At 52.3% G+C, this 138,611-nt stretch overlaps 6 protein-coding genes across 18 annotated transcripts in view; 2 read left to right on the top strand and 4 right to left on the bottom strand.

The window, feature by feature from the left end:
- Positions 1 to 34,504, top strand: part of SYT7 (synaptotagmin 7) — a 61,527-nt gene extending 27,023 nt beyond the window's left edge. For 2 of the 7 annotated variants that reach the window (XM_032414263.1, XM_032414262.1), the window contains exons 3-13: positions 1,504 to 1,583; positions 5,602 to 5,733; positions 6,613 to 6,837; positions 10,304 to 10,672; positions 14,565 to 14,687; positions 19,524 to 19,659; positions 23,973 to 24,243; positions 27,569 to 27,738; positions 28,225 to 28,339; positions 28,882 to 29,081; positions 31,203 to 34,504. In XM_032414263.1, coding sequence (XP_032270154.1) covers positions 1,504 to 1,583; positions 5,602 to 5,733; positions 6,613 to 6,837; positions 10,304 to 10,672; positions 14,565 to 14,687; positions 19,524 to 19,659; positions 23,973 to 24,243; positions 27,569 to 27,738; positions 28,225 to 28,339; positions 28,882 to 29,081; positions 31,203 to 31,307 — 1,926 coding nt within the window. In that variant the 3' untranslated portion in view covers positions 31,308 to 34,504. The remainder of the gene's footprint in view (positions 1 to 1,503; positions 1,584 to 5,601; positions 5,734 to 6,612; positions 6,838 to 10,303; positions 10,673 to 14,564; positions 14,688 to 19,523; positions 19,660 to 23,972; positions 24,244 to 27,568; positions 27,739 to 28,224; positions 28,340 to 28,881; positions 29,082 to 31,202) is intronic. The other 5 variants (XM_032414268.1, XM_032414267.1, XM_032414264.1 and 2 more) reach the window with 4 other exon arrangements.
- A 4,070-nt stretch (positions 34,505 to 38,574) lies between these two features.
- LRRC10B (leucine rich repeat containing 10B) lies at positions 38,575 to 40,568 on the bottom strand. Its single transcript, XM_032414543.1, has one exon. It carries the CDS (start codon positions 40,548 to 40,550, stop codon positions 39,672 to 39,674), a length of 879 nt encoding a protein of 292 aa, XP_032270434.1. The 5' UTR covers positions 40,551 to 40,568; the 3' UTR covers positions 38,575 to 39,671.
- Positions 40,569 to 54,010: 13,442 nt separating this feature from the next.
- PPP1R32 (protein phosphatase 1 regulatory subunit 32) lies at positions 54,011 to 61,996 on the bottom strand. Its single transcript, XM_032415094.1, has 14 exons — positions 61,939 to 61,996; positions 61,295 to 61,433; positions 60,711 to 60,828; positions 60,286 to 60,439; positions 59,143 to 59,265; positions 58,473 to 58,533; positions 57,889 to 58,001; positions 57,463 to 57,522; positions 57,238 to 57,324; positions 56,796 to 56,909; positions 56,620 to 56,714; positions 54,814 to 54,978; positions 54,272 to 54,353; positions 54,011 to 54,088 (listed from the first exon to the last, which is right to left on the bottom strand). Exons 2-13 carry the CDS (start codon positions 61,401 to 61,403, stop codon positions 54,284 to 54,286), a joined length of 1,269 nt encoding a protein of 422 aa, XP_032270985.1. The 5' UTR covers positions 61,404 to 61,433; positions 61,939 to 61,996; the 3' UTR covers positions 54,011 to 54,088; positions 54,272 to 54,283.
- Positions 61,997 to 73,558: 11,562 nt separating this feature from the next.
- On the bottom strand, positions 73,559 to 95,377 carry SDHAF2 (succinate dehydrogenase complex assembly factor 2). Its single transcript, XM_032414519.1, has 4 exons — positions 95,244 to 95,377; positions 91,330 to 91,553; positions 91,136 to 91,245; positions 73,559 to 80,049 (listed from the first exon to the last, which is right to left on the bottom strand). Exons 1-4 carry the CDS (start codon positions 95,277 to 95,279, stop codon positions 79,919 to 79,921), a joined length of 501 nt encoding a protein of 166 aa, XP_032270410.1. The 5' UTR covers positions 95,280 to 95,377; the 3' UTR covers positions 73,559 to 79,918.
- Positions 95,378 to 95,433: 56 nt separating this feature from the next.
- Positions 95,434 to 117,705, top strand: CPSF7 (cleavage and polyadenylation specific factor 7). Of its 6 annotated transcripts, none has more exons than XM_032414255.1 (10): positions 95,434 to 95,509; positions 96,121 to 96,239; positions 102,554 to 102,772; positions 103,609 to 103,712; positions 104,094 to 104,266; positions 107,143 to 107,557; positions 108,063 to 108,181; positions 110,384 to 110,552; positions 111,201 to 111,368; positions 115,741 to 117,705. In XM_032414255.1, the coding sequence occupies exons 2-9, from the start codon at positions 96,186 to 96,188 to the stop codon at positions 111,361 to 111,363; spliced, it is 1,416 nt and encodes a 471-aa protein (XP_032270146.1). In that variant the 5' UTR covers positions 95,434 to 95,509; positions 96,121 to 96,185; the 3' UTR covers positions 111,364 to 111,368; positions 115,741 to 117,705. The 6 variants fall into 6 exon arrangements, with proteins under 6 accessions (XP_032270146.1, XP_032270147.1, XP_032270150.1 ...); XM_032414256.1 differs by having other exon boundaries at positions 115,294 to 117,705; XM_032414259.1 differs by having other exon boundaries at positions 104,094 to 104,239; positions 111,201 to 117,705.
- A 2,919-nt stretch (positions 117,706 to 120,624) lies between these two features.
- TMEM216 (transmembrane protein 216) lies at positions 120,625 to 125,833 on the bottom strand. Of its 2 annotated transcripts, none has more exons than XM_032414260.1 (5): positions 125,746 to 125,833; positions 124,959 to 125,060; positions 124,312 to 124,404; positions 121,829 to 122,030; positions 120,625 to 121,546 (listed from the first exon to the last, which is right to left on the bottom strand). In XM_032414260.1, exons 1-5 carry the CDS (start codon positions 125,756 to 125,758, stop codon positions 121,531 to 121,533), a joined length of 426 nt encoding a protein of 141 aa, XP_032270151.1. In that variant the 5' UTR covers positions 125,759 to 125,833; the 3' UTR covers positions 120,625 to 121,530. The 2 variants fall into 2 exon arrangements, with proteins under 2 accessions (XP_032270151.1, XP_032270152.1); XM_032414261.1 differs by having other exon boundaries at positions 121,013 to 121,546; positions 125,732 to 125,794.
- Positions 125,834 to 138,611: the final 12,778 nt, after the last annotated feature.

Genomic DNA, 138,611 nt, shown 5'->3' with positions numbered 1-138,611 from the left:
GTATTTTTTTTCACTCTTAAAGTTTTGGCTCAGAGGCAACAGCCCGGGGCTGAGACCCTGGTGGGAAGAGGCACTAGGGGGGCACTCCCATGCTATCCATTCTGAGAACTGCTGGGTACCTAGAGACCAGACAGTCCCTGCCCTTTCGGGCTGCGTTCCCCTGGGGGTTGGGGGGCCCGAAGTAAGTCAGGAGAGAGCTAGACATATCTGTGATGAGAGCCTAGAAGGACGAGGGACCTGGGGCTCATCCGGTGACAGCACCCCTTTTTGGAAAGGAGGAAAAGAAGGTCAGAGAGGACAAGGGACTTGACCAGGGTGACACGGGGAGGGTCCGGCGTTGCTGGGAGCAGGACCCAGGCACCCCTGAGACCTGGGGGCGCCGGAGGTGGAGTGAGGACTCTGCCCCTCCACCCACAGCATTCTGGGGGGCCGCTTCACCGCTGCCGGGCTCCCTCCGTGGGCAGCTCCTGTGCCCTGGAAGGGGTTGCCACTGGTGGGAGTGTCGGGGACACGGCTGTGCGGCTCTTACTTTGTTTCAGGGAGGGTGGAATCATTGGCTGTTGTGGCTGTGGTGTGGGAGCACAGGACGGGATGTTGGGGAAATGTGTGTGCTCACGTCAGGGTGTGTGTGTGTGTGTGTGTGTGCACTGCCTGGCCCAGGCCCGTGGCCCGTGGGTGCGCGTGAGCTCGCTCCGTGGCAGCCAGGAATGTTAATGGTGCCTGGCTCTGCATGAGCTAAATTTAGAAACCCAAACCGAGAAGGTGAATGGTGCTCACCTTCCCAGCGGCAGGCCCGGTCCCCACTGCAGCCGCAGCCCTTCCTCTGGCCGGGGGACCTGGAGCCCCCGCCCGGCCTGCCGTGCCCTTTCCCCGCTCATGCTGGTGTGAGGAACTCTGGGGTGCCAGTGGGCAGTCTCTCTTCCTCAGACTGCCTTCCTGTAAAGAAGAGTGCTCAGGCCCTGCCCTGCCTCACTGCCCAAGGCAGGAGGACCCCAGGGAGCCCCCAGACGACGCTGGACACGGTCCTGGGCCGGACTGGGCACGGGGCCCTCTCCCTGCCCCCGCCATTCACGTCACTGGCCACTGCCAACCTTGCCCCTGCAGGATGCCACCCCCACCATCTGGGGGTGGTGACGTGGCCAGTGTGACGTGGCCAGGCGCCTGAGAGCCGTCTGTCTGTGGCAGAGGGAGATGTGTTTCTGGGAGCCGGGCCAGAGCCCCAGGAGATAGGCAACCGGGAGGGGCCCCATCCCTGGGGGTCAGGGGTACCCTTTGAGGGGTGGCAGTGGTCCTCGAGCCTTATGGGGCAAGGAGCTACTAGCCAGTGAACAGATAGCAGTGGGGCTGGCCCCCCACGTGGGGTGGTGACACCTTCACACGTGGGCCCCTGGACCTTGTGGCCACGGCTGGGTCCCAGCCTGCTCCCCTCCCCAGGCCCGTGCTGGGGAGGCAGGGAGGGCGCAGTGCTGTTTGCCCGGAGTGACCCTGGTGCTATCTCCACAGGGCAAACGCTACAAGAACTCCCTGGAGACTGTGGGCACGCCAGACTCAGGGCGTGGGCGCAACGAGAAGAAGACCATCAAGTAGGTGCCAGGCTTCCAGTTTGGGGCGGGAGCAACAGGCAGCCCCAGTGGGAGGAGCCTCCCCCCTCCCCAGAGCTGGCCACACACCCTCACACGTTGGCACCATTCTCTCTCCCTGCCCCGTGCCCGCACACTCCTAGTGCCTCAGGGTGGCTCCCGGGCTCCAGCTTTTCTGCCCATGCCCCGCCCCCCCAGACCCTCACCATGTTCCAAGGACCCCAGCTCCCCATTTTCTGGCAACTGTCACTTCCAGCTCTGTCTGCCTCCTCCCTCAACCCTGGTTGCTGGTTCCTCCATCTACCCTCATATCACACACCATCTCCAGCACCCTCCTAGCTCCCCTGCATATCCGAGGGCCCCCCTCCAGCCCCGGCTGGGATCCCCTCTCTCAGGGGGCTCAGGCTCTTCTCTAAGACCTCACCAGTGTCCTGAGGGTGACTTGGAAGGTGGGCAGACCTCAGTGTTGGGCCACTTGGGAAGCAGAGTAATGGGGACTCTTCCCTTCCCTGTCACTTCTGGTCCCCACGGCCTGTCCTGCTGCCTCTGCCCCACCCAGGCTTCCTGCTTGTGCTCTGAGATCCCTCTTCAAGGAGGCGGGTTTGCCTTCCACAGACCACCTTGGCCAGCCCAGGGCAGATGGTCGCTGGGACATACCCAGGGCAGCCCCCCGCACCAACCACCCCACCTGGCTGGAGGCTCTGGGAATGAGGGTTCTCTCTGGAGGGCTCCTCTCTGCTGAACCCAGGCCTTCGCTGGGAGGCCATCAGCCTGAGGTGGGGCTGGGTGCCCCTCCGTCTTAGCCTGGCCAGGGCCGAGCCTGCCAGCAAGGGGCTTTGCCTGAAGGGGAGCCAGCCCAGCCTTCCCTGACCCTCACTTCCTTCCTTTAACTCAAGGCCCGCACCATCTCTGCCCCACACCTTCCCTTCTGCCCCCCTTCCCACAGCCTAGTCTGTCCTCCCTTCTTCTTGTTCCCGTGCTCCCTTCTCCCTCTCCCCTGCTCCTGAGGGCTCCCTCCCTGCTCCTCCCCTGTTTTCATCTCTTGCTCTAACCCTGTTTAGGGTCTTTACAGAAGCTTCCAGTGTGTGCCTTGTGGGGGGGCGGTGGGCAAGTGGAGGGGTGGGCCTGCCGAGGTTGGGGGTGGGAGGAGGTTCGGGAAGAGGCCTCGGGGAGCCTTTGAAGCTGGGTTTGGTTGCACACTCTCCGGTCTTCAAAGCCGAGAGCTGGCAGGTCTCAGGGGCTGATGCAGAGCCCAGGCCCCAGGCTTTCTGAAGGCAGGGAGGGACCACGTGGGGCCCAGCCCAGCACCTATGCCACCTCCAGACCAGGCCCCTAACCCAGTTTGCAGCTGGGCTGGGGGCCCCGTCTCTGCCAAATGACCATAACCTGGGGATGTGTATGTTCTGGATAGTCGTGGAAGGGGCCCGTGAGAGGGCATGGGATGCCCAGCAAGGGGGGACGGCAGGCAGCACGGGGGGCAGCAGGCTCTGCAGTCTGGGACAGCACCCCCGAATGCTCTCTAAGACAAAGTGAGGGCAGCAGTGGCTATCCCCTCTTCTCTATGGCCCTGCAGCCGCTGCCCCCTCCCACCCCGCTGAGCTGTCAGAGCCTCTGCCTCAGGGAAGGGAGTCACCGTTCCAGTCTACATGCCCCTAGGTTCCTAGGCCTTTATCTCTTGCCAGGGCCCAAAGCCAGTCAAGTGGCAGGAAGCAGGGCTTACCCATTGCACAATCTCCACATGGGCTTAGGACCTCCTCTGAAGGGATCTTTTGTCAAGGATGCTGGGAAGTTGCATTCTTTAGCAGTGCTTCCCAAACTGTGTAAATGATGAATAGTTATTCCATGAATCACTGAGGTTTCATGGGTTTCATGGCCAACTAAGTTTGGGAAACACTGCACACTCTATCTCCCTCTTGGAGATACAGGTATTCATTGACCCATTAGAGGCTCTGAGAAGTCCTGCAGTAAAGGAACCTGTGTTTCCCAAACTTTTAAAATTAAAGATGGTCTTTTTCAGTACTGCAACAGACAACATGAGGGACCCTGGAGCTCCTTGGAACAGAGGGTGGGAGACCAGCCTGGCAGTGATGACCCTGGCGGCTCTTTCTCTCCAGGACCTAGGATTGGATGACACTTGATTTTGGAGATCTGGAGGGGGCCAGGGGGAGGGAGGCCTTCCAAGTGGTTCCTTCTCTCTGTTACCCTGGAGGAGGGGGACCAAAGGATGTCTCTGGCAGGAACAGGGTCTTCTGTTGAGGGAGCCTCCCCGGGGAGGGGCCTCCCAGTGCTGAGGCCTGTCCTGCCTCTCCCATCTCAGCCTCCACTGTGCCACTCACAAACTGGCTCAGGACTCTGGCTTCGAACCCTGTGTATGGAGTCCCTGTGAGACATTTCTGAGGTACACTCTGCTCTGAACAGACAGACGCTGTCCACACCCCCTTGGGCCAGGACCACCATCTCCTCTGGGCCTGTGGTGGCCGCCCAGCTTCTCTCCTTTGTTCCCAAGTCTGAGGCTAAGAGCCAAGGTCAAGGCCAAGCTCTGGTGTGGGGTCGGGGCGGGGGGGAGAGAAGCAGGTGCCCCAAGAACACGTTTGCTCCATCTTCAGGGGGTGTGCCTCCCCACGTGGCCTCCCCCACAACAGGGCCCTCGCCTTGGCCTTGAGCAGTGGCACGGCCTCAGCACAGGCCAGGCCCACCCCCAGAACCCCTAGAGCCCCTTCCCCTAGATGCGTTTCTGAGGGCTCAGGCATGGCTCCCTTCTAGAATGTTCCTTTGGCCTGTTTCTTCTGCCTTTCCTCTCCCTATGCTCCCAGGCCTGCTCCTCGGGGCCCCAGGAGCCTGACAAGCTGATGGAGCCCCTTGTCTGAGGCTTCTGCAGCCTGCCCCCAGAGGAAGTCCCCACATTCTCTGTGCTTCCAGCCTATCTGCTTCATTGGTATGACTTGTCTCAGAGCAGAAGGGGGTGGGAAGACTGGGGCAGAGGGTCCCTTCCAGACCTAGCAGCTCCACCTTGGGAAGGATCAGGGGCACAGGGAGAGGCTACCCTGGCTGGCAGGTCAGGAATGTGCCAGGGGCCCTGGGGCTGAGTCTGCCCATCAACCCCCACAGAGAAGGGCAGGCTCCCTCCACACAGGCCCCAAAACATTGGACCTGAAGGGCTCCGGGTGACTCTGATCACACCCTCAGCAAGGTCAGAGGCCTGGACACCCTTCTCTTTTCTGGGGGGCCACCCAGTCACCACATCTGCAATGAGTGGAGAATGTCTTCAGCTCAGCTGAGATCCCGCCAAGCTCACACAAAGGCTGTGTCCTAGGAGGGCAGAGAGCAGAGGAGGCTGGGGCAACCTCAGGCCAACAGGAAGAGGAGAAAGATGGGCAGGGAGCTGGGCCTGCCCCAGGAGTGGCTCAGTGGAGGTGGATGGAAGAGGGGGGAACCTTGGGTCTCCACTGTGGGAGAGCTGACAGCCCAGCGGTTACAGCCAATCTTCTGGTTTGGCAGGCAGGGAGACTGAGGTCAGGAGCGGTGGGCCCCCGGACAAGTTGGCAGCAGGGTCTGATCTACCTTTCAGCTCTTTCCAGCCAGAAACCAGCACCCTGTCCTTCTCCCACTCCCCACGCCAGCCTCCCCCAGGCCTGTCCCCAGCCCCCTCTCTCCCCTGCTCCCCTCTCATCATCTTTCTCTCTCCCACCAGCTTCCCAGGCTCGAGGCTCCAGCGTGCCCACCTGCAGCTCGCCTCCTTTCTGCGTGGCTTCTCCAGGCCCTCGAGGGTGTGAGCGCATGCGTGTGTGTGTGTGTGTGTGTGTGTGAGTGTGTGTGTGTGTGCGCGCACGCACGCGCGCGTGCACTCGCTCGCTCAGGGCGCAGCTGCCGCCTCTCTTCCTCCCGCAGGAGCAGACCCTGGCCCTCTCGGCTCTCTGTGTGCGCAGCCCCGGGGCCCCGTCCTTTCTGCCCCCGCAGGACTTGCGGTTCTTGTTTCTTCTTGCATCTCCCTGTTTTCTCCCCTCTCTCTCTGCCCCTCCAGCGATCTAGACAGAGACTTTTGGAATAACAATGAGAGCACAGTGCAGCAGAAATGGAGTTCCTATCCTCCCAAGGAGTTTATTCTAAACATTTCACCCTACGCCCCTTATGGCGACCCACGACTGTCCCTCAAGTGAGTGACTTTACCTGGTTTGATCCTATGTACCGAGTATCCGCGCACGCCCTCCTTCCCCTCCTGGCCCTCACTTCCCCTCCTGCTCCTGTCCGCCCTGGACTTCCCCACCGGTGCACCCATGGGCAGGCCGACCATGGAGACGAGCAACCCCTCCTGCCTCCCCTCACCTGCCCGCCCCTCTCCAGTCCCCTCCCCCAGGGCCAGCCGAGCAGGAGAGCCCCCTCCGCAGCCGCACCCGGCCCCCCAGCGGGTCCCCCCCCTCTGTGCAGTCAGGATGGGGTTGCCCGTTCGGTCCCTCCCTCTCGGCGTGGCTCGCTTTCTCCTCCCCGCTGTGTGCTGCTGCCCTGGCTGCTCGGTGGTGGTGGTCGGTGGTCGGTGGTCGGTGGTCGTGGTGGCGGTGATGGTGGTGGTGGTGATGAACTCTGACTAACACGGCTTTCTCTTTCTCCCTGCCTTGGGGCCTCCTGGCCTGGACAGCCCGCTCTTCCTCCGTCGTTAACCCTTCGTTGTCCTGTGGGATAGAGTTGGAGGTGGCTGCCCTCCCCCCACCCCCGCCGCCCCCGCCCCAGGCGGTGGGGAGGGGCCGCCCCTCCGTTGTCGTGGTGCGTTGTTCTCCGACCCCAGCCCGCCCGGCCCCCTCTCTCCTCTCTGCAGGCTCTGCTGTTAACCCACTTGCAGTGCTGATGTCTCTCTCTCTCTCTCTGTCTGTCTCTTGTCCGTCTGTCTCTCTCCTCCTCTCTCACTGTCTCTTTCTTCCTTTTATCTGTCATTGTTTTTCTCCCCCTCCCCCCCCCACCCCCACGTGTGGCCCGCCCTCCCCCCCCCACCGCCACCCCCGGCGCCCCTCTGGCCCGGCTGCCTCCCACGTGCCTTCAGTGGTACCCTCCTGTCAGGCGCCAAGGTGGCCGCCGCGGCGGGGCTGGCGGTGGGGCGGGAAGGCCGGCCGGGGGAGAAGCCAGCGCTGGTGCCGCCACCCAGAGAGGACACCTCGAGAAGCGGCGGGGCTGCCCCCAGCGAGCCGGGCAGCGGTGGCAAGGCGGGGAGAGGCCGCTGGCGGACGGTGCAGAGCCACCTGGCCGCAGGGAAGCTCAACTTGTCCAAGTGAGTCATGGCCCTGTGGCCGCCGGAGCCGCGAGCTCGGGTCGGCCCCCGCCGGGGGGGCACAGCGGGACCCCCCCGGCATGCCCGCTGCTGCCCCCAGAGGTGCCGTCCTCGGCCCCTGGCTCATTTCATCCCTTCATGAGACGCGCATCATCCTTGCCATCGGGCACAACTAACAGCCATACGGTGTCGGTGTCGCATCCCAGCCTCGGCTGTGCCCCCCCCCCCCGCCTCCGTCTCTTTCCTTGCCAGTGACCAAGCCATTCCATTTTCTACCCCCGAGGCAGCTTCATTTCAATCCTCAGGTCATCCCATCCTCTTTGACTGGCCGCCCCATCCCAGCCGTCAGGTCATCCCTCTGTGGGCCACCCGTGGTTGTTCAGCCATTGGACCATCCCATCCCTGGGGAGCTGGCCCACTCTCAGCCTGTGTTTGATGCCACTCATCTGCCACCGGGCCTTCCCTCTTACAGCCAGCAGACGGCTCTAGACCCAGAGGCTGAGCCATTCCATTTTTGACCATCTGGCGCCTCCATCGGCTTGTCCCACTCTTGCTTGCACCATTTCCCCGTCTGTCCTGCAGGCCCACCATGAGCAGCTGGGCTGTCCCCATGGGTCCGTCCTCATCTCAGCCATCCCCATGGGCTGTCCCAGTCTTGGGCAGCAGGCTGTCCCACTGGCAGCTGGTGGGTGGTGTGTTCTTGGCGGTTGGGTTGTTGAGCCCCCCAGCTAGCTTCTCTTTTCTGACCAGGGTGGTCTGGACGTCAGACAGAAGAGCCGTTTCCCTTTTAAAAGCTCTCTGAGCTTGCCAAACAAGACAGTCCCTCTCTTGGGCCATGGACATACGGCTGGTCCCTGTTCACAGCAGAAAGTATATTCTCTCCTCCCCCACCATGGGGCTGCCTTATTCTCATCTTGGCTTTTAGAAACTTCCATGTCCCCACAGCTGAGCCCTTCCAGGCTCTAAATCCTTTGAACTATGACCATTCTCACCCACTGGGACGTAGGTTCCATTTTCAGCTATTAGAACTGCCTCATTCCCAGCTAAGGGACAGCCTCTCACTTAGAAAACCGGCAGCCCTGACCCCTTCTTAGCTGGGGGCTGTCCTGTTGCCTTCATTCAGCACCCCACCCCGCCCCCGGTTCTCTTTAGAAGGCCTATGATTCCTGCCTTTGGGACCACTGAGGGCCACTGTGCTGAGACCTTATTGCTTGTTGGCCTGAAGGCACACAGGCCCATTTCTCCCCTGACGTCGAGCCTCAGGAAGGTCTCGGAGGGAAGCCCCACACCCCCTCAGAGAGCCAGGCCCAGCACCCCGCCCTCCCCAGGCTGCTCTGGCCACAGACTGCAGGCTGGCTGAAGGCTCCATGCCATTCACTGGCTCCAGGCATGGAGGCACCAATTTTAGTTTCCTGTGACCGAGAGGTTGTAAATTGGACTAATTTTGGATGTGGTAGGAAACCAAAATGAGGTCAGCAAGGAGGAGGAGGAGGCCGTCCAACTGTCGTCCTCCCCTGCCTCGGCCTGCCCCTAGGGAGCTGTGGGTCTACCTGGCTGGCCGGCCAGGCCTGGGCCTGTCCCTGGTGGTAGCCCAGGCTCCAGCCCTGAGCTAGGCAAGGCTGCTGCCTCCTCCAGGACCCCAGCTCCCAGCTAAAGCCATGTTTTGCCTCTCTCTCTCTCTTCTCTATTTCTTGTTCTCTCTCTCTCTCTCTCATTCTCTCTTTACTATTCTCTTTCTCTCCCTCTTTTGCTCTCACTCTTTTTCTTTCTTTCTCTCTCTCTAGCCCACAGGGGCAGCTTAACTGTTGTCCTTTAGTTCCCATGGTAGGCTCGGGAGGGAGCAAAGCTGAGGTCTGTTTGCAGTGGTGAAAGCGGCTCCAAGGGCCCTGGGGCCCCTCCTGCAGGCAGCCCCAGGGGGTACCTGGCTGCCCTGTGGTCCTAGACCAGGAGTTGGCAAGCTTTCTCTGTAAAGGGCCAGAGAGGAAATGCTGAGGCTCTGCAAATCACATAGTCCCTTTTATGCCAACTCAAGCCTGTCACAGCCATAGACAGGATGTAAATTAGTTTGTTCCAGTAAGACTTTATTTACAAAGACAGGTGGTGGACCAGATTTGGTCCATAGGCCATAGTTTGCCAACCCCTGCCCTCGACCACTGGATCGGGAGACGGAGGGAGGGGACAGAAGAGGAGGTTGGGACCTCTGAGGCTCTGGCCCTGCCTATGGGATGTGCTGATGTCTCTGGCCAGGAGAGCGAAACAGGCAGGTTGCCTGGGGAAGCCCGGGGTCTCTGACTCTTCCTACCTCCGTCTCCTGAGACCTTTGCAGGTACCACTGGCCCGGGGAGCGTTAGCTAAACACATGTCCCAGGGCCCGACCTCATTAGGTCCTCATGGCAACCCTGGGACAGAGGCAGCTCAGGGATGATTTTTCGCCCGGGGTTTTATGAAGACACTCAGATGAAGAAACTGAGGGGTGGACTCACTTTTCCAAAGTCCTGCGGTTCGGAAGCAGCAGAGCTGGGGCTTGAACCTGGGTCCCTCTGACCTCATACTGCCTCTGATCAGCCACGTCCTGCTTCCTGTCCGTCCCTGCCCCCTTACCAGCATTTTTCAGGGATGCCTATGGGCCTGCTAGGAGGCGCCCTCTTGCAAACATATAGCCACCCTGTTTTCCATCAGAATTGGGGCAGTGACCAGACAAGTGGTTCCTGGGGCTCCCACCTCATCTGCTCCTTTCCCGAGTCCCCTCCTCTGACTGGGAGTCACTCCCAAGAAATCAGGAATGGACACTGCACCTCAGAAACAAGGGACCCTGGAAGGAGGGCAAAGGTCTGCTCCAGAGCCTGAATCCTGGGGCAGCCCTGGCCACAAGGCAGAGGCCCGAGGACAGAGGGTGTCCGAGGACAGTCCCCAGCCTCCGTGGCCCAAGCCTGAGAACCGCCGGCTTTCCCTGACCTGCCACACGTTACTAGGCCAGCTCTGCGCTGGCCTGGATTTCCTCGGGTCTCCAAAGGCCGGTCGTACTTCGGTCACAGAGGCAGGCTTTCCTGGGGTCCCCCAGCGAGACCGCGGGAGGGGGCGGAGCAGCTCCCTCCACCCCCTGCCGTTGGGCACGCCAGGCCCAGGGCCCCGGGGACGCCTTCACCACGCAGCCTCCACAGCTCCCGCGGCTCAGACAGGAGGCATTGGAGTGTCAGGCGAGCCAAGGCCAGAGGGTGGGCTGGGCAGGGCCGGCAGGGGCGGCGTGGGGGGGAGGGCCTCAGGGCGGGCGCGGGGTTCGGTGGCCTCCTGGGTGAGGTGGTGGCAGCTACAGCACAGCGGTGACAGCAGGGATGGAGGCCCGGCGAGGTCCGGCAGAGCGCGCCCTGCACTGGGGCCTCCCAGTCCTGACCCTCGGCTTCTTTTTCCTCCACTGTGATCCCTTCACCTGCTTCTCCTTTCTCTCCTCTCCTCCACCCGCCCCAAGTTTCGAGGACTCCACCCTGTCCACGGCCACTACCCTTGAGTCTATCCCCAGCTCCACGGGAGAGCCGAGATGCCAGCGACCCCGCACCCTGATGCGGCAGCAGAGCCTACAGCAGCCGCTGAGCCAGCAGCCGCGGGGCCGGCAGCCCAGCCAGCCCACCACCAGCCAGAGCCTGGGCCAGCTGCAGGCCCACGCGGCCTCGGCGCCGGGCCCCAACCCCCGGGCCCACGGCCGGGGCCAGGTTCGGCAGGGCGCCTCGGCCAGCTCCAAGTACCGGGCGGCCGGCGGCCGCAGCCGCTCCAACCCGGGCAGCTGGGACCACGTGGTGGGGCAGATTCGAAACCGAGGCTTGGACATGAAATCCTTCCTGTAAGTCCCCCCCTTGAGCGGGCCGGCCCCCACCTCCCGACCCAGCCTCTCTCCCCTCATCTCCTTGGGAGCGGCTGGCCCTGCCCCGGTTCCTGGCCCTCCCATCTCCGCAGCAGGGGGCCGAGCAGACTCGGCCCACCCCTCCCCAGCCTCCTGTGGCTCGAGGCTCCATCCCTGCAGCCCCCCATGGAAGGATTCTTATCTGGGCCACCTCTCTGAGGACCCCGGCTCCTCCCCCTTCGGTGCCTCCCGGGGCTCGGAGAAGGTCCCTCCCCCAAATGTCAGTGGGGACACTGGACAATGCCGTTGAGACCTGAGGCCGCCTGGTCCTCCTCCTCTTCCCGCTAGTCCCAGGCTGCTCCTGGCCTCCCTGCTAGCCTCCCCCACCATCCCAAACCTGGGCTCTGGCCCTGCCTCCGAGCCTCCAGATCACCTCTTCCCTGTAACCCGACTCAGCTCACATTCCTGCCCCGCACTTCCTCCCTCCCTCTCACGGTTCCTGCCATCAGCCCTGTCCTCTGCCTCTCTGACCTTCTCCAGCCACTTGTCCTCCAGCTCCCAGAATGACCCATCCCCTGAGGACAAACCTCAGATGTTCCCCCCAGAGCTTTAGAAAAGGTTCTTTGTAAATCAGAGGCTTCTTTCAAGTGCACAGGCCTGAGAAGTAACCACACCATGGGTATCCAACTGTAGCCATTCCTCATCCCCCCGCCATCCCATGCTGCCCCGCCCCACAGGTAGGGGCCCTGCCCAGGGCACCCACCCCCGGCATCACTCTGGGCATCGGCACTCACTCTCAGAGCCCAGAGCAGACCTGGGCTTTCGTCCCTGATATCACTCGCCTCCTCCGGCCTAACATGACCTTCCTTCCAGGCTCTGGGGATTATTCCCATCGCCCAGGTCTTCCCTGGGAGCACTTTTCATGGAGCAAGAGACCAGCACTAAGCCTGGGAGAGGAGAAAGGAGGAGGAAGGGGAAGGGCAAGATGCAAGGCCCAGCTCATTGGCAAGATGTGGGGATTCTGAAGGCAAGCAGGTCCCTCCGAGTTTCCTAGCTCTCCAGCTGAGACCCCAGCCCGGGCTTCCAGGGCAGACGGGAGTGCTGTCCCTAGCAGGGGCACCCCAACAGAAGAGGCCTTGCCACGCCAGCTTCCCATACCCGTGCAAGTGGCTCGTGGCCCCGGCTGGCAGCCCGTGCTGCCCGTGCCTCTGCTTGGCACATCCAGGCAGCGCATCTGCTGGGGCTCTCCCCAACCCAAGGACCCTTGGGGATCCAGCTGGTGCCTGCATGAGACAAGATGCCCAGCAGAGCCTCCTGGCTTCCAGGCGGCGGTTTGTTTGGGGACGGATACAGTGGCACTGGTGTGGATTAGGAGAGTCGAAGGAATTGGTTCTTCTGTGGCTTGAACAGAACTGGGAGCCGGCGGGCCCCTGCACCCCTCTGCTCCTCCTGCCCTCCGGCTGCTCTTTGCACAGCTGTCACCCTGCTTCCTGTTCTAGCAGCCATCAGACTGGGGCAGGGGCCGTCCCCAGGCCCTGGGAAGAAGGGAGCCCGCTGCAGGAAAGCCTCTGTGTACCGACTCCCCTGCCCGCTGCTCCCCTGCTCAACTGGGATTTGCTGAGTGGTGCCCCTGTGCCAGCGTCCTCAGTCCACACTGCTGCGCCCACCACAGCTTTATGGGCCCCTCGCCTGCTGGCCACCGCTAGAGATCACCCAACCCCCCACCTCCTCCACTTGTCATTCTTCCCAGCAGGGGTCGGCAAATTTTTTTTCTGTAAAGGGCCAGATTATAAATATTTTAGGCTTTGTGGGGCACGTGGTCTCGATCACATTTTTTTAAAGCAATGCTTTAAACACGCACAAGCCATTCTTAGCTTGTGGGCTGTAGAAAGACAGGCCACCAGCTGTACTTTGCCCACCTCTGACCCCCCGCCTTACAGTTTAGCTGGTGTGCTTCTGAGGCCCTTCTCTTGCCCCAAATGCTGCTGGTCCACGGAGACAGCCAGGGCGGGAGGGCTAGCCAGGCCTCCCAGGACCCCACCCCCTCTTGCAGGGCGGATGACGTTCCTCCAGCTTAATGGGTGTGACACCCCCCCAATACCACCAGCTTCTCCCCAGACTCTCCTCTTGCCCCTCGTTCTCACCCTTGCAGCCTGTGTTGCTGGGGAGAATGACAAATTGGGAATTCAGGCAGAGGAGCCGTTTTGTTTTTAAGAAGAGCAAAAGGAGTATCTGAAAAATGCATTAACCAGGGAAAAAACATGTTGTTTTCGTTGGGTTCTCCTTCCCCCAGCTCAACCCAGCTCCCAAGCAGCCAAATGGAATTTTACCAACAGTAAAACAGTACCGGTGGGCAGAGAACAAAGAAAACGAGGATTTGTCCTGAGGGAAGGGGGAGTTGTTACCAAAAGTTGGATGCCAGCATGAGTGTCAGCCTGGAGTAATGTGCCCAGGACAAAGATGCATGACATGGAAGGCGGTGCAGCCACTTAGCTTCCTCCCCTCCCTGGGCCCCCACTGCCATCTCCCATTTTCCCTGCACCCCCTCTCCCCCCCAGGTGCCATGTCTCACCTGCTTGAGTTCCCTTTCCGACAACCTCTCTAGGAAATAGCCACAGCCACCTCTTCCTGTCTAAACCTTGCTCCCCTGGATGGTGGTTGAAGGGCAGACTTCCCAACCCCGGATCCCCCGCTCTGGAACATTCCGTTAGGCTTACCATCCTTCCCTTGGCCCTTCCTGAGACATGATTTCCTCCCTGCCCCATCTGAAATCCCCTTCTTCCTTTGTTCGGATGAGAGACGCAGGGCTGGACGAGCTCCACAAAATACCCAGAAAATGCCCATGAACTCATGATTTTGTGGGGCAGCAGGTCACCTTTTGTCCCTGGAAAATGCAGGGAGACCCCACAGTTGCCCAGGGGTTCTCTGAGAATGGCGCCTATGAAAAACGTCACACCTTGACCTCTGGGCCACGCTGCTGCCCACATGGCAGCTCCTTGTCCACCTGGACTAAGCCTCCCTCAAAGCAGGATGGCTCCAGCCTCTTTCAGATCTTCCTCTCTGCAGAAATTCCTCCAGACCTTGCCAGCCAGGTTCCTGCACTTTCTCTCTCTCTCCACCTTTGCTTTTTGGTGACTCCTGGACTGCTTCTCCAAGGAAAGGCCCCTGAACTGGACCCAAAAGCGTTGGTGGTTATTCCCTGGATCTTAAGGAAGGGGGACTCAAGAGAAGGCCCATGATGGCCAGCACACCATAAGCCAGAAGGGACTTCCGTTCTCCTCTGATGGGCTGTGTGTTCAGGGACCCCCTCCAGGTGTCAAGGACATCTGGCTGACCATGACGCAGAGATGTCTTTATGAGGAGCACAGGGTGCAGCACCCATTGGATTTCCAAACTTTCTAAGAACCTCCCACCTGGGAGCCCAAACCTGCCTGCCCTTCCCAAAGCAAGATGGCGACGGAGCCCCTCTCTCTTCTCCCAGGGGCTCAGATGGCCAGAGCGAGTAGCTCCCCTCCCCCGGCCTTCCCCGAACCTTCCTCGGCAGAGTCTTCCTCGGCAGCATCTAGGGCACAGGCTGCTTCAGCGGGCCTCTGGCCAACCCCTTCCCAGAATCTCTCCAGAGCGTCCCGCTCCCTGGCCCCGAGGCAGGCTGGGTCTCAGGCTGTGGACCCCTCCCCTCATCCCCTCCCTTCCCGCCTCCACCCGACTCTGCTCTACAACTTTTGACAGTGCTAAAGTGTGTGGTTTCTCTCCTGCAGGGCCAGTTTCTTACGCTTTTTTCTTCTCTCTCTTTGTCTCTGTCTCTGTCTCTGTCTCTCTCTTTCCCCTCCCTGCCCCCGCCTGTGGGGCCTCCTCGTTTCCTCCCGGCCGGTGGGCTGCCCACCTCGGGCAGGGAAGGCAGGATGGTGGTGCTATCCTTGGTCTTAGGGCTTTCGGAACAGGATGACTTTGCCAATATCCCTGACCTGCAAAACCCAGGAACCCAGCAGAACCAGAACGCTCAGGGGGACAAGAGGTACGAGCTCAGGCGAGGGCCTGCGGCGGCAGCGGCCGAGATGGAGGCGTGGAGAGGCTGCCGACCTCCACCAGCCCTGGCCCGGCTGCTGGATGAGGCGGCGGTGCCCTCAGCGATCCTGGAGCGGGAGGACAGCCCCCTCCCCGGCTGGTGCCCTCACACACGCCACCCCGGGCTGTCCCTTGGGTCCAAGACCAGTGTGGCCGTCCTGGGGCCATTCTGGATCAAGCCTGCTCCCCAGGCATGCTTGCCCTCGCCCGGAGCAAGTCAGCCTTTCTGCCCCATCTCTCTGCTTGGCTCCCCCCACCCCTTGCTGCCCCTCATTTTTCATCTCTGCCCCACCCCCAACCCCGAAATCCCAGTTTCTCTGGTGGTTGGTGGGCCGGGGGGGATGTAGGGAAGGGGCACCAGCCTGTTCTCCCTCATCCCCGCCACCTCAACCTCCCTCTTGCCTGGAGGTCCCGCTGGGGTGACGGTAGCACCCCCCTCCCCGCAAGGGTACTTGCACAGGTGTGGCTGAGCTGCTTGGCTGATTGAAGAGGAGCCCCTGGTGGGGAGGGTGTGGGGCACGGGAGAGGCCTGGGGACCAGAAAGAACCGAGAGGCAGCCCTGAACCTGAGGTACCAGGAGGAGGGCATAGGGGGAGAGGCCGGGAGTAGGCCTGTTTGCTCAGGCGGAGCAGAGGGCCGGGCCTTTAGCCGTGTGTTGCCATCAGGAACTCAGGGAAGCACCTCCTGGTGCCTCCCGTCTCAGGGAGGGCGTGGAGCACTCGTCGGGAAGGAGACGGGGAAAGGTCGGAGGGCCGGAGGCTCGGGCAGTGTCGCAAAGGCGGGGTGATCCTGCCCTTGGTGTGGCTGCCTCGCATCACCTGGCCTTGGGCTGGGCCAGCCACACACCTGTAGTCGCAGGGGGAGGGCTCCTCACCTCGGTCAGGTCTGCTTCTCGCCAGACCAAAGGCCTACCGGAAAGCATGGGCTGACGGCCAGGATGCCAGGCTTCTAGCTCTGGTTGCCAGAGACCCGCTCTGCAGACGTGGACGAGTCACTGCCCCTCTCTGAGCCTCTGCTTCCTTGTCTGTCGAATGAAGGATTGGAGAGGGTGACCCCTTCCAGCTTGGGCATGCTAAGCTTCTCACGAGAGCACAGACCCTCAGGCCGGGGCACCTGTCAGAGCCTGTGAGCTGGGCAGCGATCCTGACATTCCCTGAGGCCCGTAAGGCAGGAGGGGACTGTCCCAGGCTGCCACCAGGGGCCTGTGGGTTACAGAAGCCTAGGCCAAGAGTTAGACAGCTGACTGCCTCTCCCTCCAGCGGCTTCTCGCACTTTCTTCCTATTCCAAGTTCCCAGCTGCATGTCTGTGGTGGACACAGCCAGAAGTCCCCAGAGAGTGGGAGGGAAGAGCGGGACAGGTTCTTTCACTCATTGGTACAGATGGTGTCAAACCCCGAGCCCGTGTCCTGGGGGGGTGGGGCGGCGGGAGGAACAGAGCCTACCACCTCCAGCCCACCTGGTGCCCCAGAAGTCCTGGGCTGGGCCCCGGGCAGGCCAGAGTGCCGTGGGGAGGGGGCCAGGGGCCACGGGGGAGAGGCGGCAGGAGGGGGCTGGAGGCCTCTGGAAGCCTGCTGAGAACCCGAGCTCTGGGGGGGGGGAAGGTGTGAAGTGTGCGGGAGCAGACGCAGGCTGGAAACGAGATTTCACATCACCCATGTGTTCATTAGCTGGCTCCATTTCCACCCACAGCCTATTTTTACCCCTGCCATGTAGGTCTCCTGCCCGTATTCTAACACGCCCATCTCTTCCGACCATTACATCAGCTGTCCCTGCCTTCCTGGGAAAGGTGGGTGTGGAGGTGGAGGCCATGGGCCCTCGCCCCCACCCTGCCTGACTCTCCAGGTGGACATATGTCATTCCCACCCGGTCACACCCACCCCATCCGTCTCATGGCCTCTGGGGTGTTTCCCAGGTGACCGGGCACTGCGAGGGTGTCCAGCACTGAGGGCTTCCTTCCCGGCACCCTCCCCCGCCCCAAACTTGGCATCAGCACTGGCACCACCCCACCAGGCTCTCGGCACCCTAGGGCTCCACTCCTCTGGAGCCCTGGCTCTTTGGACCTTGGAATGCTGGGCTTGGGTCAGCTGTCCCTTTCTCTTCAGCTTCTGCCTCCAGACCCAGAGTCTGTCTGCCCTTTTGCCCTGATTCCCGCCCCCCCCCTTTACCATCCAGCTGACCCCTTGGCTGTGGACTTTCAGCCCCTGAGGTTTCTGCCAGTGGCAAGTCCCTGGGCGACAGGAGGGCCCTGGGAGGAGGAACAGCCATTCCAATTCCCAAACAAAGTAGGGGTGCATCTAGCGAGCAACATGGAGACGGGAAGGTTGGTCAGTACCTCCCTCCCAGGATCCTTGGTGGCCTGGGAGCCCCCCATCCGGGATCTCCCAGGCCCAGAGCCTCAGTACTGTGGGCCCCAAGAACAGAATGTTGTTGGACCCGGGAGGGAGGAAGGAAGGAGGCCAGGACCACCCCTGGCCCCCGTGCCCTGCTGCCTTCACCCATCCTGCCCTGCATCCATCCCCATGTCATGCTCTCTGCCATCCCTTCCATCGCTCCTTGGGATCCGAATGGTGTCCACCGTGACCCCCCACCCCCCGAGTGGGGCACGGGGTAGGGCGGGGACCTGGCCACCCCCATCGCTCTCCTCGCCCCCAAACCACCATGTTTCCTCCGTCCCGGTGTGTGTCCCCCGCCTCCTCTCTGCCTCTCCTCTCGGCCGCCTCGCTCGTCCCCTTGTCCACCCTGCAGCCTTCTTCACTAGTCTCCGACTAACCTTTCTTGGCCTCTCTCTCTCCCCCTCTCCTTCCTCCCAGCTGCTCCTCACAGGGATGTCCCTGGGCCAGTGACGGGGCCCCTGCGCCTCTCCCTCTGCCTCTCTGTGCACTTGTCTCCCTGTCTCTCTCTGTCCCGTGACCTCCGGTAGCTTCAGTGGCGCTGACCATCTTCCCAGGCTGCTTTGCAGCTGCGCTGATGCTGTGGTGTGGCCAAAATAACTCCGACTTTCTCATACCTTCAGCAGTCAATCTGGCGCTCTCCTCCTGTCCCACTCTATTTTTAACCTGACTTTACCTCTCCAGCTATTTCGGTGTCCTCTTCCTCCCCGTGCCTGTCTGTGTAAGCACGTGTCCGCGAGTGTGTGTCCCTGTGTGTGTGCGTGCGTGCGGGCGTGCCCTGCTGTGGCCGCACCTCTGGCAGGGACCCCGGGGTGGCCCCAGGCGGGACGGGGTGTCTCGTGCTGTCTAGGCAGGGCCAGGTTCTCACAGCAGGTGCGCGTGCGTCTGATTCTCAGGGTGTCTGTCCCTGAAACGGCTCCCCGTTTTGGTCTGTTTCAGTCGGTCCCGATTCACACGCACACCTTGGCACGCCCGGGTCTCCCTGGATGTTTCCTCTCGGGATTTAAGTGTGCATCTCTGGGTGTGTGTGTGTGTGTGTGTGTGTGTCATCTCACTGCTCTGGTCGACCTGCCTTGTTGCTGTGCCATTCTCTCCCTGGTGCCCCCTGGGTGTCTGTCGGGCTTGTGTGCACTCGTGTGTGTGTGCGTGCGTGCGTGTGCACGCGCACACCTTGCTGTTGGGTCCTGGTATCTCCCCTCCAGGGCCTGGCAGATTCCGTGCATGTCTGTCTGCCTGTCGTGGTCACCTGTGTGCTGGCGGCTGGTCCATACCGAGGGGGTGTGTCTAGCCTGTGTGTGTCTCCGAGTCTGAGGCTCTGGGACTCTCAGAGCTGTTCTCTTGTAGCCTGTCCCGAGCCCCATGCTGCCAGTCTTCCAGCCTTTTCCTCGCTGCCTGCCCCACCTTTCCTGCTCATGAGATGTTCCAGCCTGGTCCCTGGGCACGCTTTTAGGGCCCCTTCCTGAGCCCCAGCTGGACGGAGCCTGGGCTCAGCACCCAGCTGCCGGGCCAGAGAGCCCAGCTTCCCAGGAGCAGCATGGAGTCGGGGTGCACACAGGGCCTCGCGTGGAATGGTCAGATCCGGGGCTTCTCGGTGGTGCCCCGTCTCTCTCTGACCCTGGGTGAGAGCCTTATCCCACACGCAGTCCTCAGAGCGGGAGGCAGGTGGGGACTAGGGAGCAAGCGGGTGTAGACTCGTCCTATCCCGCAGGTGGCTGTTTAAATCTAAATTAGTTTGAGTCAAACAAAACGAAATATTCTGTCCTCAGTCGTACTGGCCACTTCAAATGCTTTAGTAGCCACATAGGGACAGCGCAGACATAGAACACTGCTGCCATCGTAGAAAGTTCTACTGGCCAGAGGTGTGGACAGTGGTCCTGACCTCCGCTGGTCAGTCTCAGGTCTGAAGGGCACCTGTGTGCCCTCAGGCTGAACAAACACAGGTGGGGCCTCTGGGAGCTAGCACCCTGGGCGTGTTTGCAGAGGGTAATGATGCAGAGGGGTGACCTGGACATGCCACCTGGGGAGCCTCCCCTGCCAGGTTGGAGCGAGCAGGGGTGCCGGGGGCCTCTGGGGCCGGGGGCACGCTCAGAGACCACCCTGCAGGCAGTGACTGGGTGGTGGGGCGTTCTCTGGGGACCAGGAGGAGTGCGAGTACCCACCAATTCAGCATCCACAGGGGCAGTCGAGCTGCATCATGCTAAGGTGAGGGAGATGGGCCCCCAGCGCTGCTCTAGGTGAAAACCAGGCCTCCCTGTGGACAAGAGCTCGGCTCCTGCTGGCCTGCAGGAGGGGGTGGCTGCTTGGGTCTCAGAGGAGGTGCTGCCGCCACCCCGGCCAAGGTGCCCGGCCCAGCCCACCTCCCGACCTGCGCTCATTCGGATTCCCCCCACCTCCAGGTTGCCTGCAGGAGGGAAGGCAGTGAACACAGCCCCAGTGCCGGGCCAGACACCCCATGATGAGTCTGACCGCCGGACTGAGCCGCGCTCCTCCGTCTCGGACCTCGTCAACTCCCTCACCAGTGAGATGCTCATGGTGAGAAGGGCAGGACGCCGGGGCCCCAGGCAGGAGCTGAACTGGGAGGCCGGGGCCGGGATGCGTGTGACAGTTGGTGACAGCGTGGGGGTTGTCCAGTCGGGAAGGGGAACCAACGTGGACTGAGTGAGCAAGGCTTGGATTCTTTTCTCAGCTTTTTCCCCAGAACAGGCTCTCTGTGCCTCAGTTCCCTCATTTGTCCAGTGAGAATAAGAATGCCCATCTTCCTCTAGTCTCTTTCTGGGTTGAGCGGGGGTCCAAGAAACCCTACTCATGGAAGGGATTTTTATGATCGTAGGAAGAAATGCTTGGGGCAGAATGTGTCCCCTCTCTTGGAGCGGTGTCCCAGTGAGGGGAGGTCTGAGGTGGAGCTCCCAGTGGAGCGGGTCTCATGTCCCTCTCTCAGGGACCTCCCCTTACCCCCATTGCTGGAGGCCAGCTGAGGCCCAAAGACAAAAGGAGAGTAGGAAATTGCCCGCCCTCCCCGTCCTGATTCCTGGGAGGGAACAGCTGTGCTGAGAGTCTTCCGTGCACACCCTTCTGTGCACACACGGGGCTCCCAGCCCTCTGGTTCTGGGGCGTTTCCACCAAGGGAGAGGTTGAGGCTCCTGTCTCACCCCCTGGTGGCAGCAGTAAGTCACAGCCTTGTACTTCACCTGTGCTGGGGGAAGAGCCTGGGGAGGGCCGGGGCCCCAGGGCGAGGACCTTGTGATGGGGCAGCCAGCGGTTTGCAGGCGGCCGTCAGTCAGAGCTTTGCCAGCTCACAAGTCCCAAGGGAGGCTTAGGGTATGAGGTTGGGAACCTGGTGCCCGCTGTGTTCCTATTGGATGTGACCGCAGACGAGTCATTTCTGCTCCCTGGACCCGGGTCCCCTCCCCAGTCCCTTCTGTAGATCGAGGGAGAGTTTGTGGGCTCTCAAGCCCTTGCCAGTCCTGACATCATTCAGTTCAGAGTTCCCTTGCCCAGGCCCTGGCATGACAGCTGCCACGCTCTCTGGGGCCCCAGAGCCCCCGGGCCCCACCCTTCTACTGGTTAGGGCTCCAGCCAGCTCCAACCATCCACCCCCACTGCCCCTTTCTAGCCCAGCGCTTCTCAAATTATAATATGCACACAAATCATTGGGAGATCTCATTAAAATGCAGATTCCCACGGGGCGCCTGGCTGGTTTCAGTTGGAAGAGCCCGCAGCTCCTGATCTTGGGGTCATGAGTTCGAGCCCCATGTTGAGTATAGAGATGACTTAGATACATAAAACTTTTTTTAAAAATGCAGATTCCCAGTCAGCAGGCCTGCGGTGGGCCCTAGGATCTGCATTTCTCTTGCGTGCATCCAGATTCGGGCATCAGATTTTCCCTGTTCTAGAGCTGGTCTCCCCTGGGCCTCTACGCACCACCCCCACCATAGGCCCCTGCACGCCTGGCCCTCTGCTGCCCTCTTGTCCATCTCCCCCACCCACATAGGTGGGCCCAGCCACACTGTCCTCTGGATGGGCCAGCCACAACCCGCTCTGCCTCCCTGCCCAGCCTCTTAATTGGTTACAGCTTCCTGGTAGTTAGGTTCCAAGAAGGAGCAGTCCATTCCCAGCCAGCTTACGGGCCGTTTGCTGCCCCCAGGGAGGAACTGACAGCCTCAGGCAGAGGAAGGAAGTGTAAGCCTCAGGGCCCACTCATGGGCTCAGCGGAAGCTCAGAGGTGGGCAGGCGAGGTGTAATTGCCCAGCCCTAGGCCAAAGCTGGGTCATTGTCATTAATGGTGATGAGGAAGACAAGCAGGCCCCAGGCTCTCAGAAGCTGGGGGTCAGGAGTCAGGCGCCCACAGCTGGCCAGAGGAAGGGACTGAGGGAAAGGGGTCAGAGAGGAGGCCAGGCCACACCCCCATCTGAGTCACCCCAGCCCTGGCATGCTTTTTGATGCTTGCTTCTACTGGAGCAGGGGCTCCCGCCGCACCTCCCCTGGGGCCCTGGTAGGGGTGGCCAGTCTGGTTGCCATGGAAACAGCTCCTCAAGCTGCCCTGGCTGGTTAATTAGGGCTTGGGACTGTGGTTTGGGAAAGCTGGGAACAGGCACAGAGCCAGGCCCACCTTGGGCCTCTCACCCCCAGACCACCCGGTTTGGGAACCAAGAGCCAAGTGACCAGAGGGACCTCAGACGGGGCTGGGGTCACCTGGGCTCCAGTCACCAGGGACTCCACCCAAACTACAGAAGGAACAGGAGGGGCAGTGGTCTTTGCCGGCACTGCTTACTCATGCATGCCCCAGGCTCCTGGTCCCAGGGCCAGCAGTGGCAGGGGCCAGGCTGCCGAGGGACCTGAGCCCATTTACACCATCCCAGGAACCTCGCAAGATGGATCTTATGGTTCCGTTCTGCAGGTGCAGAATCTAAGATGCACAGGGAGTGAGGCTGGTACCGGCAACGGGCAGGAGCACGGGAAAACTTCCCTGGGTCGGGAAGCCACATTCTCAGTGGGCCTGGAGGGGAGCTTGCAGGGTTGCCTGGATCCGGCCAAGGGGTAGGAGTCGGAGGGACCCTCTTCCACTGTGAGGAAGAGCAGGGAAGGTAGTTCAGCCCCTACCCCCTTCCAGCTCCAGGCAGGACCAGGGTGTGGCTGATGAAGCCCCAGATGCTGGATCTGAGTGTCGGAGTGAGGGGAGCTGGAAGGACACCCATGATAGCTGGGCACTGACCTGGCCTCGAGTTTCAACTCACCACTGCCTCATGGGAGACTTGAGGCAAGCTAATCACCTCTCTCTCCTTGAAACCCAACTGGTACATGGTAGTGCCTGCCTCATCCAGATGTCGGAGGGAGTTGATGAGCGCAAAGCGCAGGGCACAGGATGAGGCCAGGCCTGGTGGTTACTGTTCTTAGTGTGATTTGAATCTTCTCACCTGGGGCAGGTGAGTTCTCACTGGCTTGGGGGGATGTCTCAAAATTGCCCTGGGATGTGAGCCTGCTTTGGTGGAAAGAGTGGGCTCTCAAGTCAGAGAGGATCCATAATGCTGTGCAATCTTGGCTGTGTGACTTAACCTCTCTGAGCCAGTCTCCTCAGCTAGGGAGTGGTGATAACTGCCTCGCCCAGCTGTTGGCAGGATTCAGTAAGAAGGTGATGTGAGAGTCTTCCGCCATGGTAGGTGCACACTATATATATTCTTACTATCTGTACTACGGAGTATTTCAGAGCTTGGGGCCGCTTCCTAGGAGGAAGGAGAGGGCACAGGGAAGGCTCCTGTAGGGGAAGTGGGGAGAGGAACTGGGCCAGCAGTTTCGTCCTAAATGTGGTACCACAAGCCGCAACTCGGGCTCTCACCCAGTCACCTGAGGAGCTTTCAGAGAGAGGGATGCCTGGGCCACTTGGACCCCTGGGTCTGGGATGGGACCCAGGAAGCCAGGAAACTTCCCCAGGTATTCCCATGAGCAGCCACGGCTGAGACTTGCCTGGGAGACCCTCCCCCAAATTAATTCCCCCTAGTTTTTCAAAGTCAGCATGGGAAGGGGACACCCGCACCACCCTCCATGTGTATGTCCCTTGCTGGGCTGGCCCAAGGGCCAGCCCCTGGGAGCTGCAGGCTGAATGCAGGCGGGGCCCTTCCTCCCGGTGGTCCTCAGCCCTGGTGTGGGTGTGCTGTAGAGTGAGCTGAGGTGCTTTCTAAACAACTCTGCTGCCCAGGCCCTCTCCAGCCCCATCCAGTCAGGCTCTCTCGGGATGGGGCCTGGGAACCTGTACTTTTTGCATCCCCACGTGGATCTATGCCTTACACAAATTAGATGTTGCTGCTGAAAACTCACCTCTCATTTTGTAAATCACATCATCCTCAACCCCAGAGACTCACTTTCCAAAGAAATATCCTGGTAAACTCTTTTGGGATGTGAACAATCTCCCTCATCTGGGGCTTTTGTGCTGGTGCATTTCACAGTGGGCCCCGCTGGGCTGTGGAAGGCGGGACAGTGGGAGGGGGAGCTCGGGACGGGGGAGGCCAAAGCAGCGTTGGACGGGAGCTTGGGGCAGGGGCAGTGGGCAGACCCAGGGCTTCCAGGGGAGACTGGGGAGTAGGGTGCACACTGCTCTGGGGTTTCGGGGGACAGGGGCTGTCCTGGCTCTGCCCCTCCCGTGTGACCTGACCGTCCTCACCCAGGTGTGAATGTGAGTGAGACGGGTCACCGCCAGCCCCACATGGTGACCAGAGGGAGAGCAAGCTCTTCAGGCCCAGGGAGGCTTCCTAACTGTGCTGGGCTGTGGTGGGGGCCCCCCGGGGTGGAGAGGGGGGGAAGCAGAACCCTCCCCAACCCTGCCGGCCTTCCTCCCCCCGCCCCGCCCCCAGCTCTCCCCAGGCTCCGAAGAGGACGAGGCCCACGAGGGCTGCAGCCGGGAGAACCTGGGCCGGATCCAGTTCAGTGTCGGCTACAACTTCCAGGAGTCCACGCTCACCGTGAAGATCATGAAGGCCCAGGAGCTGCCCGCCAAGGACTTCAGCGGCACCAGCGACCCCTTCGTCAAGATCTACCTGCTGCCAGACAAGAAGCACAAGCTAGAGACCAAGGTGAAGCGGAAGAACCTGAACCCCCACTGGAACGAGACCTTCCTCTTCGAAGGTGAGGCCGGTGCTACCCCCGCCCCCACCCAGAGTCCCGCCTTCCCCTCCTCCATGCCCCCCACCCAGGGGCACATGTACGCGCCGGTGCGCACGCATGTACGTATGCGCCGATGCGCACGCATGTACGTACGCACCGGTGCGCACGCGCACGCACGCACGCGTCTGCTGGCGCTCGCCCACACAGGCGCGTGTCTCAGCCCCGCTAACGTGAGGCGTTTCGCGTCCAGCTGGGATGAGGTGACAGGGCCTCCTGGTGCCGGACCAGAGCCAGAGACTGAGGAGCCCAGCGCGGCCGGCACCTGGGATCTCAGCTCGGACGCAGGACTCGTCCTGAGGAGGGTAGCCCGGCGGGCGGGCGGCCGGGGGGCGGGGGGAGGCGGGCCAGGGCCCAGAGGGGGACCCCGGGAGTAGTGTAGTGGCCCAGAGTACAGGCTATGGCCCAGGCCGGCTGTTCGAAACCCAGCTCCGCCCCCTCTGGCTGTGTGACCAAGGCAAGTTCCTGAACTTCTCTGGGCCGTGGTTTCTGCATCCGTACAACACGGATAGCAATACAAGGACGAAACAAATCAGTGGATTGTGAAAGCCCCTACAACGCCCAGAAAACCCTTTACACCGGTTTGTCGAAGACACGCCTGATCCCCTTCTCCGAGCCCTTCCCCCCGCACCCCTGCCCCACATCCGGACGCATGGGAACAGCAGCTCTGAACCACGCTCCTGGTTCCTAGAGGCCGCTGAGGCGGATGCCCTTCCTCTCTCCTGCAGACCCCCTCTGTAGGCCATCTCTGTCTCTTACCTGTGAGGCGCCAAGGTAACCAGGAAGCTGGGCTGTGTTCAGGGAGCCATTTGTGTCCCGGGCCTTTTTGGTGCCTGGACTCCGCTTGAAGAAGCCATTATCCTTTCCTGACACGTTCAGCCAGTGAGAATAAATCCCTCCAACCAGCAGCTGCCTCGGTGCTCCAGAATTTTCAGTGTGCACCCCAGGGGATCTTCCCCACCTGGTGTCCCAGCCATTTGACACCCCACCCCTTCTGCAAGGTGACAGCGAGCTCACCTTAGATGAATCGTTGAGGGTGAGCTAGTGGGTGCTTGTGGGGGGCGGGGGGACCCTTCTCCTTCCCAGTTCAGTGTGGCGACCAGTTTAGAGATGGGAGAGGCTCAGCTCTCTGGAGGGGTATGAGGCCAGCTGGTGGGGCGAGATTTATGGGCAGAGCTTCAATCCCTTGGTCTCTTGGGCAGACATTTATCCAGCACCGACTATGGGCTGGGTGCTGTGCTGGGTACTGGGGGGGTGCAGAAAAGACGGGGGCACCATTTGGCCCTCAAGGCATTCCTAATCTAGTGGAGGACATAGGTGTGTAGACAACCAAGCCATACTCTGCACGGCAGATGCTGTGGGAACCCGCGGTCCGCTCCCCTTGATGGTGCTGGAAAACATTTCCCAGAATAGGGGCCATTCAGGATGGGTTCTGACGGATGACTAGGTGTTTGCTAAATAAAAAACTACCTCCTCTGCTGCTGAAGAGAGCTGTCTCTGATGTGGGGACCTCTTGGAGCCTCCAACATTTCCAGAACTATTCACCTGAATCTATGCCAAAGGTCAACTGGGCAGGTCCCCGGGGACTCCCGAGATGAGCAAGATGTAGCCCCCTTTGGTGGGAGGAGGAAGCCCTGACGGAATTCAAGGGCTGGGAGTTTGGGGAACACAGGACTTCCTCTTCCAGCACACCTGCTCCCGTCAGAGGCAGTTCTGCTAGCGTCTGACTGAAAGCGCTAGAATCCTCCGGAGCTCTTCCTCTCCCCACATCTTCTCCACCAGCCAGGTTAAGGTGTCGGGTGTCCTCTCTCCTTCCTGCTCACACCGTGGTTCAGGATCTCACCACCTCAGGCCTCCAGGCTGACCTGCACCCCCTGTGCCTCCCAGGCTGGCCTCTCCTCAGAGGAGACCAAGCCTCCCCAGGCCCAGTGACTCCAGCTTCAGCCCTTCCTCAGGCTCCTTCCCCTGGCTCCCCCTGCAGCCTCCTCACCCGCCCCCCCCGCAACACACTCTTGCCGCTCCAGCAGGCTATTTGAGTGCCATTTATTCATCCTTACAAGTATTGATTCACTTAAACAAATATTTATCGAGTGCCTACTACGTGCCAGAAACTGTTGGATGCTGGGATACTGTGGGTGAGGACAGAGATTGCTTCCTGGAAATCCTAGCCTGGTGGGAGTCAGGCCCAAGGAAACAGATGAGTCTCTGTTACAACCCGTGGTGCGTGATGTGAAAAGAAAGTGCTGGAATCTAGAACAGGGGACCCAACGCCATCTGGGATGTCAGGGAGGAAAGCTGAGACCTGTTTTGGCCAGGGCAGGTGGTGGAGGCACCTCTAGGCAGGAGACATCGGGTACTAGAACGCGGGGAAGGAAGCTGGTGTGGCTGGAGCCCATCATTGAGCGGAGAGTGCTCACAAGAGGGGCCGGGAAAGGACAGCGGGCCAGGTTGTACTGAGGGACTCAAAGCCAAGGCAGGGCACGTGGCTTTTACTCTAAGTGCGCTGGGAGCCACTGAAAGGCTTTAAGCAGGAGAGTGTTGTGATGGGATTTCTATTTTTAAGGGCTCACTCTGCTGTGTTGACAATGGACGGCAGGAGAAAGTGCGCAAGCAGGGAGGGAGGTTTGGAAACTCTGGTGACTGTCTAGGCAGAATGTCCCAGCGGCTGGGATGAGGGAGGTGGCCATGGAGAAGGGGACAGCTTCGGGATCTGTTGAGGAGCAGTGAAGGACAGGCTGATCACTGGAGGGAGAAGTGCAGCATCCGAGGACACGCGTTCGCTCCTGTTTCTGTGTCTTTGCCACTCCCCTCCACCCGAGGCCTCCTGGGGCTGGCTTTCTGGAGGCAGAGGCCAGCTCGGACAGTGCCACTTGTCCAGGCTTGTCCCGGGATGATTGGCAGTGGCGGGGCTGCCTGGGGAGAGAGGGGCCCCTGCCCAGCCACCAAGACAGATGCGTGACACAGGAGTGCATAAATGGTCCCAGTTCTGCTATTTAGTAGCTGGGAGACTGCGGGCAGGTAATGTAAGCCGTCGAGGCTCTGTCTCCTCATCTGTAAAATGTACAAGATGCCGTCCACCTTGGAGAGTTGTCAAGAGGGACAAGTGTGATGGTGACAGTTCCTGCTAATGCTTCAGGAAGGTCTGAATTCAGCTGTTGCACGCCATACCTCAGTGGGGTGGCAGCGGGTGGGCATGGGGCACAGGGACTTTGTGCCCTGGAGCGTCGCCCTGCTCAGGCCCCGTGTGGCCCCTCTGTCCCACTCTTCACCTGTGCTGTCTGTCCACCAGGTTTCCCCTACGAGAAGGTGGTGCAGAGGATCCTCTACCTCCAGGTCCTGGACTATGACCGGTTCAGCCGCAATGACCCCATTGGGGAGGTGTCCATCCCTCTCAACAAGGTGGACCTGACCCAGATGCAGACCTTCTGGAAGGATCTGAAGCCATGCAGCGATGGGAGTGTAAGGCCCCACTTGTGGGCCCCTGGCTTGGGGAGCTGGCAGATCAGGGCCGGCAGATCTGGTCCTAGTCCCCCTGCAACCTTGGTAATGTCAGGAGGGTGGTGGGGAAGGTGCAAACGGACACCCAGGGGTGCAGAGTTCCCACCCTTGGTCTCAGCACCGGTGCTTGGTCCCTGGGGGGAGCTGCCTGATCTGTGGTAAAGGACCTGGCACCTGTGTAGGGAGGAGGGGTCCCATGGAGGGCAGTGCACAGAACTGCTAGGTGAGGAGACACGAGGTGTGACAGAAGTGACAGATGGGGGTGGGTGAGCACCCAGGCCAGGGCAGGGAGGGACCTGGGGCCGTGGGGTCAGCCGGAGAGATCTCTAACTGTCCCCTCTCCCCTCGTCCCCACACCGCTCCTGTTCTCCCTCCCAGGGGAGCCGAGGCAAGTGGGGGGACACCCCTCCCCACAGCCCAGGCTCACCCCCAACCTTTCCCTCCCAGGGGAGCCGAGGGGAGCTGCTCTTGTCTCTCTGCTACAACCCCTCTGCCAACTCCATCATCGTGAACATCATCAAAGCCCGGAACCTCAAAGCCATGGACATCGGGGGCACATCAGGTGCTGGGGCTTTTCGACACAGAGGGTGGATGGACCGGGGAGGTTCTGGGGACATCATGGTCATGCTGGATGTGGAGAGCAGGGTCTGAGCTGTGGTACTCACCCCTGACCTTCTCGCCCCCACCTCTGATCTCAACTCCGCTACCCTAGAGCCCTAGGTGACCCCCTTTGGAGCACCCTCAGGGTCTGTATCATCTTGGACTCTGTGCTGACCAGAATCAAGGAGAAGGGGAGCACTGTGGTGGGAGACCTGGGCTCCGGCGCCAGCTCAAACACCTGTCGTCTGTGGCCTTGGGCAAGACCTGGCCTCTGTGGGTCTCAGTTTCCTTGTTCATAATAGGGCACTAGGTGATGGCCAAGGTCCCTTCCAGTTTGTCCATCCACTGGTCCCCCAGATCGCTCTCATTGTTGCTTGGGGCTTTCCTCACCATCTGGGGGAAGCATACAGCCCCTCCTGGCCCAGCTGCTACTCCTGGAGAGGGAGGGGTATCCCGGGGAGCCCCCACACTGTTCCTCTGACCTCTTTTCTACCCGTCCCCCAGATCCCTATGTGAAGGTGTGGCTGATGTACAAAGACAAGCGGGTGGAGAAGAAGAAGACAGTGACGATGAAGAGGAACCTGAACCCCATCTTCAACGAGTCTTTTGCCTTTGATATCCCCACGGAGAAGCTGAGGGAGACGACCATCATTATCACTGTCATGGACAAGGACAAGCTTAGCCGCAACGACGTTATTGGCAAGGTAGGGGCCTGGTGGGTGGGGTGACACACCTGTCCTCACAAGAAGCAGCAGAGGCAGTGGGTGAACTCAGTGCTGGGCCAGTCCCTTCCCCTCTCTGGGCTTCCATTTCATCTAAAAATGAAGGGATAGGACAAAATCTTCCCTAAGTGTCCTACTGTGGGTTGATCAGCTCAGGACAGGCCACTAGAAGGGCAGAGAAAGGAGGAAGTGGGAGAAGGACGTGGCTTGGGTCCCCAAAAGGGAGTTTTCTGGACAGGACCCTCAGGCAGGGTAAGGACCTCAGAGCAATGTCACCCAGGTCCCATCTTCAGAGGGTGGGCTCTGTGGGGCAGTGTCAAGACCCGCAGTCAGACTCCAAAGACATGGCTTTGGTTCCCACCTCATCTGCTGCTAAATAGCTGTATGACCTTGGGCAAGTCACTTGTCTCTCTGACGTCCAGTGTCCCCATTTATAAAACGGAGCTAATAGTACCAACCTTCTAGCTTTCACAGGGTGGTATGAGAATTGCCTGAGATCTGTGCATGTTCTCCCTATAGAAAGTGACCTTTCCTCATCATAGGCTTATCAAAAAAATCCATGTGCCTGGCCTTGAATTTTTCTAGGATGTGATTCTGTGACATAAACCCTTCAGTTTCTCTACTTTGAAAGGTCTTATCCCCATGTTCGTTTATGGTTTAGTGTTGAGAGTTTGGGCTTGGGAATCAGATTGCCTGGGCCCAGCCCCCATCTTGTCAGCCATGACCTATCTGAGCCCCATTTCATTTCCACAGTGAAAGTAAGACAGTCCTAAACTCACAGTGTGCTGAGATTAAATAAGACAACATGGGTGAAGTGCTTGGTACAGTGCTTAGAATGTATGTGTTAGCTGCCGTTATAATAAAAGGTATTTTTGAAGCATTCCTATTATGGGCATGTTTGTCCATTGGGGCATGGAGCTTTGACCAGGAGCAGTGCAGGCAGCCAGGGATGAGGGCAGGTGGAGGGGAAGGGCAGATGCCCGGAGCACGTGAGGAAAAAATATTCGTCACCTGGGGCACGGCCCTGTATGGGGTAAATGAGGAGTGACGTGGGCCCCCATGGGGAAGAGGGCCAAGATGGAGGCAACTCTCAGATAGGGATGGAGAACTTAGCTACTGGGGCTAAGGGAAGCAGCTGACCTCAAAGCAAGGCCCTGGGAACATGTCCGGCCAACGTGGTCACAAGTGGCACCATTCCTCAGGGCGGTGACACCCACAGCCTAGTGGGACCCTGTGTTCCGAGCAGGCCTGCAGCCTGCTGAGCCCCCTCCTCGATCAGCTCGGGCCAAGTAACCATATCTACTTCGAAGCTCTCTGGAAGCTTAGCCTTGAGATACCGATCATAGCTCCTTCTGAGACCCATCCTACCTTCTGCTGACTGAGCCAAGGTGAAGGAGGATTGGTTCTCACTTTGGCCTTGGTCCCTTAGGGAGCCCTACGCTTCTAACCAGCCTCCAGTCACAAGGTTGGGGTCAGCTGGGGGACCACGCACACAGCTCCGTGAGGCTGCGAAGCCCCGAAAACAGAAGCCAGCAGGGTGGGGCTGGTAGTCCAGAGCCAGAAAGGCCTAGATGTAAATTCCTCTGTACCACTTATTAATTCCATGATTCTGGGTGAGTCTCTGTTCTCTGCACCTTCGTTTCTCCATCTGTAAAATGGGGATAATATACCTGCCTCACAGGTAAGAATTCGGTGACCTGGGTGTTTAAGGCCCTGACCTCGGTGCCCGGTGTGCAGTAAGTGGCGAGGAGGTGGGAGCAATGGAAAGTGAGAAGAGGCAGACAGTGGCCAACAGGGCAGGGAAGGGCATGGGGCCATGTGCCTCCACCCCCACCGCAAAACAGGTCAGGAGTCTAATTGGGAAGGGCCAGGCGTGCCCAGGCTCCCAGAGGGAGGCACAGCAAGGAAAATAGGTCAGGCTGGCGGGGAGGAAGAAGGAGGGAGCCTCTGAGGGTAGGCTGTCACTGTAGGCGGAGGCCCCCTGGTCCCCGTGATCATGATCTTAGGGTGCCAGTGAGGAACTGGAGCGTCACCCCCTGGTGGGGGCAGGGGACAATGCCTCCAAGAGTGTCACTGATACTGTGCTCTTCCCTTTCTCCCCAGATCTACCTGTCCTGGAAGAGCGGGCCTGGGGAGGTGAAGCACTGGAAGGACATGATTGCCCGTCCCCGGCAGCCGGTGGCCCAGTGGCACCAGCTGAAGGCCTAAGTGTGGCCACGGGAGGCCCAGGGGGCTGAGGGCCCGGGTCCCCATCATGCCCTCACCACTTTATGCACAATGCCCGGCCTGGCCCCCCGCCATAGGTGAGGGGAGGACCCTGAGGGCTTGGCCAAGGAGGGGTCCCAAGAGTCAGTTGGGCCCCGTTTCTAGGAAGTACCAGCCTCATCCTCCACCGGTCCAGCTCTGGGGGAGGGGCTCTGGGAGCCATTTTCCTGCTTTGCCCCTTTCCTTCCTGACTTGCTGATACTAAAGAAGTGGGGGAGAGTGTGAAGTCCAGACAGGCAGACGGGCAGATCCCTCCAGAGACCCGCCAGGTGGGCACGGTCCCCCGTTTTCTTTCAGGCAGCGCCTGGAGTGGAGAGAAGCTGCCCTCTCCCCAGCTCCCGATGTGGGCCCAGGAGAGGGGAGGCCGAGGCGTTTGGCCCCGGCCTGGCCAGGAGAGGCCCATCCCAGGGCAGTTTCAGGTGCCGGCTGGGCCCTGAATGCCAAGGATAGTATATAGCCTGCTCCAGGGTCCTGGAGCCGCAGCCCATGTACTTGGTGTCGCGTCCACCGTGTGTGCGTGTGTGTGTGTATGGGGGTGGGGGCACACTTCCCCTGTCCCCCTGGGGCCGGCTGTGCAGAGAAGGCGGGCTTTCAGAAAGTGAGGTAGGGCGGGAGGCCGAGAGAGGTCAATGCACAGAGAGGGGGGTGGGCAAGGAGAGGCAGGTGAGGGGTGAGAGGTGAAATGTGGGGCGGGGGAAGAGGGCTGAGAACTTGGCTGCTCCCGCCACCCCCACCCCCTGCCCCTCTCTGCTCCTTGCCGAGCAATTTCATCTCTTGAACATCATTTCACACCTTTTAGGCACCTACTGCGTGTATCACATTCCACCAGGACCCCCTCCTTTCCTTCTCAGGGGTCCCAAGCCCCCACTAGCTCTCTTCCCTAACACCCTCGCCCAGACACCCTCAGCCTTCCCAGATCTCAGATCCCAGCCAAGCTGGCACAGTTCTCAGTGCTTCCCAGATTCCTTCCCTGTCTGTGCTGCCCTCTGCCACCCCTCCATCCCCTGAGCTCGCAGACCTTCCCTTCCTCCCTTCCATTCGGGGTCGGAGTCTCTGGCCCAGCCTTCTTTCCCCACTGCTCCCAGTCCCTCAGAGCAGCTCCTTCTGCCCCTCCCAGTTCAGACAGACAAGCAGGGAAAAGTCCAGATTCTACAAATTTTGAGGTTGCCCGACACAGAGAAGCCATGGCTTCTCTGCCTCAGCTGCTGCAGAGACTAAAACTGGCCTCCCCTTGGAGACAGCAGATTCCGGGATGATCCCTGCTTAAGCCTGCTCAGCCCCACGAGGGTCCTGGTATTGATACAAGACGGCGGGCGACAGTCGCAAGTCCAGGGGTCCGCCCGCCTGGGCCTGCCATTTCCGGCACAGGCCGCCAGGTGGCGCCCAGACACCACGTCTGTGGCCGCGGCCTGGGACCACAGTTCTGCCCGGAGATGCGCCTGACCCCAAGGAGGGACTCTGGATAGGGTCCCCACTTACAGAGCACGGCAAAAGCATGGGAATTTGGGAGCCATTTTCTTTTAGTAGGCTGCCCCTTGAGCTGCCCGTATCAAAATGTATTACACTGAATCTCACACCCCTGCCCCCGTTCCCTCCCCCTAGGATCTGGAGGACTATCATACAGCGTAGGTGAATCATTTCGTAGATTGAAGAGTACTCTTGTAAAGCAAATAGTCACCCACATTCCTTGTAAATCCCAGTTTTTCTGTATTGTAGCTTTGCTTAAAATGGGGGCCTGCCCCAACTGCAGGGTCTTTATTGGGCGGGCTGGGGACCAGACCCCGCAGCGGCACGGGAAGGCAGCAACTCCGAAGGCCGTGTGGAAGGGATCAGAGGGTTTTGTGGGAAGCCTTGCAAGGCGAGGGATCTGTCCTCCTCCATCCCTCCCTCAGATCCTGTGCCCCTCCACCACGCGGTGCCAGCCCCGCCCCCATGTCTCCCTGCCTGTTGCGCAGCCTTGGGGGAGGGATTGAACCAACCTGCAATGAGTGGGCGGGGCAACTGCGTCTCTTTTTTTCCGAGCCCCGCCCACGGAGCTCTTAGCCAATCATATGCAGAGAGCATCTTCGGGCGGAGTCTGTTCCCAACCTGACACACCCAGGCAAACTGGTGAACCGGTGAACCCTGCGTGGGTTTTCCAAGCCCCAGATACGCAGCCGCCGGGAGGCCGGGGAGGGGCGGCAAGTGGTGGGCCAAGGGTCAGGTGGGCTGGCACAGGAGGAGGCGGGTGGTATGCGGTGAGGGCGGGGGTGGGCTAGGGCTAGAGGAGAACTGAGAAGGGGGGAACTTGAGGATGGGGGGGAAGGGCACAGAAGCCCTGCCACCATCCCAGGACCTTGGGCAGATCACCCACACTCCCGGGGCCTCAGTTTCCCCATCTGTAAAATGATGGTAATAATACTTCACCTACCTCATAGGGGAGGTTGTGAGGCCGCCGTCACCTGACCTGGGGGTTGAGGCAGGAGGACTGTGAAGGTGCTACCCGGGAGCAAAGTATTATTACTGTAGCCTGAAAGCAAGGCCCACCTGCCCCTCCCCCTGCAGCGTCTCCAAGGATAGCCGAGGCCCGCTTGGGCCCATCTATCTCTTCACTGTGTCCCAGGTCCCTTCATGAGCGTCATCTGCCGTCTTTGTGGGTGCCCTAGACTTAGTTGTTATCTTGTTCAGGTATCCTTTCTTGTGACCATCTCCCTACGTAACTGCTGACAAATTCCTCCTGCCACAGCACCCCGCACCTGCCCACTGGCGCCAGACGCCAGGGATGGGACAAGGAAAACAGCCACAAAAAAGCCAAGGGGGCCCCCAGAGCCCCCAGCCTGGCTGGGGCCCCAGGGGTGGGGTTGGTGGCCGCTGTTTGTATTGTGTTGGAGTCCTTGAGTGCAAGTGTTTTATTTTAAAAAAAGAAAAAGAGACAGACAAACTCACTATCACAAGAAAAAAAAAATTGCAGCAAAGAGAAATGAAGAAAAACTGAAGAAGGAAAAAAAAAAAAAGGAAAAAAGAACCATACAAAATTTTTCCACCACACACACCCTCTAAGCCAGCAAGATTTCCTCTTTGCAAAATCATATTTTTGTGGGAATGGGCCCTGCTTTTTGTGGCAGGGCCCATTCTGATCAATAAAGGATCATGACAAAGTAGGGCCTCGGCTGTTTCCTCCGTGGGTCCCAGCCCTACCTCACCTCCCAGGGGAAGAGGCAGTGGGGTGAGGGGGATGGGGAGCCTGGGACTGAGTTTCCCTTTGTCACCTTTGGGATTTGGCTTCACTGGTGAGGAGGCCTTCCCTGAGCTTCCAGCCCCTCCTCAGATCTAGAGTATGAACCCACCAGCTGCCCAGAAAACAGGAGAGCAGCCATATTTCCTGATCAGGCCTGAAGCGAGGCTTGTCGGGAGTGGTCTCCTTGAGACCCTCTAGCTCACCCAGCCCAGCATTACCTCCTTCAGTTCCCAGGGGACTGTCACCACCCTCCAAGGCAGGTCAGACAATCCAAAGCAGGAACCTCCACCTTGCCTATCACCCCCTGAATGTTGGCTGGCCCGTTGTGGTTTTGGACCAGCGTCTCCTTCCCGGTCCTTGCGGGGACCAAGAAAGAGCTCTAGATCTGTTGGCTGGATCTTTGTCTTCTCTCCACCCTTTCCTGGTTTAATCCTTTAGGATTAGAAGAGTCTTTCCAACTCAAAAGAGGCCATGGTCAGTCCCAGTCTGAGGAAGCTGGGTCCCAGTGTCTTCCTTCTCCAGCCACTGTGTTCCCCAGGCAAGTTACTTCCTTCCCCGGGACCAGTGTCCTTAGTTCACAAAAGAGCAATAACCATCCCAGCCCATTCCCTTCCCTCCCCACACAGCCTTGGGGAAGCCAAGGCCTGGTAGCTCTCAGGCTACTTTAGAAGGAAGGTGCTACATCTGTCGCAGACACAAAAGGAACAAGTGCGCCTTTGTTACCATGTGTCCACCTGCTGGCCTTGCCCCCCTCCAGAGTGAAGAGGGCCACCAGCCCTTGCTCCCCAGCACCTGGGGTGGGCAACTGCTTTCCTGCGCTGCACCAAGAACCCCCACCTAAAGCTGCCTGCCCTGTCCCCTTCCGCCCCATGAATTTCTTCCAACCTGGCTTCAGTGTCCCGTTAAAAGGTGGTTTTCTTCTTTTGGCTTCTGATCTCTGTCCCAGAGATTAGAGGGAGTCCTAAGGTCAGGTAAGTAGCCTGAAGAGCACTCCTTGCCAGAACTTCTGTTCAGGATCTCTCTGGAAAGCTGGGCCCGAAAGCAGGACCCCTCACAGCCTGACAGATGCGGCAGCTCCTCGCGCGGGGCTCTGGGGCTCCTCCTGGACTTTTTGCCTGGTTTGCCCACCTTCACCTTGTTGGCTCTCCCAGTATCCATGCCTTCACCAAGAGATGTGCCCATCTCTCCCTGTGCCTGGGACCCCTGTCCTCTGGTGTGCTCTTCCTCATGCAAGTCCCTCCCGGATGCTACTGCTTTCCCGAAGGCCATCCTGGGCCACGTCCTGCTCTCTTCGCCCTCCCCCACAAAGACAACAGAAGGACAACGCTTGAACATGCTGTGTGCCCCAGCCCGTGGCTCCCCTGGCCATCCTCGTCCCTTGAAGATGCCCTGCTCCCTGTCTGTGTCCTGTGTGTGTGTGTATGTGTGTGTGCGTTGTGTCTTGTTTAGATTGTGAGCCCCCCTGGGCAGGGACCCCTGTCTGAATACATGTTCCGTGTGGCACGCCCAGGTGTGCTAATAAATGTCCATCCTCAGAACAAGAGTGCCCGGGTGTCTTAAGGAAGCTTTGGGACAGGTGGCGGAGCAAGCCAGTGTGGTGGCATTGGCGGCAGGAGGGGGGTCTGGGCAGGGCCCCCAGTTCCCAAGCACCGTGTTCTGCTCGCCCAAGCCCCAGAGGGTGGGTGGGAAGCAGGGGATGACTGTAACAAAGCTAAGAAAGGACACACACACACACACACACACACACACACACGTGTCTCTGCCACTCTGCTGGCGGGGTCTGGCCACGGGGAGGCTCCGGGAGTGGGCAAGGTCCCACCCATTCCACACGGAGACCTGACCATCAGCTTAGGACAGAGGGGGTCTCCTGTGGTGTGGATTCAGCCCTGGGTTAGGCGGCCTGAGCCCCTTGGATGAGCAAGTCCCTTCCCTCCCTGGACCTGTTCCTAGCCCTGCCACTGCCTCTGCTCGTTTGTCATCACGGTCCCCACTGCCTGCCCTCCGGCTCTGATCCCTGACCCCTGGGCACACATACAGCCCTTGCAGAGCTGCCGCGGCGTGCTCCCCCCAGGCCCGCCCACCGCTGACTGCCCCGCACCAGCCGGGCCACTGCAGACGTGCCCACCGTTGCAAATGCCCCTCCAAAAGTCTTTCCCCCTTCCCCCTGCTCCCCAAGGCCAAATGAGAAGTCACAGGCAGTTAGGTGGGGGGTGAACTAGGACTCCCAATACTGTGCTCTCTTCAGCACTGAGGGGATCTGTGATGCCCAGCTGTCCTTGGCAACGGCCCCCCTCCCACCCTGGTGTCTCCATTTCCAGATGGAGGCCCGGACACTCGATAGTGCTCTCAAGCCAGGAGTTAGCGCCCACTTTAACCAAGCTTTCTCTTTTCCCAAGAGGAACTGGTTTCTGGTAGTGGCGCAAGCAAGTGACAAACTGGGCCCCGACAGGTGCTTCCTCTCCCTGGAGAGAAACTCAGCCTTGGCAGCCCTTGCTTGGCTAGTGAGTGGCCAAGGCTGAGGGTGCCACGTTTGACGGTGCAGAAAGGCAGGGGGCCCTCTGGGCCTGGACGTGGCCCCAGGGGTACGCGTGGGACCTTTGCCTCACCTAGAGTTCTCAGGCAGGTGCAGCAGGGGAAGAGGTACAGGGAAACACACCAGTGAGAGGAAGGAAATCTGGGCTATGGGGGCCAGCGTTATTCCAGGGTGACGTGGCTCCTCCCACACCCTGACTTCCCCGGTGTCTAAGATTTGCATGAAGGGAGGTAGAGAAACACCAGGCTGCATGGCGTTCTGAGCTGTAGCATCACACCTAAATGAACCCAACATCGTGTGTGCAGATGGGGAAACCGAGGCCCAGGGGACCACGACGTGCTCCAAGTCACTTGGCCAATAGCAGAACTAGGACTGGAACCCATGCCTTCTGAGCCCGGCCCTGGGGCTATTTCCTCTCTGCCATGGTCTGAGTCACAGAGCAAGAGGACAGTCTCTGGCCAGCTGCGTGCGGTTCCTACCTCGAGTGATCTTGAGATCTCAAATTCCTTCCTCCAAGTTCCCAGACCCCAGGAAGGTCCACTGACCCTGACGGAGCTCCAGCCAGGGGAGCAGGGGCACCTGAAGAGTCCCGGGAGGGAAAAGGTCTGCAGCTGAGCCCCAGACCCCCTCATCCTCCTGGCAGGCAGCAGCCTCCAATCTGCCCCACCCACCCACTCCTTCTGTCTGTTCGAGGCCTTCTCTCTCACTTGCAAGCCGCCTGCTCCCAGAGCCAGCCCAAGCCTCCCTCTAACCCAGGCCCAGCCCGGTGACCAACAGAGCTGCTGGGCCGACCTTTGGGCCTTGTATGATATCAGCCCTGTTGCCATGGTGATGGTGGCCGGCAGCATCTTCTCATGGGGAGATGGGCCTCTAGGCTTGAGGCTTTATGATGTTTTCTTTAAAACTTTCCTTTTTTTCCCCAGAACAATGAGGGGAGAAAGTAATACCATAACTGAGTAAAAAAGAGATAAAGAGGGAGAGACTAAGAAAAAGGAAAACGGAGTGAGGGATATGGAAGGAGGGAGGAATAGACACATGGAGAGGGGGCGAGAGAGGGGGCTGAGTACCAGTGAAAGAAGAGAGAAAGGTCAGCCCAGCTTGAGGGAGATTCAGATTATATTCAGAGCTGGGAACCTTCGAAGCAAGCTGGAAAGAACAGGAAAGGGAGTGAAGGGGGGTGCCTGGCGGGCAGAGTGAGGGAGAGCGGGACAGGAGGCCAGCCTCGAGCAGCCAAAGCCAAATGTAACTGAGGACAGGCGCTTGGTCCCCAGGCAGGACACAGCTGTTGGCCACGGCCCGCCTGGCGCAGAGCTGGTGCACATGGGCAAGACCGCAGTGCCACAGGGAGCCCAGGTTCCCCACAGCCATGGGACGCGGTGCTCCCAGGGCTTATAAATAAACAGGCATGTGGGAAACGCACATTCTTTCTCCAAGAAATATAATTTATGTTTACAGCCAGTTTTTTTTTCTTCCTAAAGAAAACACTACCACGTGGGGCCCCTGCCCCTGACAGTGTCCCTGAGTGTCCCTAGCCCTGGCCCCCTCCTTCCGTTATTGCTTGGATGGGAAAGATCTGGCCCTGGGAATTGCAGAACGACACCCCACTCCTCAGCCCCTGAGGTTGTCCCTAGTGACGGAGTGGAGGGACACAGCGCTTGTCCCGTGCCCCACGCCGTGCCAGCCACCCCAACTGTGCCCATTTAAGGGAATGGAGAGTGCAGGCAGTGGGAGAGGCACTGGAACAGCCTCCCAGAGCACAGAGCCTCTCTCCTCCGTGCAGGAGGCCCTAGAGGCACAGTGGCTTCTTTTCAAACTTGACAGCTGGAAGGCTCAGGCTGTGGGGAAGGGGGAGAGAGCGCTCTGCTCCCAGCGAGATTCCAGGCACAAGAGAACAGAACAGAATCAAAGGCAGGGGTGGAGACCCTGCCTTCTAAGCGCCCCCTCCCCCATGCAAGTTTTAGGGGGCCTGGGAAGGGAGGTTTGTGCGATGAGCCCCAGTGGAGGGGCAAGGGCAGCTTCGGTGTTAGGGCCCCAATCCCACTCTCCCACTTCTGTCCTGGGCACTGGCGCTCGGCCCAGACCCTCCTCCAAGGACAGTTCGGGCTCACACGGGCTTGTGGCCCACCCCAGAGGTAGCTGCTCCTGCACCAGGAAGGGTGGGTCTAGGAGATCCAAACTCCAGGAGGAGGAGGGCTGGTGTGGCACCCTGGGCATCCAGACTCAGCCAGAGGTGGTGATTCTGGGGACAGCACGGACACGGCTCCAGGAGGAAGCCAGCATCCCCACCGTGCTGTCAGTGACTCTGTCAGACGGGACAGAGCCAGAGGGGACTAGACAGAGCCAGGACTTCTCTGTCTGAGGACTGCCCGGAGATCAGCCAGGTGGCAGGCTGCTTACCAACCAGGAGTATGTGAAGATGACGCCCAGGCCTGCCTGTCCCTACAGCTCGCCCCAAGTGGCCCCTCCGCTGCCCCATGGCAGGGGTCCACCGTTCCCACAGACCTTCCCAGAGCCCCTCCTCCCAGAATGGCCCAAGTCCATCACCCAGAGCGTAGGCTCAGGTGCCCAGTCCTGCGGCGGCTTCCAGGGCGGGGAGGCTGCCCCCGGGGGGCCCCAGAGCCCGGGGGCCACCGCCCCCTATGAGTAGGTCTTCCTCCTCCTCATCCTCAAAGGCCCGAGCTGGGCGCCGGGGCGGCGGCCGGGGCGTGGGCTCGTCGCGCTCGGCCATGCGCTCGACGGCGCCCTCGCCCACGAGGAAGACGGTGTCGGCGACGCGCGGGGGCCCAGTGACCGGGTTGTGGTCGTAGGAGAAGACGCGCAGGGCGCGCAGCGGGTGCAGGTCGGGGAAGCCGCCCAGGCGGTTGCGGTCCAGGTCGAGGATGTGCAGGCGGCCCATGCGCAGCAGCGCGGGCGGGAACTCCTCGAAGCGGTTGCCGTAGAGCCACAGGCCGCGCAGGCCCGTCATGCGCGGCAGCTCGGCGGGCAGCGCGCGCAGCCGGTTGTCGCCCATCTGCAGCGACTGCAGCGCCACCAGGCGCAGCAGCGGCCGCGGGAAGCGCCGCAGGAAGTTGCCCTCGATCCAGAGGCAGCGCAGGCTCTGCAGCTGCGCGAAGTCCGCGGGCAGCGCGGGCAGCCGGTTGCCGCCCAGGTAGAGGCGCGTGAGGCGCGGCAGGCGACACAGGCCGTCGGGCAGGCGCTCGAGCTTGTTGAAGTCGAGCGCCAGGATGCGCAGCTCGCGCAGCTCCTCGATCTCCTCGGGCAGCTCGCGCAGCCCGGTGCCGCTCACGTAGAGCTTCTGCAGGCGGCTCAGCGCGCACACGGCGCTGGGCAGCCGCCGCAGCCGCCTCCCGCTCAGCTCCAGCTGCTGCTCGCCGCTGCGCAGCTGCTCCTCGGCGTCCGACGGCAGCTCGTCCGGCGTGGACTCGGCGATGCCCATGGTCACGGGCCCCGGCCCGGGCCGCTGCCGCCGCCGCCGCCGCCGCCGCCGCCTCCCGGCATCGCCCCGCCCTGGCCGCCCCCGGGCCTCCCCGACGGGGCCGAGGCCGCGCCGGCTCCGGGGGCCCCCCGCCCCGGCCTGTCCCTGCGCCGGGAGGGGGGCCGGGCCGGGCCGGGGAGGAGGCGCCCTCTCGGGGCCCCGCCGCCACGCTGCGCCGCCCGCCCTCCGGCCTCCCCCGCTCCCTCCGCCGGAGGCCGACTGGCTCGGCTTCGCGCTGACTTGCGGCTCCGCGACCCGTCGCCCTGGCAACCCCCGACGCGTGTGCGGCTGCCAATGAGGCGGAGGGGGGGCGGGGCGGGGCGGGGCCGAGGTGCCACCCGAGCGGGGTCCCGGCGCCCAGGCCCGCCCCCCGCCGGCCCAGGCGACCCGCCCCGGGAGCCGGCGCACGCCGAGGCAAGCCCAGGTCCGCGCCCCGAAGGCCGGGCGCTGCGCCAACAGCGACCCGACGTCCGACGCTGTCTACACCTGCAACACGACGAGCCGTTGGGCGAGCGGTTGTGTGGACCCGGAGCAGCAAGTTAGAAGGAAACGTGGCGCGCGACCCGGGACTCTGGCCGAGTGGCTCTCGGGGAGGGACTGAGGGGCGCGGTCAATGCCGGCTCTTCGTCGCCAACGGCTTGAGCCCATTCTCACTTTAGGATAGTAACTCGGAGCGGTGTTCCCTTCTGGCCCTTTTCAGGGTGGGTCGCATCGGAGGCTTTGTGGGGACCCGGGCTGGGCTCCGCCCCCATCCCCCGCCCCCACTGCCCAACAGGTTCCTCGTTAGTGCGCTCACGCTCCAGTCTCCTGCCCTGTCCCTCCAGCTGCGTTCGAGGTCTGCGTGTGGCTGCGGTGGGCAGAGGACTGGGACACGTGAGCCCCTTTGCGCACCACCAAGGATGACCACTGTCATCCTGTAACTCGCTTGCGCATGCTCCCACCAACAGCTGTGTGCCCCTGCCTTCTTCCCTCCCATTCAGAGCCCTCCTGCCAGAGCACCCTCGCCCCCGTGTCCTCCGAGCCCGCCATGTGCCCAGCGCTCTACTAAGAGCATTGCACTGAATCCTTGCCACACATCTGAGGTTGGTACCCTCATTACCCCAAAGTTAAAGGCGGAGAAACTGAGGCTCTGAGGGGTTTGACTTGAGCTGGGTGACTTGCCCAAGGTCACCGCGCTGGTGAGTGGCTGGGATTTGTGCTCTTAATCATTGTACCACACTAACATATAGAAACAACGAATTTTCTCACCCCGGAGCCTCTAACTCTCCTGCCAAAGCTACAAGGAAAGCATCATTAGTCCCATGTGAAAGATGAGGAAAGTGGCCTGAGAGGGATTAGGGAATCTGCTTAAGGTCACCACAGCCAGTAGAAGTTACATCCGGGCAGCGGCGTCTGCAGGCTCGATGCTTCTTCCATCCTGCCTCCCCTTGAACCTGGCTGGTGTGCACATGTAACTGACCCTGTCCCCTGCAGCACCCTGACCTTTGACCCACCCCCACCCCATCCCCACTGCAGGCAGAGAGGGAGGCCAGCCCAGGGGCAGAGACCAGTGGCCAATGCCAGGAGAGCATGAGAACCACTTGTAAGCTGGAATGTCACCTCCCGGGGCAGACAAGTTTATCTCCTTCGCTGCAGCACCATGTCTAGCACGTAGTAGGTATTCAGTGAAAACTTTTAACATTTTTTAAATGGAAACAAACTTTACATACCATGAAATGCTGAGATTGTAAGTGTACAGTTTGATGAGTGTTGACAAATGTAAACACCCATGTAATACTTCCATCACTCAGAGCTCCCCTGAGCCTCTTTCAGTCAATCCCCGCCTCCCAGAGGCAGCCATGAGTGTGACCTTTATCATCACGGATCAGTTTTGCCTGTTCTTGAATTTCATATAAATGAGATTATTCAGTGCCTGTTTTTTTCTTTTTTTTCCTTGTTCCTGGCTTCTTTTGCTCAGATGCGCCATATATACTTGTTGGATAAAGGGATGAAAAGGCATGGGGTGAACAGGTGATGGGAGACAGAGGCAGGTATCGCTGTGAGCCAGGAACCCAGCCACGGACCCCTGTCCTGGGAGGGGCACTCACAAAATGAAGGCGGGACTCTGAGCCGAGGCAGGGGACTCAGGCAGAGATTAAGTGGAGCCCAGACACCACACCTGGGGTGTAAAAGGCTTCTGAGCTCCTTCTGTACTTCATCTAAGCCCCAACCCAACTCCTTCTTCTACTCATTTGGGAGACTCTTTGGAAGAGACCAAAAAGCCGAAGAAAACCCAGCCAGGCTACTGGGGAAGAGGATGAGCCCCTCCCTCTCACCGCCCCCCCCCCCCGCTGCCGCCCCCCAGGCAGTTTCCCCAAGGGAACATTCGCTGTGGAGGAGGAAGCCCAGCCAGCACCCCCCACCCCCCTTGCCACGTTCTCGGAACCGGCACTCCAGCACCAGGCGGCCCTCTTGGGCTCTACGGACATGGCAGGAGCCACAGGAGCCCCTGCAAATCCAGCACCGGCCTGGCAGAGCTTCCTGGTTCAAGGGCACAGGGGACCAGCCCTCTTTTTCCTCCGAATCTTTTTCTTGCTCTGGGTAGATCATGTGCCTTCACCTCCCACCAGGCCCTTCTCGGTGGGTAAAGGTAAAATGTGCTGGCGTTCGGGGCCCACGCAGGCTGGCAGCCGGGCAATCATGTTGATGAATCACGCGAGCGCTGCAGGCGCTCGGTCCTTGTCGAGCGTCACTAATGAATTAGCTTCACCCCCAGCACGGGGCCTCTCAGCCTTTCCCTGCTCCCCAGGAAGGCAGGAAACTGAGACCCGGGAAGGGGGAGCAGCGGGGAGGGAAGAAAGGGCTCCAATGGCTCCAGGGATGGGCTCGGACCCGACCGTCCCCTCTGCCCACACACACGCGCACACACACACACACACACACCCCGGGAAAATGCCCAAAGTGCACATCCCTCAAGCCCCCCAGAAACGGCTTCTCTATGCCTCTTCATGAGCTATAACTGCCCTGCCCACCTCCAAATCTGTGGGGGTTTTTTTAAAATAAATTTTTGAAATACAGAAAAAGTACAAAGCTCTCTGTGACAAACACCCCTGTGCCCAGCATCCAGCGTTGACAATTGTTCACATTTTGTCATACTTGGTATACATCTATGTTCTTTTAAATAAAAAGAAGGCAGCACATGTAGTCATACAAAAGTCTCCTTTGTGCCCTCCTGTGCGTTCCCCCACTCCCCCGCGCTGATCCTGCCAAGGCCCCCTCTGGCTCCCATTCCCCTCTCTGGGGCCAGGACCACTGGGGCTAGACTAGATTAAGATCATGGAGTGTCAGCATCGTAGGTTCTTAGCAAGGATTTGAGCCTATTAGATCCAACCAGGAAACACCAGAGCAGGGATGATGCTGAGCTTTGTTAAATGTCCGCAAGAAGTTAGGGACCCTCATCCCAGAACAATGTGTGGAGACAGGAACTCACCATTGATGTGCACGATTCCCAGGGGTTCATGATCTCCTGGGGTCTAGTCCAACTCCCTCATTCGGAGAAAAGGGACATTGACCATGTGTCCTTCATGCCACGCCTCACTCCCCTGACCTGCATCGCCCCCCAACTTGAGTCCTTGCCTCCATTCAGGTATTCATTCAACAAACAGGAAGCCCCTACTTGTGTGCCCAGGCACTGGGGATTGCTGTGAATGTGAACATTATAGACAAAAACCCCTGACTGTAGAACTTCTATCCCTGTGAGTGGAGATAAGCAACAAAATGCATCCACAGTCGGTCAGGGGCTAGTCAGGCTATGCAGGAAATGAAGCAAGGGAGAGAGAGAAGGAGGATGGAGGACCCCATTTAAAACAGAGTGGCTGGGGAGACCTCCTTGACAGGATGGCCTTGGGGAAAAGATGGGAAGGAAGAGAGAGGGCAAACCTTGCAGACAGATGTCAAGGGGAAATGCATTCCAGGCAGAGGGGGTGGTGGGGCCAAGACCCTGGGGCAGGAGTGGGGAGGGGGAGAGGGTTCTGGAGCAGCAAGGAGCCTGGGGAGCAAGGGGGAGCATAGTTACAGATGAGGTCAGAGACAGCTAGTGAGGAGGGGGCAGACCTCAGCGGGGCCGTGGCCTTTGTGGACGCTTTGGTTTGCCTCTGGGTGAGAGAGGTCACTGGGGAACTTTGAGCAGAAGAGTGGCAAACAATCTGACACGTATTTGAACAGAATCCATTTGGCTGCGGCTGTAAGAAAGGTGTGTGTGTGTGTGTGTGTGTGTGTGCGCGTGCGTGCGTGTGTGTGTGTGCGTGTGTGTGTGTGTGTCGGCGGGGAGGAGTTTGTGCAACTCATACCCCTGTCGTTTTGATTCTCTTCCACAGGAAAACGCTGGTTATCACTTACTGAGCACCTGTAGATCATCTCATCCACCTCCCAACACAGTTTTGCCAGGCAGATACTAAATCCCCCTTCTTTGACTGATGAGAAAACAGATCCTGCGAAGTAGCTCGATCAAGGTTACCCAGCTGGGAAGGGGCAAAGCCAGGTCATCCTATTGCAACGTCTGGGCTTCTCCTACTATGTCTCATTGTCTCTCGCGGCTGGAGGAAATTGAAGAAACCACCCAGGTTGTCTAAACGCTTGCCCCCATCCTGCAAACAGCAAAAAGGTTCCAGGACTGCCCTACTTGGAGATTTTGATCCCAGGCCCCAGGGCTCGGTGTGTTTGACCAACTGGGGGCGTCCTAGAACGCACAGGACAAGCCTAGGAACCTCAAACAGGTTCAAGAAGGCAGAGCAAGGAGGTTCCCGAGTCCAGGGGCACCCCAGGGCTGTGATCTGGGCTTCAGGGTTTGCCTATTAGCAAATTCCAGGCAGTCTCCGACCCATGATTAGCTCAGGGCCCTTCACTAGGTAGCCAAACTCATGAGGCTAGCTCAGCCACTACCAACCTGCTCCCCAGACTCCCTCGAAACTAGAGTCTAGTCATGTCCTGAGGATCACATTCCCCTGGAACTTGAGCCCTGAGGGTGACCTGCCAGGACTGTTGGAAGGTGAGTCTTCTCCCTTACCTCTTCCAGGGACACCAGAGCTGGAGCAAAAGAGGCCAAGAGAGTGAAGGCCACACCTCCATGCCATGGACGGGAACCGGACCATTCGAAGGGGTTCTGGGCATGACACCTTCTTTTCCCAGGAAGAAGCTGCAGTGCTCATGGCTAGCAGCTGCCCTTATGTTAATACATTCCTCCATCTGTGGTCAAGGGCAGGCTGGATCTTCTGCCCTGACACTCTACACCCAGGTCTCGACCAGGACTGCCAAATACTTGCCTGCTCTGGTCCCCTTCCCTGGGGCAGGGGCTGCTGAGGGTCACAACCTCTTCTTCCTGAGCACTCAGCCCAACTCCTTCTCCCAGGCCGATGGGGTGGGGCTGGATTGAGCCCTGGGCCAGTGGAGGTGGGCAGAAGTACGACATGCCACATCCATACACAATCCTCCACTCTTTGATTTTCTATGGTATTAAAGGTGGAAAAACCTGGATCCCCAAGTCACCACTTAGAGATGAGTGACCCAACCCACGTTAAACTGTGAGGCAAATGAGAAATATAATTTTTTTAAAAAAATCTTATTTATTTATGTGAGAGAGAGAGACAGAGAGAGCACAGCAGGGGGAGCATCAGAGGGAGAGGGACAAGCAGGCTTCCCAATGAGCAGGGAGCCTGACATGGGGCTCGATTCCCCCAGGACCCTGAGATCATGACCTGAGCCAAAGGCAGACGTTTAACTGACTGAGCCACCCAGGCACCCCGAGAAATACATTTTTAGTATGTTTAGCCATTTAGACTTAAGGGTTGTTGGACTGACTGGCACACTTGCTCTCAGTTTCTCAAATGTGCCGGCTTCTCTCTGTTCCAGGACCTCTAGACACATGCTGGGTTCTCCTCTTCCTTCTCGATGTGGCTCGCATTCCTCATCTTTAAGGTTTCGGCTCAAACTTTCCTCTCTCAGAGACTCCTTCCAGAATCTTCCAGGGCACATCAAACCGCCGTGCTATAGATCCTCAAGCTTCCACGTTTCTCCTTCGAAGTACTCATTCCAATTCCAATTAAAGAAATAATTCCCTGTGAATTCTTTGATTGAAAACTGTTTCCCCTGTTATAAGATATAAGCTCTATGAGGGTAGGGACCTTGTCCGCTGATATTCCACATACTCAGCCCTGTGCTTACTGCATTGAGCCCACTCAAGGAATATGTGTTGAATTAACAGATGGAGACCGTCTCTCCCTCATGTGTCTTGGGGCCATCTGTTCCATCTGAGCTACTCATCATCTCTGAACCTTAATTTTCACATCTGGAGAAGGAACCCAGGGCTAGGGGTGGTGAGCAAGGCACAAAATTTAAGGGGGCGCCAAAGAAGACTCAGTAATCAAGATAAGCGACAGTTTAATGCAATATTTTTAAATCCAAAATTGATGCAAAAAGTCTATGATGAACAAAATATTAAAATTTTAAATGAAGATAGGATCAGTTATCAGTGCTATCTATGATGAACCATATCAAAGCCTCTGGCAAAAGGGAAAATCAACAGTACTCAAGCTGTCTTTACTTAAAATGTTGGTATTTTGTTAATTTGAATTTTTTGCATTCACTTTTATTTTTTTAAGTAATGGCGTTCAACTATTATTTCTCTTGATTGCTGAGTTTTCCGGCACTTCTCTGAATTTTGTGCCTGGGAAAAGGCCTCCTTCCCTTCACCCTAGTCCTGGCCCAGGAATGGGCGCAGTCACCCTCTCTTGAAGAATGATCATGAAGCCTCAGGAAGTAATACGGGACCTGGGGATTGTCATTCTGAGATATTAACTGATGCTCCACCGGAGCAATTTTCTGAGATATTAACTGATGCTCCACCGGAGCAATTTTCAACATATCCATTCCTGTAAGTTGGCTTCCTGTATTCTCCACTCTCCAAGGGAAACTCAGAACAAAGGGTCAAATCCTTGGCTTTGAGTTGCAAAAGAAGCTTTGAAACCCAGAGTTCGGACTACAGCCATGCAAGAGCTGGGTTTAGAGAGAGAAAAATTTTTCTGAAGGTCCAAAAGCTTGGCTTTGAACTTGGAGAGAAGGGAGCTGATGATGTAAGCCCTGGGAGCGGGAAAGCATGTGTCATCACAGAAGCCAAGATCCCACCCAACAAGAGATAAAGCCTCAGCCAGTAGGTGGGAGAGAAGGGGCAGAGCAGAGCACACCTACAGATGGATGGCCTGCAAAGGAGCTCAGGTGCCACCTGCCCTGGGCTGAGGCAGAGGGCGGCACGAAAAATATCCCAGGTACATAGAGGGGACACCAGGGCAGAGGGAATCTGTCCTTTCCTTACCACATGTGGCCTAAGAATTCAAGAGGCCTCCTAAAGCCTCCCCTTGGCTGTATGGAGAAGCCCCAGGAGAGTAGAAATTGAGGGGAGCTAGCCCCTCCCCTGAATCCTCTACACACCCGTGTCATGAGGGAGAACATCCAGAAGTTTCTGCACCTCTGAGATGGACTTGATGGGCTGACAGCAGCTGATGGACCTGGAGGGGCTCCATGTGTGGTCCAGCTGAAGGGTTGTTTGTGTAACCCCGGCAACCAGAGGTCAGAAGGTCGTAGTTGCTTCTGGGAGGACACAGGTGGATTGACCAAAACCCATGGAGATCACACATGTCAGGGGTCGGCCATATAGATAGATGCCTCTCCCCCAAGAGCAAGCGCCACCCCTCCTGGGGAGGTGGACACAAGAGGGAGGAGGGGCAGAACTCCTGACTTGACTGGATTTGAATCTTGAATGAACAATTTAAATTCAAAGGGGATGAGGAGGTTGGGCTGGAAAGCGAGGGGTGGACGTCTTTGCTAAGTTCAGTTACAGGTAGACCAGCGTACATTTCTGAGCTCCCGACTGTGTGGCTTGGGAAATCCACACCTGCTGTGCACACAGCTGGGCAGGGGGTGCCGTGCACAGTGGAACCCCGTCCCAGGGGCCCCATGGGCATCAGGGACCCGGCAGACTGGTGTCCTTTTAGGGAAGCTGAGGAAGGGTATCTGTTCCCCATGTCTCACAGAGGGTCCTTAAAGGCTGGGAGCGTCCCCGCCAGGTGTACAAGGCATTGCACAAGTGCTCATTCCCTCCTTCGTGATGGTAGCGTGGACATGAAGGGCATCTGAAGTCCTTGAGCGTCTCAGCATTCTCCTATGTTGGACAACCCCAACTGCCCTACAAAACGGAACCCACCCACCCTCCCGCACAGGGTGAAAACGCTGGGAGCTCGCTTTCCCAGCTTCCCTTGCAAGCTGAGTGGGTGCAGGTAGGGGACCAGGGAGCCACCCATCAGAAGCACCCACCCCTGATTTGGAATCGGAAATGAAGAACGCAGAGCAGAGCGGACTGCGCAGGATCCCTTCCAAGGCTGGGTGGGGGCTGGGGCAGCGGGAGCCACGTCCAGTGCCCAGCAATGGGGGAGACAGGCTGTCGCCGTGGGCCAAGGCTCATGGGACAATTTTGGCCCCCATTTTTGGCTGGGTAGCCTCTAAGCTTTGTTCTCAAGTCTACCTGAAGATTCTGTGAGCTCTGAATTCCTTTTAATAAATTCCTCTTCTTTTTTTTTTTTTTAAGATTTTATTTATTTATTTGACAGAGAAAGACACAGTGAGAGAGGGAACACAAGCAGGGGGAGTGGGAGAGGGAGAAGCAGGCTTCCCGCGGAGCAGGGAGCCCGATGCGGCGCTTGATCCCAGGACCCTGGGACCATGACCCGAACGGAAGGCAGACGCTCAACCCACTGAGCCACCCAGGCGTCCCTTAATAAATTCCTCTTCTGCTTACATTAGCTAACATCTGTTTCTGTTGCTTGCAAAGAGCTTTAACCCCTACCACGCCTGAGCAGACTTCAGCCTGTGAGCACTAACAGAGCCCCATAACCACCGTGGAGGGTCCACTGTCCCATGCTGCAGGGTCTTCACTGTGGTACCCAGGGGTGCCCACACTGCCAGGTGCCTTGTATAAGCTCGGGAATCAGTTTGCCCATGTTCTTCAAAGCCAGCCTCCTGCCCTGGGGCCAGAGCCCTCCAGGAGAACATGTCTCTGCTGCAAGGCTCTTATCATGGGGACCACACCTTGTCATTGGGGCCATAGTAAGGATGCTGGGGTCCAGAGTCCCATAAAGTCTTTTCTGAACACCGCTCCTTCGGCATCTCAGCCAGTGTCTCTCTTAGGATGGGTGGGCTAGACCGATGCCCTTCTGATCTGTCCCTTTACCTGCGGACCTCGGAGGAAATACACTCACACTCACACACACTCGCATATCCCTTCAGCATATCCTTCATATCCCATATCCTTCAGTGAAAGAAAACAAAGCCCCATGTTTGGCTGGCTGCAAATGCCATGACCCGGCCCTGCTAGGAAGCTTCTAGGCCTCCACTTCTGCCTACTTGAGAGCCCCATTTCAGTGACGTGATGGGAAAGGCCTTGTGTTCAGAGCACAGACACCCGAGTGTGCGCTCACCAAGCTGCGTGGCTTTGGAGGAGGTTGCTTCCTCGCTGGCCCAGATTACTTGGTTATCACAAAGGTTTTCCCAGGAGTGAAGCTTCACGGTGCCAAGAACTTGCCCTCAGAGCCCTGCGTGTAGCAGCGTCCGGTCCCGTGAGAAGCGTGGAGTGTCTGAATGCCTGGGAGACCTGGCCGGCCTCCTCTGACCTTGAACCGAGACCCTGGCGGGGTGGGGGGGGCTTCCTGGATCTGACTCCTCCTCTACCCTTGCATATTTGGCTGTTCGGAAAATGTCCTTGAGAATGGGTGGCCCTCCAGATGGTCAAAGAAGAAGGCGGGGATCGGATTCTCATTTTCAGGCCCTCCATCTGTCTGGGTGCAGCAAACCCACCGTCCTCCCCACGCAGGCTTCCTGCCACCCCCTCCCCCGGGGGGGGGTCCTCCAGGTCCACAGACAGATGCCTTCCCCACTGGCCAGCTGTCAAGCCCGCGAGCTGGTGGCTCTGCGTGTCACCACGTGACCTGGGCCAGGCCGTACCTGTCAACGTCAGCTGCCACAGCTCGGCGACGGGCAGCAGCCACACGCGTCCACGTGCGTCCGAAGTGGGGCCCGAGAGCGTGGCATCCAGCGCTTCTCCCCGACCTGCTGTCCCACTGGCCCGCGGGGCTGCACACCCCCACGCCACGGCTGTCAGCGCAGCTCCCACCTGCGCCCCCAAACTTCCCCAGAGGGGGGCCCCCCAGGGCTCTCGCTGAAAAGCTGAAGGCCCACGGAATACTCCCAGCACCCAGCAGGCTGTGGGGGCTTCAGAAAGCTAGCGGTCGTCATTGTGCACCCCACCACAGTTTCTAAAGCATCTGTGGGGAGGGGAAGGAAGCTTCTGGTAGCAGCTACAATCGGAACCCACTGCCAGTGACTCGCTTCCACGCCCAAAGCCTGGCTCCCAGTGAGGGGACAGGTGGGCCGCCTCTGGGAGAGCCTGGCAGACGCTGGCCTCGGGGACACGACAGGGGCAGCCTCGGCCTCCCCGTGAGGCCGTACAGTGGGTCGCCTGACCCAAGAGGGGGCTGCTCCTGGAGAAGGGTCCTGAGGAGGCCTGTCCGGGGCCAAGCAGGAGGAGGCAAGAGCCAGAGCCTGTGACTATGTCAAGTCCCGCCTCCTAGCTGGGCCCCTGTTCCCTCTGCGCCAGAATCAAGGCAGCTACTCGTCGCCCGCAGAGCGCTTTATGCCCGCCATCCTGGGTAGCCCCCAGCCTGGGTCCTGCCACTCGCTTCTGCTCAGAACGGTCAGGTGGCCTCCACAGCCCAGCGCAGGAGGCAGCCTTGGGTGTGGAGAGCCGGGAATGAGCCCAGGCAGTCTGACCCCAGAGCTCAGGCCCCGCCGGGGGGAAGAGAGGGCGCTGGGCTGAGGCTGGCTGGGGCCTGACCGAGGACTCAAGTCTCAGAGGGGCGAGGCGAAATGAAGCCCCAGTACCCGCGCCCACACTCACCCGACAGCAAAGAGGGGGAGTGACAGGGCAAAGGCCTTCGCTTCAACGGAGGGTTCAGCAACCTCAGTAGCCACAGGGTGGGGAGTATCCACCCCTCCTGCCCTGGGGACCCAGAGTCCCCTAATTGAGGAGGAGGACAGAGAAGGGCTCCTTAGCATGGTAAGAAAGCCTAGCCAACCCGCCTTCCCCATGGGCTTGCCCACCTCACAGCCTCACTTGTCTGTCCCCGCTGACCCCCGACCAGGCCTTGAGCTGGCCCCTGCACTGTGTCCTGGCCCACAGCCTTGCCTCCTTCAGCCCCCACCACTGGCCATGCTGCCCATTTCAAGGGCCAGCTCACACCTGCCCTCCCCCACGGGGCCTGCCCCGAGTAACTCAGTGGGGTGGGCAGAGGTCAGGAAGGCGGGTATGACTCGGAGTCAACTCACATCCCCCCCCAGGCAGCCGCCACCCTGGGCTCCCACGCCAGCCCTTACCAACAGGCGCCCACCCACAGCCCTTGCTGCTGTGTGACCTGGGGCGAGTGGCTCCGCCTCTCTGTGTCTGTCTCCTCATCCAGAAGTTGGGGAAATCCATGCTCTGTACCAGGCAGGAGTTCCAGAACCACCTAAGCTAGGCATTGGCCCCGCCTTCCTGCTACCACATGCCCTGGGTCACCCCGTCCTTACACAGTCCTTCGGGCTGGGACCCAGGATCCAAACGGGGAGGCTGGGATGGGCTGCCTGGAGAGAGGCGAAGGGGGTGAAGGCAGGGGCTAAAGGAAAGAGAAGGGTGCTGCTCAGCCCCCTTCCCTCGGGTGCGGTCCAGAGCTCCAGCTCAGGAAACATCATGGGGTGGCCCCAGCTCACATGGCCTGGAAACAGGGTGCAGGACAACGGGAGGCGGAGGAGACCGAGAAAGGGTGTGATGAGGCTCCAGTGTCCCCAACCATATCCCCTACTGAGTCAGACAGAGGAGGGGTGAGCTATAAAAGGATACTGGTGGGGAAGAAGGACACGGACACGTGCAGTGGTGTGTGTGTGTCTGTCCGTCTGTCTTGTACGTCTCTGCACATCTGTTTGGGTGTGTCTGTGTGTCTGCGTCTAAGCATGTTGCATGTCTGTAAGTCTGCCTCTGTGTCTGTGTGTCTGTCTGCATGTGCAAGCGTTCGGGTGTTTCGGTCTCCGGCGCGCTTGTGTTAGTCTGTGTGTACTTGTCTGTTGGCACGTACGTGTTAGCATGTGTGCATCTCCAGGGGTCTGTGTATTTGGGGGGGACTGTGGGCGGGAGGGGGCCTGTCGATCCCCTCCCCCACCTCCTCACGGCCAGGCCACAGTTGGGACCCAGCGCAGTTGGCAAATCTCTGATTTGGTAACTCACCCCTAACGCTGGAGGCCATGGACCTGCAGGACCCACCCACAGCCTGTGGGGCTGTCACTGGGTCCGAGTCTGGCTGGGTTTGCAGCCGAGAGACTCTGTGTCCCCTCCTCCCCTCCTCCAGGGCTGGAGCCAGCTGGAGCCACCCACGTCCCACATGGATCCCCAGCCAGGCCGAGCGAGGACAGCCCCCGGGCCTGCCGTTCAAGACGGCTGGTACACCCGGGCCCTCGGGCCGGCTGCGCTGCCACGGAGGGTGGGGTGTGGGGGGTAGCTGCTAGACCACTGAGTCTGCCCCTCAGCATGCCGGCTGGCCTGGGAGGTGCTGGAGACATCCCGGCCTTGGGCTGCGGCTGCCTCTCTACCCTTAGGACCTCAAGCAACTGAGGCACACTCTCTGGGTCCAGGTTCCCCTTTATAAGACGAGGAGCTGGTGCTGGCAGGAACACAGCATACGGTTGCGTAGTTGTGCACTGTGCAAATGCACCTGCTGGAGGTGAGGGAAGGCACTGAGAGGCAGCCTGGGTTCCGCCCTGCAAGCTGAGGGACCCCGTGTCAGGCGGCAGCGTCTGGAGGAAGGGATGCATTCTTCCCACAAGAAGTTTGCTCTTTAGGGACTGTGCTTGGGGGTGGAGGGGATCCTTGTTCTAATTCTCACAAAAGGGCTGCCCTGAGGCACGGGCCTTTTCAACCAGTCCCTGCCCCTCCCTGGCTCAGTGTAAAGGCGTCCATCTGTCACAGACCCTCGTCCGTCTGTCTCTAGAGAGAGATCTCTGTGACTGCCTGCCCCTCTGCCCCTCTCTGCCTCTCCCCACTCTGTCCCGCCTGCTCCCTGCCAGGGCTCCTGGCCTTCCACACCGACTGAGCACTCAGCACCAACTGTAGGAGACCCCCTGACAGGAGAGGAATCTGTGTCCTTGTCCCTAGTGTCACTGTGAGTCCAACCCGACCTTCCTGACTCCAAAGCTGGCCCGGGCCCCTCCACTCCTGCATGCTCGCCCTGCACCCCCCCATCCTTTTCCCAGCTCCCCTGCCAGTGACTGGACACACAGGCTGCTTCACTGCTCTTTATTTCATTAGGAAAGTAGTCAGGGGAGTCTGGGCAGGGACGGGGTGGGGGTAGGGACTGTAGCCGGCTCCTGTCCTGTCCGTTGGGTTGGCAAACCTGGGAGGAACAGAGATGAGACCCGAGGGGCTCCCAGGGGGAGGAGGCTTCAGTGCACTCCCCCAGCCCTGAGAGCCCCACCCCCCCGGTCTCCCACCCCTCACTCTGAGGCTGGGTCCCCAGCAGGGCTTGCTTGACCCAGGGCTGGGGATGTGGGGCTGGCCCATGCGGGGCGCCCCTTACCCAGTCTCGGGCTCAGTTGGGTGTCATGAAGTGGCTGCTGTGAGGCGGGGCTCGGTAGAAGGGGTCCACGGCGATCAGGGTTCTGCAGGGAGGGGAGGGGTGGATGTGAGGGGGATGTGGGGCAAGGTGGGACCTGCGCTTCTGCCTGCCCCTCCCCTGGGGCAGCCCTCAGCCAAGCCACATTCTTTGCCTGCCAAGTCTGGGCCATTGTCTTAGAAATATAATTTTTGAGGAATTGAATTGAGCCGAAAGGAGTCAGAGTGAGGCAGAACCACAGTCCATTCAACTCTGTCCCCACCCCCCTGCAGCCTGGCAGGGAGCAGGTGTGGAGCTGGCCTCTGGGATGGGAACAAGGCTTTGGGGGGGGGGCGGGGGGCAGCCATGCAGGGGGAGGGGTCGCTGGGGAGAGCGGGGGAGGAGCCGGAAAAGCTGCGAGCAAGCCAGAGAGAAGAAATAGGCCTCTCAGACAGACGGAGGGAGGGAAGAAGCTGGGGAAAGGCCTGGATGCCGCAAAGGACAGAGCGGGAGGGAGGGCCAGCTACCTTCCCACGTGGGGGTGCAGGTGCCGTAGGCTCTCCATGGGGTTGGGGGTGGCCTCCATGCGGGTGACCGGCTGGTTGAGGGCATAGCCTCCGGGCTTCTGCGGCTGGATGCCACCTCGAGTCCAGCCTTCTCGGTCCAGACCCTTAGGGATATTCTCGAAGTACCTGCAGCACGGGGTGGGGGCGGGGGGGGGGGTGTTGCTGGTGATAAGCTGGCCTCCGCCCACCTCTGCAGCCTCTCTGCCCTTCTTGGACAGGAATCTTGGCTCCAGCAGAGCACAAATGGCCTCAGATCCCTCCAGCCTCCTTGCTTTTGCTCATGCTGTGTCCTCTGCCCTGAGCCCCGGTCGCTTGGGGAACGCTGCTCACTCGGGAAGCCTGCCCTGGCTCTGCCCCTGAGCTGGACGGCCCTCCTTCGCCCAGCCCCCTGATGATGTGCCAGCACTCGGGAGCCAAAAGGACGGTCCGCACGCCGCCTCCCTCCCTGGCCCATGAACTTCTTAGGGGTGGGGGAGTGGAGACCCTGGCTCATTCATTTCTCTCTGGGCATTCCACTTTGCTTCCATTTTGCTGATGCTCCCTGAGCACTGGGCCGGGTTCTGAAAGGGCCACGATGAGTAAGATGTGGCCCCCCCCCTTGAGCGTATGAAGTGGGGGTGCAGAGAGATACATGAGGAAGTCAGTGATTACAACCCCTGGGGAAGGAGCCGTGCGCCTGACCCCTGGCAGGAGCTCGGGAAAGCCGACAGGCGGGCGGGAGAAGGACCCTGTAGACATGGCTGGGGCCGAGGGTCTGCCGGAGCTGCCGGAGGAGGGCGTTTGCCCAGGGGAGGACAGGGACACTGTTGTCCCCCGACACCCAGCGTGAGTCTCTGCCCCTCCCCCTCCCCCCTCGTGGGGACTGGAGCAGCCACCTGTGTCACAGACCTGCGATGTGGCTCGGGCGCCACTTCTCCCATCTGAGCCTCAAGGTCCCCATCCCAAAGAGGGGGGCCAGCCCCAAGGATGGGAGGCAACTTGGGAGACCAAGGAGTGGAGGGCCAGTGTACTGGGATACAGGTGACACACGCTGACACAGATGACAGATGTCATGCAAGGAGGCTCTATCCCACTCCTGCAATGCCCTCCCTATCCAGTCCTGGCCCCGGGAGTCCTCCCCATGGCTCTCGGGCCACTTCCTCCTGGAAGCCCTCCCGGATGCTCAGCAAAGAGCTTACTTTCTTGGGAACCCAGAGCCCCCCACCATGGACTGGACGTAGTATCTTCGCAGATGCCATGTTGCTCCACCCAGATGCCCTTCAGCCCCTTATTCGTCCCCTGCCCACCAGCCTGGGCACAGCATCAGGGAGAAGCGCAGAGGTCGGCTGCCCTTGGGCTGCTGGGGCTTGCTTTGCCTATAGCAAGGAGGTGCCTGGGATTTTAGTATGGTCCTCGGGGACTGCCCTTAACTACTGACCGATGGCTGTGGGGGTACCAGTCCCCCAGCTCGCTCTCCCCTTGGCCGGGATCATTCTGAGTCGTGTGTTTGCACTGTTTTCTAGAGCCTCCCCATGGGATATCTCTTTAATAACACGCTGGCTTTGGGCTGCCTTCCTTTTCCCACACAACCTCCCAGCTCCCCCACACTCCCCAGTAAGAGGCTCGCGCTCAGATCCTTGGCTCAGGGGCTGCTTCTGGGGGATCCCACACTAACTCCGTGTTGGTCTACTTCACAGGCTGTAAGCTCATCACTTGTCCCAGTGTCTGTCTGTGAAATGCGTGCTGGCTTCACAGCCCTGGATTTGGACAGCGAAGGGGGGTGCTCACCCTTGGTTGTAGGTGGTCAGGTACCGATTATCCATGTCAGGGTCATAAGGGTTCCGGAAGTAGCTGGGGTTGTTGAGGCTGAACCCCGTGGGCTCCTGCACCAGAGGTACGGAGGGGACTTGTGAGGTCAGGAGGGGGTGGAGATTTGGGAGTGGGGCTGGGCACCCCGGCCTCACCTTGTTCCCCACGGTCTCCCGGCCCAGCAAGGCAACGTTCGTCTGTTGCATGTGCTGCGGGGGCTGGAACTGCCGGTGGCTCATGCTGCTCGGTTCTGGGCCGGGAGGGGGCACCTGCAGGGGACGGAGCCACAGAAAGGCGGTGGGTGGCCAGGGTGAGGCGGCAAGGACAGAGGGAGGGCAGGCAGAGGCACACGCGGCCCCCACTTGCCCCCAGCCCCAGGACCTCGTCCTTGCCCCTCCAGGCACACAGAATTCCCTGGGTCAAAGACACCCCTCACTTTCCAGTTCCTGGGCCTTCGCCCCTCCCCTGGAGGGTCCAAATAGCCTGATCCTTCCCATCCTTCAGCGCCCAAGTGCATCTGCGTCCAAGGAACCTCCCTGCCCCCTCCCATGGGAATGCCCCGGCTCTGAGGGAGCCCCCCCACCAAAGGCCACTCACTCTGGGGTTCAGGGTCCTCTCCATCACCCGGTTGTAGCCCGTTTCCCGCTCGGAGCCTCTGGCCAGCACAGGCAGGAACTCGTCCCCCTAAGGCCGCAGATGAGCTCCTGGCACCAGAGCATAGCTGCGCCTCCCGCCGTCCTCCAGGTACTGTCCCAACTGCCCCGAGGAAGGACCCCAGGCCCTGGGGTCAGACCGCCCTCCACCCCCAGCGGCTCAGCTTACATGAGGGTGGGGCATGGGGAGGAAGTCGGACCTGGTGACACTCTGGCCGGGCAGGAGGACCTGGAAAGAGGCCCGCAGAAGCACGTCAGCCCGGCAGAGGCAGCTGCCCCGGGGTCCTGAGCGCAGAAGGGGCTCACGACACGTGCGTATGATTGGGGTAACCGAGGAAAGGGAAGAGTTTGGGGAGTAACGATGCTGAGTGAGAACCAGCAGGCCAGGGCCCTCGCCCGGACTCTGAGTAACGTTGGCTCTGCCCCTTCTCCTCTTTGGACCTCAGTCTTCTCATCCGTACACTGGGGGAGCTGGACCAAAGCAGTGGTTTTTACCCACACTCGTTCATCTTGTGTTTGAACACAGGGTTCGGCAACTCACACATTTTAAGCTAGAAGTCACCCTGAGATTCTAGTGGGCACAGGCCTGACTTACCGGGTCCCCAGGGAGGGCCTGGGAGGGCGGCTGGAAGACAATGGGGTTCTTGGTGGACTCTTCGGTGAAGCCAGTCTCTTCTTTGGCGCCAATTGATTTCTTCTGCAAGAGATCTGCAAAAGACAACCCCCCTGTGCTACCCCCCACCCCGGCCACCTAGCCCTACCCACAGGGCCTCCTGAGGCTCAGTGTCCCAGCCAGTGGGGAGGGAGCTGGCTCCACGGATCTGGACGCCTGAGCTATAGGATCATGGGCACCAGGAAGACTCCAGAGTTCAGGACAGAGACTGAGACGGGAGAGGAGGAGAAGAGAGGTGCAGGAAGGGCAGGAGCCAAGAGGCCGGGAGGCGGCTGGGGTCAGGATCCACAGCCCTCCTAAACCAGTGAGTCGTCCTTCGGGGGGGTTGGCGTTAAGGCACAAGTCCCCCAGGCTGCCTCTGTATCCTTCTTTCTTCCTGCTGGTGCCTTCTTTGTCCTGCACCAGCTCCGTCTGCAGCCCCCGCCCCCCCGCCACCGTGTCTCTCCCTGTGACAGGGGGGAGGGAGGTGTGGTGGGAGGAAGGCATGAGCTCAGACATGTGCCTACCTGGCTGGTTTGAAGGCTCCTTGAAATAAGAATTGTACTCAGAGGTCATGAAGCGCGGACCCTGGAACACAGAAGGGAGAGCACTGGGGCCCGCGAGGTGGACCAGGGCCCGGGGCTGGCTGGCCACAGTGGTGGCTCTTCAGTGTTCCGAGCAGACCTGCGTGGTATAGTCCCCGAGGGGAGGCCAAGGACGGCAGGCCCGGCACAAATCCCTCTCTGATGGGGCAGCAGAACCCCACACACTCCCGGTAAGTTCTCCTGTGACAATGAAGCCCGTCCCACCCACACTGGACTCCCAGGAGTAAACATGGGACCCAGGCACCCAGACGAAGAGGGGGCCCAAGGCGAGGAGAGAGGCTAAGGGAATACAGTAGGTCCTCCCGCCACACTGCACTGCCCAGAGCTCGGGGAGTCTGGATGGGCGAGGGGAGGGAAGGGGCCTCTGGGGTTAAGTCCTAAGACCTGAGTAAGGAAGCCCGTGCTGACCACGTTGATGCTGTCTTGGAAATACCAAATATCCTTGGCTCTCCCCGGTTTTTCTAGGTACTCTGAGCCCACATTTAGTTGGCTTTTGGGGCGAGTCAGAGCAGTGCCGGTCTCCAGGAGGGAAAGGAGGTGGGTCTGGCCCCTCTGCCCCGCTCACAGCCCTGACCGGGGGCTGCCCACTCACATGCCGGGCGTTCTCCCACTCCATCGAACCCTGGTGCTGGTGGAGCAGGGGCACGTCCTCGGGCTCCAGCCCTGTGATGGCCTGCGGCCCATAGTCCTGGGGGTCAAAATGGACCTTCCTGACCTGGGAGGAGGAAGCGGCCAGTCACGCTCCAGGCAAAGGGATGGCAGTCCATGTCTTGACTCTGCTTCTGCCCTTGACCCCTACAGAGTATCCGTAGCCCGAGGGGTCCCTTGACAATGAAGTCCAGTCATGTCCCTCCTCTGCTCAGAGCCCTGCAATCATCCCATTTCACTAGGAGTAGAACCCCATGGGCTGACAGAGACCCACAAGGACCCTGGCTCCTTGCTTTGCTCCAGCCACCTGCCTCCTTGCTATTCTTTGTCACATCAGATACTCGCACCTCAGGGCCTTTGCACTTGCCATCTGCACTGCCTGGAACTCTCTCTCACATCGCTGCACTTAGACGACACTAACTTCCCTTGAGTCTTTGACTCACGTCTCCACAGCAAGCTCTTTTCCCACCCTCCTGGTTTGCAGTTGCAACCCCTTCACTACTGCTTCACCCCCTGCCTCTTCCCTGTTGCATTTTCCCCCCACACTTAGCACCTTCATATATAAAAGAGATGTTCAGAACATATCAGTTGAATGAATGAATGAATGAACGAATGAATGACTTAGTAGAATACATTCTACTGCTGGTGATAAAAACGATGATCATAATGATGATGGAATGAAGAAGATGGGGACGACAATGACAAAAGCAAACGTGACATTGGTGGGGAGGATGGTCATGTGGCGTTGGAGATGTGGATGGGATGGTGGAGACCATGGGATGGGGATGGGGATGGGGTTGGTGTTGGGATTGGAGATGGGGGTGGTGGAGGTGATGGCAGGGACAGGGATGGGAATGGAGGTGGAGGGGAGGTGATGGTGCATTTGGGGATGGGGACGAAGGTGACACAGGTGAGCAGACTCCCAGCCCGCATATGGCTCCTCAGCGTCCAGGCATCTCAGCCTTGACCAACTCTTGGCAGGGCAGTCCCACCCTGCTGGAGGGATCCTCACCCTCTCCGCCCCCTCGGCCCTTCCTCTACCCCAGCCTCGGGGCCCCCCGTCTCCTGGTCCTAGCCCAGCACTAACCTCCTTAGTGGGGGTCGCCACACTGGGCTTCTCCCGCGAGTAGCCAGAGCTGGTCTGATGCACGTTCCAAGGCAGTGGGTACTTGCCATCAGGCACCTCCAGGGGGCGGTAGCTCTGATTGGTCACTGACTGGAAATTGTGGCGGACTTGTTCCCTGAGGGTCGAGCAGGAGCCACCCAGAGGCTGCAGTGCTTATCTCTGGAAGCTGCCCACTTCCCTCAAACCTCCCACAGATGCCTCAGGAGTCCGCCTGCCTTAGGGCCCCAGGTGGGTGCCGTGCCCTGAGTGCCCCAGGACCCCAGACCTAGGCCAGGCAAGGTTCAGGGTCCCCATGCATGGAACCCGCAGTCGGTCCGATGAGCTCCAATGGCCCTGAGCGCTAAGGCTCAGCGGGGCAGGGAGGGAGAAGGGGTTGCAGACCTTACCCCATGGCTGGGTTGTCCAGGGCATCGAGGTTGGCGTGGTAAGAGACCACGGGCCGGTAATTGGATCTGTAGCCTGTGCCTTCGTGGCTGCCCATGCGGGGCCTGAACTCCTCCTGACCTGCAAGAGGGGAAGCCAAGGAACAGGACAGGCCCGTGGGGCAGGGGAGTGGAAGAACAGTGAGCAGGGCCTCCCAAGCAGGGCCAGCCACATCCCCCCGACCCCACCCAGGGCCCAGGGGTCTTCGGGATGGAGAAGGCATAGAGCCAGGGGCTGGAACAAGAGAGCCGTGAAAGCCTGGCCCTTCGAGATTGCGGCAGCGGGGAATGGAAAGGATAGGGGAGGGACAAGGTCAGTGTGGCAGAATCACAGGATGGACTCGGGGGAGGGGCAGCGGGGCAAAGCCAGCCTGATGGGACAGGTGTGGACACGGTCGTTGGGGGGGCTCAGGAGATGGATCGGTTCAGCGCACTGGGGTCCCTCTGAGCGTGTGTGACAGGCCACGGGGCTGCCCCTCCCACAGCGGGGGGACCGCCCCCATCCTGGCCCGCGTCCTAGGGCAGCTCCAGCACACAGGGGCGCTCACCATAGGCGGTGCAGTAGCTAGTGGCATAGAATTTCAGGGGATCCGTGCAGCCCCCCGAACTCATCTTCACATAAGGGGTGACAACCCCCAAGGGGAGTTTCCCCATCATGGTGCTGTGGGGCAGGGCCCCGGGGGGCGCCTGGGGAGGAAGCACAGGGAGCCCCATCCGTTCAGCAGCCCCAGGCCCCGAGCCTGTCTCAGGCTCAGGCTGCAGAGGCCCCGGAGGTGAAGCCCGAGCCCCACCCAACCAGGGCCTTCTGCTCGGCCCGACCCTCTCCACCGACACCCACACCCCAAACTGAAGGAAGGACTGGTCATCGCCAACACGTAATCATATACGCTCATTCCCCCTTCCCCACACCTTGTTATCTCCCCAGTTTACAGCCAGGAAACTAGGATGCCAAGTGATGAAGGATGAGCGCACGATGGGTGGGGGGAGCCAGGATTCAGGCCCTGGGGTATCTGACTCCCCGCCCCTGATCTTATCTTAATCCCCTCCTGGCCTCCTCTGGGGACCGAATGGACAGACACCCTCCCAGCCCAGCCCGGGGCTCCTTGTCCCTCCCTCAGCTCGCTCGGGGGCCTTGCTGAGGGACGTTGGCTCGGCCCTCCTGGGGCCCAACCGCAGCGGGCCCCACCCTCACCTGCCCTCTGCTGTGGCTCTGGGGAGAGGCTGCAGGGGACAGGAGCTGCTCCAGGGAAGCCCAGGCCTTCTGGGAGGTGGCCGGGCCAGGAGAAACAGTGTGTCGCCTGGCAACTGGTGCCTAGCAACAGTGTCCCCACGCTTCTGAGGCCCTTCTAGGGCCAGGGCCCACTGAGAGGCCGAGCTGGCCCAGATGAGGGCAAGGTCCTGCCTCCTTGGCCCCCCCAGTCGCCTGCTTCCCTGGACCGGGCTGGGCATTGTTGCTGTCTTCTGAGTGACAAGAAATAAAAGATAATCTCAAACAATCACTCCTACTTATTAAGTATCCACTTCTCAGCAGACACTTTATATCCTTTATGGCCAGTCCTCTGAGCGGCTCCTCCAGGTGGCTATAATTATCCCTCTTTCCACGCGGGGAAAATGAGGCTTTAGACAATCAGTGTCTTGACTGGCCAGTGATCTCGAAAACAGAAGGAAAGAGAAGAGTTGAGACTCAAACGTGGGTGGGCTCAGATCCCACTCGTAAGCCTCTTGGGGAATTATCCTGTTCCCTGTGTCCTGCTAGAGCCAGATCGGTGCCAAGCTCTTCCACACACACATTTTTTTTTAAAGATTTTGTTTATTTGTCAGAGAGAGAGCGAGAGAGAGAGTGAGAGAGCGAGAGAGAGGGAGCAAGCGCACAAGCAGGGGGAGCGGCAGGCAGCGGGAGAAGCAGGCTCCCGGCCAGGACCCCGAGATCATGACCTGAGCTAAAGGCAGACGACTGACTGAGCCACCCAGGCGCCCCCTTCCACACACATTATTACCTCGGACAATCCCCCAGACCACCCTGTGGCCGGGGTACTATGGTTATGGGGCCAACAAGCCCCAGCAGCTAGGAGTGTGGCTCAACCCTGATGTGTCGTCTCTGATGAGGGGACCTGTCCCCTTACAGCCCCCCATTTCCTCCTCTTCACTGAGGGCCGCAACTGGACCCGCTTCGGGGGGCTGTTGGCAGATTTCCCGAGCGCATGGTTTCGGCTCCTCAGTTTTTCAAAGCTGTATTCTCAGCCTATTTTGCAGATGGGAAAGGTGAGGCCCAAGGACACTGGCCAGGCCTCAGAGTCGGTGAAGGATTACAAGGGGAGTGAGCCCCGCTCCCCTTGGGCCGGCCCCTTTGCCCCAAGGGGCTTTGAAGCCTGTAACTGTTTAACCGGGTCTCTGATGGGGTGGGAGTGGGGAGCCGTGATGTGTAGCATTCGCCACGTTTCTGTGGTGTAAATACTCCCATCATGGCTGCTTTCAAACTACCAAGGCAAGGTCACCGAGCAGGAGGTTGGGAAATCATGCTCGGCCCGCTGTGGAGCCGCCACGATATAGAATTTGCGCCGGACAGATCCAATAGACAGAAGTGACCTTGAGACCATGAATGACAGACAAATGTAGTAATATAATAAGAGGGTGATGACTTTGAAGTATTTATTACCCTCAGGGTTTTTTTTTAAGATTTTATTTATTTATTTATTTATTGACAGATTGAGAGAGGGGGGAGAGGGCGAGCACAAGCAGGGGGAGCAGCAGAGGGAGAAGCAGGCTCCCCGCTGAGCAGGGAGCCCGATGTGGGGCTCGATCCCAGGACCCTGGGATCATGACCTGAGCCGAAGGCAGATGCTTAACAACTGAGCCAGCCAGGCTCTCCTATTACCTTTGTTTTTATATAATTTATTAAATTGTAAGTTTCATATAATTTGATTTTTAACAATGGCGGAGTTCAACAACCAGCTCACAGATTTCCTGGAGGTTTTGCCTTCAACTCTCACGAGCTGGCTCCAGAGCACCCGACTCATAAGGGAAAGCGAGGTGTGGATGAAGAGGATGCCGAGGGAAAGTGGGCTGCCCCACCCAGGAGATGCCCTGGCTGCGGTCGGCCTGAAGTGACTGGACCTGCCAGAGATGGAGCTTGCGACCACACCTGAGCCCCGCAGAGAGGCCCTGGATTCAGAGGTGCCCAGGGCCAAGTGGAGGCCCCCACCAGAGTAACTATTCTGTTCAGGGATCAGAAGCTGCAAGGCCAGAGGTGAACGCACACAGTCCTGCTCTCCCCATCTAATGACAGAGGCTCAGGTGAGCCCCACCCATGAAACACACGAGAGGGTAAGACCTCCACGGGCGGTCAGGAGAGAGGGATGGAGTGTGCATAGAAAAGTGGTTACCAGCAAGAGCTCAGACTCTGAAGCTGGTGGCATAAGCCCTGGCTCTACTACTTAATAACTAAGATTCGATGCGTGTTATTTGTGCCTTTCCCTTTCTGGAAAATGGTACCTACCTACGGGGTTGTGGTACACATAAAGCACTCGAAATCCTCTGTGCACAGTGTCTAGCAGGCGGCAGGCCCGTCCCAGATGGAGATGAGGGAGGGCTCGCCACCTGGAGGCCCTGCAAGGGCAAAGGTGGGTAGCACTGGCAGGCGGGGGGCGGTGACGGGTCCCAGGGGGCTGGAGCACTGCTGGGGGGAGGCGTTCAGCTGCGAGAGGCTGTGCCAGGTTTCCCTTTCAGCAGCTGGTGGGGCAGAGGAGGTGGTGAAAGGTTGGAAATCGTCTGCAGTGCTGTGAGGGGAACTCTGGAGCTGCTGGTGACAGCCTGGCCTGGAGCCCACAGAGGATGGGGGGCAATTCTGGGAGGTGTCTGCTCCCAGACTGAACTCCCATTAGGTCTGGGCTCCCAGCGGCCTGTCGTTTTGTTTTTGTTTTTGTTTTTGTTTTTGTTTTTGTTTTCTTGCTGTGTGGCGACACCCAGCGGCTCTCACGCAGAACTGCAGGAGATGCAGCAAGTGCTGCCCTCATAAGGCTGGGGGGCTCCTGGAGGGAACAGAGGAGCGGGCAGAGCCACTATCGCCCCAGCCCCAGCCACCCTGCCTCACCTGCCCTCCAGAACACAAGGGGCCGGCCTGGCAAGCAGGGCAAGGGCCAGAGCCTACAAGAAGCAAGAGCCTTGGAGCTGCTCACCAGGTGCTGGTCTGGGCGGTAACCAAACTGCCGCGTGACTTCTAGACCTCTTGGCTCGAGGCCTGTTTTTCTAACTGTAAAATGACGCAGCAGACTAAATGATCCTTCCAGATTTTAAGTGGGAAATCCAGGGCCCACCTCAGCCCCTCTTCCCATAACCGTTCCCATTTATTAAGCATTTTCCATGCAGGTGCAGAGCTGCGCCGTCTCTTCACTCTTCAGTCCAGCCTTACGAGCAGGGATTATTGTTACTGCCCCCGCTTTACACACAAGGAAACTGCGTAGGCCTCACGGGCAGGTTGGGGTAGAGTCAGCTTTGACTCCAGAACCCACGCCAAGCCCTGCTAGAACATGCTGGCAAATTCACCTGTGAAGTGCTGGGACCGTAGCAGTAGACTCTAACACTGTTTGGTTGAGCTCAGCGATTTTCCAAAGGGACAGACTGCCCCGGCCAGATGGGTGACCTCTTTCTCCTTTCTAGACCTTCCCAGTCCTGAGCAGTAATGTTCAGCCCTGTTTCCCTCCTGCGAGAAGAAAGGGCTACAGACACCCTGGGGCTGGCCCCAGACACCAGCAGTGCCTCCTCCCTGAAGCCTGGAAGGTTGAGGCTCGGGAACCACCTAGAGGATTGTGGGGCCCCCTGGTGCACAGAACTCCACAGCCAGGACCAATGGGAGAGGGCCCCGATGGGCGTCCACGGCTAGCGCACACCACCCTTTGCTGAGTCCTGAATGGGGACAGACAGCTGCACTCTGGGCTCTGGGCTGTGTGAGCTTTGGGTCCCCGGAGGAATATCAGCTCAGGCAAACGAGGCAGCACACCACTGAGCAGGTGGTGTCATTTGACTTTGATTGACGTGTGTCTTCATGACAGGCCTCAGAGGGCAGGGCCAACTTTGTCAGGAAGAGAGGTTCCAGGAGGGAAAAGCTTTCTAACACACCCAACCTTCTAATGCGGGAACAGGGTGCCCTGGTGGGGAGTGAGCTCTCCATCCCAGAAGGCATTCAAGCAGAAGTTTGAATTCACTTGAATCTGGACGACAATAATAGCAAACTCTCTTTTGGGCTGTTATTTGGTACCAGGCACTGTTCTAAGTGCTTCAGGTGTATTAACACATTCAAACCTGACCAGAGTGAGGTGTGCTCCTGGGTGGGGGGTAGCATCAGCACCTGCATTTTACAAATGAAGAAACTGAGACACAGAGAGGCTGCTTCACTTGTCTGAGGTCCCACCGTGTATGGGGGAGGGGTCATTATTTGAATCCAGGCAGCTGCCCCGAGGGGCAAGTTGGTGGCTGCTTTGATGTTGCCTCGTGGGTTGAACTAGAAGGTTCTCCAAAGCTCCAAAATCTGAGCTTTGATGGCAGTTTTCTTTTTTGAAACTTGTGCCTCCCTTGTCCTCTTCCGCACTCAGCTCCTTGGTCATGCTGGGCGCCTTGGGGCAAAAATCCACAGAAGAAAGGTTTAAAATCATCCGTATCGGCCAAGATGACTAAGAAGCAGGAAGCGGGCCTCTGGGGTGCAGTTGAGCAGGAGACTGGGGGTGACGCAGAGGGGGGACTCGGTTATCCTTTTTTTAAAATTGTGGCAAAATACACGTAACAGAAAATCTACCATTTCAACGGTTTTAAAGTGTACAGTTCTGTGGCATTAAGTACGTTCATGATGTCGCACGACTATCACCAGCGTCCATCTCCAGAACTTTGTCATCTTCCCAAATTGAAACTGTGCCCATGAAACTCTCACTCCGCACTCTCTCGTCCCCCCCAGGCCCTGGCAATCACCGTGCTACTTTCTGTCTCTATGAATTGGACCGCTCTCGGGACCGCCTGTGAGAGGGATCATACAGTGTGTGTCCTTTTGTGTCTGGTTTATTTCACCTAGCATCATGTCCTCAAGGGTCATCCCCAATGTAGCATGTGTCAAAAGTTCCTTTAAAAAAAGGCTGACTAGTATTCTATTGTGTGGATGTCCCACACGTTGTTTATCCATTCAGCCGTGCATGGACCCTTGGGTTGTTTCCACTTTGGGTTATGGTGAATAATCCTGCTATGGACATGGGTGTACAAATATCTCTTTGAATGCCTGCTCTCATTTCTTTGGGGTGCATACGCCTTGGTGGGAGAGGAAGGGGCAGGAGGGCTCCTGTCTTGAGTGAGACCAGGTCACATCCCTGCTCCTTTCTGAGCCTCTTCTAGAACTTGGCTTTGATGTCCAGCTCCGGCACAGACGGGGCCGTGTGACTTTCCTTAATTAACCACCCTCTCTGGTTCTGCTGCCTGTGAAAATAAGGGCGGGGCCAGAACAGAAGGCGGGGCTTGTTTGTTTGAAGTTAGAGCTGTGCTGTTTGTTTTGGCCTCAGGGCCTAGGAACTCTCTCTCCAAACAGCCCTGGAAATGCTGGTTGGCTCCACACCTCCTCCTCCACCCGTCCATCATCTGCGCCAGGGCCAGAGCGGTGCCCCAGCTCATTCTCTCTCGAGGTCCTTCCTCACCGCCAGAAACTGCAGTAGCCCGAGTCTGATGGCCTAAGTCCACTCTCTGTCTCTCTTTTCCTAAAAGGAAACAATTCCCTTGATGACCTGAGCACTCTCTCTCCACCTCCCGCCATGCCCGCACAACTTCTTCTGGTTCATTCCCCGCCCCAAGTGGACATTTCCTGGAAGAACTCCGGTGTGCTTGTTTGATGGCTGTTCCGTTTCTGCCTGTTCTTGTTCTTTTACTGTCTCCTCTGGGTGAACGGGTTGATCTTGCACGAGGTTTAAAAATTCATGACTCCCGGGGAAGATGAAATGAGACAGAGCAGAAAATAAGAACCCAATCCCAGGGCTCCAAGGGGATGAAGACATTCTCGGCAGTGATCAGCAGGGAACCCAGGGCAGGGGTCCAGAGCAGGGGTCCTGGATTCGAGAACCCAGAGGTCTGGGTTCGAATCTCCAGCCCTGTGCTCTCGGACGCCCTTAACTTCTCGAAGGCTGTTCCCTTAGCTGTATGACGAGGTCACAGTGGTGAGGTCCCGCAGCAGAACTCACACAGTTAGGCCGAGGGATTCAGAAGAGACACATTTAAGTGCTCAGCACGCAGCCTGGCACAGAGAAAGCACTCGGTAAGTGTCTGGGATGGTTTTACATTCCCCGGCCTCCCCTGTGGTTCGATAAACACAGTGTGTCCGCTCCCCGCCGGAGGGAGTTACAAGTGGCCGTGCGTGTGGGTGCAGACCCCGTGTTGGGACAGAAGAATGAAAGATGGGAGCAGCCTGGGTCGCCGAGTCACGGCACAGAGGTCGGCTGCCCGGATCGCTGTGGTGCTCTGTTCCGGCAGCTTGCGCTGACCCAGCCACTCTGTCACTGGGACCTGCAGTGTTCCAGAAAGGGCTGCTCACCAGTGTGAGGCCGGGCACGACGGCGACAGACGTCACGCGGAGCTCCCCACGGGCCTGACGCGCATGCGATGTGAGCAAGCTGTCGGGGGCCACCACCGTCCGGGGCTGGTTGTTAGCACAGCACAACCTAGCCCGTTCTGACTGTGAAGCATTATCACCTTTCAACACTATTATATCAGAATTAAGTGCAAAAGGTTGGGCATGACATCGAAAATCTGCCGTCCTTCCAGGCCTCGTTGCTGACCCTCGCTGTGTGTGGCGACCACACACTGAGAAGGCAGAGCCTGGGGCACTCGGCCACCCCATGAAGGAGCTGCCCCGTTCTCACTGCACTTGGCCCAAGTGAGAACTAAACTTTGCTTTGTTAAGCCACTGAGACTGGGAGGTGTATTTATGATCATAGGCTAACCGGCCAGGTGCCCCGCTGCTCCAGCCTCACCACGAGCCATTTCGAGACCCTCCAAACATGCCCCGCGTTCTGTCAGCTCCTTGACCCCTGCAGTTTCCCTCCGCCTGGAGGGCCCTTCCCTGTCCCGGGGGTCGTCCTAAAGCCCAGATCTGCGTGAGCCACTTCTCTGTTACCATGGCTCACACAGAGCCATTCTCCAGCTAAACGAGAGGGTTCTGTCGTCCGAGATGAAGGCCATGTCAGGGACATGGACAGCGAGGCTAGTGTGGTACCGGCGGGGACTGCCCCCGCGGCGGGGGACAGATTCGGGGTGCTCTGGCTGCGGCAGCCCCGGAAGGGGCCTCCAGCAGGTGCTGGGGAGGATGCAGGCGGCGGGCGCCCGAGGAGCAGTGTAGGGCTCCCAAAGGGGACACTCCCTGATGTTTTAGGACGGATGGAGACAGACAGGTTTTTAACAATTTATAAACCAAAATCACCGAGTAATGGGAAGAGTACGTGTGGGCAGCGTGCCAAGCTCTTTTCTTACGAGAAGGCAAACCCGCAGAGGGCTTAGGAGGGCGGGCGCGGAGCCAGGCGGCCCGGCTTTACGTGCGACCTCCCCAGCCCACCAGTGGAGCGACCTGGGGCAGGTGGTGTGGCTTTGGTGCACGTCTGGGTCCCAGCAAAGGCGGCGTGACCAGGGTGCGTCTGCCCTTCTCTGGGAGGAGTAAGGCAGCTAAAACGAGAGGAGTGCCTCACACCGCACGCACACGTCGCTATTCTTAGGCTCGGGAGAAAGCTAAAAGCAGCGTGGTCTTGGATGTCCTCCTGACACTGACCAGGACACCGCCCACACGACCACGTGACCCTCCTGCCACACGGTCGACCGGCACCGTAGGTAATGGGGGTCACTGGTGTGGGTTTCCAAGCCCCGACTGTACACCTGCATGACGACAACCCTCCTGGACGCTGACGACCATTTTCTATGTGACAAACTGATCGATAATTGTATCAGAAAGACAGTGAACGTCTTTGGCTCTCTCCACCTACATACATATGGGCTGTTGGCATTCTCAAAGCTGGTTCAGACCACGGTTTAAGAAGAGAATTGCTTTTTTTTGATGGAGAACTTGATTTTCATTTTTTTTTTTTTTAAAGATTTTATTTATTTATTTGACAGAGAAACAGCGAGAGAGGGAACACAAGCAGGGGGAGTGGGAGAGGGAGAAGCAGGCTTCCCGCTGAGCAGGGAGCCCGATGCGGGGCTCGAACCCAGGACCCTGGGATCCTGACCTGAGCCGAAGGCAGACGCTTAAAGACTGAGCCACCCAGGTGCCCCTTGATTTTCATTTTAGATATAAATGATACTAGGAAACCAAGAAATCTTTTATGATAGACCAGACCTTGACAGTCCCATTTTTCTCAGTGAGGAACTTATTTTTTTTGAGGAACTCATTTTTAAATGAGTTTTTGTAACTCAATTAGACTACTTTTAGCTGCATTTAATTTTCATTTGAACATTTTATTTAAAATTTTAAAAAATTCAATAATGTGGTTTTGTTTGTTTTCACAGTTACAGACATGAATTTTGACAAAGATGTCATAGCAAGCCAATAGGACAGGAAGTCTTTTTAATAAATGATGTTGGAATAACTGGGTATCTCTACAGAAAAGGAGCCTCAAACCTTACCTCACACCATATCTAAAAATTCATTCAAGATATAAAGGTACCTTCGTGGCTCAGGGGGAAGCAAAGGCTTCTGAAGCAGGTCACAAAAAGCAATAACACCATCAAAGGAAAAGCTGGTAAACTGGACTTCATCAAAATTTAAAACTTTGGCTCTTCAAAGGACACTGAGGAAAATGAATAGATAAATCCCAAACGCAGTAAAAAATATTTGCAAACATGTATCAGCAAAGGGCTGGTATGCAGGATGTATAAAGAATTCCGATAATTCAATAATAAAATGACAACAATCAAATTTAAAACTGCCATCCCACAAAAGAAGACATATGAATTGCCAATAAGCACGTGAAAAAAATATTCAACATCATTCATCGTCAGGGGTGAAAACCACAGGGAAGTGCCAGTTCCTTCCCACAAGGACGGCTAGGTTTTGAAGGACTGACTGACACCAAACTCCGGCGAGCTTGCAGGGCAGCTGGATCTCCCATACATTGTCCGTGAGAGTGTAAAATGGTACGTCTGCTTTGGAGAACGTGCTGGCACTTGCTTTTCAACTAGACATACACCTACTATGACCTAGCAATTCTACCTCTAGATATTTACTGAGAAATAAAAACATTCGATCACAAAAAGAATTGTCTGGAGCGCAATACCAGAAGGAGCTCAGGTGCCCATTCGTGGAAAGAATACACTAAATGGGGTAGAGTCATTCGATGTGACACATTCGACTCAATAAGAAACAGAACCAAATACTGGTGTGGGCAATGCCAAAAACATTATGCTGACTGAAAGCAGACACACACAGAAGAGTACATACCGCATGACTCCATCTTTATGAAATTCTAGAACAGACAAAACTGATCTATGATGAAAGAAAAAGTCAGAGATACGGTTGCCTGGGGTGTGGGGAGGTGTGTTGTAGGGACTGACCGGGGTGGAGCATGAGAGAACTTTCTAGGGTGATGGTAATTCCCATTTCCTGATAGGAGTCTGGTGTGGGCACCTGCCAGAAGGCAGCAAATGTACACTTAAGATTTGGGCATTTCATTGTATGTAAATTTTACAGCAAAAGAAAACAAACTTTAGGGGTGCTTGGGTGGCTCAGTCGTTAAGCGGCTGCCTTCGGCTCAGGTCATGATCCCAGGGTCCTGGGATCAAGCCCCGCATCGGGCTCCCTGCTCGGCGGGAAGCCTGCTTCTCCCTCTCCCACTCCCCCTGCTTGTGTTCCCTCTCTCACTGTGTCTCTCTCTGTCAAATAAATAAAATCTTTAAAAAAAAAAAGAAAGAAAGAAAACAACTTTAAATAAATGTGTAAGTCGAATTAATGATATGTGTTCCAAAATATTTCGGAGAAGCATTCTGATACCTATAATATTCTTTGAAATGAATCAAAAAGTAGATGGATTAATGGGTAGAGAGGGATGGAAAGATGGGCAGGTACGCAATGAATCAAGTAAGTAAAAAGTTAATGGTAGAATCTAAGTGGTGGATAGCACATACAGTTATTCACTGTAAAACTCTTTTGGACATTGCTGTATATATGAAATTTTTTATAATACAATGTTAGAAAAAGTCCACAACATTTTATGTATTTAAAAAAAAAAATTTTTTTTAAAGTAGGCTCCACGCCCAACGTGGGGCTTGAAATCATGACTCTGAGAAGAGTCACATGCTCTACTGACTAAGCCAGCCAGGCATCCCCAAAGTATTTGTTTTTATAGCTACCTTGTTAATTTTGGCAAGTGACGCCATCGATATGGTTTTTCCCATTTACAGTTGTGATGTCAAGTTCCCTTTTCAAAATTAATTGGTTTAAATAAAGAAGGGACTCAAGGAAGACAGTAAGGAAATATTAGTGTAGATGGTGCACGGATATGGCAAAGCTCAGGAAAGCAAGGAGCGGTCAGGGTAAGTCTGGGACAGGTGGGGTGTTGGGAAGTACACACCAAGATCTGGGGAAACCTGGGTTTCCCTCCTGTCCCACTGCTTCCCAGCTGTGTGACCGCAGGCAAGCCTCTCTGAGTTTCTGTTTCCTCATGTAGAAATGGGGTAATGCAATCTCTTCTGAAAAGAGGCATGTGGGGAGTATGAATGAGACCTCCTGCGAACGCACGGGTTGGCAGATCACAGCTAGCGGACCTTCCGTCCCTGCTTATGAGAAAGGCAGAGAACATCGCTACCTGGTGAGGGCTGCCCTCATAGAATAATGAAGTGGAGAGCTAGTCGGGGGAAGATAAGGAATGGAGACAAGTACAGTTGTGAAGGGGAAGTTGGAGAAGTTGGGTTGTGAAGGGGAGGAAAGGGAAAGGCTCTGGCAAAGAAGTCTGGGCTTGCGAGTTGGAAGCCGCTGAGTGAGACACATGAACATATAAGGACTGTTTGATGAGGAGGAAGGAATGAGGTAAGGATGGGATCCGAAGTACAGGTAGAGGGATTGGCTGCACGTGGGAGGAGAGACAGCTCCTGTGTGGGAACAGAACGGCTTGTGCAGATATGGGAAGTAAGGAAGGACCTACCTGATGGCTTCGATTTTCCCTGAAGTCAGTGAGGTCATCTCCTGAGAATGGAGGGAAATGAAAAGTCACAGGTTTGAGGATGGGTAGGTTTGACCCAGTCACTGTGGAGAGTGAGATGGCAGATTGACCACAAGTACATAGCATGTGCAAAGGCCCTGTGGGAGGGATTGTGGGGAGCCTCTTAAAGGCTGGAGCACAGAACCAGAGAGAGGCTGGCCAAAATGAGGTCTGATATTTAAGAAGTGGCAGTGACGTACAGTTGACCCTTGAACAGCATGGGTTTAACTATGTGGGTCTTCTACGTGGTTTGGTTTTTTTCCCATAAATACAGTACGATACTGGGTGGCTCAGTCAGTTAAGAATCTACCTTCAGCTCAGGTCATGATCCCAGGGTCCTGGGACTGAGCTCTGTGTCGGGCTCCCTGCTCAGTGGGAAGCTTGCTTCTCCCTTTCCCTCTGCCCCTCCCCCACTCATGCGCGCGCGCTCTCTCTCTCTCTCTCTCTCAAAATAAAATCTTTTAAAAAAATACAGTACAGCACTGTAAATGTATTTTCTCTTCCTTATTATTTTTAAAGTAAGCTCTATGCCCAATATGGGGCTCGAACTCACAACCCTGAGATTAAGTCACATGCTGTACTGACTGAGCCAGCCAGGCGCCCCCCCCGCCTTATGATATTCTTAATAACATTTTCCTTTCTCTAGCTTACAGGATATAACACACATACATACAAAATATGTGCTGACCGACTGTTTATCTTACCGATAAGGCTTCCGGTCAACAGTAGGCTATTAGTAGTTAAGTTTTTGGTGAGTTGAATTGTACATGGGTTTTCACCCCCACATTGTTCGAGGGTCAAGTGCACTATGTGTCTGATACAGCAAGATGTGCTGGTCAGAGTAGGATAGGCTGTAATGAGGAAATGAATAAAGCACAAAATCACCCTGATTTGACACAGTGAAGGTTTATGTCTCATTCGTGCAGTTTGAGAGTTTAGGCGACCTTCCTCCTTCGTGTAGGCACCCCATCTAGAACATGTCTTGGATGTCTGTGGCAGGGTAGGAGCGGGCTGAGGATCACCTGGGGTGTTTCTAAGGGCCGGGCCTGAAAGTGGCTTTCCTTACTTCCACCCACGTCCAGTCCCAATCACGCAGCACCGGGCCTTACCCAAGGCAGGCTGGAGCCTGTCGTCTTCCTAGATGCTCAGGAAGAAGCGCCGGTGGGGTGGGCAGACACCGTAGTCTCTGCTGCAACCCAACCCTCTGTGTGCCAAACCAGCCAGTCTTTCTTCTCACACATGGCACACTCACGCTCTCCCCAAGGGACACCACCCAAAGTCCTGTCCAGTCCCTGCACCTGGCTCGAAGCCTGGGGTCTCTGGTGACACTGGTGCCCCAGCCTCTTCTCATCCAAAGAGGCTCTTCCTGGGCCAGGGACCCGGGGATCCCCTGGGGGACCCGATACAGCGGTGGGACAGGGACGGCACCGCAAGGAGGCTCCTTCACTCACTGGTCCTGCTTTGCAGGAGACTCCCGCCCACTGTTGGCATTGGCCCCGGCTCTTCCATCTGGGGGCCTCCTCCTTGGTCACCATCCTCTTTGGCCACCTCTGAAATGGGTATGGTGGAGCCTGTCCTCCCGCAGGGATGCATACTCTCCCTCCTGCTCATGGTTGAGGTCCACGGTTGGAGGTCCAAGGGTCCTTTTACAGCTGCAAATTGTCAAGGACTTGCATTTGTGAGAGGAGGGGAACCCCAGCTCATGGTTCCGTTGGCAATGCAATTCTTCAGACCCATTTGCTTCTAGTCAGTTTTAGGTGCCCATAGCCACACTCACCCCAAGTCTTTTCCTAGACAATTCTAGCACCTAACATGTCTTGCTGGTTCACCTCCATACCTCTCCTCTCCTCGATGACTGTCTTGAGGGTATTCAGAATAATAAACAGAGGCATGCCCTAGTCTGATCCTGTCCTGAGTCACATTATCCAAGGGAAAAGTTTTACTGGGTTTTTGTTGCCCCCAATTTTCTTATTTCTCATCTTTTTCTACTTAGGATATAGAAGATTTTTCAACCCTGGAAGGCCCTGGATCTCTGGATTCTATTTCCCTTGAACACCATGTAATTCTTTCCTGAGCTCACCTCCTCCTCGTAACTCCTCACCAAATGCAGACAAAAGTAACCGACAGAGAGGACTAGCTTCTGGCTTTCCAACCTCTTCTCCGTGGGTTGCCAGCTTGGAAGGCACGTGGGGTTCCTCTCAAGTTAGAGAAGGCAACAGCTTTACCAAACATTTTGCTAATGCATAACATAGTGAAGACCATTACAGTGCATTGTTAAAATTAAGTTCTGGGCATCACTTCTTTTTTTTAACTAACTGCCTTTTTCTACTTGAGTTGGAGACACATTATCTAGTGCAATATCTACAAACATTTCTCACCTCTGCAGGACCCTGATGAGAGGGTGGGAGCCAAGAGAAACATGGGAGTGAGGGGCCTGGCATGAGTCTCTGGCTAGGAGTCAGCACTGGCTTGTCAGCAAAAGCACGGGACCCGGGGGTGTGCGGGAGGTTGGGAAACTCATCTCTGTACCCTGGAATGGGGTTCGTGTGGCCTTCCCAACCAGCCACATCCGGCTCCCAGAGCCAGCCTCCAACTCGGAGGGAAAGGACCGATAGTGACAGGAAGATCCAGAAAGCTTCAAACCTCATCTCTGCTGCTCGAGGTAAGGATAAAACCCTTGACACAGGGCAGTTTGAGCCCTGCCCTTGGACTGCCCCCCAAATCCAAAGTGTCTCTCAACTCCAAACCATCATCTGGAGGTGGCACTGGTCCTGCTTGGAGGGCTCAGGGGATTAAGGCCAGAGCTGCTGAGGCCATGCCGTCATGTCTGCAAGAGTCAGGGCCCAGGGGTCCTGTAGGGAACCAAGGAAGGGGCTCTTGGTCCACAGACCAAGACGAGATCCGGGACGAGAAGCCAGTAGCTGGGGAGGGCTGGTGATGGCCTTCCTGTTCGGAGGGCGTGTAGCCCATGGCGCCTGCCCAAGGCCTGCCTTCAAATGCTTCTCCTCTGTGACTTTGAGCAAGTAGCTTAATCTCATCAGGCCTCACTTATCTCATCTGTGGAAGGGGAATGACAACCCTGCCTATCTCTTAATGACCATCGTGGGCATTCAGCGAGAGTCCAGGGGAGGCTCTCAGCAGCGTTGGGCCCGCCATTAGCAAAGAGCGCTGTTGCTAAGGCGCCAGGTCCTGTGCTAGGCACCTTACGTGCAGGACTTCATTTGGTCCCTACACCCACATGTGCGGGGAGGTTCCTTTTCTTTCCGTTTTACAAAAAAAGACACAGAGCTATGGAGAGGTTAAATTAACGTGCCCACCTGGCTGATGAATGGGAGATCTGGGAGTCTTACTTAGGTCTGATTCTCAAGCTGCTGCCCTTAACTGCCCTGCTCTATTTGCCCTAACCGTGTGTCCCCAGGCATCGCCAAAGGTGAACCTTTCACTCGATACTAACGAAATAACCTGAAATCCACTGGCAAACGAAATGCACATCTTAATGTCATCGTTTGCTTTAAAACTACAGGCTATGATGTGTCGTTATGTAAGATGTGTTCACGGTGCCCTTTTTAAAGAGAACATCCTCCTCTTTGGCAGGAGTATCTGGATTCAGGCAAGACTTGGGACCCAGCAAAAGACTCTGACTCTTCTCCTGTGACTACAGGTTACGACGTGGTAGATTTCTTCTCTGCACATCTTTCCCTTTCAAGCCTCTTATCTTGAATAGCTTCCCCTTTTCTGTAATCCACCTTAAAATGTCAGACTGCTGACAAGACAGGTATTCCTTTAGCTGCAAGAGCTCCCCCTGCCTCAGGCCACCTGTCCCACCAATGCCATTGCAGCCGACTGAGGAAGGCACCCTTCCTCACTCCCAGAGGGCTCCCTGGGAAACTCAAGTGTCCAGGGTGGCTTCACTGGAAGCTGATTGACACTGTTCACCTGACAACTGCAGGATGGCAGGCCCACCCCCTCAGACACGGCCGGCTGTGCTACTGGGGGGCTGTCGGCTCAGAAGTCTCCCAGACCTGCTGGTCCCTTAAGGCTGCCCGGCTTCCGTATCGTGAACACTTCCTCTTCCTCGAGCCACGGCAGCGTGGCGGATGGACTGACGGATAAATGTGAGACTCTCAACCGTGCCAGCAGAATCTCTTCTCCTGGTGATGTTTAAAAATATGAACCAGGTTTGTGAGTGTGCCACCCTGGCCGGAGCTGTGACACAGACCAGAGAACCTCCAGATAATGCCCGAAGCCAGCAATGACCCCAAAAGACCCCCTCCAAGGCACGGAGCTCGGGCAAAGGGGTTTGGCTTGTGCATTCTGAAGACTTGAAATGATTAAGAGAGGCCAGAATGGGAAGAGAACAGCCTTTGTGAGCCAGTGTGACGGGTCACGAGGCAGCCTGGCAGGCAGGACTCACAAAACCACTTCAGGTGGGCAGCGCAGGGCCAGAAACTCCTCTGCCAGGCCCTGGCTTGGAAAGAGGTCACTGAGCAGTGATGTGTCAGACTGAGAGCGATGGGGCCGGCTCCCGTTCCCCACAAGTCCTTGGGGGGCTGCTGGCCCTTGCTATTTGTTTATTAATTTTTAATAAATGCACTGTGGGCTGGCCTAGTTTTAGTTAATGCCTAATAAAGGGAAAAACTGTTTACATAGCACCCCTGAGTCTGACATTGAGCAGCTGAAGTTAGCAAGATCCTTCACTGTCTGAGCTGACACAAGCCAGCAGCCTGGGAGGAAAACAGTTCTTTAGAAGCATGCCAGTCCCGGGTGACAGTGGCAACAGCTGAACATCATGTTAAATGAGACAAAATCAGGGTCAGGAGACCTCGAAACCCTGGGGGCAAAAGGCCCAAGCTGCCCACTAGGCCGTTGGGGTGGGCTGCGGGAGCGTCCAGAATGGATGGGCAAGTCGCTGCCCAGTTTGTGTGCACATCTTACAGTCCAGCTCGCTCCACAAACTCTCCGGCTGCTTAACGCCCTCCACCCAGCACATCAAACGAGTCCCCAAGTGGCCGGAGTCTGTGGGAAGCCCCAGGGGACGTTCTCTTGAGAGCCCTGCTTCTGCCTCCCAGCTGTCACTCTGACGCCTGCTTCTCGCCTCCAGGGCGTCTTCTGTCTCCCCTGGCTGCTAAGACACCCCCGTGATTCTCTAGCGGGCTCGGCTTTCCCACCTGCACAGGAGACTGCCCCGCACGAGTTCTGGTGACCTCAGTGACATGCCAGGTGACTGGTGTTAGGAGGCGGCTTTTAAGTCTCAGGCTGAGGCCTCGACCAAGCGTTGTTGACACCTAATATCTACGTAGGCTGAGTGTGCTGGGGGCCGTGGAAGAGTTTTCGAGCTTTTTCTCTTCTCATCTGAAACTTACAATCAGCTAAGATAGGGAGAGTCATCACCCCCATTTTATGGATAAGGGAATGGGGGCTCAGGGCAATGCACTCAGCCAACAGATGAGCAGCGGAACCGGGATCTGAACTTGAAACCAGTGCCGACACCGCTCCGTCACTTACGCGAGCTGCCCTGGGCAGCCACAGGCTTACTCTGGAAAGCACCTGGCAGGTTCACGGTCTCAGAATGATCACGACTTTGCCCTAACTTTGCAAAGCATGAATTCCTACTAAGTTTCCACCAGTAAAGAGTGGACTAGTAGAAAGTTCATACGCTTTGGAGGCAGAACTAAAGGAAATTGTCACTTTCTGACTAAATAGCTACTTGACCTTGGACAAATTGCCCTCTGGGCCCACTTTCTCATCTACAAAATCAGTATAACACGACTTGTCCACAGGGGTGCTGTGAGGCTTTCACAGGGTTGTGTAAGTAAAGGCTAGTTCTCTTCTCTCCTTAGCAGGGGACACCGAGGGGCAGGGAGGACCAGGAGGAGGCTCTCCAGAATGCTGGAAGCAGGCATGTCTTCTCTGCGTGCATCTCCTGTGATCACCAACCCCGTGCTCATCCATCCCGGACTGCCTTCTGAGGTCCACACCCTCGGCTGGTCCTGGCCCAGCTTGGGTGCCGACAGCTCTGACTGGGTTACAGATCTGAGGGCAAAATCCCGCCAGGAAGACCACTGCTAGCCACACATTAGTCTTCCGGTCTGGGAGCTCAGCACTTCCAACCGATTCCTTCTAAGATGTTACTGCTTATGTGTTGTCAATTTGTCAACTACAATGATGGGGAAGACTGCAGAAATACAGAAAAAGTTTGCCATCGTGCCACATGGGAATAAACCCTGTGGTTGTCACCTTGTATAACTCTGGAGACAAATGACTATGGATTATGTGAGGACAGAATTAAAATAATTGTGTGAGGGCCGGGAACTGTGATTTTTCCTTCATAAAATATTCTTTAATATTTAATTATCTTTCAGTTTACAGAGTGAACGTTCTAGAGAAAATCTGATGAGGAGGATGTGGACTTGTCAGTAGCATGCCCACACATCCCTGCTTGCTGCCCTCGTTCTGCCTGCCGTGTCTCTGAAAGATTCAGCTCAGGGGGCTTGGGTCTGCTGCCCTGGCAGGAAGGACCCTACTGGGCAGGAAAGGGGGGGGGTGGGGGGAGGGATTTCACTTGAACAAAGCCCTGGGCTGCTGGGGAAGCTTACCACCCAGCCCCCACAGCTGGCTGCCTCTCTGCACTGAGCACACACTTCCGGCTAAAGCAATGAGCCAGCACCATCCCCTCCCCGACACTGCCCTCCTGTGGCAGAGGCCCGCCTCGGGAGCCGGGAGCCAGAGAAACAGGCCAGAGTGCCGGCAACACCAGCAACCGCTTTTAGTCTTAAAACTGAACCAACAAAGTTTTAGAATGAGTCACACCCAGTATTTACATGTCCTGAGAGATGGGTCCATCATTTGAAGCAAGACAAACAGTCTGGGTGGGCTGAGTGTCTCAGGAGAAGCAGGAAGTCGAGGCCAGTGTCTATCCTAAGTTAGGGTCCGTGGACCGAGCCCCCACGGCAGGCGGCGGTGCACACCTCAGTGCGGCTTTTCGAAGAGGTATTCCAGATCTGGGGCGCGCAGCCTCTGCTCTTTGTTTTTGTTTTTAGCAAAGTCTCTCAGCAGTGCCATGACTTCATTTTCAAATATTTCTGGGGCCGGTTTTGCTTCTGCAAGAGAAGAATGGGCAGAAAGAATGATGTCCATTAATACTCAGGCATGGGGACCCTGACCCTTGAAACTCTGGCCTTTGCAAAGAACCAGTAGATATACAGCCTGTCTCTACTCTTCCTCTAAATATACACGGTGGCCTATAGTGGGAGCTGGTGAACCATGGCTGCCTGCACACGTGAACAGCTCTACCGGAACAGCTGCTCCCATCTGTTTACGTGCTGTCCACGCTGCTTTTGCACGAGGATGGCAGAGGTGAGTAGTTGGCAACAGAGACCATATGGCCACAAGACTAAACTATTTACTGTCTGGCCTTTTATGAACAAGTCGGCTGACTCCTGGCCTGTCCAAGCTCGGCGGCACTATTTTGCTCTGCACTTGGTATTTCAGTGTTTTCTGGGTATTGTGTTTCTCCTTCCAGCTTATACATTTCCTGAGGCAGAAGTCCTAGGTTGTACATGACAGACTAGTAGCTCTACCAACTTCAGCAAAAAAGAATGCATTAGAAGGCTATCAGAGGTACACAAAATGGACATGAACCTGGAGAACCAGATGCGGATGGATAGGCCACAAGGGCTTGGACAGCAAAGCCACGAGAGTGCCGTCTTGGGGGTGTGCAAGGGGGCCCAGTATGCCTGCTTACCTCCCACCTCTCCACCTGGAGACACTCGCTTAAGATTCCAATTACAAGCAAAGCCTCCCACGGGGGAAGCTTAGGTAATGTGCTCGAGAATGACCCTCCTATCAAGACTACAACGCTGGGAGAGAGAATTCCTCAAAGCTTAATTCCCCCTCACTCAGCACAGAGCCCAGCATCTAGTGGGCTTGGTGTTGGGTTTTTTTTGTAATGATCGAAATAAAGTCCAGGAGGTTTAGGCTTCCCCCAAGGACGGTGCAAGCTGGAAAGAACATTGTGCTCATCCTAATAAGAAAAGCCAGAAAAACTACAAATAGCATGACTTTCTGTGAAGTCATCCAAGAACCGAGGTCACAGGGCAACCAAGTAGAATAAAATCTAAGGGAAGAGAAGCCCCTCAAAGGAGAAACTGTACATGAGCACCTGCTCGCCTGAGACAGGGCCCAGGAAGAAGAGACACTGGATACCATCCGGACAGGTAAGAAGAGTTCGGCTAAAATTTTTAACCAACTGCTACAAGCCAAGTCGGGGCTAGCCCCAGACACCACATGAGTGAGTACACGCCCTACGGGCTGTTCTCAACAAACCTCCAGAGTGTGCTCCTGACCAAGACCAGGTTCAGAGCAAGAGGCGGGAGAATGCCTCCCTCAGAGATGTAGGCCAGGAGCAGCGAAGCAGCCAACACCACAAAAAAAGCATAAAGCCTAGCCCAGCCCTTCTCCTCTACCGAATAAAAGCCTTAAGAGACTGGGAGTAGGTCTGCAAATCCTGTCTCCTACTTGGAACATGTGAGGACCCATTTGGGATGGTGAAAAGAGAAAAGGGAAAAAAAAAACTCGTCCTGTGGGACAGACAGGGCCACAGAGAAAGCCCACCTAAGACCCAGGGCCATAGGGACTGAAGGTGAACCAGGATAATGGAGACTGCCCTCCCAACTTTGCTCCCCACAAGTGGGAAGTAACAGAGATCTACTGCCGGGAAAGGGCAAGAGCATAGAAATTCCCTTTGAGGCACAGAAATAGGAGGGGGGACGCCTGGGTGGCTCAGATGGTTAAGCATCTGCCTTCGGCTCAGGTCATGATCCCAGGGTCCTGGGATCGAGCCCCACATCAGGCTCTGTGCTCAGCAGGGAGCCTGCTTCTCCCTCTCCCTCTGCCTGCCTGTCCGCCTACTAGTGATCTCTCTCTCTGTCAAATAAATAAATAAAATCTTAAAAAAAAAAAAAAAAGAAATAGGAAGGCTGAGAGCTGAGGGTAGAACAGGAACATGGAGAAATACCCTCCAGAAACTCAGCCCCTGCTCTATGCAGATGGTAGCAACAGAGGCTTATGGTGCAGTGAAGGGGAGCAAAGCAGTAACAGAATCTAGGTGAGCTTAACTCCTAACTAGGCTGACTTGATCCCCATACTAACAGCCTACTGAAAGCACACCCATTTCTAGGCATAAATACTATTTACTTCGCTCTTTACGGTCTTACTTATAATGTCTAATGCTCAATCAAAAATTATGATACACATGTGCACAGAAGAAGAAAAACACAACCACTGTGAAGGGACAAAGCAATCAATAGAAAAAGCCTTGGGGATGACCCAGATGTTACAACTATTACGGAATTTAAAGTAATTAACATGTTAGGGCACCTGGGTGGCTCAGTCATTTAAGCATCTGCCTTCAGCTTGGGTCATGATCCTGGAGTCCCGGGATGAAGCCCTACATCAGGCTCCCTGCTCAGCGGGGAGTCTGCTTCTCCCTCTGCCCTCCCCCTGCTCATGCCCTCTCTCTCTCTCAAATAAATAAAATCTTAAAAAAATAATAACTAAAATATTAAAGGTTCTAGTAGAAAAAGTAGACAAGGGGCACCTGGGTGACTCAGTCAAGTGTCTGCCTTCGGCTCAGGTCATGATCCCAGGGTCCTGGGATCGAGCCCTGCATCAGGCTCCCCACTCAGCAGGAAGTCTGCTTCTCCCTCTGCCCTTTCCCCTGCTCATGCCCTCTCTCTCTCTCCCATTCTCGCTCTCAAATAAATAAAATCTAAAAAAAAAAAAAAGAAATATGTTAAAGGCTCTAGCAGAAAAAGTAGACAAAATGCAGGAACAGATGAGCAACTCCACTAAAGAGCTGGAAATTGTAAAAGCCAAATGTAAATGTTAAAAATAAAAATACAGTAGCAAATAAGCAGATTGACCTCAACAGGCTCATCAAGAGACTCAACACTGCAGTCAAGGAAAGAACTGGCAAACTGGAAGACAGGTCAATTAGTCTTACACAATACAAATTCCCCAAACTGATACATAAAAAGAAAAGACTTAAAGACACAAAACAGAATCCAAAAGCTGGAGGGTAAAAGTAAGCAGTGTAATGGGATCCAACATGCCCAGAGAACCCAAGCAGGAAAAATACCAAGAACAAACATCAAGACATATCATATTCAACAGCTAAAAACCAAAGATGAAATGCTGTATACATTCAGGAAGAAAAGATACATTACATATATAGGAATAAAGAGACACAGTGGACCTCTTGTCAGAAACTACACACACCAGGAAACAGCACATGGTAACGCTATAGGAATTGGAAGTTAAAGGTATGATGAAGGTAACCAAAACAGCAAACCCAAACCCAGCACAGCTCCCAACCAGACAGACTCAATCCTGCACACTAACAGCAAAACAAATGGGCCCCTGTAAAGTGCTGAAAGAAAATACTGTGAACCTGTAATTCTACACCCAGTGAAAATACCTCTTAAAAATGACAAAAACAGAGATAATTCCTAATAGCAGAGCTGCACTACAAGAAATATTAAAGGAAGTTCTTCAGGCAGAAGGAATAGGATACCAGATAGAAACATGGATCTATACAAAGAAATGAAGATCTCCAGAGAGAACTAAAATAAAGGTAAATATAAAATATATTTGATACACTGTTATTTATTACTGTACATATATAAGACATACTATAAAAATTATAATTTAGGGGCGCCTGGGTGGCTCAGTCGTTAAGCATCTGCCTTCGGCTAAGGTCATGATCTCAGGGTCCTGGGATCGAGCCCTGTATCGGGCTCCCTGCTCCGCGGTAAGCCTGCTTCTCCCTCTCCCACTCCCCCTGCTTGTGTTCCCTCTCTCGCTGTGTCTCTGTCAAATAAATAAAATCTTTAAAAAAAATAAATAAAATATATAATTTATATAAATTATATATATAAAACATAACTTATTCTTTTGCTTATTTTAAACTGCTCTAAACAATTTTAAATTGTCTAAAATATAGTATAGGCTTACAACATAAGTAGAATTAAAAAGTACGTTAACGGGGCGCCTGGGTGGCTCAGTTGGTTAGGCGACTGCCTTCGGCTCAGGTCATGATCCTGGAGTCCCTGGATCGAGTCCCGCATCGGGCTCCCTGCTCGGCGGGGAGTCTGCTTCTCCCTCTGACCCTCCCCCCTCTCATGCTTTCTCTCTCTCATTCTCTCTCTCAAATAAATAAATAAAATCTTTAAAAAAAAAAAAAAGTACGATAACAACAGCACTAAAGATGGCAGGGAGGAATTGGGAGTATATTATTGTGAAGTTCTTACATCTTATGTGATGCAGTATAATATAACTTGAAAGGAGACTGATTCATTAAGGATGTATATTGTAAAGCCTAAGGCAAGCACTACAAAAAATGATAACAGGAAGTATAAACAATAAACCAAAAATGGAGGTCATATGAAATTTAAATTCTCAATTAAAAAAAACATGGAAAATAGAGGGGGAAAAGGAAAAAAGAAAAGATGGAAAAAACAGGAAACAAAAAGACAGTAATTTTAATTCAACCACGTTGTTCACTGAATAAATGCAAATGGCCAAACACCCCAATGAAAAGATAGAGACTATAAGACTGAATAAAAAAGACTACAGGGCACCTGGGTGACTCAGTCGATTAAGCATCTGCCTTCGGCCCAGGTCATGATCCCAGCGTCCTGGGATTGAGCCCCACCGTCAGGCTCCCTGCTCATCAGGGAGTCTGCTCCTCTCTCTCCCTCTGCCTGCTGCTTTGCCTACTTGTGCTCTCTCTGTCAAATAAATAAAATCTTAAAAAAAAGAGAGAGAGAGAGAGACTACATATGCTATCTGTAAGAAGCTTGATCTAAATATAAAGACAAAGATAGGTCAAAAGTAAAGGAATGGTGTGGAAGGCAGACTTCTAGGTTGGCCCTCAGTATTTCCCACTCCCCTGGCATACAAGCCCTGCATAATCTTTAGGACTGTGAACTTGATGATTTTCACTACTAGGTTATGTTATATGGCACAGCTGACCTCAGAACAGGGAAATTATCCAGGTGGTTCTGACCTAATCACACATGCTCTTTATTTCATTTATTTTTTAAGGGGGGGACCGGGAGAGGGAGAGAGAGAAGCTTAAGCAGGCTCCACACCTAGCACGGAGCTCGATCTCACAATCCTGAGATCACGACCCGAGCTGAAATCAAGGGTCAGATTCTTAACTGACTGAGCCACCCAGGCACCCCACATGTGCTCCTTAAAAGCAGTGTTCTCCAGCTGGTGGCAGAAGGAAAGTCAGAGAGATTTGAAGTGTTGAGAGGGATTCCATGTGAGGGAGAATCTCCATTGCTGAGATGGAAGGAACCTTGTAGCAAGGACCTGCAAGTGGCTTCCAGGAGCTGAAAGAGATTGACAGGTAGCAAGACAAATGGGACGTCAATCCTATAACTATAAGGACATGAATTCTAAGAACCTGAATGAGCTTCCAGACAGGAATGCAGAAAAGCTGACACCAATTTCAGACTGCGTTCTAGGCCTATAGAACTTCTCACCTATAGAACTATGAGTATATGTGTAAATATGTATGAACTAAGTTACCTAAAGTCACTACCTTTCTAGTAATTTATTATGTAGCACAGAAAACACAGATGGGAAAAACACATACCATGCAAACAGTAATAATCAAAAGAAAGCTGGCGTGGCTAAATTATTATCAGACACTTCAGAACAAAGAATATTATCAGCAATAAAAAAAGACATTATATATAATGGTAAAGGAGTCAATTCATCAAGAAGATTACAACAGTCCTAAATATGTTTTCATGGAACAGAGGTTCAAAATATATGAAGGGTAACAGAGAACTGAAAGGAGTAATAGACAAATCCACAATTATAACTGGAGATTTCAGCACTCTTCTCTTATTAATCAACAAACAAGTACAGAGGAAACCAGTCAGAATACAGAGAACATGAAGAACGGCATCAACCAAGTTGCCCTGGTTGACATTTACAGCACACTTCAACCACAGGTGCAGAAGACACGTTATGTTCAAATAAGTGTACACAAGACATTTATCAAGTATCACAGCCATAGTTCAGGCCATAAAACAAATTTTGAGAAACTTAAAAGAACTGAGACTACACAACCTAAGTTCTGTGGTCCTAATGGAATCAGTAATAGAAAAATATCTGGAAATATTTTGAATGAAACTTCTAGGGGCGCCTGGGTGGCTCAGTTGAGTCCCAGGATCCTGGAATCGAGGAGCCCCAAGTCAGGCTCCCTGCTCAGCGGGCAATCTGCTTCTCCTTCTCCCTCTGCTCCTCCCTCTGCGTGTGTTTTCTCGCTGTCAAATAAATAAATAAAATCTTTTAAAAAAAGAAAGAAACTTCTAAACAACTCATGGGTCAAAGAGGAAGTCAGAAGGGAAATTAGGAATTGAATGAAAATGATAACAACACATCCAAATTTGCAACATGAAACTAAAAAGCAGTGCTTAGAGGGAAATTCATAGCATTAAATGCTTACAGTAGAAAAGGAGGTCTCAAATCAATGAGCTCAACTTCCACCTTATGAAACTAAAAAAATAAGAGCAAATTAAGCCCAAGACAAGCAGAAAAAAAGGAAATAAAGAGCAGACATCAATGAAATTAGAAAAAGAAAAATAGAGAAAAAAACGATGAAATCGAAAGCTGGTTCTCTGAGAAAATAAGTAAAATTGATAAACTTTTAGCCAGACTGATCAAGAAAAAAGAAAAACCCCCACAAATCACCAATATTAGAAATAAAGGAGGGACCTTACTACAGCTCTTCAGACATTTAAAGAAAAAGGGAATATGACCACAACTTTATATCCATAGATTTAACAGCTTATGTGATGTGGCCAAATTTATTAAAGACACACTAACAAACCTCACCCAAGAAACAGGTAACTTGAATTGTTCCATAGCTATTAAAAGAAATTAGACCTTACAGTTAAAAACTTCCAACAGAGAAAACCTCAGATCCAGAAGGCTTCCCTAGCAAATTCTACCAAATATTTAAAAAAGAAATAATACCAACTCTATATACTCTTCTAGAAAATGAAAGAGGAGAACACTTCACAACTCATTTTATGAAGCCAGCATTACCCTGATCAAAACCAGATAACATTACAAGAAAACTACACACTAATACCCCCATGAAGACAGATACAAAGATGCTCAAAATATTAGCAAATCAAATCAAACAATACATAAAGACCAGGTGGTGTTTATCACGGGAATGCAAGGTTGGTTCAATATTTGAAAATCAATCAATCAAAAATTCATCATATTAATAAACTAAGGGAAAAGAAATCATATGACCAAATTATCACCTCTACAGAAATGCCTAGAAAGCACCTGACAAAATTCAACATCTATTTATGAAAAAAAGGCTCAATATACTACAAGCGGAATGAAATTTTCTCAATCTGATAAAAGGCATTTACGACTATTCTACAGTTAACAGTATATTAATAGTGAAGGACTGAATACTTTCCCCCTAACACTGGGAACAAGCCAAGGATGCTCTCACTGCTACTATTCAGCATTACACCGGAGAGCCCAGACAGTGCAATAAAGCAAATTAAAGATATAAAGGGCATACAGACTGGAAAAGAAGAAAACATTCTCTGTTCAAAGATGACACAGCTGTCTACACAGAAAATCCCAAAGAGTCTACAAAACAGCTTCTAGATCTGAGTGAGCTTAGCAAGGTCACAGTATACAAAAATCAACTGTATTTCTGCATTCTACCAACAACGGGAAATTGAAAATTTTTCTTAAAGTACCATTTATAATAGCACCAAAATATATGAAATACTTAGGTACAAATCCAGCAAAATATGTCCAAAATATTCTGAAAACTACAAAAGACGGATTGTAGCAGTCAGACTTCTAGGATGGCCCCCAATGATCTCCACCTCCAGGTATCATGCTCTTGTGTGATTCTCAGCCCTACCCCCTGCCCTGGGCTGGACCTAATGACTTGATTCTAACCAAGAGAATATAGCAAGGATAACACAATGTAATTTCCGTGATTAGGTTACAAAATACCGAGACTTCCATCTTGCTAGCAGACTCCTCTCTTGCCTTCTTGGCTTGCACGCTTTGAAGAAGCAAGTTTCCAAGTAGGAGAGGCCCTTGGGACAAGGAACAGAAGGCAGCCTCTAGGCAACAGCCAGCAAAGAACTTAGGCCTGCAGGTGGGGAACCTATGAGGAACTTAATTGTGCCAACACCAGAGAGAACTTAAAGCAGATCCTCCCCTAGCTGAGCCTCCAGATGAAACCCCAGACCCTAGGCTGACACCTTGATTGTAACTTCGTGACAGAGTAAAGCACAGCACCCAACTAAGCCATGACTGGATTCCAGATCCACAGAAAGGCTGAGATATTAAAGGTGGGTTTGTTTAAAGCCAGTAAGTTTTGGGGTAATTTGTTATACAACAATAGATAATATGCTGATTAAAGAAGTCAAAGACCTAAGGGTGCCTGAGTGGCTCAGTCGATTAAGCGTCTGCCTTTGGCTCAGGTCATGATCTCAAGGTCCTGGGATCGAGCACCACGTCAGGCTCCATGTCAGGGTCCCTGCTCAGCAGGAAGTTGGCTTCTCCCTCTCCCTCTGTCCCTCTCCCCAGCTCATGTGCTCACTCTCTATCTCAAATAAATAAATTTTTTAAAACATTAAATAAATGTTAAAAAAAAAGAAGTCAAAGACCAAAATAAATGGAGATACAGCATGTTCATAGATTAGACAATTCTAAATTGCTAAAGGAATTTTCCCAAATTGATCTGTTGATCAACACAACTCCAATCAAAATCCAAGTAGGGTTTTTTTTTGGAGAAACTGAACAGGTGATTCTAAAACTATAAAATTCCTAGAAGAAAACAGAGAAAATCTTTGTGACTTCGGATAAGGCAGATTCTTAGACACAGTATGAAAAGCACAATCCACTAACTCACCAAATAAAACACTGTACTTCACTAAAATTAAAAACTGCTCTTCGAAAGACAATGTTAAGAAAATGCGAAGACAAGCCATAAGTAAGGAGAAAGAAATTTGCAGGACACGTATCTGACAAAGGATTTGAATCTGACATCAGTAAGGAACACTCAAAACTCAATTAGAAAATGAACCAACCCAATTAAGAAAAAAACAAAGGTGGGCTAAGATTTGAAGAGACATACTAGCAAAGATGTATGAATGGCAAATAAGCACTTAAAAAAGACCCTCAAGGGGCGCCTGGGTGGCTCAGCCGTCTGCCTTCGGCTCAGGTCATGATCCCAGGGTCCTGGGATCAAGCCCCGCATCGGTCTCCCTGCTCTACGGGAAGCCTGCTTCTCCCTCTCCCACTCCCCCTGCTTGTGTTCCCTCTCTCGCTGTGTCTCTCTCTGTCAAGTAAATAAAAAAAAAATCTTTAAAAAAAAAAAAAAAAAAAAAAAGACCCTCAATATCCTTACTCATCAGGGCCATGCCAATTCACTACAGTGAAATATCACTGCCTATTTCTTAGAATGGCTAAAAACAAAAACAAATAAAATCCTGATAATACCAAGTGCTGGTAAGGATGGGGAACTTCACATCCAGTCCCTGACAACTGCTAGTTTGTTTTCTGCCCCTACAGTCTTGCCCTTCCCAGAATATCATAAAAATGGCATCATACAGTATGGATGGCTGGACTGTGAGTCTGGTCTCTTCTACTCAACACAGGAGGGAGCAAACTACAGCCTCCTGCCGGTTTTTGTACGGCCTGTGCGCTAAGAATGACTTTTAAATGGTTCAGGAAAAAAGTCAAAAGGGTATTTCGTGACACATGAAAATTGTATGAAATTCCAAGTTCAGTGTCTGTCAGTAAACTGTGACTGCGACACCGGAGCAGTGTGTGCGCTCCAACGGCAGCAGGGAAGACCGCACGGTGTGCACAGCCTCAAGCACTTCCTCCCTGCCCCATCAGAGAGAAAGTTTGCCGTTAACTCCTACCATGTGACTCAGTGACCCTTCTCTGGGTATTTACCCAAGAAAAACTACAACCTATACCCACAAAAAGCTATATGCCAACGCTTATAGTGGCTTTATTCAGAATCGCCGAACACTGGAAACACCCTGACGTCCCTCACCTGGTCAACAGATACACTGTGGGGGTACAGTCACATGATGGACTTTTACTCAACAATACTGAAGGACCAGAGAGTAAATATTTTATGCTTTGTGGGCTTCCCAATGTTTATATATGCCCCGAGACTCTGTATTATCACACTTTACACTCAGAACCTACAGAATGATTTGTTTTATGACTCAAATCTGGACTGGAAACATAAAACCAGAAGACCCAGAGTGTGACAGAAATGGATGAGATATACCCTAATATCCATTCTCCCATTTTTCCTTGACAACAGAACGCCCGATGTAACTGGATACATGAAATAGACTCTATTATTTTTTCATCATGATTAGGCGTCATCATGTGACTGAACTGTGGCCAATGGAAAACTAGTGGAAGTGTGGTGCATAACCTCCTGAGAAGGATTTACAAAAAATAAGGCGTGTGCTTCTACACATTTTCTCCTGGCTGAAACACAGACGTGACAGAGAGAGTCACAGCAACCACCTTTGACCACAAGGTAGATGGCACATGCTGAGGATGAAGGAACACATCAAGGGGAATCTGGATCTCATGACTTCTGAATAGAATGCCTACCTCTGGACTGCTGTTATGAGAGAGAAATACAGTCCTGATTTGTTTAGGCTACTATTGTTTTGATTTTTTTTTTTAACCTGATAGTCAAAGCTAATCCTAACTATACACAGTGAGAACTGTTCTTCCCAAAGGCAGTGCTGGAGTGAAACTATCGAGGAACTCTTGCTATGCAGCTTTCTAGAGCTGTCAGGTTCCACACCATTCTCAGCCTGGTTTTTCTGTAACTCTGCCTTTCCACACCATTCCACTAAACTCCCCTTTTGCTTATGTTAGACAGGTTTCTATTGCTTGCAAACAAATAACTTTAATAAAACAATTTTGCACACTTTGAAAAATTTGGAGAGTGCTGGGGTTGAGGATCGACTGCATGAACAAAGAAAAAAATTGCCTAGGACACAATTCCAGACCCAAATCCGTGCGAGTCATCCTATTTTTCACATCATGCTGCTTGCTGATCATGCCCAGTACCTGTGGCCCAGTAGTAAATATCCCAGTCATTACTGGGCTCATTAATCAGACGATCATAGAGGTTCAGCTGTTTCTCAGTCATGTGGTGCAGATATTCTTTAGCAAAGAGGCTAAAACAAGAAAGAGAGAGAACAAAGTTGAAAAAGCTATCTCCAATAAAAGAGAAAGTGACACGAAGTCTCATATTTCCCTACCTAAGCAGAATACAGTTTTCCAACATTCCCCTCTTTCTGCTCTCATAGAGCAGCCGGGCTCTTTTGGTTTCTATGGACTCATCAGTTCGCTCCTGCCATGGAGGCAAAGGGATTTCAATCATGTCTTTTTGGGAATCTGTTGGGCTGTCACCTCTGTAGAAACGGCTGAAAGATGGTGTGCTGAGCAAAGGAGACACTAGATGGCGTCTTGACAGAGCAAGCATCTGAAATAAACCACAAACATCTTTATAAGGACTACCATCACTGTCATTCACTCAACACTTACTAGGTGCTAAATGCATTCAATCTCATTTAGTTCTTAAGAAATTATGTTGAGGGGCGCCTGGGTGGCTCAGTCGTTAAGTGTCTGCCTTTGGCTGAGGTCATGATCCCAGGTCTGGGATCGAGACCTGCATCGGGCTCCCTGCTCAGCAGGAAGCCTGCTTCTCCCTCGCCCACTCCCCCTGCTTGTGTTCCCTGTCAAATAAATAAATAAAATCTTTAAAAAAAAAAAAAGTTATGTTGATACTGTCCCCACTTTATAGCATAGGAAGCTGAGGCTCAGAGAGGTTAAATAACTTACCAAGGTCACCCAAATAGTCACTGCAGTTAGGATTGGAACCCAACCCTAACTGCAAATGTGCTCTTAACTAGTACCTTTCCGGAAATTCTCCAGCAGAAATATTTTCTCCTTCCTTTATATTCCCTTAGAATTCTTATAGAATGGTATATATTTTAGTCACCTGCTCGTGTTGAAATCTGAGCATACAGTGATGGCATGGTCCCTAATCCCCCAAAGGCTCCCAATCTAGAGAAGGGCAAAACCTATCAAGATGCAGTGAGAAGGTAGTGACACCAGCAGGATGATGGGACAGGAAGTCCCACACTCTCTCACAGAGACACCAACTCAACAATACATGCACCAATTCCCTTTATGAGAAATCCAGCAACCAGGTCAGAGACTCCTGAAAAAAGAAGCCAGCAAATCCTTGAACTGTGAATTTACATGCACAAGCCTGGAGAAGACCTAGCCACACGAAAAGTCTGAGAGACTCCTGGAATCTCTAGCCAAGCTGACTGGTGAAGGTCTTTCTTTGTACAAAGCCAGTCCAAAAAGACTGGGAGGGGTGACTTTTTTTCAAGTGTGGATCCAACATAAAGTTGCAAGGGACATGAAGAAACAGGAATACATGGCCCAATCAAAGGAACAAAATAAATCTCTAGAAGCTGACCCTAAAGAAACAGAGGCATATGAATATCCTGACAAAGAATTCAAAACAACTGTCAACAAAATGTTCAATTAGCTTACGAAAGCAAGGCATGAACAGAATTATCAACAGAAGAAATATTAAAAAGAACCAAACAAATTTTGGAACTGAAGAATACAATAACCAAATGAAAAAAATTCACTACGGGGGTTAACCGGCAGACTTGATCAAGCTGAAGAAAGAATCAGTGAACTCAAAGACAGGTCATTTGAAATTTCCCAATCAGATGAAGAAAAAAAAAAAAGAATGAAAAAGATTGAAATGCGCCCAAGGGACTTATAGGACATCATCAAGCAGACCAATATAAATATTATGGGAACCCAGAAGGAGAAAAGAGAAAGGGGCAGAAAGCTTATTTAAAGAAATGGCCAGGGGCAGCTGGCTGGCTCAGTCAGTAGAGCATGCCACTCTTGATCTCGGGATCATGAGTTCAAGCCTCACGTTGGGATATAGTACACTTAAAAAAAAAAAATAATAATAATAATACAAAGAAATGGCTAAAAACTTCCCAAATTTGGCGAAAGAAATGAACATCCAAATTCAAGAAGTCCAAAGGACCCAAAGGACAACAGACAGCAACACAAAAGCATATGAAAGCATAAAGATCACTGGTAAAGATAAATATACGACAAATACAGGATACTGTAATAGTGGTACATAATTCTGGTATAAAAGTTAAAATAGAAAAACATAAGCTAATGGATATACAACACAAAAATATGTAATTGTGGGGGCGCCTGGGTGGTACAGATGGTTAAGTGACCGACTCTTGGTTTCTGCTTGGGTCGTGATCTCAGGGTCCTGAGATCCAGCCCTGTGCTGGGGCTCTGCGAGTCCGCTTGGGACGCTCTCCCTCTGCCCCTTCCTCCCCACCCCCCACCTCTGTACACATGCGTGTTCTCTCTCAAATAAATAAATCTTTTAAAAAAATATATGTAATTATGGTATCAATAATGTAAACTGTGAGAAGTAAAAGAGTAGTTTTTTTGGTACATAACTGAAGTTAAATTGTTATCAGCTTAAAATAGATTATTACGTTTTATGTATGACCCATGGTAACCAAGAAGAACACATCCATAGAAGATACACAATAGAAACTGAGAAAGGGATTAAAGCTTGTCTACACACACACACACACACACACACACACACACACACAAAAGACAGTGAAACACAAAGCTATAAGACTGATAGAAAACAATTAATAAAATGGCAATAAGTTCTCGATCAGTAATTATTTCACACGTAAATGAACTAAACTGTCCAATCAAAACACTAGAGTGGCTAAGTGGATTAAAAAACAGGATCCGGGGCGCCTGGGTGGCTCAGATGGTTAGGCCGTCTGCCTTCGGCTCCGGTTGTGATCTCAGGGTCCTGGGATCGAGCCCCACATCGGGCTCCCTGCTTGGCGGGGACCCTGCTTCTCCCTCTCCCTCTACTGTTCCCCCCGCTTGTGCTCTCGCTCTGCCAAAAAAATAAATAAAACCTTAAAAACAAACAAACAAACCAGGATTCAAGTATATGCTGTTACTACAGACTCCTTTTAGATGTAAGAATACATAGGCTGAAAGCAAAACGATGAAAAAAGATATTCCACTCAAAGGGTAGCCAAAGAGCAAAGATGGCCCTCCTTATGTCAGTCAAAACAGGCTTTAAGTCAAAAATTGTCACGAGAGATATGGTACATTATTATATAATGATAACGGGGTAAATGTACCAGGAATATAAAACAATTATATATACAAACAACATCAGAGCACCCAAACATATGAAGCAAACTGACAGAACTGAAGGGAGAAATAAACAGCAATACAATAAAAATAGATTTCAATATTCCACATTCAGTAATGGATAGACCATCTAGATAGAAGATCAATAAACAGAAGACCTGAACAACACTATAGACCAAATGGACCAAAACGGACACGTATAGAACATTTCACCCAACAGCAGATTACATTATTTTCAAGGATGTATTCCTTGGATGGGAACACTCTCCAAGACAGATCACCTTAGGATGCAAAACAAGTCTTACCAAATTAAAAAAGATTAAAATGATACAAATGACCACGTGAAATGAAACTAGAGATCAACAGAAGGAACACTGGAAAATTCACCAATATGTGAAAATTAACACACTCTATAGCTCATGAATAACCAATAGTTCAAATGGGTCAAAGAAGAAATCAAAAGGGGAATTCGAAAATATCTTGAGACCAACGAAAACGCAAGATACAAAAAAATTATAAGAAGCACAAAAGTAGTACTGAGAGAAGTTCACAGTGTGAAAAGCCTACAATTAAAAAAAAATGATCTTAAGAAGTGGAATCATAACAGGCATTAGCCAAAAGAACAGACCTAAGAACACAGAGAAGCGGCGCACAGAGGCGGTGCAGCCAGCTCCACCTGGGAAACAGGTGAAATCTGAATTGGGTCTCTGAACGCGACAGGCACACAGTGGGCTAAGAAAAGAGTGGATGTGACCTGAATCTCCTATGTTGCAAGGCGGATCTCTCCTTGGTTCTGCCCTTGCCCTGGGCTATCAGGCAGCTGGATGCTCCTCGCAGTCTCCATGACTGCGTTGGAAGACGAGACTCAATCCCCACTACGGCCTGCCCAGGACCCTAAAACCTCCACTCTCCTCACCCGTGCCAGACCCGGGAACATGGTGGCCACCGCCATCCTTCCCGACCCACACCGGAAGCCTACGGCCCGGCCACCTCCGGGAACTTCCGGACGCCTGAAGTACGGACTTCAGCGCTGAAGGGCCTGAGCCGGAAGATGCGTCCCTGCGTATGGCGGAAGTGGCTGTGCGTGTGACGCCAGCGGCGGGGGGGCGGGACCTGGGGCCGAGAGCGGTTCGCGCGCTTCGGGCCTAGTCCGGACTCGCCGCCGCCGCCGCCATATTCCCGGTAACGGGGGCGCGCGGCCGGGGGCCGGCTGGGCCGGAAGAGGGCTCGGGGCCAGCGCTGAAACTGGGAGGGGGTCGGTTGAGTTTGGGGCAGCCGGAGTCGGCGGGCGGGGGGAGGTGCGGGCCTTTGAGGGAGGAGGCCGAGGGCGCCGGGCCGAGTCTGTGGGGAGGGAGCGGGGCGGGCCTAGTTGGGGGCGAGGACTAGGCCTGGGTGGGGAGCGGAGGCGGCTGGAGCTCCACGACCCGCGGGGACTCTAGCCGGGACCGCTTTGGGGCCTAGGCAGGTGCGGCGGGCTGGGGCTGCGGGCTTCGCCGCGGTCGTTCTTCGCAGTGCCGTCCCAGGGCCCCTAGGAGCAGAGGCCTGGACTTTGCCGTCGCGCCACGGGCAGCTGCGGCGCAACTCGGGTCGGGCCCGAGGGTGATGGGCAGCGAGCCCCGCGAGCCCCGGCGGCCTGGGAGAGCGAGGGGCGGCGCGAGGCCGGGGGCGGGGCGGAGCGGGTGGGACCGAGCTTGGGCTGCCGGGATGCTGCGTCTCTGGAGACGGGAGGTTGGCAACCATTGCCCTTCTCCCGGCCCGGGACCCTCATGCCTTCGAACTCTTGCCTCTTTCAGGATACCGCAGTGGCATCTTCCTTACTTTGTCCGTTCTCCGGGCTCGCGATCTTCCTTCCGAAGCCATGTCAGAAGGAGTGGACTTGATCGATATATATGCTGACGAGGAGTTCAATCAGGTGAGGGGTCATCGGGAGCATTGGGACTTTACTGGATCTGCTGAAGAATCACTTTCACCAAACTTGCAGTGGTTCCAGGCTATGGCAGTCCTTGCTAGGCCTGAACATCCCTCTATCGGGTCTGAAATTTTACTCTATCACAGACTTTCAAGACGTCTGATCGGTCCGCTTTATGTTAATTTTCAGCTCCCAAGGCTTAATTTTACAAGCTTTAAGAGCAAATAAAAATCAGGTTTAATAGAATGATGAATCAACCTGTGGAACTTGCTCCCCCAGGAGGCCAAACTTGGGTGTCAGTCTCCTCAAAGACTAACCACACTTAAAAAATCACACAGTATTCATGAGGACGGTGGTCATACCCGTTCCTTTGCAGTTCTTTTTTTTTTTCCTTGTAGAGAGGGAAAGGGGGTGGAGGGGGAGAGAGAATCTTAAGCGCTCCATGCCAGTGCAGAGCTGAGATCACAACCCTGAGATCACGACCTGTGCTGAAATCAAGAGTCGGAGGCTTAACACACTGAGCCACCCAGGCGCCCTGCTTTGCGATGCTTTGAAAGGGTAGCTGGAGAAATGTAATCCTCTTCTCCATAAGGCAGTGCAAACAGTATAAAACGTACTTTAGCATTTAATTGCAGCTTCATTCTGATTGTTTTGGGTCTTCCTTCTGTAAGTAGTTTGTAGTCTTGAGAGGTACATAGGCATTTTGGTGTAATAAATTTTATTTTATTGATGAATCTGATTGTTCTGAGAGTAGGAGTAAAGGTGTTGGACAAACCAGTTAAAAAGTATGTGTAGACCCCCTCATATACCCCCTCATATACCCTGGATTGTTGGTTGATTATGTTATGTTAAGGAGCATTATGTAGTGATGTCCCTTGAAACAATAATCTAACATACTGAGGTCAATCAAGAATGTTCCATAGTCTCTATTTAAAACTTAGTAATATCTTGTGCAGATTGTTTTCAGCCCCAGTTTACTTGAGTAAACTGGTTCTTCCCATTAGGATCTTTCAGTGGGTACACATAAGGACCTGGAAAGAGGATAAAAAGAACAGATTAGAGAAAGAAGGTCCCCTGGTTAGACCCTGACTTTTATACAAGGCAACAGAGGTCTTATACATGTCATTTTCTTTACTTGACTAATGTAAAATTAAAAAATACTACAGCAAACGTAAGTTTACATTAAAAAATTTTTTAACATGTGCCGTTTTAACATGGAGATTTTAGAACACAAAAGTAGAATAGTATAGTGAGCTTGTACCCATCAGCTTCACCATTTAAACATTTTCCCATGTTTCCTCAGATAAACTGGAGTCATCTACATGTGGCTGCCGGTTGACCTAAATATGTGGAAAAAAAACCTTTTTTTTTTTTTAAGATTTTATTTATTTATTTGACAGAGACACAGTGAGAGAGGGAACACAAGCAGGGGGAGTGGGAGAGGGAGAAGCAGGCCTCCCTCTGAGCAGGGAGCCCGACGTGGGGCTCGATCCCAGGACCCTGGGATCATGACCTGAGCTGAAGGCAAATGCTTAACGACTGAGCCACCCAGGCGCCCCGAAAAAAACTTTTTAAGCTCAAACAAGTCAAATGATTATGGATGAAAAGAAAGATTTAGTATATTAATTTAGTTATACACCATTGTTTTCCATATTAACTTTGAATCAGACCATTACTACTCTTTATAAGTTGAGGGTTATTTTTGTTTTTGTTTCATTTTTAATACAAGACAGGAAGAAAAGGAGGTTCTCATAGTTCTTTATTAATAAAAACCCTTTTTCCCCCTTAATTTCCTTCTCTGTGGGTTGATAACAATGGTTCTGATTCACTTTGAGAAACTGGAAGAACAGGGCAGGTCTAGCCACATTTGATCTGAAAAAAATGGAAATTTGTAATTTCTTAAGCAGTGTAACTTGGAGATTCTAGACAAGGCGCAGGCCTTGTCCAGTGGTCACTGCTTTGTCAGAGTAGAAGACAGTGGCCTTGATTTGTTCTCCTATCTCTAGTTAGAAAAGACTTTTTTATGGGTTTAAGATAGTCCAAAGATGGTATGTGGAATCTAGTAGACATTTATACCAAACAGACAATATTTAATGCTTGGCAAGTTGTAAAAAGTATAGATTTTGAATGTTTTATGTCCATTTGTGGAAGGTCCAGGGAGGGGTGCCGCCCAGTGCCCGCATCCCCCCTCCACCAAATGAGTTAATTTTTGGTAAAGCTGGGCTTAGTGTAATTTGGAGGCTGCTAAAACAATGATTAAAGTTCTGTTTGGCAAGGATTGTTAAAAGCAAGGTTAGACTGAAGGCAGCCAGTACAGATTGTATTTTAGAATGTTTTAGGAATATTAAGGATTCATCCCGAGCTGACTCGTGCACAAGAGCCCTGTCACACGTACTCTGCTCCCCAAGCGGAATGAACACAGTTCCTGGATGGAACCCTATGGTGCTGACTCCCTGATCTCTTACGACGAGCTCTTTTGCAGAGCTACTATACTCCTGTCACATTAAGAGTCAAAATTCACAGCTGCTCTCTTGGGCTGGGGAGAGGTACTCTGGAAAAGTGAGAGCTGCCGCTTTGCTGAGTGTTTTGCCTCTGTTCCTAGTGCTAAGCAAAGTGCTTTGCACATTGCCCAATTCTGTTCGCTACTTCCATCAACAAGTACTTATTGAGCAATTTCTGTTTGCTAGGCACAGTGTCAGGACTAATGAGGGAACAGGGAAGAAATGGATCCCTGTGTTCAAAAGAGTTCGTTCCTGGTGGTTGAGGGCAGTGGACAGTGGCAGGGAAGGAGGGCATAAGGTGAGGACTAGAGCTAGTCATTATAAAGCCAAAAACTGAGAGTTTTAGTTACAATTGAAAGAACAATGGTATCAAGTAGGTGGCTTTGAGAACCATAAATCCTAGCCTTTCTTACTTCCCTCAGATACCAGGAAAAGGGGGTTGGAGGGTAGAAACATTGAGCACACAGGTGGAGAAGTTCTTACTTAAATTCAAAATCATGCAAGTAGACATAGTTCTTCCTATGCTATTAAACACAAAATTTTTCTTGAGATCTTTATTCAGTTTTAAATACATACTTACTTTTTAATCTCCCTGGAATGAAACCTTCAGCATCAGTGCACATAAAACATTGTATTTTTCACTTAGTTTGTAGAATTAGATTTTGCTTTAACCTAATCCAATACTGCATAAATCACCAGCTCATTTGGTAATTGGAAACACCTCAGGTCCTTAACCTGTTTTTCTGTCTTACCAGCTGAAGAAGTTAAAATGAATTGGTGTTGCCAGTAGATTTAAATCCAAACAGAACTTGATACGTTGTTTCTTCAACAGACTCCTCAACAGGCCTGCTCTGTGCATCAGAGCAGTTCCCACCAACTATTTTGAACCGAGGTTCTATGGCCCAGAGAAACCATTTGAATCTTGTGACAGTTTTGGATTCATTGAATCCTTTCGTGCTTCTTAAAAGTGGTAAGGTAATCCATATACAAGGTTTTTCAGGACTTGAGTCTATTGTGCTCTCTAAGGGTCCTGAAAGAGTAGATTATTGGCCTAGGCTTGCAATATTGGAGATTTCCTGGTGATGTGTGCGGTCTCTGAGCTGTCCAGATCTGGGTGTCAGTTTACTACCCAATTATCAGTGGTAATTTTTGTATTATAAATTTTAGACACAATCTCTGAATCACAGGTACTGCCTAGAAGGAATTACAGTTTGATTCCACTGAGTATCCAAGATAGTGTGTTTCCTCATTCCCCTTTTAAGTTTTATTTCAGAATCCTTGATTTAAATTGAAAAAGCACCCTGGTGTGAAGTAGTGCTCTCTAAGGATTAGAACATCGGAGAGGATCCAGTGGTTTCCATCTTCTTCCTTTACCTTGAACCATAAGGGCATATCACCATACCTACTATATGAATGAGTCAATAAATGATTTTGTTTAGAGTTGCAGTTCTTTGAGACATAAGGGCTATGAAGTATTTTATACCCATTGTATTTGTCAAGTTTTTAGCGTTTCACTTTACTCAATTTATTATCCACCCTGTGCTCTCCAATGTTAGCTTCTTTTCCTTTTCTTTACATACTGTTTTTATGCAGGATGCTTCTTTGTTTATAAATTTGACTACCTAGAACAGTCTTCCTGTGCTTATTTGTCTTCATTGATTCCTTTTGTTGTTTGATTTTTTAAGATTTTAGTTCTTTAATTTTAGAGGGAGCGAGCACATGAGCAGGGGAGGGGCAGAGGGAGAGGGAGACAATCTCACACTGAGCGTAGAGCCCGACATGGGGCTCGATCCCATGACCCTGAGATCATGACCTGAGTGGAAACCAGGAGTCTGACTCTTAACCGACTGAGCTACCTGGGCATCTCCCGCCTTTTCTTATTTTTAAATTCCCTCTAAAAAGGTTACTTTCTTTTGCCATTCTCTCTGATATTTTTACAAGGTATAAACTCCTCTCTTGTGGGGTTTTTTAGAATATTTGTGATATTTGAAATTATTTATATGCCTCAGGAAGTAGAATCCTTTCCCCTTCACTATCAGAACAGTCTGATAATGCTACCTTTGTGTACCTGTTTTTCCACTGTACTTCAGATGAACTGAGAAACTAAAAGATGGTTTCCAGAAGTTTGTGATGGTATATAGGTCTAGGAATGAGTTTTGTAGTGAGTGCCCTCTCTAGTCTCACTTTAGATTCCACAGTTCTTATGATGGAATTGAAGAGAGAAAGTTATTGGGGCTTCCTGTCCTGAGTTGCATTGGAGGAAGTGCTCTCTTTCTTCAGGGAACTAGACAAGTTACCTAACGTGGGTTCTTCCTTTATTCCCTTTTTAAAAACACAGCAATGACATGAATGAGCTGTAGTTCCCTTAAAACACTTTGAACTTCTTTCTGTCTCTGTCAGTTTGGCAGCATCATCTTTAGCACTGTTGGGATGTTTTAGAATATTATCTGAAAAAGTACTGTCTGAGACTTAACATAAAAAGAGCTCTTTGAGATAATATTGCAAATCTGAAACATTAAGATCTCCTGGTAGTAGTTCTATGGTTTTAGGATTTTGGGTATATAGCATTAATTTGGCTGTTTTAACGGAATACCAAAACATTAATGGCTTATAAACAACAAATTTATTTCTCACAGTTCTGGAGACTGGAAGGTTGAAGTCAGGTTTGGGTGCTGGTGAGGGCCCTCTTCCAGGTTGCAGAATGCTGGCTTGTATCCTCATGGATGCAGAGCAGAGCAAGAAAGCTCTCTCTCTTGGCTCTTATATGGGCACTAATCCTGTTCATGAGGGTTCCACCCTCAAAACCTGGTCTAATTGTAATTACTTCCCAAAGACCCCACCTCCTGGTACCATCACATTGGGAATAGGGTTACAATGTAGCATTTTGGAGGGACAGACACATTCAGTCCATAACAGTAATAAACAAGTAAACACTAACACATAAAAAGTATATTTCTGATTATGTTTCGGAGTACATGTTCATGTTGTAAATGCTTACTGTGACATAGCTTATGGTGTGGGTGCTTGTCCTGTTTTCTGACCCTTAGATTTGCGAGAACTTCACTGTTTTTGTGTATCATTGAACATCTCTGGTGTTGCTCCCAAAAGTCTCTTATGTCTAAATGTCTCAGTAATGTATTGGAGCTGCATTGTCATCTGAGAAATAGTAAGGGAAAATCTCCGAGTTATCCTTTTCCCTTTTTTAAAAATGTTTCTTTGATGGTTACTAGAAAGATGGGATTGTGTACTATGAGTTTTAGAGCTTCTCTGAATCATTTGTGTAAATCTAAAAGTTTAAACTAGTAACACTAATTCTTTTTTGCATTCTGGGTTCCCACTTTAATATGCTTTTCCCCTGCTTTTTATTTCTAAATGAATATATTCTCTTATTAAATAGAGTTGTAAGTTTTGTGTAACTCTTGATTTTAGAAATAGCATAAGATGTGGAAAATAAGTTTTCCTTACTCTTAGATGTGGTCTTTAGAAGCTGACCTCATTGACAGCAGTAGCAGGTGCATCTTTATGTGTTCTTAGTTTCCTTGTGTAATCATCATGTACCTTTCGATTCTTACAGTTGGCTGAAGCTGGAAACATAGCCTACTAACAAGGTCTTGAGAGAAAAACCTGCAGAAGCATAATTCAGTGAAATGGTTTTAAGTGAAAAATTATTCTTAACCTAGCTTCCTAGAGTAGAACAAGGAAGTTTTGTACGTTGCTTTACAAAGTATTTGACTATGGATTCTAAGTAAACTAGAATGAAATAGAATGAACCCAGTGGAAGGTCTGCAAACCCACCTTTGCCAACCCATCTCTTAGGACCCAGAGTTCAACAATACAGATCAGATTGACCTGTATGATGACGTGTTGACAGCCACCTCACAGCCCTCAGATGACAGAAGCAGCAGCACTGAGCCACCACCTCCTGTTCGCCAGGAGCCATCTCCCAAGCCCAATAACAAGAGTCCTGCAATCCTGTACACGTACAGCGGCCTCCGCAATAGGCGAGCTGCTGTTTACGTGGGCAGCTTCTCCTGGGTGAGCATGGGGAACCAAAAAGCCTCCTGGGTAGGCTGGAGGGAGAGCGCTGGGAGGTGATGGCATTTTCAAAAACCACTGTTGCACTGTTTTGTGCTCTGATGGGGTTGGATTTCTTTTTCCTGGGATCAGGTTGGATTGATCTCTGAAAGAGAACTATCCTGAGGACGTACTGGTGCCGAAGAAAGCAATAAGTGGGTAGTTGCTTTTTCTGCCATCTTGTTAATGCCCCTGACCCTGGGGCTTTATGTCTAGCAGGGTCGTCTGTGGGATGAGATTTTAGAATGAACACCTTGAACTCTTGGTGGTCATTCGATGGTCCTTTGATAACAGTGGGTGACAGCGATCAAAGACCTTGATAGTTCTAGTACACTCAGGGTAGGTGGTCATTATTGTTATGCAAAAGTTCTTGTGTGACAGACAAGTTTTGGGGCTGGTGGAGGGAGGGTCCAAATTAGGAAATGTACATACCGAGGGGAAAGTTCCTGACAGTTGTCAAACTGTAGCCTGTCAGGTCTGTAATTAAAAGCCGTTAGTAATCATTGTTTGAACTGATGACCCGCCAGCCCAAATGGCAGTCAAAGTTAAAGTAGGTTTTAATTTTCTTAATCTCAAAAGATGGGGATTGGGAAGGGGGTGGGGGGTTTTGGAATTCTGGGTGGGTGAGGATAATAAGAAAAGCCTGCACTAATTGAACTGTTGGTGGGCTCTTGGGTTTCTGTGGGAGGTCATGGTTGTGACTAGAATCCTAGGTTTGGGGAAAGGTTTGGGACATTCTAGGTGGGGAGGGGGTGTAGCTCTTGACATTTCTTCCTTTTCCATCTTGCCGGCCCCAGTGGACCACAGACCAGCAGCTGATCCAGGTTATTCGCTCTATAGGAGTCTATGATGTGGTGGAGTTGAAATTTGCAGAGAATCGAGCAAATGGCCAGTCCAAAGGGTGAGGTCTGGATTCGAGAAGCCCCTTTTAGTTTGTCATCATTAGGATAATAGGTCTATGCTGTATTTTGGCCCTGGATTTTAATCCCTCTGACCCCTGGCCCAGGTTATTGCCTTGGTTTTGGCAGAGCACCTTAGAATGGGGACCTAGCTGCAATGTAACAATGTCCATCCATTGAGGGGCAAAAAGAGCTGATTTCTGATTCCAGATAAATAGGAAGATTATAGGCTGACACCTTTGTGTTGATGGTAGTTTTGTGTATGTTGTATTAGTAAGGTATCTTTTGCTTTACCCGTTTTCACTAAAAGTGGAAGAGAGTTTCTTTGTTCTTCTCTTGGTTGGCTAGTATATCTCACTCATTTTTAATTTTTCTTCCCCAAGGTATGCTGAGGTGGTGGTAGCCTCTGAAAACTCTGTCCACAAATTGTTGGAACTCCTTCCAGGAAAAGTTCTTAATGGAGAAAAAGTGGACGTGAGGCCGGCCACCCGGCAGAACCTGTCACAGTTTGAGGCACAGGCTCGGAAACGTGAGTGCGTCCGAGTCCCAAGAGGGGGTACGTGGAGACCATCTGTATGAAGGGGGGCAAGTTTGTGGGTTTGTTTTCTGTGTTGTGGGTTCTGCCTGCTATGTGGAGGAGTTGGTGGGGGGAGGGTGGTGGTGGTTATGGGTGGTGGCATGTTCAATTAGTAGACCCAAAAATGAGGCTGTGTACAGAAAAGAGCACTGTGCTGAGAGTCAGGTAGGTTCCGGTTATAGTCTGGTTCTGCCACTGACTCAATTGTGTGACCTTGGGCAAGTCACTCTACTGCTTAGGGCCTCTTCCCCTCTCTGAAGTAGATACATGATGTTTAAAGTTCCTGCCAACTCTAAATTATGTGGTTTTGTCTAAAAAATCAGTGTATAGTGAATGGGCTTGATTATAATACGTGCTCTTTATAAATAACAAGCAGCCGCTCTAACATGCAGGTAATGTTTGTAAAGATGGCTATAATCTTGTCATAAACATGTGCTGGAAGGGTGCTCTGTAAGGAATCAACTAAAAGGAATGCTGGAAAAGAAGAGTTTAACAATGTTTCTCCAGCACTGTCCAGGGGAGAGGGTGCCCTTTGAGTTACCTGATATTTTAGTCTGCTTGGCAAGTATTTCCCACTAATAAAGCTGCATCATACTACCTTAGCTTGATGATAGTGTCCCTTGAGTTCACTTTACTCCCTTTGTCCTGATTCTGTACTCACCAAGCCACCTTCTGATACTAATTTGGTTTCCCAACTAGGCTCTCCTACTGGGAAGAGAATGCGCTGACCAGCCGACACAAGTATTCCGGTCTGCTTGGCAGTTATATTTCTCGTTGTAAATTAATAAATTGGCATTCTGGTTTATGAATCAGTCTCTTGTGAGTTTGGTTAGCGTGAATCAATTTCCTAGGGTACAATCACCCCTGGGTGAACTGTTAAAGTCGAGTTTCTGAACCTGCGAAACCTGAGGACCAGACCTTGGATTGTCCTGACCTCACAAGGTGCAGCCACCCTGCAAGGCCTTGCCTGAAGCAGCCAACTGCCTTTACTTTTCTTTTATGACAGTGGGGGTGAGGGATGGGGGTGGGGGGAAAGTGTCATCACCTGCGTTCTGTCATCTTAGGTCCTGCTCTCAAAATAGTGCCTTGTACTGAATTGGGTGGTCCACTGGGACCTTGTTTTGATTTATTGAAGGTGGAGATATGGCCACTTCTCTCTTGCATAGGAACAACTGTTCTTTTAACTAGATTGAGAGCCTAGATGGGTATAGTGTGAACTCTCATTGCTCTGGGTTAAAAGGCACACACTTTTCTTTGACAACTTGAATTTTCAAGTTCCTCTGTTTAAGAGCCTTTGTATAATTCAACCCTTTTCTGATTTTCCTAAGTTGCATAAATGTACAGTTGCATTAGGGATAACATTCCTACTTCCGCTTAGCTATTTACTCCTCAGTGTTCCCTTTCTTTGCTGAAATGATGGTGGTGACTGAGTGGTGTTTTTCTGCTCTGTCACGTTGACAGACTTGGGTTCTGTTAATTCACTAAGTGCAGCTGGTGGACTTCCTCTGCCTAAAAATGTTTGCTACTCTTGGGATTGTAGCCATAGGTACAAAACAGAATCCTTGCAGAAGTGGGAAGAGTAGCTGGGAGGAAGACTAACTTTCAGAGGATCCCACTTGCTAATACCTCTTTCTTTGGTTTGAGAGAACTCAGGGAAGAAACAAGTTGCCATGTGGATGAGACATGAAGCACAGGCGTGCCGTGATAGGCACCAGTGATCTGCTACAGTGGAGAAGGCAAGACGGTTGCTGAGATGATGGGTCCCCCCATGCTTGAAACCGGAGTTGGGTTTACCAGCAAGTGTTAGTTTAAGGAGCACTCACCTTTCTGTCCACATTTGACTGCTAACAGCATCTCTCTGTCTTCAAGACTCCGAAGGCCATGGGATCATGTTCTTCTATTGGATTCCACATTAACCAGGCTTGGAGTAGACTATTAAATTGGAGAGAGTGAACAAGTTTAACTGAGTGACTTGACAATGGACAGCCACGTCCCCAGTTGTAAACAAGCATGTGTGAGCCCCTGTTGTGCACACCACCGTACCAAGGTGCTGTGGTGATGTTCCTGTGGGGTACTGTGTTTGGGCCATTGAAATATAGTGGGAGTTCCCCAGATATGAGGCTTGTTTTTTACTAAGCTTTTACTAGGAGTCCCTGCTGTCACCTGTGCCATCTGCTCATTCTGTGAGCACGTCTTGTCTTGGCTTACCTCCCATTTTCTCTCTATTTCTCACTTGACCTCTAGTCTTCTGTGGTGTATGTCTCTTCCCCATCCCAGTGACCAGTTTTGGTATGTGGATGGAGGAAGTATCTATCCCCTGCCCTTCCCTCACTTACCCCAAATTCCTTGGCCAAAGTGCCTTTGCAAAGAGAAAATTTCAGATGCACAGTGGCATAGTACTGGTCTCAGGTCAACTAGTACTGGTCTAAGGAGAGAGGCCCTGAACCTCTTAATCAGGGACAGGTGATTTCACATCCCCTTGAATCCAGCTGAACAGTAATGAACATACTTCTCAACAGCGTCATTTTCTCATGGGTTAATTAGGATCCTGCATTTAGAAATAGAAAACAAGTCTAAGGATAAATTAAGTGTGAAGCACAAAGAGTTCTAGATAAAGATCATTCTTTGACATGGAATTGGGGTGATACTGCTTTCTGGGATTATGACTTAATTAACTTGCCTCTGCCCTTTTTTTCTGAGGCCGAAGAAAAGGGAGTAGATGATTTTACCTTCTTTCTCAGCTGCCTGTCGCCTTCTTCAGTATGGTGTCGGAGGACTCTTGCTGAAGGATGATGTGCTCCCATGGGTACGTGTAAAGCCTTGGGCAGTAACGATAGCTCTGTTTTGCTTCATAGGAATACCTCCACGGGCCCATTCCCGGGATTCTAGTGATTCTGCTGATGGACGGGCCACGCCCTCTGAGAACCTTGTACCCTCATCTGCCCGTGTGGATAAGCCCCCCAGTGTGCTGCCCTACTTCAATCGCCCTCCTTCAGCCCTCCCCCTGATGGGTCTGCCCCCACCCCCAATTCCACCCCCACCTCCTCTCTCCTCAAGCTTTGGGGTCCCTCCTCCTCCTCCTGGCATCCACTACCAGCATCTCATGCCCCCTCCTCCTCGATTACCTCCTCATCTGGCTGTACCTCCCCCTGGGGCCATCCCGCCTGCCCTTCACCTCAATCCAGCCTTCTTCCCCCCACCAAATGCTACAGTGGGGCCTCCACCAGATACTTACATGAAGGCCTCAGCACCCTATAACCACCATGGCAGGTAAGGACTATTTTGTTCCTTTCAGATCTGAGCCAGGTATAGTAGGGTAGACCATGTGTTAAGCATTTTGTTCTCCCTGAGGAAGTGAGTGAGTGAATTCTTGTGTTCTCCCTTGTGGAAACTCTGTTGTCATAGTGTTGAGTCCTGGGAAATAGTTAACCATCTGTTAGATAATGTTTTTTATTTGGTGTTTCATTTGCATCTAAGTCTCTTGACCCAAACCGTGTCTTTCATATCCCTTTTTAAGGATCTTGATTAAATGGAGGGCCGTACGTGGCTGTTAGGGATGCTGTGAATGTCTAGCGCTATTGGGTCATGCCAGAATTACAAAAGAATATGTTGTAAATCCTGTCCTTGAAGAGAATGTGAACACATAAAATGTCAGCAGGCTGAGAACCATTTAAGACATCACACAGGAGAGCATGATTAAGTAACAATGTACTATAGGATACGGTAAAGATGATAAGAGGTGTGGGCAATCAGGAATGGTGTTATTTCTGTGCAGCCGAGATTCGGGCCCTCCGCCCTCTACAGTGAGTGAAGCAGAATTTGAAGAGATCATGAAGCGAAATAGAGCAATTTCCAGCAGTGCCATTTCCAAAGCGGTATCTGGAGCCAGTGCAGGTAACTCACCCTTACCTTTGCTGTCTTCTCCTTACCTTTAGTTTTTTCGTGTTTTATCATTTCCATTGGCAAGTTCAACTGGATAAAGTTGGAGCACACTGTTAGATTCTCTAGAGTGGCACATTTTGAGTAGTATATAACCTGATTGTATGGCTTCAGGGACGCTCCAGGGGTGTTATTTATTTAGCTTGTATCCAGACCTGCCCCGTGAAAACAAATTTAGTGACTAGATTATAAATAACTAATAATATCTTACTGTAGTATTTGTTGTAGAATGAAATTCTTGGCCTTGTGGAGGTCTCAGCAGTTGGTCAGTGGATCTGTTGTCTGTGTAGTGCTAGTGTAGATCCCAGGTTTTTTAGGACTGATGCCCCAACTAGATGTGGTTTGATATGGAATCTCTTCATATTTGGGGGTCTAGACAGAACTTCTGGCCTGCCTGTAGCCTATCCTAGAAAGAGGCAGGTCTGCTGGGTGTCATCGTAAGACATAACGTGCCCTTACAGCTAACTCTTGCTCTGCTGTCAGTATTAAGTGGGCAGAACCAGGAGCTGTGACTCGGAGAGCCCTGGCATGGAATCTTTGGTTCTTTATAGGGTTCTGGTCCAAGTTTCACATTATGATATGAGTCATATTCGCTTCCTTCTTGTGAGTGTCCCACATTAATGTAAATGGGGACTGTCAGATCTCCTAAGAAATAAGTTAACACTAAATATTACCATCTGTTTTCTGTAATTTCTCATCTTTGGCTGCAAAATTTGAATCCACAGAGTAGGTTAAAGACAGGAAATACATGTATTCTCTCTCTTTTTTTTTTTCCTCCAGAAAACTTTCATTGACATCTGAAGGATTTTTTAATTAGAAAGTAATCTGTGCTCATTTTAACAAGTCCAATATACAGAGGAGTATAAAGGAAATAGTCATTGTACTTCCTTACCAACTCCTTCACTTTGAGATGATCAGTAACTGAATCTCTGTCCCCCTTCCTTTTTGTTGTTCTCATTCCAGTCATTCAAACCACAAATACTTATTGAATGCCTACAAAATAAGCAAAAATTCCCTACCCCAGTAGAGCTGACATCCCAGTGTTCTGGACTTCCACAGAATCACAGTTCCTGCACAGTTTCCATTCTGTTCTTGCTGCCCTGCACAGAGGAGGCAGCCAGTCCTCATCACTGGACCCCTGTCTGGTGTTATGCTTTCCTCGCATTATCTTCTGTCTGTAATGCGCTTGATTTAGCTTGGAAAAGCATTGTGCAAGTACCCAGCCCCTGACCACGATCCCTGAGCCAGGCATTGCTCCCCTTTGGGGAATGAAGGAGGCTAGTTCTTGATGGCAGCGTAATTTAAAAAATATATATAAATACACTCCACACGTAGACGTGTTAGATATACATTTTATATGTGTGTACACGCATCTGATTATAGATTTAAAATAATTCAGACTTAGAAATGTACAGTGGTAATTAATAAAAGTCCTTTATACAAGTACCACCACCGAGACCACCTTCTACAATTTAGTGTCTGTCCCTCAGATTTTTTTTTCTGTGCATATGACAACATATATATAGTTTTTATTATTTTTACAAAAACGGAATACTGTTTTTACAGATTTTTAGAAATTAATATAATCTGGACATCTGTCAGTATATAGTACCTAATACTTATTGAGCCCTTACTGTGTGCCTGGCACTGTGCTAAGCGCTTTACGTGGATTATTTTGTTTACCTACAGATTTATCGCGTGCTTTTTAACAACTCTGTAGTATTTTATAAAACCAATGTCCCATAATTTATTATAGCACCCTGCTGAAGGAACTTTATGTCTGATTTTTTGATAAAATAATGCTGAAATGTAACATTGTTAAGCATACATACTTGTGAACAGAAGTAGGACATTCTTAGAATTGCTGGGTCAGAAAGTATGCACATTGTTTATTGTAATGGGTATTGTCAGATCACCCTCAGACCACCCTGCCCTGGTTTGTATGTCCACTAGCAACATCTGAGAACCTGTCTGATTGCAGACTGTTGGAATATAGGTGCCGTCCACTTTTATACCTGCCACTTAAGCCTCATCCATCTTACCATGGTTCTGTGGGAACTAGTTATTCTTGCTTTGTGTCCTCCTGAGTTCTCCTTTTGGTCCAGTTAGTTTACTGCCTCTGCTCATCCTTGGCCTTTCCCATCCGTCCCCTGTCAGGGGATTACAGTGACGCGATTGAGACGCTGCTCACAGCCATTGCTGTTATCAAACAGTCCCGGGTCGCCAATGATGAGCGTTGCCGTGTCCTCATCTCCTCTCTTAAGGACTGTCTTCATGGCATTGAAGCCAAGTCCTACAGTGTGGGTGCCAGCGGGAGCTCGTCCAGGTGAGTTGTCGGTTGCTCCAGCGGCCTACCAGCCCCGAGCAGCACTCTTCCAGGGATTGGCAGGGGGAGGAAGAGAGCCCAGGGGATCTGGCAAGACCCTGGCTGGAAGAGCAGGCTAGCCCTGATGTCTTTAAGGGGAAGGAGTTAACCAAGCATCTGCATTAACAAATGTTATAATGTCTGCAGTCCGTGTTGGGTGAGGCAGTGGGCTATTTAGGAGTAAAGATAGACCGGTGTAGTTAAGAATGTGGGCTTTGAAGCCATACGTGCTTGGATTCGAATCCCAGTTCTGCTCCTAAGTACTTGTATGGCTTTGAGTATAGCAATCACTCAGCTTTCTAAGTATCATTTTTCTCATTTTTAAAAAAAGGGACAAGAGTGGTACTTCTCTGACGGACCTGTTGTAGAGATTGGGTGAGATAAGCATGTAAAGCTCCTAGCACTGTGCCTGATACATTAGTAAGACCTCAACACATTTGACTTAACTATTTTCCCCAAAAAGACTAGGCGTCAAAGAGCTAACATTCTCAGACATTGGGCCCATCATAGAAAAGTGGTTCAGACAAGTACTGGAAGACACCGAAACACAACACTCTTGGAAGGCATGTGGTAGGTCCTCTGAGTGAGGCTGAAGGGTCTTTCTAATAGGAAGAGACACCGGTCCCGAGAGCGGTCGCCTAGCCGGTCCCGGGAGAGCAGTAGGAGGCACCGGGACCTGCTTCATAACGAAGAGCGGCATGATGATTACTTCCAAGAAAGGAACCGGGAGCACGAGAGACACCGGGATAGAGAACGGGACCGGCACCACTGAGAAAGGTGGGACGAAGCCCCGCTCCTGGCTGTGGGCCATCTTTTATAAAAGAAAAAGTACTGATCGTGAAGATTCTGCTCTCTCTTTCTAAAGCAAATAAAGGGAAAGGGAGGACTTTTTGACTTAGGTAACAGAAAATTGAGGAGGGCAGGTTTGGAGAAGTCTCGCCCTGAAATGGACCTGAGATTGAGCTGGTTTTGTTTGTGTCTTGTCTGCCTTAACCTGGTATGCGAGAGACAGCATGGCATCCGGGCTGAGAGCACAGTGATGCGGGCCGCGTTACTTTGCTCTTCAGTTTTCCTCATTTGTAAACGAACATGGTAAGAGCAGCTGTCTCGCTGAATGCAGTGCGACAGTCCGTCCAGAGCATTCAGCACTCATGGTACTTGTTACATACCAAGTTCTCAGTAGATGATAGCCAATTATATTTTCACCCCACTAAACTTTCAAGGTTTTTTCAGGAAACTGACCAAGACAAAAAAGTAAGACCATGGCCTACTTGTTTTTGAGGCGCAACATTGATGATTTTAAGAATTAATATCTATTAAAGGGATTTTGAAACTCAGGATACTTTAGGAGAAAGCTGATCTGAAAAAAAAAATCATAATAATGTAGAGACTGTGTGGAGGATACTTCAATGGAAGGATATATTTGTTCGGGGAACAAAAAACTTACAGCGATTATTTTTTTATTTTTTATTTTTTGGCAAAACAGAAGCAGAAGAGTTGTGAGGGGAACTATATTAACTCAGGTTCTGGAGAAGTTGAGTTAGGCTTGGCTGCGTCCAGGGGCTCTAGCTGTGTCTTTAGGACTTAACCCCTCCGCATCACCAGCCCTGCTCTTTCTCAGTCTTCCTCCTCAGACAGGCCTCAGTGGTTGGGGTGGGGGAGGAGGGGGGGAAGGCGACAGCAGCCCCATCGTTCCAGCCCCATCGTTATATCCCACCAATTTAGCTATCCCAACTGAAAGAACGCTTCCAGCAAAGATTGTTTCTAGTATACAAGTAAGCAAGAGTGGTTTTGATTCTGTTTCTCTGGAGACCTTTAAAAGTAGTCTAGACTCTGGCTAGGATGATCTGTTTGTGGTTCCTAGAAGCTACTGCATGACCCAGATGACTGTAGAGTCTCTTCTCGACTTTGGTTTCACATCAGGTGTGTTATGAAGATGTCCTTGTTTTTTGTTTTTCTGTGTGTTTTTTTTGCCAATTTGGTTGATCTGCAGTAATGGTAACTGAACAGGAGGGTGAGGATTAGGAACGGCTCTCGGGTGGCCAGGGGCTAGGTGGGTGGTGACTGGTTGAAGACGAGAAGAGAGACCCTGCCGCTACCTGGGAATGCCTGTAGTTCACAGCAGTAGCTGGACCCTGAACAGTCGGCAAGTGCAGCGTTTGGCCTGCTGACAGCCTACTAGCAAGAAAGGAGTTCTGTTATATTTCCCTGCCGCACTCCACTTTGTTGTTTGGCACTATCTGCCATTAATATAAGCAGTTATAGCTGGAAATTTCGTTTTGTTGTCTTCTTTAGGAGGCGAATGAGTGGGAAAATGAAAAGTTAACTACCATTTTTTTTACCTGCTTTCCTTCTCTGTTCTTAAACCACTCATTTATTCCACAAAATATTAGAGTGCTTGACATCACTGAAATCTAAGATAATCCATGTAAAATCAACAGTTAGGCTGTGGGTTCTAGATTTTGCAACAAGTGGAGTTGGGGGAGGTACCCATGTATCTCCAGGACGCTAGGGGAGATGGGGCTCACAAATAGCTCTGGCCTAGCTCAGCCTCGGAGTGGGCGGGGGGGCGGGCACTAGGGTAGACCTCTGTCCCTGTCCCCCCCTTCTGTGGCAGTAGCAGCATCTCCCGGCTCTTGTTGGAGCTGGCACAGTTGCTAGTGTTGCTGTGGATCAGGTGCCACCCCTTCCCTAACCCTGCTGCTCACAGTGTGGGTCCTTCAGACTGGAAAAGACTAGAATAGTGACCAGGGAGGTACTTGTCCGTGCAGAGGATGAATTACAGTCTCTGGGGCCACATTCCCTTTAGCAGTTAGAACATATAACTGCATGTTGCCATTCCTGGTGGCTTTGCTTCTAACAGCCTTCTGACAGAGAAATTGTGAGATCCACTGATAATATTTTGGGGATTGAACATCTGAACCTGAAACATTCGCTGTCATTTTGCTTCATTTCTTCCACCTGTAAAATGGGCCTGTTTTTCCATTATGAGAGTGGTGCACTTTGGATAACTCTGAAGAACCTATAACCCAGTAGTTCCCAGAAAACAGTCATTTGGCTGGTGCGGGCCTATGACAAGAGGAGGAAAAGGAACTCTGAAACAGGTTTTCCAGGTCCCCATTTTTTAGCCCTTAGATATGTTATTCCATCCAAATAACTAGTCCAAAAGAATTGAATCAGACACCCCAAAAATGTCAGTTTCTCACATCCTCATCTTAAGGACTCTGCATTCTATCTGCAGTCACCAAGTTGTGAGGTAGGAGGTCTCACGTTGGGGAGATGGTACTTGGGCCCATTTAGCTGGAGAACTGTGCAAGTTCTGTGTACAACACGTTTTAGTTAGAAAATACTAGTGTTCATGTTGTATGGATGGTGTTCCCTAAGAGCCAAAAGGTGTGTTCGTCTAGAGGCAGCAATACAAACAGCAAGCTTTTCTTCCATTCTTCCTCGGGGTGGGCAGCACCACTGGGGCACAAAGTCTCATCGGCCACTTTGGCTTCTGCCTGCATCCAAACATTACCACCAAATGTAACCACAAGCTCTAAGAATTGGGTGCTACAGTTGACTTTTTTTGATGTACTATTTCTCCTTTGTTGTTTTGTATGGACAATTCCCAAATTATATCTCTTTTGGAGTATGTGTGTAGGCTTTGAAATTTGAGGATATCCTTAGGTAATGTGTGGCTTAGGCTTCAACTTCTTGTAGTTCTCGGCTCTTGGCTCATTATTTGAGGATATTATCCTACTTAAGATCTAATCATTCTCACCTCATTTCCTTTCCTCCTGGTCCAATGAAAACTAAACATTCTGTTCAGTTTTGATCCAGTGCAAAGATTCAAAAACCCAAATGGTGTGAAGTGGAGAGGCACCGAGGGCTTCAGTTTTCCCCCGTAGAAAATGAGACAAACGCCTGCCAGCATAGGTGTTTAGAGAAGCCAGAAGGCAGCGGCCTCTGTAAGAGATTCTGAGGAGCCCAAGATTAAACAGTGCCGGTTCAGAATACTGAAGGGTCGGGGAGCTTGGGGATGTTTTTTTCTTGGATAGCTCCTCCAGGTTACGGAAGAGCATATGTAAAGAGTGAGCATTTGTGTGTAGGCTATGTTGTGGGTTTGGCCATTAGTAGAAGTCCTAAACCTGGATTTAATCTCCCTTTTTCCTGTTAGCTATTAATTCTGTTTTATGCAGTCAGATTGACCGGGCTGCTCCCCGGCTTACTGATGCTGCAACACTGCAAAAGGGCTGGGCGTACTAGGGACCTTAAGTTTGGTAGAGATGTGGTAAGTGGCTTAACAGTGCCTTACTGTTTGGCAGAAGTTCTTAATTGTGCTTTTAGGTTTCTTGAACGGTGACTACTGGTTCTTTTATTTCCATGCTCTGCCTTCTCTTCTGGCCTGGCCAGATAACTCTTGCGTGGTATTAGGCTGTTTCTTGATCCCTTACTCAAAGCTGTTGTCTGGGGAAAGATTTAGAATCCCTTGACTTTTAGTACAGGTTAGAACATTCCCGGCTCTTTGTGTGTGTGCGTGCACACGTACTCTAAGGACACTGTTTGGAGTGTTTTAAACAAGGCTTCCTGAAAAGAAAAATTTAGGAGTTTCCTGTGTAAGTACGTGCTCCCTGGTAGGGCCTCTTGGGTGTTTGGGGGTTAATGGGTTTGGTTATGTGCACATTTGTTTTCTTACCATTGTACCTCCCATTTCCAGATTTTTACCCCTCCCCTTAAGGTAAGCTCTGACTTGCTCAGAACAGATTTTCTGAAATGGTATTTCAACTCCCCATATTTCCTTATTGCAACTCTTTTTGGATTGTTGTAGTTTCTATACTCCTCCAGCCAAAGTCTCCTTTTCAGTCAAACTGCTTTGAGACTTCGTTTCATTGTCTGTTTCCCCCTAACCTTAAAGTGAGATGTCACTGCTTTTTTCTCTCTACTCACTGTAGCTCCTGCAACCATTCCCTCACTGCACACAGTGCCAGACACCCCCAGACAATCCTGCTTTCTTTCCTTCACTTTCCCAGGCTTGCATTCTATGTATATATCCTACTTCATACATTATAACTTTAGACAATGCCAGTGTAATTCGAGTAAGCCCATCAGTCAGAAGGTAACCTCTAACGTGTGTTTTCTTTTTCTTCTGATGTTCTCATTGCAGGAGTCTGGTTGGAAGCAAATGTTTTTTTAATGGACTTGCATCTCCTCACCTTGATCAGGACTAAAGGACGGAGGCCACTCCACCCCTCCCCCTTCCTCCAAGCCCCTAGCCCCCTTCAGACACCCAGGGAATACCCTCTGCCCTACAGGATTGAAGACTGCCTGGCAGCCCTCCCAATCCCACACCTCCTGTTTGTCAGGGGAAGGAACCTAAAGACTTTGTGTGGTTGGGAGGGGTGGCAGACAGGAAGAAAACATGTCCAGGCCCCTGGTCTCCATAGAGAATGGTGCTTTGTCCAAGGAAACGTAGGAGTTTCTGATTCTCCAGGAGCAGTTCGGTGGTGAGGTTGATGGGAAGACTTTCTTCCCAAAGAAAACGGATCCTCCATGCAGGATCTAGGAGAGTGACTGGGTGTGCCAAAATATGCCCAGGGTCCTGCCCTCAGCACTAGGTTTGATGGGGCCAAGAGGGTCCAAACCCCTTGCTAACATACCACTTCTTTGTTTAACTCCTTTACCTTCCCAGCCCTTTGAGGAGGAGGGACCCTGAGAACAGAAATTCCCTTAGGAGAAGCTTCTCCTGTTCTTGCTTTTCCCTCTTACATATTGACGGTTCGTTTCCCTGACCTCCCAGAGGGCTGAACCTTTCCACCTCCCTGCTGCCCAGCCGCCTCAGTGGACTTGCCCCTCCTAAGCAGAGAAGGCCCTTGAGGTTGCTTGCTGCTGGGGAGCCCGGCAGAGCCAGTTACCACCCTCTGCTGCTTCGTGCTTGGTTGCCTCTTGCGATAACCAGCTGTACTAGGTGTTCCCCTTCCTGGGGCTTTTCCATTTCACACGTGGAGCCCCTCCCCCAGGAAGGCTGCTTCCTTGTTTTAGAGGAAGCTACTGCCCTTGGGAGACGGGGACAGCGGACCTCAGCACTGAAGAACCCTTGTGAACTACCAGGAGGGGTGGGAAAGGAGGCAGGCTGGGCAAGCTGTGGCCTACTTCCATAGAGGCTTTTCTGTTTTCAGGTTCGATGTGAGCATGGGCTTGCATCCCCCAGGTACATACGTATTTTACTTACTGTGGGAGAACCTGGCGCTAGTAGGCAGGTGAAGTCACAGATTTGGTGTCTTTCCACCTTTTGACTGTTGACGTATTAATAGTTGCCCTCGCTCTACGTGGAGGTGCTTCTTGCCTCTGATGAGGAGCGAGGAGGAAGTGGAGCCTGACTCAGATGAGCTCCGCTCGGAGTTCTAAGGACCACCACTCTGGGGGCATTTTCTACACAGGCAAATGGAATTGCTTTTCCCCTAACATCCAAGTTGTGGTGTGGTTGCTGCTGACGGCGGCAGCAGCGGTCCTGCGCTACCGCATGCACGTACAGGGCATATGACACCTAGCAGGAGGAGAGACGTGGCGTGTGAGACGGTAGGGTCACTGGAGACCCTTCTGGCTCAGATGGAAGAGACTGAGTTGGACTGAACCCTTCCTCTGTTCCCTGCACGTATCTGACGAAGCCCTCAGTCAGTCAGTGAGGGGGTCCCCCCAGGGTTGGACAGGCACATTCCCTTGGGACAGAGGCTACACGTTTGTAGCTTTTTTCCCCTGTCCCCAGCCCCATCCCCACCTCCACTTCAGAACATGGCCCCCCGCCCAACTGGCCAAGTGTTAAGTGATGTGCTTATCCTTGAGAGCAGCTCCGGGTGTCTTTTTAAAATGTAGAGAAAATGGAGTACGGTGACAGTTTAAGGAAAAAAAATACATAGAATACCAGAAAAGCCGTTTACCCGGAGAATTTTTTTCTCCCCATTTTTGTTTTGTTTTTACTCAATGACACAAATTTTAGTTTTATTTCCTGATAGCAAAAGGAAAAAAAAACCCAGCCCTCAAAAAGGCCAAGGCCCCGTCCCCCTGTTGTCGGTGATTTGTTTGTCTTTCTGATAGGTTGAAAATTGTGTAATAAACTTGATGACGCTGTCAATCTTTTATACTGCATTGTATTTTTTTTCCTTTTGTAACAAAATATTTTTAAATAATAAATGGGGTGTGAGCTGTTTTATGGATTCTGCATTGAATAGCTTTGTTGAGGTGTCTGGGACATGGGCCGGGGCTGATGTAGAGGCTGTGGGATGACACTGAAGCCCCCGAGTTCTGAGCTGGAATCCCAGGTCGGGCGTGTGGTGGCCTGCAGGACACTAGGGGGCCTCTAGTGCAGATCTTTGGAAGTGCACCCTTGAGGCTTAGCTTGCTTCCTTAGCCATCTAAACTAAGGGAAGAAAAATTCCAAGTTCTCCTTTGTCCTTCAGGATTCCTAAGATTCATTCTCCGAGTAAATGTCCTCCCCTTACAGTTCAGTTCTGACGTTCTCAAGTCCAGGAAGGGAAGACTCCTCTGCTCGGAGTCTGGAAATATGCTGGCGAGTGCCTGCTTGGGAGGGGTGAGCAGCATAACCTAACTGAGCTGAGAACAGGAGCTATTCTGCCTTTTACACAGCGGTGTTTTAAGAATCTGAGAGAGTAGGGGCGCCTGGGTGGCTCAGTCGTTAAGCGTCTGCCTTCGGCTCAGGTCATGATCCCAGGGTCCTGGGATGGAGCCCCGCATCGGGCTCCCTGCTCAGCAGGAAGTCTGCTTCTCCCTCTCCCACTCCCCCTCCCCCTGCTTGTGTTCCCTCTCTCGCTGTGTCTCTCTGTCAAATAAATGAATAAAATCTTAAAAAAAAAAAATCAAATGTGAACATGTTTTGGGAACTGGGTTGCTGTCTGAACATCGGGAAGTACAGATTAGGAAGTTTAGGAGAGTGTTGTGGGTGAGCTCCTTGGAATTCCAGAAAGCTTCTGGCTTTTCAAAAAGCCAGCTGAGCCAAGAGGAGAGTTACATGTATAAAAAGATGAACCAGAGATCAGGTGATACATAATGTGTATTGGGACCTGCAAAGGCAAGATCAGCATAAAAACAAGAAACCTTCAGGGGGCCCAGAATCTCTATGACAATGCACAGTGTGAGGGAAATAGGAGTGGGCTCTCAAGGCAAGTTCCGTGGTCCCGTGCTATGCTTGCTAAAATTCCTGTTCCTGGGCTGCATCCACTTCTACGTGAAGTCTAGAAATCTACTTTTTATGTCCCAGATGACTTTCATGTAAACTAAAGCGAGGACTGGTAGTTTAGAGAAGGCAACACATTCTTCATCGAAGCGTTACCATAGTGGAACAGAAAGGGAATGACCTTTGGGTTACTCTTGGTTCAAATCCCAACTCTTACTTTAAGCTAAATGCCCTCAGACAGGAGGTGACTTAACATTCGAGTTGATTTTCTTCTGCCTCACAGGACCATGGTATGGATTAAATCTACTCTGCCAGGCACTGGATGAACATTAGTCTCCTCTACATTGCTGTCATGGTACAGAGCCAGAAACCCCAATCTGTGTGTCCCAAGTGCTTCCTGATTTGGGCCAGACCTCAGCCTCTAGAGATGACCACCGCAGTCACTTGTCAAGTTCTAGCCATGAGTGTGAATATCTGAGCAGGTCTCTACCAGCCCATGTGACCAAGCCCTACTCCTTCACTCAGATCCCTCTCCATGGTTCCAGAATATTGATCCTTCAGGTCTAGATGGGCAGTAAAGTGACTTCCCTTGGACTTCAAATACAGCATCTGACCACATTAACCCTGAAAGACTAGCTATGCTCATTCCCATCCCCTGCTGCCTCAGTTTCTGTTGTATGGTGTTTTATTCTGGGGTGACTACACCTGCACGTGTGGCTCCAGCAAGCTCTGGGAAGAATGAACACCCGTGGAGCCATCCACAGGAAGCACCATGCATTAAGCTCCCGGAGAACCAGGAAATAAATGAGAGGACTTCCTGCTCTAATTCTATCCTCATTTCCAACCACTCATTCTCCTTAAGTGGTACCTGTTGAGTAGAATTTACTTGATCTAGACTGAGACTCGGAAGACAAGATTTCTAGATCCAACTGTTAGTAACCAGTTGTGTGATGCTTGGCTGTTCCTTTCTCATCTCTAAGCCTGCAAAGTGGGGGATTAGATTCCTTTCTAAGGTCCCTTTTAATTATAAGCCACCTCTAAACTTCCAGCTGAGCCTTTCATTCATTCATCTTGTGTTGCCAGGAGAGTGACTGTAACCACTGAACCTCTAAAAGAAATGGGCGGCCATGGAGAACAAGTCCCTGTCTAGCTTGATGCCAACAACTTCTTCAAAGCGCCGCTAGAGAAAGCAGCAGTGTGAGCAGCAGAAAGTCAGGGGATTAGCGGGGTTTGTCACTGAAATATCAAGGGGGTTCCAACTGGATTTTTTGTTATGGTTTCACTGTTTCATGGTGGATTAGACCTGTCTACTATAGTTTTTGGACAGACTCCAAAAGCAGCCAGGAGGCAAGGACACAGAAGGGGTAGGAAACAAGGAAAATGGTAAGTGCTTTGGACAGTGGAGACCTTCACAGGATGAGAATGAGCTTGATCACAGGAAATAAGGAGAATTAAAAGCCAGCATGGAAGTGCTTAAAGATCAATTAACTTTTGACTTTGAGCAAGAGCAGATATTCATCTGACAGCAGAAGGGCCATATGGCTCAAGGTTTTCTAAAATGGATTCTGTCATGGCTCCTGGTGGCTTCTTGGGGGGAAAGAAAAAAAAAGCCACTATTGAGTAAGATGAGAAAGTTTTAAAGACGGTTACTTGGAAAAGGAAATGATATATGCATGTAGGGCAGTATTTCTCCAGCTGAAAAGAAAAGGAAGGAAGGGAGGGAGGAAGGAAGGAAGAGGGGGAGGGGGAGGGAAAGGAAAGGGAAAGAAAGGGAAGAGAAAAAGAGGAAGGAAGGAAGGAAGGAAAAGTATGTTTCCTTTTACGTTAACTTGAAATTTTAAAATAAATCACCAAAAAATACTGGCAAGTTTTGAATATGCTTCTTCCAAGTATTCATGCCTCATTCTGGTAAGCGGACAATGATCTGTAGGAGGAATGAGAGAAAAGATGCTGGCTTTGGGGCAGAGGTGAAGAACACAAGCAGGCCTTTAGGATGACAGGCTTGGAGAAGACACGGAAGTTGGCAGCGCCTTTAGGGATTCATTCAGGCTAGAGCTGGAGTAAGAAAATCATCACTGCTTTTGTGTCCACACAGAATCGCTCAGCACGGCCTGAGAACCAACCGCGGGGAGAGTCCCTACCTTCCCTTGGAGGGGGTGAAATTCTAGGGACAGGTGCCATAAGGAAAAGGCTGCAACTCCAATGACAGAAAATACACGTTTATTATAAAATAAAATAATGTTTGTTTCACGATGAGAGTAGAAAAATAACACTATGAGCCGCTAAAAAAGTTCTGGAGCTCAGTCTCTGAGGAACAAGGTGACAGGCCTGTGCGTCACCCTGGGAGCAGACCATCCCGAGGCTCTCTGTGCTCGTGTGACGGCTGGCACAGCACCTACGGGGGGTATGTGGCTCTGGTCCTGCTGGAAGCCCAAGGAGCCTACAGGGTCCACACAAGATGCTCTGGCCACGAGGATCAAAGAGAACTGGAGCTCAGCAGGGAACTGGTTCTGAGACGGGCCAGGATGGGCCGGCCCTGCCCCTCCCTACACTGGAGTGTACAACAGTCTCTTAGGCTGATGGTCCTGGTTTAGAAGATGATGCCCAGTGGCCTCACGCTCAGTTTGTTGCCCAAATGTCTGTGTTGAGGAAAAGCTGCAACCGTTCCCACGACAACCTGACCCACCAGTTCTCACTGGTGTGGCTAAAGACCAGAAGAATCTGTGGTCTCAGCCCATGAGGGCTGCTGGCTGCAATGTTTGTACTTCAAATCCTGTCCATACTGATGGCAGAAAGAAAGAAAGAAAATGTTAAAAGACCAGTGAACAAGAGCAGCTGGTCTGAACTGTTCTATATTCCAAGCTTCTTGGCCCCAGAGAACAAGGAGAATGTCTTCCCTGAGTAACTGTCTACCCTGAATAGGAAAAGCAATCCCACAGGCACCCCTTTTCCCCTTGAAAGTCCTTCAGACCCCTCAGGCTTCAGAAGAACAATGAGTCCCTCCCTAGGATGAGATGGGAACCCAACCCTCAGGTGGCAGGAAATGGTCCCTCAGCAGCGGTACCTGGAGAAAGCCGTCAAGGTGAGCACCTCAAGCAGCAGCTCTGAACCACAGAAGAAGAGCAAGATGCTGTTCATGATGGCTTCCAGGCGGAGCACGTAGGTCTGCAGCAGCAGGTAATAGGAGGCCATCATGGCAGATGGGAAGGTCAAGGCCACGCTAATACCAAGTGGCATCTTTCGTTGGCAGAGGTTCCCCTTTGTACCTGTCAGACACAGCCCATGGAGTCATCTCCAAGTGGCCTGCTTTCCCTGGACTCAGAGAAAAGGTTGGGGGGATGGGATGGGATGGACTGGCAAGGCAGAGAAAAATGATCCTGAACGGGGATGGGCAGATTTATAAATGGGGTCCCACTGTGCTAAAAATGAGAGGCTTTGGAGGTGCCACAGGATGGAGTCATTCACTCCAAAGGTCCTGCTTCAAGTGTGGCTCCCACTCAAGGGACAGCGACTTATTTACTTGGGGAAAATATTTTTTTAATTATAATATATAATCATTGAAAACTTTTCAACTAATGTAAGTACAGAAAATAATTTTAGAAAATACAGAAACTAAAAGGCCCCATGACTCCCCACTGGAGATAGCCATCATTACAGAACGATGTATATTGCTTCAGATTTTTTTATGTGTATATACTTACATATTACTACTTATTATTATAAAAATAGAATCATACTCTACATACTGTTTTCAACTTACTTTTTCCCATTTAAGTTAGACATCTTTCCACGTATAACTACCCTATTCTTTTATTAATGGCTATGGATGATTTCATTGAGGCAATTCCATAATTTAACTAATCCTGTATTGACAGATGTTTAGTTGTTTCCAATTTTTTTAAAGATTTTATTTATTTATTTGAGCTAGAGAGATCACTATGGGGGGTGGAGGGGCAGAGGGAGAGGGAGAAGCAAACTCCCCACTGAGCAGGGAGCCCGACGTGGGGCTCAATCCCAGGACCCTGAGATCATGACCTGACCTGAAGTCAGACACTTAACTGACTGAGCCACCCAGGCGCCCCTCTAATGTTTTTTTTTTAATTTAATTTTTTTTTAAATTTTGTATTTTAAGTAATCTCTACCCAACATGGGGCCTGAACTTACAACCCAGAGATCAAGAGTGGCACACTCCACGACTGAGCCAGCCAGGGGCCCCTCTAATGTTTTGATGTTACAAAATACGTGGCCATAAGCTTTCTCCAACAGGTACCTTTGCTATCTGTAGAAGTGTTTGTTTTTTCCAACCAGTTTTAGATGTGTAATTGTCAGGACTAAGAATACAAATTTTAGGGGCACCTGGGTAACTCAGTCATTTGAGTGTATGACTCTTGATTTCAGCTCAGGTCATGATCTCAGAGTTGTGAGATCAAGCCCTGCATCAGGCTCTGTGCTCAGTGGGGAGTCTGCTTGAGATTCTCTCCCTCTGCCCCTCGACCCCACTCATGCCCTCCCTCTCTCAAATAAATAAAATCTTAAAAAAAAAAAAAATACAAATTTTACATGGCAAAACTATTAGCAAAACAATTGTTCTAATTTATATTCCCAAAGAGTGTGGGAATAGAGAGACCTGGTCCTCACACCCATTCTAATACTGGGTATTTGGAAATCTTTTTAATCTGATGGATGAAACTGTTATTTTGTTGTTTCAATTTGCTTTTTATTAATGAGTTTGGGCATTTTATCATGATTACTGATCCTCTGTAATTATTCTTATATGAACTGCCTATTAGTGTCCCTTACCAATTTTTAAAATTAGGTCATCTTTTCTTTAGTGACTTATGTGAGCCTTCTTTATCCTTTGTTACATGTGTTGCAAATACTGTTTCTTCTCAGCTTGTGTTTTAACACTGTTTTCCGGGATAAGATATTCTAACTAATAATGAATTTGCTCTGGATCTGTGAGGATAAAAAACTTGTCCTAGGGGCACCTGGGTGGCTCAGTGGTTAAGCAGCTGCCTTTGGCTCAGGTCATGATCCCAGGGTCCTGGGATGGAGCCCCGCATCGGGCTCCCTGCTCAGTGGGGAGCCTGCTTCTCCCTCTCCCTCTGCCTGTTCCCTCTACTTGTGCTCTGCTCTGTCAAATAAATAAATACAATCTTTTAAAAAAAAAAGTGTCCTAAGAAATCCCTGTTCAGAGTGGAGGGGACCTTAGTGCCAACTTGTGTGACATATTGCCCTGAACGTGGGGTTACAGTCAAATCTATTCTCCCAAGCAAGCCAGTGAGAGCAACCAGGCTCTCCTAGCACTTAGGAAATGAGGAAGGAACTATCTGAAATATCATGCTACTGCCCACCTCTGGCCCTACAGAGCAACAACAAGTAAAGCTTGACCCAAAATATGAAGCAGCTTGAAACTTCAGAGAGGGAGTAATGGGACATTCCACCAGATCCAATCTCTTATTGTGAGACTAGGTTATGTACTTGTTCTTGTTAATCAAGCTAATCAAGTCTGAGAAGGAATGGAAATATTCTCTGGATAACACTCACCAAAAAACAGTCGAATTACTTCAATTCCAAGGTAAAGGAGAAGCATGACCACATCCAGTACTAGGTTGGCTGTTGGATATGGTAGCAGGAGAGCTGCCGACACAAAAGCCAGAGTTTGCAAACATGTAACAGCACCCACGAGAACTCCCCTACACCTGGGGATAAAGAGGGCATGCGTCTTACCAGCTTTCCATGAACTAGTTAGTGAGATGAGGGTAGGATCCGTTAACCTGCTACAGGAGACACTAACTCTCAGTGTGACTATGTCTGTTAGAGGCCGACTCTATTAGGGGATTTCACTCCTAACTCCAAACGTCTGTGAGGCCTCCACTCTCCAACATGACTGGATCTACATGGGTACACTGGCCACGGAATAGTTTCTGAGGGTCACCAATGAGCTTACAGTGGAGCTTAGCAAAGAGAGGTGACGAGGGAGAATAAGGACGGAGAAGCCCACATTTCCCCAACTGAGGGAACTCTTGCTGAGGGGCTTCCTAGTCAGTCATTCTCAAAGAAGCCATACGATGAGGAAGTGAAGAGGAGCTACAGAAAAGGATGAAAAATAAGAAGGCTCCTGATGGGAGCTGGCTCTGGGCTGAAGTGGGGAAGGGATGTTGGGGCAAGGGTAGTCAAGCCCCAGGCCTTACCTTTATACAGAAATATGAAGAGTTCCAGCAGAAAATAGGTGGCGTAATACCAGCCGTTCAGAAAGAACAGGATTTCCAGGGGGGTAGAGGACAGCCGTTTACCTGAAAAGATGAGCACAAATAAGAGGGATGGGCACGACGGCACGTCAATCTCTGCTCTTTGGTTCTGTGCCTAAGTTGAAGAAAACACGAGGTCGCAGCTACTGGGAGAGGCCACTGGGGGTACTTCTGACTGCTGATAATGAGGGTGTGTGTGTGTGTGTGTGTGTGTGTGTGTGTGTAGGGGGCTTCCATCAATCCCCTTCCTTCCCCGGAATCACCGTCAAACCCGGGTACTTCTGACTGCTGATAATGAGGGTGTGTGTGTGTGTGTGTGTGTGTGTGTGGAGGGGGCTTCCATCAATCCCCTTCCTTCCCCGGAATCACCGTCAAACCCGACTCTTGTCTTCGGGGTCAAAGTCAAGGCCGCTCTACGATCTTAACCCCGTCACTATTTGGGCCATCGGGGCGCAAAGGCCACCACCGGCCAGCACTGGCCTGTTCGAGGTCACACAGCAAATTCGTAACTGAGCCGGCCTGGAAGAGGCCCAGCCAGGATCTGGGCGTTTCTGAGACCTGCACCTCGAGACCTTCAGGCACTCACGGAGAGTGGCGCTGCGAAACCCCACTCTAGACAAGTGAGGAGAGATGCCCCTAACACCCGAGAATGAAGAGTCGGGCTCTAACGGGGGGGAGAGGGACACTGAAGGCATCAGGACCAGAGACTCACACACCTCCGGAATCTCACCTCGCGGCGCCATCTTCAGTCCCCATGGAAACTGCGTACGCCGCTACAGCCGCTCCCAGAGCAGCGAGGCGCGGCCGGAAGCGGGGATGGAGCGACCCCGGCTGCTGGCCCCTCTGTCCGCCCGCGGCACTCTATGGTTCCCAGGGCCCGGGGCCCGCGCGAGGCCGGCCACGCGTGCGCGGGGAGGAGCGCGGGCGTAGACCGCTGCCGCTGGGATTTCGGCGCGCTGAGCCTGGAGGAACAGCGGCGGGGAGCAAGGTTGTCGTCCGCGGGGCCCCGGGGCAGGGGCCGTTCTCGGGCTCGCCAACCCCGGGTGACAGGGCGTTGGCCGAAGTGGTCAGTTGTGGCAGCCTGACCACAGGATTAGTAAATAGGCCCTAGCCCCACGCTTCTCTCTTCTAACAACGGTCTTACAATGAGAAACGGTTTGCGCGACGGTGCTCTGCAAATGCCGGGTGGGGGTTAGCAGGTACCAGGTAGTTGGCGGGCACCAAAGGGAGTCAGAACTGGAGGCTCCGTCCAAGAAGCTCCGAGAAGACACAGATGAAACGTGATCACCACGTGACCCAGAACGTGCCGGGGAGTTGAGAGGCCAAAGTACTCCTGGGTGGGAATTGAAAGAAGTTTCCAAGGGATGGCCTGTGAACTGGGTTTTGAAGCCTGAATACCATTTGGAGTAATCACTTCCCGCAGGGGAGTGGAAAGAAAAGGGGTTTGCAGTGGGCCCAGGCTGACATGCCTGTTAACCCGCAGTCGGTCCTGGCAGGGCAGGAAACAGGTAATTTGAAGAGTGACTAACCCTCCAGGACAGTGCTGTACCCCTCGCTAGTTGGATTGGATTGGAGGTGGGGCGGGAATTTTTTTCTTCTAGGCATAAAGGGGAAGGAGCAGAAGCAATTCCATGCACCTGGAGAGAGGTATGGAGAAGCCCTCCCACCAGGTGGGACAATCTGAGAAGCTGGTGCGTACATCACCAACCTTGTTTCCCTCCCCTCTCCTCTGCCTTCCTATCTCCGCTTGTGCCTCCCCTTGGCAGAACTTAATGCAAGCTGAAGGTTTTCTTTAGTGGCGGGGAGCTAAGATGGGGAGGTAAGACTGAATTGCTCCTAGCCCCCCAAGCAGCAGGAATGTCAGCATGGCTCCCCTGCACCCAAGTCCTCTGACAATGAGCCCAGAAAGCGGTGCACACAATAGATGATGCCACATCTGAGGAGCCCAGGGTAATGGCTCAGCACCTTTGTAAGCAAGCAGCTAATAAGCCAGGGCCCCTGGGGGAAAGGAGCAATTACAGTGTAGTCATATATACAGTAAGGGGTTAATATCCAAAATATATAAAGAACTTCTACAGCTCAATAACAAAACAAAACAACAATCCGATTAAAAAATGGGCAGATGACATGAACAGACATTTTTCCAAAGAAGACCTACAGATGGCTAACAGACGCATGAAAAGATGCTCAACATCACTCATCATCAGGGAAATGCACATCAAAACCACAATGAGATATCACCTCACACCTGTCAGAATGGCTATTATCAAAAGGATGAGAAATAACAAATGTTGGCAAGGATGTGGAGAAAGGGGAACCCTTGTGCACTGTTGGTGGGAATGTATCTTAATGCAGCCACTCTAGAAAACATGGAGGTTCCTCAAAAAATTAAAAATAGAAATACCACATGACCCAGTAACTCCATTACTGGGTATTCATCCAAAGAAAACAAAACCCTAATTTGAAAAGATTGATGCGGGGCTCCTGGGTGACTTAGTGGGTTAAGCGTCTGCCTTCGGCTCAGGTCATGATCTCAGGGTCCTGGAACCGAGTGCCGCATTGGGCTCCCCACTCAGCAGGAAGTCTGCTTCTCCCTCTGCAACCCTCCCTCCACCGCCCCGCTCATTTGCGCACTCGCGCGCGCTCTCTCTCTCTTAAAAATAAAATCTTTTAAAAAGAAAAGATATATGCATTGCTGTGTTCACTGCAACATTATTCACAATAATAGCTAAGATACGGAAATAAACTAAGTGTCCATCAATGGATGACTGGAGAAAGATGTGCTGTATATATATTCAATGGAATACTACTCAGCCATTAAAAAAATGAGATCTTGCCATTTGCAACAACTTGGATAGACCTTGAGCATATTATGCTAAATGAAATTCAAGTCAGAGAAAGACAAATTACCATATGATTCCACTTATATGTGGAATCTAAAACAAAACAAAAAACAAATGAACAAACAAAACAAAACTCCTAGATAGAGAATAATTTGATGGTTGCCAGAGGGGAAGGTAGGAGGGTGGGTGGTGGGTAAAATGGGTAACGGGGATCAAGAGGTACAAACTTCCAGTTCTACAATAAGTCATGGGGATATAAAATTGTCTATAAATAACCCTATGATCCTTTTAATATGCGTAAGATCTATAGGAACATTCCCTTTTTCATTTGTAATATTGGTAATAGTCTCTTCTCTTTTTCTTGATCAGTCTAGCTAAAGATTTATCAACTTTTTGAAGAATTAACTTTGGTTTTATATATTTCTCTTTATTATTTTGTCCATGTTCTCTTTAGTTCTGGTCTTGGTTTTATTCTACTTTGCTCTCTTTTTCTAGTTGAAGGTAAAAATTTAGACCATTGATTTTTTTTTTTTTTTTTTTAAGATTTTACTTATTTATTTGACAGAGAAACAACGAGAGAGGGAACCACAAGCAGGGGGAGTGGGAGAGGGAGAAGCAGCCTTCCGCCGAGCAGGGAGCCCGATGCGGGGCTCGATCCCAGGACCCTGGGATCATGACCTGAGCTGAAGGCAGACGCTTAACCATCTGAGCCACCCAGGCACCCCGATTTTGTTTTTTTTTTTAATATTTTTTCAAAGATTGCATTTATTTATTTGACAGAGAGAGACACAGTGAGAGCAGGAACACAAGCAGGGGGAGCGGTGGCAGAGGGAGAAGCAGGCTCCCCGCTGAGCAGGGAGCCCAATGCGGGACCCGATCCCAGCACCCTGGGATCATGACCTGAGCCGAAGGCAGAGGCTTAACTGACTGAGCCACCCAGGCGCCCCAAGACCATTGATTTTAAATATTTTTTTCTAGTAAAAAGCTACATCGTAGGCATTTTAATGTTTGATTTTCATTATTACTCAGTTCAAAGTACTAATTTCCTTATGATTTCTTCTTTGACCTGTGCATTCTTTACAAGTGTATTATTTAATTGCTAAATATTTAGTGGTTTCCCCGTGTGGCAGTTATCAGTATAGTGCCCCTCAGCCCCAGATTCAGCTTCCAGCACTTCTGCTGCGATAGCGGACTGGACTTGAAGCATTTCTCCCTTACAGTGAGCTCGGTGATAAGAGGATGCTGGAAGGACACTGCAGGAGAAAAGGGGTTTTCGTGGTTCCAGTGTGCGTCTGCTCTTGCTGCAGTCTGTCAGAGATGTGTACTGGGGGGACACCACTGGATGTGTGCCAAGAGGGGAGGGTCCCGCAGCAATCTTTCAGCTTCAGCCCAGGCTTGGTGCTGTATCCTGCCCACCAGCCTCAGCTTGCAGCACCCCAGGGGCTGTTTCCCAGAGCTCTCCTGATACGGATACCAGAGGCTCCAGATCTCACCCTGCAGTAGTGCCCTGACTCTTCTGCATCCCCGCCCACCGGCCTTGGCTCCCCCACACCCTGGGGTGTCGTTTCCTGGGGCCCTCCCAGGACACCACGTACACCATTTACTCTGTACAACATTGCATCTGATCCAGCTACTCATTTCACAGTGGAGGAAGTGTGGCAATGGGCTTATGCCCACGGAATTAACAGGTCTTCCCACACATATTTCTCCTGGAACCAGGGGGCTTCCTTGAAAAGTGGAACAGCTTACTGAAGACTGGGTTCTAGCACCACGTGGGAGACAACACCATGAAATAATGAGGGTTGCTTTACAGAACGAAGTACTTCTTTGAATGGGAGACCATTTACATGGTGCTGTCATCCCCCTGGCCAGCATAACGTGGGTCCAGGAACCAAGGGGTGGGAGTAGGAATGACTCGTCCTATTACACCTTATCCACTCACAGAATTTTTGCCTCTTATCCTGAAAAATTGGAGCCTGCTGATTTGGAGATTTTAGTTCTCAAGTGAGGAATGTTCCACAAAGGGACACAAAAATGGTACCATGGAATTGGAAGAAGGGACTGCCACCTGGCCATTTTGGGCTCCTTATGCCACTAAACCACTGGGCAAAGGGAGGGGGTCCAATCGACTGGGTGAAGTAATTGATGCTGATTCTCAAGGGAAAATTCCACTGCTGCTACACAATGGGGTTGAGGAAGACTGTGTCTAGAACCCAGAGGATTCTCGGAGCACCTCTCAGTACACCCGTGCTTTCCCAAAAGCAGGGCGATTAAGGACTAAGATCTTTTAGAATGAGGGTTTGGGTTACTGTACCAGGTAAAGAGCCCAGAGCCCCAGAATCTCAGCTGAGGACAAGGGAAATATGGAAAGGGTAGTTGAAGAAGGAAGCCATGGATGTCAGCTGTGACCTTGTGACCACTTACAAAAATGACCAGTTACAAAAACGAGGACTGCAGTAGCTTTGCGTGTGTTTCTTTGATTCTTGTATGTATATTTGTATATACTGACCATATTCTCCTTTTTACTCCCTTTTTGTTTTATGTACAAATTGTGGGAGGTCGACTTTATAATTTAATCTTTAGGTAGTAGAATATTTCATGGAACCATGACTAAAACTGTGGAGTAATTACTATAGCCAGCTCTGGATACAGTGAGTATTAGGACTGTGTCTTCTCATTTGGGAGAAGGGTGAGAACATCACTTTTAAGGATAGATATATCTTATTGGCAGGAATATAACTGATAGGGAAGTCCAAATATGTATAGAAGGGCACATATGGATTCTGAGTAGCCAAGAAGATGGATTCTGTTATCTATATTTTGCCTCTTGGCTCCAGATTCACCCTTTAGTACCTGTTCTTTGATAATGGGCTGGTCTCAGCATTTCTTCCTCACAGTGAGCCTGATGTTAGCTTTGTCAGTAGAGGGCACTGGAAGGACACTCGAGGAGGGAAAGGACTTGTTTTCTCTGCTGCAGGGAGCTCTGGTTTGCTTTTCCTTGCTCCGGTGCCATTGCTTTTCCAGCTCCGCGCCAGGAGCAGGCAATCCCCCGGCAACCTTGCAGACCAGGTCCAGCCCCGGTGACTACTTTGTGGGGGCCCTCTCTGTGAGGGATGCTGCATGCTCCAGGCCTTGCACCTGTGGCGACTCCCTGACTCTCTGCACCTGCACCCTCAGCCTTTTTTACCTATGCCCCGGACCATTTGTCCCAGAGCCCCCCAGGCATGGACACCACGTGCCCACAGCAGTGCCCCGACTCCCTCTGTACCTCTGCTCACCAAGCTCGGCTCTTCCCCCGGGAGGGTTGACTCGCATGGCCCTCCACGCTCTGTGTGGCGGTCATGTACTGCACGCCTCGTGCGCACACCTTTGGTCACCTTCCCAACAGTCTTGGCTCACCGGTGGCCTGGAAGCTTGTTTCCTGGGATCTGCCCAATGTGGATACTGTGGACTCTGGGCCTGGTGCCTGCAGGCGGTGCCCTTACGCTCCCTGTGCACCTGCTCACCAGCCTCGGCTCCCCTGTGTCCTGGAGGGCTGCAGTGGGGTCTGAACCCCAGTCTTAGGGTGGGACCCTGCCAAGTTTGTCCTTTCTTGGGTACTCTCCCTCAGCCCTCAGGTACCTTTTGAGAATTCTCCTTACATCTTTATAGTTACTCTTTTGCCATAATTTTTTGCCATAACTTTATAGTTAATTTAATTTATAGTAAACTTGTCATGTTTAAATTACTGTATGGTTTCTGTCTCCTGATTGGACCTAGACTGAACCACCTAGCTATCTTGTTACTGATTTCTAGCTCAATCCCATTATTGTCAGAGAACTACTCGTTAGGGGCACCTGGGTGGCTCAGTCTTTAAGCGTCTGCCTTCGGCTCAGGTCATGATCCCAGGGTCCTGGGATCGAGCCCCGCATCAAGCCCCACATCAGGCTTCCTGCTCCTCGGGAAGCCTGCTTCTCCCTCTCCCACTCCCCCTGCTTGTATTCCCTCTCTCACTGTGTCTGTCAAATAAATAAATAAAATCTTTTTTTTTTTTTTTTTAAAGGACGTACTCTTTACACTTTTAAATTTATTGAGAATTGTTTTATGGCCCAATTGTTTTATGGTATATACTGGTCAATATTCTGTGTACTTGGGGAAAAATTGCATTCTACACTCTTATATGTTATAAAGAAATTAATAGGAAAAAAGACAAAAAGTCTTTCTATTTAGCTGGGCACTATTTCTGTTGTGCTCCATTCCTTTCTGAGAATCTGAGTTTCCATCTGTCTGTCACTGTTTCCTCCAGGCCAAAGAATTCCTGTAGCATTTCTTGTAATGCAGGATTGTTGGCAGCTCATTCCCTGAGTTTTCTTTAATCTGAAAATGTCTTTATTTCAACTTCATTCTTGGAAGTATATTTTTGGTGAATGCTGAATTCTGATGACCTTTTTTTTTTTTCCTTTTAGCATCTTAGAGATGTTATGTTCTCTCCTGGCTTCCAGTTTCTAGTGAGAGGCTAGCTTTCAATTGTTATTCCTCTCTGTGTGGTGTGTTGTTTTCTCTTGATGTTTTCAAGATTTGCTTTTCGCCTTTAGCTTTAAATGATTTGACTAGGATGTCCTAGCAGTGGCCTTTCTGTGTTTCTCAAGGTGGGTTTGTGCAGTATCTTAAATCTACAAATCTCTCTTTCATCAAATTAAGGAAACTTTTGGCTATTGCTTCCCTAAATATTTTTTTCTGCTCTGTTCCTTCTTTTTGCCTCCTAGGACTCCAATTACACATATGTCAGACTGTCTGATATAACTAGTCTGTGGAAGCTTTTTTTTTTAATCTTTTTTTCCCCTCTGTTTTTCAGCTTGGGTAATTTCTACTAATCTGTCTTCTAGTTCACTGACTCATTGTTATCTCTGCTTTTGCTGTTAAATCCATCCATTTAATTCAAAAATTCCCAGTTGCTGTCATTTTTATTTCCAGAATTTCTGTTTTTCAAAAATCATTTGCTTCTGTGCTGAGGTCACTTATCATTTTGCTGAGAATGTATTTTCATTGTTGCTTTAATATCCTTGTCTGTTAATTCCCATATCTGGTTCATCTCAATGTCCATGTCAGTTTTTTAAAAATTATTTTTATTTATTTTTTTTATTTAAAAGATTTTATTTATCTTTTTGAGAGAGAGTGAGAGAGAGAGAGAGAGAGAGAGAGAGAGAGAGAGAGAAAGCATGAGCACACGGAGGGAGAGGGAGAAGTAGACTCCCCACTGAGCAGGGAGCCCGATGCGGGACTCGATCCCAGGACCCTGAGATCATGACCCAAGCTGAAGGCAGACACTTAACGAACTAAGCCACCCAGGCGCCCCTCAGCTGTGTATTTTTTTTTTTTTAAGATTTATTTGAGAAAGAGAGAGCACAAGCAGGGGGAGTGGCAGGCAGAGGGAAAGGGAGAAGCAGGCTCCCCGCTGAGCAGGGAGCCCGACGCGGGGCTCGATCCCAGGCCCCTGGGATTATGAACTGAGCCCAAGGCAGACGCTCAACCGACTGAGCCACCCAGGCACCCCTCCATGTCAGTTTTGAATGTTAAAGCGTGGAGACTCTGGTTTCTGTTCCTTGTCTGCAAAGACTAATGTTCCTTTGGTTGCATCAGGTAATCAGCCTGGTTGGATACACACCTGAGGCCACACTTACTGGGTGGCGGGCTCCAATCTCAGTCTAGATCTTCTGTCTTTAGCTGAGTTGCCATGAGTCTGCATTGCACATGCGTGGTGCGGGGCTTGGGCAGAGACGTGGGCAGACAGAATCTGGGGATTCCCACCTCTCTGGCTCCTTCCCTTCTGAGATTCTCATCTCTCCCACGCCTTCAGTTGCCCTCACTCAGTACTCTGGTACTGGGATTTTCCAACAGCAAATGTACATGCCACTTTGCCTACTGCCAAGTTACAAGCAGCAAAAATAAGGAAATTTCTCTGCATAATTCTCCTCTTTAGAGTGTGGACTGCCCATCAAACTTTCCCTTCATTCTCCAGTATCTTCAAGGAGCTGTTTTTCATATTATGTCCAGACTTTACAGTTATCTGTGGAGGGGTCATTCCCATAGGATCTCAGCCATTATTAGAAATCCCTAGGTATAGTTTAAATATTTTATCTACATCCTCCATGTTTTCCTCTATTTCATGAGCATATCAATCATAGTTTAAACTCCTTGTCTACTTTCTCCAATATTTGGATCACCTGTTTCTATTTTTTTTACTTTTACTCTGGTTTTAAATAATATGGGCCTATCTCTTGACTTGCCAGTAATTATTACTAGATCCAGAAATTGTGTATAAAAAATACAGTGTCTCTAGATGTTTTTTCTTCCACTCCTTTCTCTGAAGGGCATTCGATAGAAGGGGACTGATCACCTTAACTTGCTCAGGAACTAGATGGTTTGAGGCTGCACTGCAATTTTGATAAGCGTCAGTCTACCTGTTTCATCTTGTTCCTAGTAAGGAGTCCTGAGCTTTTTATCTGTTCACCGGTTCCCTCCGGCTGGCGGGTCCTGAATTCTAATTATCAGCACCGAAAATCTGCCAAAAATTCTGTTCTGCTCTTCAGAGCTTTGAGGTTTAGCTTTTGATAACCTCTGGACCTAAGATTTGGTAAATATCTTGAGGAGGTAATTGTTTTGTGTTTAAGCCTCCTCCAGCCCTCAGTTTTGTTTCTCCAGTGTTGTCAGACAACCCGGCTCAGCTTCTGTTTCCTGGCTATAACCCTCCATCTGGGCAACGCCTGGATTCTTAGCTTCTTGCTCAAACCCAGAATCAGCAAATGCCCCCAGGCAAAAATCTGCTGCAGACTGTCAGCTCACTTCTCTATGAATCTCCCTACTTTAGAATTTTAGGTCCCCCAATCCTCTTTCCTTCAGTAATTCTCTGAGGCCCTTTAGAAAGGCCCCTGGGATCATGAACTGAGCCCAAGGCATTTTATCTGTTTTTTCTAGTTACTAACTGGAGCACTGGTCAGCCCTACTAAAAGTCTCTAAGCATTTGTGAAATGCTTTGCTTTTTGCTGACTGTCCCCGGGGAGTTAATTTAACATCTCATCTTAAATACACATTCCTTGGGGCGCCTGAGTGCCTCAGTCGTTAAGCATCTGCCTTCATCTGCCTTCGGCTCAGGTCATGATCCTGGGGTCCTGGGATCGAGCCCTACATCTGGCTCCTGCTCGGCGGGAAGCCTGCTTCTCTCTCTCCCACTCCCCCTGCTTGTGTTCCCTCTCTCGCTGTCTCTCTCTCTCTAATAAATAAATAAAATCTTTAAAAAGAAAAATAAATAAATAAATAAATAAATACACATTCCTACTGCTAAGTGGGGGAAAAAGCAAACTGTTTTATGGCATATTCCCCATATTCACAGCTGCATATAAAATATATACACATATTGTCAAAGGTTTGACATAAACAACTGGGAGAGGATTGTGGCAAACTGTATGTCTGTTTTTGGTAAAAATGTTTCTGAAATGTTATATTATCTGTAAGAAGTATACAGGTAAATGTAGATTGTCAGGGAGGGCACAGAGAAGGAACTCAGTGGCTGAGATATAGCAGGAGGAAAATTAATCGCATAAACCTTTTAATAACTTGAATTTTGTATTACATGACTATATTAACTATTAAAGAAAGTAAATACACACACACACACACATACACACACACACACATCCCAGAACTCACAGGGCCCCAAAGTGCCACAAATATTTTAAGGAAACAGGCATTTGGTTGTACTCACTAGCTGCAAACACTATAGAGAACAATCTAGGCCAGATTCATTCTGGGGCACAAAAAAACTGCATTGTTGTGAGCAAAGGGGAATATAATATTCCTATATAAGCTTTTGTGAAAAGTTCAAAATTGGGCTAATTTTTTTTTATAGATGATTTTTTTTATAGATGAGTAAGTATAGATGATGGTTGCTTTGTTAGGTCTTTTTATTTTTACTTTTTATTTTTTATTTTTTTTAAAGATTTTATTTATTTATTTGAGACAGAATGAGAGAGAGAGAGAAAGCACATGAGAGGGGGGAGGGTCAGAGGGAGAAGCAGGCTCCCCGCCGAGCAGGGAGCCCGATGCAGGACTCGATCCAGGGACTCCAGGATCATGACCTGAGCCGAAGGCAGCCGCCCAACCAACTGAGCCACCCAGGCGCCCCTGTTAGGTCTTTTTAGATCACTTGTTCCAATTATAGGATATGGGGCCTTACACAATTTAACACTGTACCTTTTCTTTTTTAATAACTGTTAAAATCTTGACAGCACAGCTGATTAACTATATAGTCTCTCTTTCTCCAGAACTTTATTCTAGCCCTCTAAACCAGGGCTCAGTATACTATGGCCTGGGGCAAATCTAGCCTGTTTTGCACAGCTCTTTAGCTAAGAATAGCTTTACATTTTTACATAGTTGAAAAAAGTCTAAAGAAAAATATTTTGTGACACATGAATATGATATGAAATTCAAATTTGTGTCCTTAAATAGTTTGATTAGAACACAGCTGCATCCATTCGTTGACGTATCATCTCTGGCTGCTTTCTTTTTTTTTTTTTTTTAAAAGATTCTATTTATTTATTTGACAGAGAGAGACACAGCAAGAGAGGGAATACAAGCAGGGAACACAAGCAGGGGGAGTGGGAGAGGGAGAAGCAGGCTTCCCACGGAGCAGGGAGCCTGATGTGGGGCTCCATCCCAGGACCCTGGGATCATGACCTGAGCCGAAGGCAGACGCTTAACGACTGAGCCACCCAGGCGCCCCTCTGGCTGCTTTCACACTATGATGCCGAAGTGGACCACAGGCACGCCTGAGATATGGCAGGTTTGGTTCCAGAATACCACAGTAAAGAAATACCACAATAAAGCGAGTCAAATGAATTTTCTGGTTTCCTAGTGTACATAAAAGTCGTGTTTACACCATACTATAGTCCATTAAGTGTTCACTAGCTTCATGTCTAAAAAAACCCCTACATACATACCTATATATATACCTAATTAAAAATAATTGCTGGGGCGCCTGGGTGGCTCAGTTGGCTGAGTGTCTGACTCTTGGTTTCGGCTCAGGTCATGATGTCAGGGTGGTGGGATCCAGTCCTGTGTTGTGTCGGGCTCCACACTCAGTGGGGAGTTGACTTGAGATCCTCTCTCCCCCTCTCCCTCTGCCCATTCCCCCTCCTCTCTTTCTCTCTAAAAAAATAAATGCTTAAAAAAATAAAATGAAATAAAAAATAAAAAATAATTGCTAAAAAATGCTAACCATCATCTGAGCTTTCAGTGAGTTGTAACTTTTGTTTTAAGATTTTGTCAGAGAGAAAGAGCACAAGCAGGGGGAGTGGCAGGCAGAGGGAGAAGCAGGCTCCCCACAGAGCAAGGAGCCCGATGTGGGGCTCGATCCCAGGACCCCGGGATCATGACCTGAGCTGAAGGCAGTCACTCAACCAACTGAGCCCCCCAAGTGTCCCCAGTCATAATCTTTTTGCTGCAGCTGCTGCACTGTGCACTTGTATGTTATGGAGATGGCTTCTTTCCTTAAACCTCATGAACCAGCCTCCACTAGTTTCGCACTTTTCTTGGGCAGCTTGCTCACCCCTCTCAGCCTTCACAGAACTGAAGAGTTTGGGCCTTGCTATGGGTTAGGCTTGGGCTTATAGGAACGTTGAGGCTGGTTTGATCTTCTATTCAAACTTTCTCCATATCAGCAACAAGGCTGCTTTACTTTGTGTGAATGCCAGAGCAGCGCTTCTAATTTTTTTTCCTTTGCATTCACAACTTGACTGTTTGGCCCAAGAGGCCTAGCTTTCAGCCCATCTTGGCTTTTGACATGTGTTCCTCAGTAAGCTTAGTCATTCCAGCTTTTGATTTTAAGTGAGAGACATGCAACTCTTCCTTTCACTTGAACATTCAGAGACCATGGTAGGGTTATTCACTGGCCTAAGTTCAATACTGTTGTGTCTCAGGGAAGAGGGAGGCCAGAGGAGAGGGAGAGAGACGGGGACAGCCAGTCGGTGGAATCACAACATGCCGAACATCTATGGCCTAAACTTGCTAACTAACATGGGTGCGCTTCATTGTGCCCCCAATAATTACAATAGCAACATCAAAGATTGCTGATCACAGAGCACCATAACACATATAATCACAATGAAAAAGTCTGAAATGTTGCGGGAATTACCAAAATGTGACACACAGACATGAAGTGAACAAATGCTGTTGAAAAAAATGGTGCCGACAGACTCGCTTAACATGAGTTTGCCACAAACCGTCTATCTATAAGAAACATGGTACCTGTGAAGCGCAATAAAGCAAGGTATGCTTATGTTGCAACAAAGACCATATGGCCCTCAAAATCTAAAATATTTACTATCTGGAGCTTCATAGAAAAAGTTTGCCAACCCCTGTGCTAAAATGCCTCTGAATGATGGAGCAACTTTCTGACGTGGTTAGACTGAATTAATGGCCCTCCGTCTATCTGTGCCTTTTACCAGGACACTCTGTAGTGCTTTCCCACCTGGGCTCTGGGCTCAGTCATATGACTTGCTTTGACCAATGGGAGTCCAAGAGACACAATACAAGCAAAGGCTTGAAGTTAAGATTGCACAATGGAGCCCATTCTTCTGCTCCTCTACCACTGTCATGTGAACAGACCCAGGCTAGTCCTCTGGACGATGACTCAGGAGAACCAGGACAGCCCAGTCAGTCCAGCTGAGACCAGCCTAGGTTAGCCAAAAGCCCCAAGTCCCAAGATCATCACAGCTGC

Source organism: Phoca vitulina, unplaced genomic scaffold (genome assembly GCF_004348235.1).
Source record: "Phoca vitulina isolate PV1807 unplaced genomic scaffold, GSC_HSeal_1.0 scaffold16, whole genome shotgun sequence".
Taxonomy (NCBI): domain Eukaryota; kingdom Metazoa; phylum Chordata; class Mammalia; order Carnivora; family Phocidae; genus Phoca; species Phoca vitulina.
Note: the sequence above shows the minus strand (reverse complement) of the source record. Positions and strands in the feature narration are given on the sequence as shown.

What these genes read in the sequence shown, in the direction of transcription:
- LRRC10B (XM_032414543.1), bottom strand. Translation starts at nt 40,550, where the DNA reads ATGGGCATCGCCGAGTCCACGCCGGACGAGCTGCCGTCGGACGCCGAG.
- CPSF7 (XM_032414255.1), top strand. Translation starts at nt 96,186, where the DNA reads ATGTCAGAAGGAGTGGACTTGATCGATATATATGCTGACGAGGAGTTC. An exon ending in GGTATCTGGAGCCAGTGCAG is followed by an intron (nt 108,182 to 110,383) that starts GTAACTCACCCT and finishes GTCCCCTGTCAG; the next exon opens with GGGATTACAGTGACGCGATT. An exon ending in GCCAGCGGGAGCTCGTCCAG is followed by an intron (nt 110,553 to 111,200) that starts GTGAGTTGTCGG and finishes TCTTTCTAATAG; the next exon opens with GAAGAGACACCGGTCCCGAG.
- SDHAF2 (XM_032414519.1), bottom strand. Translation starts at nt 95,279, where the DNA reads ATGGCGGTGGCCACCATGTTCCCGGGTCTGGCACGG. An exon ending in TGTTCCCGGGTCTGGCACGG is followed by an intron (nt 91,554 to 95,243) that starts GTGAGGAGAGTG and finishes GGTTTATTTCAG; the next exon opens with ATGCTTGCTCTGTCAAGACG. An exon ending in TATTTACTACTGGGCCACAG is followed by an intron (nt 80,050 to 91,135) that starts GTACTGGGCATG and finishes CTTCTCTTGCAG; the next exon opens with AAGCAAAACCGGCCCCAGAA.
- TMEM216 (XM_032414260.1), bottom strand. An exon ending in CTTCATATTTCTGTATAAAG is followed by an intron (nt 124,405 to 124,958) that starts GTAAGGCCTGGG and finishes TTGTGTCGGCAG; the next exon opens with CTCTCCTGCTACCATATCCA. An exon ending in AGTAATTCGACTGTTTTTTG is followed by an intron (nt 122,031 to 124,311) that starts GTGAGTGTTATC and finishes TGTGTCTGACAG; the next exon opens with GTACAAAGGGGAACCTCTGC.
- PPP1R32 (XM_032415094.1), bottom strand. Translation starts at nt 61,403, where the DNA reads ATGATGGGGAAACTCCCCTTGGGGGTTGTCACCCCTTATGTGAAGATG. An exon ending in AGGCCCTCCCTGGGGACCCG is followed by an intron (nt 57,523 to 57,888) that starts GTAAGTCAGGCC and finishes GCCTCTTTCCAG; the next exon opens with GTCCTCCTGCCCGGCCAGAG. An exon ending in GGGAGACCGTGGGGAACAAG is followed by an intron (nt 56,715 to 56,795) that starts GTGAGGCCGGGG and finishes CCTCTGGTGCAG; the next exon opens with GAGCCCACGGGGTTCAGCCT.